This window comes from Ovis aries, chromosome 6, assembly GCF_016772045.2.
Source record: "Ovis aries strain OAR_USU_Benz2616 breed Rambouillet chromosome 6, ARS-UI_Ramb_v3.0, whole genome shotgun sequence".
Lineage (NCBI taxonomy): Eukaryota > Metazoa > Chordata > Mammalia > Artiodactyla > Bovidae > Ovis > Ovis aries.
Genome location: NC_056059.1, coordinates 51730184 through 51874362, shown reverse-complemented (window position 1 = coordinate 51874362; position 144179 = coordinate 51730184).

The following is a 144179-nucleotide window of genomic DNA, read 5'->3' as shown; positions in this document are numbered from 1 at the left end:
ATTCAAATTCTCACTGCTCTTTTTCTCTTCTACACTGAAAAGGAATTCCATAGCAAATTCAACACTGAACCATTTCCATTTTTTCAAAGCTTTTCACTTTCATTTCTTCAGTTTTCATTTCAGGACTATACTTGCAGTTTCAGTGTCCAGGTTCTCTTAGCTCTCCCACTCAAAACAAAAAGTTGCATTTTCTTATATTTTTTTTTCCTGCATACCTGATTTACATATTTATACTGTTTTCTATGCCTACTTCTCAGTGCAAAGGTTAGGAGAGTAAGAACCAATTCACACTCGGTTTTATGTTAATCTACTGTAGTCCCTGAACTTAGAGTAAAACATTATGCTATATTTATTTTGTATTCTAGAGATGGTTTGAAACCAGTTGGTTGATGAAGGTATCCAAGATTATCTAAGAGAAATATTCTGAATTATCTAAGAGAAAACTTGGGGAGAAAAATAAAGTTTTTTGTACTGTGGAAAGCTAAGACTTCAAAAGGGATAAACTTCTTAATTGCCTTCTGTAAGTATACTCAGATAAGGATATAACATGACATTAAGTATTATGAAAGAGAAAAATAAATACTTAGGGAAAAAACCATCCCCAATGCCTTGAAAAAAAAATAGTTAAAACCCTAATACCCTTAGAAGAGTTCCAGTTCCTGAGCCCTTCACTAGGTCACATACGGAACTTACAATTACTGAAAACCCTAAAGAAAGAAAGAAAGACAATGTTTATCAGAACCCTGACACACAGTATATTTTACTATTTTGATTTATGAGAAAAAAGTAATTATATTCCTTTTTTTAGAAAGCTAAATTGTCAATATGGAGCAAAAAAAATCCCACTTATATGTAAGGGTTTTTACATATAGATAATAGTACTATTAGAATTAGATTGGAAATATCATTATGAATACAGGCAGTTATAAAACCTGTCAATTAAAATTATACATTTGCTATCTCTCTCCACAGAAATCTCCTGGTAGTAAATCCATACAATGCACCCTAATGCATAACTTCTGGTCTCCAATCCTATTTTTCTACCCAAAGGAACCGGAGTTCTTTGAAGTAAAAGACGTCTAATTCAGTCTCTAGGTTCAAAAGGTGAGATGAGCCCGTAACACTTTGTGGCACCATAAAGCAATGAAGCTTTCAAAGGTTAATGGAGTCATGTTGGAAGGACACAGGAGTCACTAAAAAGGGAGTTTGCACTGGCCAAATGAGATAATCTGAACACCCAAAGAAGACTGCTGGGAGAGGTTGACTGAGGTACAATAAATCTGAAAAACCATAAGTATGTAAATACCCAAACAAGTTACGAAAATCTTTTAAAAGAATGTGTTTCTGATAAGTTGTTTAATAATTCCAGTATCCTAAGCTCATTTACTCTATCAAAGAAGAGAGAAACTAAATATAATTAAATCAGCCATTTCTTGAATTAAGAAATTGTTACTAGAATGACCCAAAATGTGGCAATCTCAAATCAATCAAAAATGTCAAAACTTCAATTTGATATAATTTTGAGTTATTTGATGCTAATAATAAAAAATTTAATATTTCACTGATCCTTGTGCTTTAATTTTTTTTTTCCTTAGAACCTCATCAAGTTCTAGAGTTAGAAAGAGAAAGACTTATGAACTAACCCATGTGGGCAAGTAAACAATAGTTTATTAGATAAAGAATTAGGTACTGTTTATAACTTGACTTCAAGAAAATTGTCTAAGGTAGTCATCATTCACCTATTGAAATTAGATAATCAAAAATAACAACAAAATATAAGATTCAAGAAATCCCATCTTCTACACAAATAGGATATCAGCAGATTTCCTATTAGTAGTAGATAAAGGCAATTACCAAAAAAGAAATGAGAAAGAAGGCCACATTCTCATTTAACTAAAAGCCTCTCTAATTGTCACAATAAATATAGGCTGCAGATACAAAGATAAAGAGAGACAATCCCCACAATTAGCTAAACCCCTTTTCAGACAATTACCACCCAATACACAAGATCACAGTTCTCTATTCTTCAAACAGTCCCTTAAATATGAGCTGCCAGGCTGCCAACACTGGAGGAAATTAGTTTATATAAAACAATCATGGAGAAAGAACTGCCTGGAACAGACACATCAACACTGTCATCAAAACAAGGTAAGCCTGCCTCAGCAAATCAGAGTGCACGTTAATCCCTGAAAGCCTTAAAGAAATGATGTTTTCATAGCTCTCTCACAGCTAAACTAGAAAATAAAAAAGGGATGTGTGTGTGCTAAATTGCTTCAGTCGGGTAGACTCTTTGTGACCCTATGGAAATAGCCTCCAGGCTCTTCTGTCCATGGGATTTTGCAGGCAAGGATACTGGAACGTATTGTCAGCGACCTCTTGCAGGGGATCTTCCTCACCCAAGGATCCAACGCTTGTCTCCATCTACTGCACTGCAGGCTGCTTCTTTACCACTAGAACCACCTGGGAAGAAAAGAGGAATACCTCATAGAATTTGCAACTGACTGATTAAAACTACAACACAGTCTGGAAAAAAACAACATGGAGATGCACATGCACATCTTCAGGATTAGTTTTAGGAGCCAAGAAGTCACTGGGATGGCGCTAATAGCAGCATGGTTTTTTCTTTGCATTACTTAGGATGGCAGTTTTCTGTTATGTGGTAGAAAGATTTGCTTTCATTATCAATCATCTTTTTTGTCTCCTTTAGATATCTCTTCTAGTGGTGGTGGATAATAACAGTCCTCAGACAGGCATCACCATGGTCTTATATAGATAGTTGTAAATGTTTGGATATTTACATACACACATGTGAGGAATGTTGAGGAAAACCAATACCCTTTCTAACAGAAAAATGTTTGTGTGTTTAAAATTAATAAGCTCGATTGAAAATAAGCAAACAAAATTTAACATTTTATCCCATCCTGGTCATATTACCTTAACTTTTTGAACAGATAGTATAACTCATTTTCTTTGCAAACTATGCATTTATTTTCAGATGTATAAATTTACTCTCCATGGTTTAAAATAATTTAAAAAGTTTGTTTACTTGTATGTCCAAAAATCTCTCTCATTTGTGAAACCCAAAGCAACTTCTGGGAATGTAAATTGAGGGTGGAGATATAAAAGTCCTAGGTTGTAACAATGAATAAAAAAGAACCCAATGTTTTTAAAATCAAGGTAAAGAACACTGATATCTCCCTGAATGCACCCCTCGTTTCTTTGTGCTGTTAGACTTTTACTTAATAACTTGAGTCATATTTTTAATAAAAGATAATAATTATCCATATGCCCTTTTATTAATACAACCCTTCATATAGACACCTCAATATTTTCAGAAAGACTGGCAAATTATGGCTTAGAATCTAAAAATAGACAATAAACAAAGAAAGAAACTACCATGAACAAAAGTTAGCAGACAGAAATAGACTTCCAAGAAATTTACATATTGAAATTAGAATGGCTCAAGATGCAAATTAGATGCATAAGAAGAAAGAATAATTGAAGATTTAAAGTGATTGCTTATGCTTATTTTGGAACTGCACTTTAACAAAAATTAGGATTAAACATAAGATGGGTCAACAAGAATGATTTGTTCTATACACACATATGCACACAAGAATGAAGGGAGGGAAAGAGGAGAAAGATTTATTCATCTGAAGTATAATACACATAAAATGTATGTTTACTGTATATTATAATAGATAATATTGTTTTATTCTTATTTTAGTGCAAGAAAAAATTGTTTGTGATTTCATAAATTTATCTTACAATCTGATATCAGTTTTCACCATCATCTGGAAAACACTCTCTTTTTGTGAAATTTAAAATTTTGAACCATATATAGAAATAATCTATTTGTAATGTGAACAAATTTATAATCAAATCCAGAAGCACCTTTTCAGTAAGAATGCCCATTCTGATTATATATATAATACTTTGCAAGGTAAAGGATTAATATTTTAAAATTAACTGATATGCTTAGTACAGAAAAATATAACAAACAAATATAAATAATAATTAGATGATAGCAAGAATATACATTTAAACTTTCAAATTTATCTAATTATATGTGAAATAAAAATAGAAACAAATCAGAACCTCTAAAAGGAAATTAACTTTTCCAAATCTGGCTGGTGTGGCAGAGATTGCTGTTGTCCTCCCATATTTATTCCCACTTTCATGAATGTAGTTCAGCCTTAGATCTTCATTGTGAATATGTTCAGGCCTTATAAAAATTAATATCCAGACTTTTGAGAAGCTAAGTTTTACCATTTTACTAAGACCCGGCCAATAGCATATAAAGGGGTATAGTGCTTGTTAGATTTGTATTGCATCAGAATGTGGACACTCTACTGAATTTTCCCTCTTCTGGCTAGAATGTGAACATCTTCAACTATGGGAACAAGGATCACACACAGATATTCCCAAAGAACGAAAAAGAAGTAGCCAAGACCCCATAGATCTTTATAAACCACATATATGAAATTTTACATGAAAGAAAAATAAACAATTTTGTGAACATCATCGAAATTTTTTGTTTGGTTTACTAGAGCAGTTTAGCTTTATTCTTACATAAAATTTAAACTTGTTAAAGTATAGCCACTGCTGTGAACATGTATTTGTGAACATAGTTTGTGAAATGAAGCTAATGATCTTTATAGTCAGATGTACTTAAACAATTAGTATCTTTAAGCCTCAAATTTCTCATTTGTTAAAAAAAAAGAGGTATAGGAGAATGACATCTGTCATGGGATTATTGTAAAGATTAATGATCCAATTTGAAAAATTTATTAATAAAGTTGTTCACAGTGAATTAACAATAAATGTCGTTGTTATTCAATCACTAAATCATGTCCGACTCTTTGTGACCACATGGCCTGTAGCATATCCAGGTTTCCTGTCATTCACTATCTTCCAAGTTTCCTAAAATTCATGTCTATTGAGCCAGTGATGCCATCTAACCATCTCATTGACTGTTGCCATCTCTCATTTTGCCTTCAATCTTTCCCATCACCAGGGTCTTTTCCAATGAGTTGGGTCTTTTCCAATGAGTCGGGTTTTTTTCCAATGAGTCAGCCCTTTACGTCAGGTAGCTAGACTATTGGAGCTTTGGCTGCACCATTAGTCCTTGCAATGAACATTCAGGGTTAATTTCCTTTAGAATTGACTGATTTGATCACCTTGCTGTTCAAGGGACTCTCAAGAATCTTAACACACAGCACCACGTTTGAAAGCATCCGACCTTCTTCATGGTCCAACTCTCACATATATACATGACTACTGGAAAAACTCTAGCTTTGACTGTAAGGACCTTTGTTGTCAAAGTGATACTTCTGCTTTTTAATATACTAAGTTGGTCATAGCTTTTGTTCCAAGGATAAAGCATCTTTTAATTTCATGGTTGCAGTCACCATCCACAGTGATTTTGGAGCCCAAGAAAATAAAATCTGTCACTGCTTCTATTTTTTCACCATCAATAATAAGCCGTAATAATCAAAGTTAAATTTGAACATGATTTAAATTGCCTTTGTATTATAAGCATCATGGAACATCTGATTTGTACAGAAGCATCCAATTTTAAGTAAGAAACTTTTAGGGAACTCTCTGGCAGTCCAGTGGTTAGGACTCTGTGCTTCCACTGCAGGGGGCATGATCTCAATCTGTCTTCTGAGAACTAAGGTCCCACATGCTGTGAAGGGCTTCCACTTGCAATACAGAAGGTGCAAGAAATGCAGGTTAGATCCCTGGGTTGAGAAGATCCCTTGGAATAGGATGTGGCAACTCACCCCATATTCTTGCCTGGATTATTCTATGGATAGAGGAGCCCAGTGGGCTACATTCCATGGGGTAGCAAAGAGTTGGACAGACTGGGCATACACACATGCCATGCAGCCTAAACAAAAAAATTTAAAATAAAACTTTAAATGATACTCAGAAACACTTTTACAACATGATGTTTATCTATTTTTTAATATTTTGTTAAAATATACATTACTCCATAAATTCAATAATTTTCTTTTCCATATACCTTAAATATTCTTATATTTATTTCAAAAATAGTTTTTTAATAGCTATAGATTGAATTTATTGCTATCATAAATATTTGTTTCCTCAGAAGTAAATTAGTAGATTTTTGGACTACCTATTTTTTCAATATTATAAATAATAATTCAGAATACTTTTCTAAGTAAATGTATACTCATTCTTAGTCAAGGAAGTAATGTACAAAATAATATAAACATATGTTTAATTTATAAAGATTTGAATATATGTTGTCATAATTTACTCCCAAATTCTTAATCATGTTACACTTCAGACATGGTATGAGGATTTTATTTTACCTGTATGTAGGCACTAAGAATTATTCTTGAACATTTGATAGACAAATGCATTTTCATTTTAACACAATGAAACTCAAAGGTACACTTTATATAGTTTATTATAGCATTTAGTAACAGCTGAGTAAAATATTCTCATACTCAGAAAAATGATTCATAATATATGGTGAGTGAATCCTACAGCTTCAAAGACATAAAACATAAATTGCTGCATCTCTTAATAATTGTTAATCTCTTCAAAATGAATTGCTGCATAACATAGATTAATATAAATTAAATTCTGGCATTAATCTTAGTGGAATTCAAATTCACTATTATCAATATCAAGAAAGTGTTTAGGAAATAATTAAGAAAATATTTTACCTTGTGATATATTGGTTAGTCTTGTAAGAGCATTCATTAGTATCTTATATATCTTTGATATATCATTTTGGCTTCCGTTTTTAGAGTTTCAAGAATATTCTTTGAGAAAATGGAATAAAGCACACTTTAGTATGCTATTACACTTTGAAAGTGAAGTCACTCAGTTGTGTCCGACTCATTGCGACCCCGTGGACTGTAGCCCACCAGGCTCCTCCGTCCATGGGATTTTCCAGGCAAGAATACTGGAGTGGGTTGCCATTTCCTTCTCCAGGGGATCTTCCTGACCCAGGGATCGAACCCAGGTCTCCTTCAGTGCAGGCAGACGCTTTAACCTCTGGGCCACCAGGGAAGCCCACTATTACACTTTAACTTTTACTAAATATAGTGAGGACTTGATAGAAATTGTTTTGAGTTTTGAGAAAACATCTTTGTTTATACTCTGAAATAATATTAGTTTTATTTACAGAATAGCAAAATACTAAAGAAGCAAATAACATATAATATGCTTAATATATTTCAGTGCTTTACTAACCAAAAGAGAAAACCCTCAATGGAAATATGTTCTCACACAGGAAGGAAGTTAGACTAGTGATATGCTAGAATATAAATATAAATAAAATATTTCAATATAGATTCAATTTCATCAGTTTACTCATATATGTAGCTAACTTTGTGAGTATACTGTGTGAAGGTTGTTTGTACACTCCCTGAAATAAGTTTTATTTCTTATCATTTTAAAATTGCTCAGAAGTGCTTTCTCAAGATGCCACAAAGACAAGGCAAAAGGAAAGAAGAAAGTTTATATGGAGGATACACAAACACACAACATATGAGTTCGTTAAAATACCACAATCTTTAGCAACTTGCCGTAAGTTACAACCCTAGCTATAAAAGGAAAATTATCAAAAGGTATTTCTAGTTGCTAAAAACATAGGTAATATTGAGGCTGAGGTGGTCTTTAACTTCTGTAGAACATGGACTTTGTATCAAGAATATTGATAATATGCAGGCTGATTTTGGGGTAATAAACTGATTAAAGTGAATTTTTCTCTACAGAGGGAGAACTAAAGGACTCTGGACTTCAGGAGGAGAAGTATGGGAACACAACAGTAACAACATGAGGAGTTAATGCAAGTATATACAAGAAGGTAAGAGATATCCCTTCTGAGCTACTTCTCCAACTTTGTTCCAAAAAGATTGAATTTGTTCAACTTTTTTACCATGTTACTCTACTAATCGGTTAATGATGTATAGTATTTATATGATTTTTATACTTAAAAGACAGTACACTGGGTAGAAATGTGTACAAAAACAGACCTGTTGGAGTTCAAATTTCTAGTACCTGTGAATCAGATAATATTTGAAAATAAGGTTTTTACAAACATAATTGGATTAAAATGACATTATACCCCATTGGAATGGGTCCAGATCCAATGCTGGCATTTTTTTTTTTATAAGAAGGAAATTTTGACACAGACACAGGGAAGGTCAGGAGACAACAGAGGCAAAAATCTGAGGATCTTTATCCTCCACAATCCAAGAATCCAAGGATTTCTATCAACTGCAGAAGCTGGGAGGAAGTTCAGATTAGTTACATGAATGGCTTTAGTTAAGGAGAACTAATAATTATGCAATTGTACTATTATCATATGTATATTGTATGATACCTTTTGGGGAGCAGAATATCGAATTAATTAAGTAATATTTTCAGCTCATGCTGTGATAATGAAATGAATTTAGAAAAATAAAATTCTAATGGAATTTACTTTTAGTATGAATTATCTCATGTAGGTTCCTCTGCTTTAAAGTTTGCAGTAAAATTCTGAAATAGAGCTGCTTTAAGAAATTATCTCTTGGTATAAAAATAATAAATATATAAAAGCAATAGTAAACAACTATATAATTCTCAAGGATGATAGTAGTCTATATTTCTCTTCTTCTTCCTCCTCCTTCACTTACTCCTCATCCCCTTTATTGTTACTTTTAATATAACAATATATAACAATTATATAACAAATATATAACAATATAACAATTAATTTAACAACACAGATCCTAGCACACTGTTGTGAAACAAAAATTCTCAATATGAGTTCACTGATTTATTTACTGCATGTCATGACTTTTAACAAAATTATGCATCGAATGGTTGAATAACATGTTTGATGCACAGTCTGGTTATTTGTTACCAACTTTTAATGGTATTATACAAACATTTGTCTCCCTCTAAACAGGTAAACTAATTTATGAACAGATTATTTCTTCAATCCCCAGAGTAAAATTACTTCTATCTAAATATTAATTCATTTTTAGTATTACAATTTTTCTTCAGATTGGAATTTAAGTCTGCATAAAGGTAGCCTTAACAATGAATGTTAAAAGTGAATCCTAAAAGTTATAGCCTAACATTTCTATAATTATTTTTTGATGTATCAATTTATCCAGTTGCTAAAAACTACACTGTTATTAAGACCCTGGTATCTTTATAATTCTGGCATAATTTCATTCTTGGAATTTCTTGGATCTATTTCAAAGCCTGAATTACACCAACTATGGAAACACAGTTGAGGGATGGGTATTTAAAACTCCATTTCGGTTGCTCTTTTATAAAACCTAATTTATACAGACTCATGGGGAAATGTCATAAAAATGTCATTGACAGTTTTACTATTTTCAAGTCCTGAGAACTCACACTTTGATTTATCAATTTTTTTAAGTGTTGGGATTATAGATGTGAGCATTTCTTAAAAATATTATTCACATTAGAAAAGCTTTAATGATTAGGGACAATATTTCACTAATGTTTCAAACTTACAACTATGAATTTAATTTTTCTATACAAATTTACTAAACATATAACACATTACCAAATGTTATGGGATTTCAGACAGTGACTATCAAGACTACTTAAATATCTGTATTTTTTAAAACATATTTCAATAGTTATTAATTATATTTCACTATAACTACTGTTTTGCACTGTTATAAATGTTATTTTATAATAATTTATAATTTAGCTCATCTTCTTGTATTTCTTGGGCAACACCTTACTTATCCCTTGATAGAACAAGAATGTTTGTCTTAGAGTGAAAAAAATAACTAAAAAAACATGATTTTTGTATTGCTAACTGCTAAGTCATGTCAGTTGTGTCCAACTGTGTGTGACCCCATAGATGGCAGCCCACCAGGCTACTCCATCCCTGGGATTCTCCAGGCAAGAACACTGGAGTGGGTTGCCATTTTCTTCTCCAATGCATGAAAGTGGAAAGTGAAAGGGAAGTCGCTCAGTTGTGTCCGACTCCTAGTGCCCCAAAGGACTGCAGCCTACTAGGCTCCTCTATCCATGGGATTTTCCAGGCAAGAGTACTAGAGTGGGATGCCCTTGCCTTCTCCGATTTTTGTATTAATATGGTGCAAATGCTTTTCAAACATTTCATATAAAAACTCTGCTTTCTAATAACTTTTTAAAAATAAGGTGATGATTCTTGCCAGGAGTAGAAAGCTTTGAAAGACAGTAAGTAGCCAGATTATACTTTTTAACTGATGCACATACACCCACCCACACCCCCCCACAAACACATACACACACACTAGTGAAAATTACAACCCTTGAGTTGTCTAATTACAAAGAGGTGACTAAGAATAAACGGTAGTGAGTTTTTGAAAATTTATTTCCAAACTAGACCTTTAACAAATACTTATGTGAGAAGTTTTCTGTGTATATGAGATTCTGAAAAATAATGGTGAAAAGCAAAATTAAACTGTACTCAATATTTTTTAACTTTTATTCTGTTACCTTTTTCCTTGTATCTAATAGGATCAATCATTATCCACCATACGTTTGTAAGTCTATTCCTCTATTCTCCATTATACTTACTGCATATGCACTAACTACTCTTTATACTTTTCTTTAATATTTTAAAGGACATTTATAATTTATAGGATTTTCTATTGGATTTCAATACATTGTGGTTTATTTCAATATATAATTTTATATGTTGTCATAAGCTAAGAGAGTGTACAAGTGGCACCACTTTAAGCCCTCTATAATTTTTATGGAGGGACTTATTTTGATTTAATCAAAGTTAAAAACTAAACACTTAGGTTTGAGATATCAAGTCAGCAAAGAGAGAAGGGATGCAAAAAAAAGAAGAATCCACAGGAGCAGTCTTTTCCTTGTCAACAAATATTTCCCATTAAGGGCAAAGACTGTTTTACATTTTCCTGAATTTTGATGAAAAGCTCAAGTACCACATGATTATGATACAGAAAGAAAATAGACTTCTCAACAATGGCAAAATCCCCACTTGCTTAAACTACAACACTAGCTGCTACATATGTACATTAGACTTTGAAGTCCAAAAAAAGCAATAGAAAGGATCAATTAGGAACTTAAATTAAGGTAGGTCTGTCTCTGAAAACTCTATGAAAACAATTATTTCCTGTTATGCCTATCATGTCTATAAATGCATTCTTCTAAAATGGTTTACTTCTAGTATGGTAGAGACTAATGCTTCAAATGGACCCTAAAGTCCCATGATCTCAGATCTTTTCACATAAAGGAAGATAGAGAAAAGATTCTTATTACAGTTTAACAGATTAAATGATGAACTAAAGAAGAAGACCCCCTGACCCTTAAAAGGGGATACACATCTAACAGTGTATCTTGGACTTGCAGGCAAGAGGTTGCTGGATAAACGACAGAAATGACTGACCTTCCTAATTGAGAGATAACATCAGATGCAACATAAATATGTATTAGGTTGCTAATCTATGAAGATGAGTTTTTGAGAACTATATTTCAAATCTTTATGATAATTATTATGATGGGCTGCATTGACAGGTTATAGTACTGCAATCACCTGAGATTATTAATATACCTAAATGTATCTAATCCATGCATGAGGAAACTGCCTATCTTTTTAACTTTATTTTTTGGGATAATTATAGAAGCAATAGTGAAGTATATTTTTAGCTGATATTACATTAATTATTCATACTGAACATATTGCATGCGTGCTAAATCTCTCTGACATTGTAAAAACAAACATGTAATTTTTAATTCAGTTTTGTGATTTTTTTCCCCACTTTCACAAAAGATCAGTTCAGTTCAGTTCAGTTCAGTTCAGTCTCTCAGTCGAGTCCAACTCTTTGCAACCCCATGAACCACAGCACACCAGCATCACCAACTCTCGGAGTTCACTCAAACTCATGTGCATTGAGTCAGTGATGCCATCCAGCCATCTCATCCTCTGTCATCCCCTTCTTCTCTTTCCTCCAATCCCTTCAAGCATCAGGGTCTTTTCCAATGAGTCAGCTCTTCGCATGAGGTAGCCAAAGTGTTGGAGTTTCAGCTTCAGCATCAGTCCTTCCAGTGAACACCCAGGACTGATCTCCTTTAGGATGCACTGATTGGATCTCCTTGAAGTACAAGGGACTCTCAAGAGTCTTCTCCAACACCACAGTTCAAAAGCATCAATTCTTCGGTGCTCAGCTTTCTTCACGGTCCAACTCTCACATCCATACATGACCACTGGAAAAACCATAGCCTTGACTAGATGGACCTTTGTTGGCAAAGTAATATCTCTGCTTTTCAATATAAGATAGTATATTGTAATTTACTGTTTAGCTCATCTACTTATCTAATTATCAAATATATTTTATTCTGAAAAAAGCTTTTGAGTGAATTTTGTGAGGCATAAAATATCTTGTATGTTTGGATAAGATTAATATCGCAAATAGGATCTTATTATTTATTTAACATAATTTTTTTACATTTAAATTGAAGAGAATTTTACTTTTAGTAATCATGCCCAAACTTTTCAATAAATGTAAGGAAATTTTTGAACAAAGAGAATATATTCAAAATAAATACCCAAAACCTCATATTCCTTATTAGAAAGAAGGATATCTTTCTTGAATTCCAGCAATCTCATATATTTACAAATTCCATGGACTTTTTATGGTCCAAAAGGGATTATTCTTTCTGTTCCACACCATAAGAAGAAAGTTTGATTCAGAGTACAGAATAACACTGCAATTGACTATTGACCCATAGTTTCAGTCTAAAGCCAAGACTCAAGCAATTCTCCAGAATTATAAAAAAATCCACCTACTAATGCGGGAGACATGGGTTCAATCTCTTGTCCAGGAAGATTCCCCCATGCCATGGAGCAACTAAGCCTGTCAGCCACAACTACTGAGCCCATGTGCCATAGCTGTTGAAGCCCATGCACCCTAAGACTTGTGCTCTGCAGCAAGAGAAGCCACCAAAGTTGTTTACTGCAACTAGAGATTAGCCTTTACTCACTGCAACTAAAGAAAAGCCCATGCAGTGAGGAAGACCCAGCACAGTCATAAACGAAGAAATGAAATTACATAACAGAAATCTGACACAATCTTTTTTTGAGATCAAATCTTGAACAAGAGGTCAGTTTATATTTTAAAACTATGTAGCATAAAGTGAAGTGAAGTGAAAGTCACTCAGTCATGTCCAGTTCTTTGCAACCCCATGAACTATACAGTCCATGGAATTCTCCAGACCAGAATACTGGAGTGTGTCACCTTTCCCTTCTCCAAGGGATCTTCCCAACCCAGGGACTGAACCCAGGCCTCCCGCATTGCAAGCAGATTTTTTACCAGCTGAGCCATAAGGGAAGACCATGTTGCACAAAACATTTTGCTATTGTTTCCCCCCACCCCCTGAGGTCATTTGGATTCCTTGCATAACTGTCAACTTGTTTTTGGGGAACCCTACATTTTCTCATCTGTGTTGGACCCCTTCTGTGACTAGAGGTGAATTTTGGCACTTTCATCACTACAAAAGAGAAATACAATTATTTACTCTACAATGGGACACTTTCAAAAGGTAATAAGACTTAAGTTTAGACCAAAATATTAATGTAAATCTGCTGAAATATGTCATAATATTTAAATCTAGAATAACAGCATACCTTCACAAAATGTGTAACAACAGACTTCACCGTGGTGGAAGACGATATTTCCAATAAAATAGAAATGACTCTGTTTTTTAGTCAATATCTCCAACTGACTACATTATCTGTTTATACAACTGAAGCAATCTTTGGCAGAATTCAATATTATTCATTTAGAATTGACTTCAACTGCAGAGGAAACAAAGAACCTTATGACAACTGCCATTTTCTTATATAGAAATTATGTCTATTACCTCTCAGCAGTATACAGCTGAACTTGCTATTCAGAGCTCAATTATTTTTTATTCCCTTGAGAATTAATTTACAAATATGGATTTAGCCCGTCTTACACATCAGATATAGCTATATTTACTTAATTACAGTGATGGACAAAACAGACAGACATTATCTAAGATACTTTTGAGCTCTTTACAGACTGACAGCTTTCTTAGCACCATCTCTTAGACCGTTCTGTGTACCGCATGGTTATCTTTCTGCATGTTTTAGTAACAGTTCCACAGAGGGCAGACTTTTCTTGCTTGGTGTCTGGCTACATGTCCTAGTTTCTGTGATATCTGTATCCTACTCTAGTGGTCACCTCTTGCATGTGATTGATGGATTTCTTAGGCTGCTGCTGCTGCTTCCTAGTTGGCCCCACTTCTCTCCACATTCTTTTCTGTTCCACCAATAGCACGGAGATGTTTCTTACCCTATGCCTCCATAACATATTAGAGAGTAAGCTGCAGCTTTCAACAGATTTTACTGAATATTCTTGCATAATAACTGGAATTATAACTGAATATCTAGAATTTTCCATCTTCAAAACCTAAAGGTCCAGTGTATTATGTCCAAGTCTGGTTGAATCTTTTCATAGGTGGACCACCTGCTTAGGTCCACCACTAGGAGGGTGAAAAATGTGTAGATTTCTATTTAAGCCAAATTATTAGGCATTCCAGGGGATAAATTATTGCCTATTTGCTGTATTTTAGGGTAGACTTTACTAAGCTAATTTCCTCTCTCAGGACAGGCTTCTTCTTAAAAGACTCCATTCCCTTTAACCACCATCCTCAATGATGTCTTATACCCTATAGATAAGAGAGGAAAATTAAATTACAATGCAAGAAACTAACATCAGTAAATTTTGAAATATCCAATTTGTGAACAAAATGGCAAGGCTTGAAGGTGCAACTAAAAATGTCACGTGCTGCAATGACTATCAAAAATGCTGTGAACCACAGCTAAAGCCCAGAACCACCAAATACATATATTTTAAAATAGGCAGTAATTTGTACCACCTCTTTCTTATCCATTCATCTGCTGATGGACATCTAGGTTGTTTCCATGTCCTGGCTATTATAAACAGTGCTGCGATGAACATTGATACACAATGGAGTATTACTCAGCTGTTAAAAAGAATTCATTTGAATCAGTTCTGATGAGATGGATGAAACTGGAGCCGATTATACAGAGTGAAGTAAGCCAGAAAGAAAAACACCAATACAGTATACTAACACATATATATGGAATTTAGGAAGATGGCAATGACGACCCTGTATGCAAGACAGGAAAAAAGACACAGATGTGTATAACGGACTTTTGGACTCAGAGGGAGAGGGAGAGGGTGGGATGATTTGGGAAAATGGGAATTCTAACATGTATACTATCATGTAAGATTGAATCGCCAGTCCAAGTCTGACATAGGGTGCAGCATGCTTGGGGCTGGTGCATGGGGATGACCCAGAGAGTTGTTGTGGGGAGGGAGGTGGGAGGGGGTGTCATGTGTGGGAATGCATGTAAGAATTAAAGATTTTAAAATTAAAAAAAAATTAAAAATTAAAAAAATAGGCAATAATTTTAAGCAGATTGAAATATAAATTTACATAGAATGAAGAAAGTCCAATTCTCTATTCCCAATACCACCAATATTAAAAAATAATTTTAAAATCCTACACCTATGTGTATATAGACATACATCATAATTTATAAATTGCTTTTCAGTTATATATTAGGCTATTTCTGTATTTCTAAAGATATGTATGTGGGATTTCCTTACACTTCTTCTTCCTTGAATAAATGAAAATATATGGTAAAAAAAAGTGTAAGATTTAATTTTTTATGGATAGAAATTATTGGTTATTTTAAATAACATCTTCTAACATTGTTTCAATTATTTTCATGATTAGTCTTAGCCAAAATGTTCTGCTTTACTTATTCTTAATTTTAAAATATCTAATTTGTCTGGAACATATATGAATAAGCTATGATTGCTCCTGGCATTTCTCTCCCTCATCTTTAAGTGGAGATTCTATTATAGAATGCTCAATATTCCCCAAATCTACCCACTACTAATGGTCTTTTTTTCTTTGGAGATTTTTATATTGTCAGAATAAAAATTACCTTAAAGTTTCTAACATAAAACAGAGAGTAAAGAGAGAATGAAAGAAGAAAAAGTAGTAATGATGTTGAAAGCTCAGCCTCTTTGCACTTGTATTCAATTCAATCTTGGAAGCAAAGTTTTGGGTGAAATAGAAGAGAATATCTTCACTGCTTTGCCAGGCAAAGAAAGAAAGAAAATGAAGTCACTCAGTCATGTCCAACTCTTTGCGACCCTGTGGACTGTAGCCCACCAGGCTCCTCTGTCCATGGGATTCTCCAGGCAAGAATACTGGAGTGGGTTGCCATTTCCTTCTCCAGGGGATCTTCCTGACCCAGGGATCGAACCCAGGTCTCCTGCATTGCAAGCAGATGCTTTAACCTCTGAGCCACCAGGGATACCCTTGCCAGGCAAATGGGCACAAAAACTGTGAATCCCAACCAGGAGGAATTTGATGAGGGGTTTTATAGCAGTGCTTCAAGGGCAGGGTTGCTGAAAAGGATCAGGGTGTGTGCAAGGTCTGCACTCCTTTAATCTGGCCTCAGATGGTCCTACGGATGAGCTTTGAAGTCTCTCTGAATCTTCTTCCATTTGGTTGGTCTTTTACTTACACAGAAGACCTTAAAGACATTGATATATTTGTAATTTGAGGTGACCAGGACCCTGCCCCAAAGTTACACTTTTTTTCTGACTGTCCCTTGCTTGTTTCTGCACCCCCTCCCTTTCCTGATTAGCAACTGTTTGAACCTCCCCTTTGAAACTCAGGCCTTCTGTGCCCAAGAATCCCACAGGACTCTGTTTTCAAAACGGAAGATATGAGTCATCAAAGATAAAATAGGCTAAGTGGCTGGAGGATTTTGTAGAAAGAGAGGCTCAGATGTATCTACCCTAAGGAAAGAGGAAAGAAAAGTCAGGTAGAGTAAGATATCCACAGAGCTTTCTTGTGGAGAAGAAAATATATGCAAAAATATCTTCAATTATTCTGAAATTGTTTCTCTTTTCCATTTTATGTGTTTTATATGCAAAGGCTAGATTTCATGGGTCAATGTTATATACCATGTAATATAAAATTATGCAAAATTTCTCAGATAAGTAATTTATATATTAAGTTTGAAAAATAGTTTTTTGCAAGATTGTTGTTGTTCAGTTGCTAAGACATGCCTGATATTTTGCGACACCATCGACTGCAGCAAGCCAATCTTCCCTGTCCTTCACTTTCTCCCAGAGTTTAAATTCATGTCCACTGAGTCAGTGATGCTACCTAACCATATCACCCGTTGCCACCATCTTCTTTGAAAGATTGAGTCCAAAGCTTTCATCCCACTGGGATGAACTAGGCTTGCACATTTCAATAAATTAGCATGGTTTCATTCTAATATAATGAAATATCTAGAACTAGATATATCCATGATTTTCTCTGGGTTCAGTTTAGGACTTTTTCTATTATACCAGTTTTATCTAATAATCATTTTCTATCATTTAGACTTAATAATGGGTTTCCCTGGTGGCTCAGCAGTAAGGAATCCACCTGCCAATGCAGGAGACACGAGAGACATGGGTTCAGATCCTGGGATCTAGAAGATGCCCTGGAGAAGGAAATGGCAATGCACTCTACTATTCTTGCCTGGAGAATTCCATGGACAGACGAACCTCGCAGGCTATAGTCCATGGGGTCCCAAAAGAGTCTGACATGACTTAGTAACTACACAACAGCAGCAGTTAATACATTTGTGCAGGATGTATCAATCACCAAAATAATTTAAAATATTATGATTATTTCTCTTGAATTATATGAGATTCACCAGGATGTGCTTTGAATCCGTTTGACAGATTATTTACTTTGAGTGGACTTTTTTTCTTAAAAAGTAAATCCTGTTTATGGCAGGTGAGCTTATTTCTGCACATTCCACTTTTTTTTTCTTAGGCCAGAATGGGACTTCCCTCCTAGCTCAGCTTGTTAAGAATCTACCTGCAATGCAGAAGACCCTGGCTCAATTCCTGGGTTGAAAAGATCCCCTGGAGAAGGGATAGGCTACCCACTCCAATATTCTTGGGCTTCCCTGGTGGCTCATACTGTAAAAAAATCTGCCTGCAATACCGGAGACCTGGGTTCAATTCCTGAGTTAGAAATATTCCCTGGAAGGGGCATTGCAACCCACTCCAGTATTCTTGGCTGGAGAATCTCCATGGACAGAGGAGCCTGATGGGCTATTATCCATGGGGTCCCAGAGAGTCAGACAGGAATGAGCAACTAAGCACTGCCCACATAGTAGCAACACTGTTGATGTTGCCTGGAGCCTCACCTTCAGGGTAGTTTAGAACTGAAAGGGGATGCAGAGATCTGTTTTACTCCTTAGAGCCCCAAATGAGATTAATTCTCATTATATATTGTGACAGTGGTGGATATCATTGGTGCCTCTGGACAAAGAGATGTGCTTCATAGAGAAAGATAACCATCTCCCACCCTCCCTTTCATCTCCACCTCTGCCACAAACACTGTACCATACACTTTCCTCATAAGAACCTGGTTGGACAAGTGAAGGAGGGAGCTAGTTTCCTTGCCTCAAGGTGAGGCCAAATTTACTGCACAATGTGTGCTCTAGGGTTCCTCCTAGACTTAAATTAGTCTCCATTTCTGCAGCTTCCCTCCTTCTCCCCCTACCAAAAATATATCAAATGCTTTGCTTCTGGAAATCTGTTCTAAGACAGTGTACTTTCAAAATTATTTACACATGAAGATAGACGTATGCTTTACTTCATTTAAAAATTATGGTCATGTTAAAAATAGTTATTTCAAAGTATGTAATAATATTATTAATATTAATAATTATTAGTTTACTTTTAGAATGGTAAATGTATAGGTAGGTATTTCCTCAAATTTATTCTAGAGTATCCTAATATTTTGCACAAAAAGTTATCTTTTAATACTTTCATTTATTAGAGCATTTTTGTGTGTATGCATCAATGAAGACACAAATTAAAGGTGATATTCTATCACTTGTGTTCAAGCTAAGTCCCTTCAGTCGTGTCCAACTCTTTGAGACCCCAGGGACTGTAGCCCACCAGGCTCCTCTGTTTGTGGGATTCTTCAGACAAGAACACTGAAGTGGATTGCCGTGCCCTCCTTCCAAGAGATCTTCCTGACCCAGGAGTCAAATCCATGTTTCTTCTGTCTGCTGCTTTGGCAAGCAGATTCTTTACCACTAGAGCCACCTGAGAAGCCCTATTTGATGACTTACCCACATCATTTCATACTCGAGATTAGAACCCAGATCTCCAAAAACTTGGTTGTCACCATTTTGTTTATAAATTCAACTTTGGAAAATATTTGCTGAGTGACACTAAATTTCCAGCACATATTAAATGCTCACTAAGCCTTTGCTGAATGAACAATACAGAGTCAGTTAATAAGTATGTGGATAATGATGCCATCAGGCTATGCTTAAAAATATTCACCTTGCTTGGTTTTTCCTCCAGAATTGCTTCACAAATTTAATATCCTCTAACCTCTTTCTTTATCTGCTTAATATACTCAGTCACAAAACAAACAACTTTTTGTTTGCCTTTGTTAACATTTTTCTGAAACCACTCCTTCCAGAAAGGCATTCATTCAACCAAAATATGGGGGTCACAGTGGTGAATATGGCTTACTCTGAAAAAGAGCTTCAAAAGAATCACAATTTTATGGTTAGAATCATTTATAAAGGGACATGTACGTGAAAAATTCTCTGGCTCTCTGTATGCATAGGAATGAAGAGTATGATCAGTTTTGCATTTTTGTAATCCTGAAGAGTGTGCCATAAGTCATCTCCCACAGAGTCATCTTCTCAAATGTCCTTTCATCTCCAAGGCAACCAGGTGATTTTTCCAGACTTTAAAGAACTCTTTTCAGCTTAGATTCAACATAACTTCACTAACAACTTTGAATATGAAATTAATCCTCATAATGGGCTCATGCATTTTGTCCCTCATATAATAACTTCTTTGCATTTGAATATGATAACTCAAATAGTATTCGACTAATTGTTTATAAGAAGTTCACTTAATCTTTTATGTATTTATCCTCCTCACACTCCCCAAATGGATCTTTTTTTTAACCAAAGAAATTTTTTAGACTCTTTTGTATTTCTACTTATTTCCAAGTAATGACATCCTTTGATGTTTTTCAGAGGGTAATACATAATTAGTATGAAAATAGACTGAGATGTGTCTAAAAAGGTTTACCTTTGTTTTCCAAAGTTGCTGAGAGCTGAGAAGATGTAACATAACTTATTCCTTCACATAAAAATAAACATTCCTGGGATTATCATTCTCTTAGACTATTAGATATTCTTCAAAGGACTCTGTTTCAATAGTTCCTAAGGTTTCTGCTCTCTATGTTATGCACAAAATAGGTACAAAGTAGACAAATAGAGTATGTAGATGCCTAATCTCTTTCATAAAGTTTGGTTCAGTTCAGTTCAGTCGCTCAGTCCTGTCCAACTCTTTGCAACCCCATGAACTGCAGCATGCCAGGCCTCCCTGTCCATCACCAACTCCTGGAGTTTACCCAAACTCATGTCCATTGAGTCGGTGATGCCATCCAACCATTTCATCCTCTGTCATCCCCTTCTTCTCCTGCCCCCAATCTTTCCCAGTGTCAGGGTCTTTTCAAATGAGTCAGCCCTTCACATCAGGTGGGCAAAGTATTGGAGTTTCAGCTTCAACATCATCCAGTGAACACCCAGGACTGATCTCCTTTAGGGTGGACTGGTTGGATCTCCTTGCAGTCCAAGGGACTCTCAAGCATCATCTTCTCCAACTCCACAGTTCAAAAGCTTCAATTCTTCAGTGTTCAGCTTTCTTTGTAGTCCAACTCTTTTATCCATACATGACTACTGGAAAAACAGAAGTCTTTTTTTTTTTGTTTCTTCTCTTTACTAAATTCAAGCTATTGTCATGTTGACTGAGACAATAGCTTAACACATCATGCAAAATAAAATCTATGAACAGAATTGAAAACTAATCATTAGTTCCTATAAGGGGAATCCATATACATTGGCTAGCTGTGTTCTTGTTCTTCAGCTATGTTCTTAGGAACACCAAAATTAATTTTCTACAATCTATATGAATCTTAAAAAAATTTTGAATATACCTAAAATTATTATTATAATTTCTATTTACTATTCTTGATTTAAATGAATTTAGTCATTGATATTTGTTTCAAATATTTCAAAGATATTGTTGATATTTATGTCCCTAAATGCCAAAGAAAATCAGGATAGATGCTTCTTTTCTAAAGAAATGGATATAAATTTAGATAGTTGCAGATAACCATCTAAATATGTAACACAGATTCCACTGCCTTTTAAAAATCAAATGAAATTTGAACAAAACTGAATTCCAATACAAAACAAATTAAGAGACACAAGCTCTCCTAATATATCAGAATTTGTTTTGGTAAAGAAGAATACATGGGATAGGAATTTTGCTTAATATTTTTTTCAGGCTACTTCTGACTCCAAGTTACTTCAGTTGAATTTGTCCAGTTTAGGAAATATTTTCTCTTCTTGAGTTTGCTGTCCTCCTTTCTTGCAGTGATCACATATCTCCCTTAATTCATTACACCCTCAAAACAACCAAAACAAGAATAGAATCTAAACTCAGAAAATACTCAAAATATAGATGATATAAAAAATATTAAAAATAAAAAAAACTCTCCAAATAGAAATCTCATTATTGTATTCTCTTATCAGTAACAGAATCACCAGACATTTCTCTCTGGTTACCTTTGCTACAAGATAAGGCAGTCTGCTTATACTCTGCTTCTTCGTCTTTCCATTCATATTTCAGTTTTCTATCCTGAAATCCATGTAAAAGATCTATGTGTAAATGTGTTGTTACCGCATTCTTTTTCTTTGTGGTCAACATTTGTGATTCTTTTGTCTTCTCTGAATACTCTGCTCTATGTGGATAGCTTCCTGTTTCCAATTCTGCTTTCTCTGTAGATCATCTCTTTTCACTATGGATGCTAAAGGGTCCATGCCCTTCCTTTTTTCAGTGGAAGACAGACAGCAGTTGGGTCCATGAGCACAGCTCAGCAAAACAATTACACTTTCCCAGGTTTTTGACAAAAGAATGACAGAAGAACAGGAGGAAAGGTTAGTGGTCATATTATCCAACAGAGAAGACAGAATTTTGATCAAAATTTTGTCTCCAAAATAGTGGCTGCATTTTCAAACCCATCGTCATTTGTACTGCTCCAGGTCGCTGTGTGACCTAAGAATTCTATAAACAGCCAAGAAATCATTCTCTTTCAGGTCAGAAGGAAAACATTTGTGGAAATGCAGAGTCAGAAAGTAGAGTACCTGTCTAAATCATCTGAAGAAAGTCTTTGATATATGGTACTACGCTAATACCATAGAAGGAAAAGGTCTGGATGCAGCAAGATGTCTTTCTCTAAAGTCTAACCTGTAGATGATCTATAGATTGCATCTCTTTTTGTTTTCTCAGCATTTCCAGATATGTATAATCAATCCCTGTACTCAATTTCCTCTGTTTGAAACATGGAGAGTGATCTCTGTTTTTTTTGAAGGGCACTGCCACAGAGAGCCAACTAATTTAAATATAAGGAATGTACTCATGCTTTTACATATATGTGGATATTTAATTTAGGATGGCATTCTCATTTCTATTTTTTACAGATCTGTGATAATTTTCAAAAATGTGTTTACCATGTTTTGAATAAGATTATTGTTGCAACACCTCTATAATGAATAGTATATAGGATATATTAAATGTATATGGCTTTATTCAAATTTTCTTTGAGATCTGGACAAATTCTGTTTCCAGATTTATTGTCAGAGAACTTATTTGTATATGTATGTACTTACTGTGACTTGGTCAATTTAGTGATATCCTCTCCTCTATCCATTGTCTGAATTTTGACACTTCTAAAATTTATAAGTTCACCAAGAAAGCACATGATGACATAATACTGTGTATTATACTAAGACATGAGTATTTTTTGTTGTTGTTGTTGTTGTTATTTGGGGATATGTTTATTTCTGTGCAATATATAAACAACTAGTTCAGCCTATTTTATGTTATTTCATTTTGAGTTTCAATGTGTGATTTTGTACAGAAAAAATGATATTGATTTTTTGATAGGGGTTGTCAATGCAGGATTTAAAAAAAACAAAAAACAAAAAAAACCAGATACCAGAAATATCACTTACACAGCTGAAGTATGAATAACCATCCATTTTGTTTGTCTAAAACATTTCTAATCTACAGGCCAGAGACTAATTTTGTTTTTGTTGTTAGGTTTATTATGGTGACTGACACTTGATTTCAGAGATATTTAGGTCATTTACAATAATGGTATAGCTTTTTACTTTTTTTTTTTTTTAACACTGAGTAGGTAATTTAATGGAAAATTGAGAGAAACCTCTTGGAATATTTAAATGGATAACATTTAAAAGTCTCTCCTTTAGAAGTACCTTTAAGAGGAAAAATAATTTAATCTGACCATTCCTTTGATGTTTGGGATCCTTTCTAAACCTCCTAGGCACAAAATATTTTTATCTTCATATTTATAACATTTTAATGATGAGAAACTCACTAAATCCTAAATAATATATTCAGTTTTTTTTTTTTTTTTCTGAGCAATTATTTATCTCCCAGTGACTTACATCCCTTTAGGCAAAACAAGTCGATTTGATGTTTTTACTTGGCATCTCTCCAAATATTTGAAGAAACTCAAGTTAACCAAGAAAGAAGAGCAAAAAGCAAAATATATGAAACCAAAGAAATGTTGAGTTTTCAAGAAATACCATTCCTTCAAACTAAATCTTAGGGATGTTGTAATAGCTCAGAATAAAGAATCTGCCTACAGTGCAGAATACCTGGGTTTGACTCCTGGGCTGGGAAAATGCCCTGGAGGGGGATACTCCCTAGAGGGAAATGCCCTGGAGGGAGTACTCTTGCCTGGAGAGTTGCAGCTTATGTAAATTTTTCAGGGACTTGCACACCCATTTAGGCTCTGTATAGAGCAGATAAATTTGGGGAAAAGAGAGAAAATAAATTGAATGGCTCTTACTAAAATTCACTGAATAAGCAACTAACAAATTGCCAGCTACACACAAAGAAACTCTCAGATGATTTCTGTTTTCAGTATAGATGTTGCCAGTTCAGTTCAGTTCAGTCCTTCAGTCGTGTCCGACTCTTTGTGACCCCATGAATCATAGCATGCCAGGATTCCCTGTTCATCACCAACTCCCGGAGTCCACTCAAACTCAGGCCCATTGAGTCAGGGATGCCATCCAGCCATCTCATCCTCTGTAGTCCCCTCTCCTCCTGCCCCCAATCCCTCCCAGCATCAGAGTCTTTTCCAGTGAGTCAACTCTTTGCATGAGGTGGCCAAAGTATTGGAGATTCAGCTTCAGCATTAGTCCTTCCAATGAACACCCAGGACTGATTTCCCTTAGGATGGACTGGTTGGATCTCCTTGCAGTCCAAGGGACTCTCAAGAGTCTTCTCCAACACCACAGTTCAAAAGCATCAATTCTTCGGTGCTCAGCTTTCCTCACAACCCAACCCTCACATCCATATATGACCACAGGAAAAACCATAGCCTTGACTAAACGGACCTTTGATGGCAAAGTAATATCTCTGCTTTTCAATATACTGTCTAGGTTGGTCATAACTTTCCTTCCAAGGAGTAAGCGTCTTTTAATTTCATGACTTCAGTCACCATTTGCAGTGATTTTGGAGCCCCCCAAAATAAAGTCTGACACTGTTTCTACTGTTTTCCCATCAATTTGCCATGAAGTGATGGGACCAGATGCTATGATCTTAGTTTTCTGAATGTTGAGCTTTAAGCCAAGTTTTTCACTCTGCTCTTTCACTTTCATCAAAAGTCTTTTTAGTTCCTCTTTACTTTCTGCCATAAGGGTGGTGTCATCTGCATATCTGAGGTTATTGATATTTCTCCTGGCAATCTTGATTCCAGCTTGTGCTTCTTCCAGCCCAGCATATCTCATGATGTACTCCAAAATCATTCATCTCATGATGAACACCGAAATCAGATTGATTATATTATTTGCAGCTAAGGATGGAGAAGCTCTATAAGAACTCTATAAGAGCAAAAACAAGACCTGGAGCTAACTATGGCTCAGATCATGGACTCCTTGTTGCCAAATTTAGACTTAAATTGAAGAAAGTAGGGAAAAACCACTAGACCATTCAGGTATGACCAAAATCAAATCCCGTATGATTATACAGTGGAAGTGAGAAATAGATTTAAGGGACTAGATCTGATAGACAGAGTGCCTGATGAACTATGGACAGAGGTTCATGACATTGTACAGGTAACAGGGATTAAGACCATCCCCAAGAAAAAGAAATGCAAAAAGGTAATATGGCTGTATGAGGAGGGCTTACAAATAGCTGTGAAAAGAAGAGAAGTGAAATGCACAGGAGAAAAGGAAAGATATAAACATCTGAATGCAGAGTTCCAAAGAATAGCAAGAAGAAATACGAAAGCCTTCCTCAGAGATCAATGCAAAGAAATAGAGGAAAACAATAGAATGGGAAAGACTAGAGATCTTTTCAAGAAAATTAGAAAAACTAAGGGAACATTTCATGCAAAAATGGCCTCAATAAAGGACAGAGTGTCAAGAATACAGAGAACTGTACAAAAAAGATCTTCATGACCCAGATAATTACAACGGTATGATCACTCACCTAGAGACAGACATCCTGGAATGTGAAGTCAAGTGGGCCTTAGAAAGCATCGCTATGAAGAAAGCTAGTGGAGATGATGGAATTCCAGTTGAGCTATTTCAAATCCTAAAAAATCATGCTGTGAAAGTGCTGCACTCAATATGCCAGCAAATTTGGAAAACTCAACAGTGGCCACAGGCCTAGAAAAGGTCAGTTTCATTTCAATACCTAAAAAAGGCAATGTCAAAGAGTGCTCAAACTACCACACAATTGCACTCATCTCACATGCTAGTAAATTAATGCTCAAAATTCTCCAAGGCAGACTTCAGCAATACATGAACCGTGAATTTCCAGGTATTCAAGCTGGTGTTAGAAAAGGCAGAGGAACCAGAGATCAAATTGCCAACATCCACTGGATCATCAAAAATGCAAGAGAGTTCCAGAAAAACATCTATTTCTGCTTTATTGATTATGCGAAAGCCTTTGATTGTGTGGGTCACAATAAACTGTGGAAAATTCTGAGGGAGATGGGAATAGCAGACTACCTGACTTGTCTTTTGAGAAACCTATATGCAGGTCAGGTATCAACAGTTAGAACTGGACACGGAACAACAGACTGGTTCCAAATAGGAAAAGGAATAGGTCAAGGCTGTATATTGTCACCCTGCTTATTCAACTTATATGCAGAGTACATCATGATTATAAGTACTCATTTATATTTTTTCTCTTTCCTACATATTGATTTCTTGGTAAATTCATTAGCAATATTTTGTCACAAGTTCTTTTATTTTGTATTGTTCTAGACAAATTCCTTCCAAGTGAACTTTTATCCAAAGATTGTGTCTCTTAGTCTAATTGATTTTTTTTTAAATTTCTTCTCACTTAGTTTCGTAATTTGCTGCCCTTTTTATTAGTGAAATTATTCTCATTGAGCATTTTTTATTGAATATTTAAAATATATTTATTCTGAAAAATTTGAAAGTTTCTAATAAATTTAAGTTCATCATGAATGATTTTATGTTCAAAGTAAGATTGTTGATTATTTTTTGAAATAGTATAATTTTTCATGTTGGAATCACTTTCTAGGATCACTTCCATTGTTATTTTAAGAGCAAACATCATTTAATCTGGCCACCCTTCTTATGTCTGACCCCTTTTTAAACATCCTAGCCACATAGTAGTTCCATCTACATATTCACTATTTCAAAGATCAAAAATTGACTGAATTCTCGGCAATACTTTCAGTTTTGCTTTTAAGAAATTATTTGTGTGTGTGCGTGTTTCTTTTTCTTCATTTGTAATTGCCTTTCATGGCAATAGTTTTGTCAATGCCCCCATCACTGTGATCCTCCCTGTCATCCAGATGATACTTCACAGCTCCTGCCGACAGTGACATTGGGGGTAATATAACCCAGTTAAGAAACCAGTGGGCAGCTTGGTTCACTTCCTCAGGGTAACTATGCATGAGTTCTCCAGCTTCAACTGGCCAACAGCTTTAGTATTAGGTAATTGGAAACAGCTGATTTGTTTTTGTTTTTCTTCAGACTTCTTTTTCACAATGAAACACATAGTCAGACCTGTAAACACATTTCTGGCTCTCTTCCAGCTCTGAAAGAGTTTTAGTTCTTTGATCTTGCAAATGCCAGAATTTTGAGATACCACTGCATATTCCATGACTGAACTTGGCAGTTCCACAACTGATCTTCTTTTATAGTGTTTTTCCATTTTCAGTTCACAAATATATCTGTATTTGTTCTGAGCATCACGTTAACTATTTGGCTTTCTGTTTCACACTTTATCTATAATTGTTATGTATTTATAATAGAAAGGGTGTGTTGAAGAAAAAAATTTATGAACATCTTAGCTGGAAATCACTTATGCTGAATTTTCAAACTCGGGTCATGAGTTCCTATGGATAAATCACTAGGTGGACAATAAATCCCTAAGTTAATGGTTACAGTCAGCAGCAAGCTGTAAAAGATGAATCAGAAGGCAAGCTGACACTTGAAATATAGAGATATTCAGGCCTCAGGAGGACAAACAAGGCTGAGACAGCACCTGGAGGCATCTTCTTTGTGGTCAAGAGACAGCAACAATTACAGTTAAGGACAAAATTCTAATATCTCAATGTTAGTTTAGAATATGCTATAGAAGTAAAAAAACGGACTGATAATAAAAACATCTCTATATATCAATAGTATAGGTGTCATGATAATTCCCTGGTCCATCTTCTGTCATGGGTGCTTCTGATCCGTGAGGCATTACAATCTGTGGGTGAAACCAAGAAAATATAACCCATTTTAAGATGGATTCAGAGAAAGGTATTCAATATTTTCACATTAAACACTTTCATAAACAACATATTTCAATAACATTGTGTTAAAATAGATTTCTTTGGATGTCAGCTTCATGTTTGAGATAATAACAAAGGCAATTTCTAGCATATCGATTCCAAGGATAAAATGTCTGCAGGAGGAAATTTTTGACTCATTCACTAATTTTGATTAATAAATTTATCATTTGTATATTATCTGTCTGCATTATTAAGTTTTAGAAATTTCTCCAGCTGCATTCCATTATCCTTATCCATTTTGAAGTATCTCAATAGCAGAAACTATAGAAGACTCTCTTCTATTGGAAATTTTGTCAGGAGTTGATAATGTCCCTTTTTTGCTCCTTAATAAGTGTTAACTCACCAGATATATTCTCTCAGTAGTTCTCTCAGTGGATTTGAGTGTGACTTCTTCAGATTTAATATATAGTCATAGCTCAGTTGGTAAAGAATCTGTGTGCAATGCAGGAGACCCAAGTTTGATTCCTGGATTGGGACGATCCCTTGGAGAAGGAAATGGTAATCTATTCCAGTATTCTTCCCTGGAGAATCTCATGGACAGAGGAACCTGACAGGCTACATTCTATGGGGTTACAAGACTTGGACACGACTGAGTGACTAAGCACAGCACAGCATAGCACATACTTTTAAAATGTAACCTTTACTTACCCAGATTTTGATATTATTACTACAATGAATACCCTTTCAAACTTTGAAAAAAAAAAGTTACATGAGTGAAAGCAGATGAAATAATTTTAATCTTATTTCTTACTAGGATTTAAACAAGGCAGATTTTGTACAAGAGTCACAAATTCAAATGCTTTAAGTGGTGTTGGAGACGACTCTTGAGAGTCCCTTGGACTGCAAGGAGATCCAACCAGTCCATTCTGAAGGAGATCAGCCCTGGGATTTCTTTGGAAGGAATGATGCTAAAGCTGAAGCTCCAGTACTTTGGCCACCTCATGCAAAGAGCTGACTCATTGGAAAAGACTCTGATGCTGGGAGGGATTGGGGGCAGGAGGAGAAGGGGACGACCGAGGATGAGATGGCTGGATGGCATCACTGACTCGATGGACATGAGTCAGTGAACTCCGGAAGTTGGTGATGGACAGGGAGGCCTGGCGTGCTGCGATTCATGGGGTCGCAAAGAGTTGGACAAGACTGAGTGACTGAACTGAACTGAACTGAACTGAAGAGACTAAAAATTTCATATAATAAAGAATGATAAAGCCTTTAGCACATTTGGAGTATCATATCCCATGAAGATATTGAAAATATTTGGAAGAATGTACAGGGAAAATAGGGCTTCCTAGGTGGCATTAGTTGTAAAGAACCCACCTGCCAATGGAAGGGACATAATAGTTGGATGTTTGATCCCCAGATTGGGAAGATCTCCTGGAGGAGGGCACGGCAATTCACTCCAGTATTCTTGCCTGGAGAATCCCATGGACAGAGGAACTGTACTGGCTAAAGCCCATAGGGTCTCAAAGAATCAGACATGACTGAAGCGACTTAGAACAGCTATGGCACAGACAATATAAAACACCTTTAGATCCATCACCTAATCTAAAAATTGCTGACTCTACTGTCAATTCTATTTAAAACTTTTTTTTTCCCTTTGGATTACCCTTTTATATTTACTTTCAGTAAAAATTGGTAAAGGTCAGGAAGCAACAATTTGATCTGGACATGGAACAACAGACTGTATCCAAATAGGAAAAGGAGTATGTCAAGGCTGTTTATTGTCACCCTACTTATTTAACTTATATGCAGTGTACATCATGAGAAATGCTGGGCTGGAAGAAGCAGAAGCTGGAATCTGGATTGCTGGGAGAAATATCAATAACCTCAGATATGTAGATGACACCACCCTTATAGCAGAAAGTGAAGAAGAGCTAAAGAGCCTATTGATGAAAGTGAAAGAGAGAGGGAAAATTTGGCTTAAAGCTCAAGATTCAGAAAACTAAGATCATGGCATCCGGTCCCATCACTTCATGGCAAATAGATGGGGAAACAGTGGCTGACTGTATTTTGGGGATGCAAAATCACTGCAGATGGTGACTGCAGCCATGAAATTAAAAGACACTAACTCCTTGGAAGAAAAGTTATGACCAACCTACATAGTATATTCAAAAGCAGAGACATTACTTTGCCATCAAAGGTCCATCTAGTCAAGGCTATGGTTTTCCCAGTGGTCATGTATGGGTGTGAGAGTTGGACTGTGAAGAAAGCTGAGTACCGGAGAATTGATGCTTTTGAACTGTGGTGTTGGAGAAGACTCTTGAGAGTCCCTTGGACTGCAAGGAGATCCAACCAGTCCATCCAGAAGGAGATCAGTCCTGGGTGTCCATTGGAAGGACTGATGTTGAAGCTGAAACTCCAGTACTTTGGCCACCTGATGCAAAGGGCTGACTCATTGGAAAACACCCTGATGCTATAAAAGATTGAAGGGGCAGGAGGAGAAGGAGACAGCCGAGGACAAGAAGGTTGGAAGGCAGCACTGACTCAATGGACATGAGTTTGGGAAAACTCCAGGAGTTGGTGATAGACCAGGAGGCCTGGTGTGCTGCAGTTCATGGGGTCGCAAAAAGTCAGACACGACTGAGCAACTGAACTGAATTGAACCTTAAATATTCCAAGAACATTTTGTAGCATCCAATATCAGACTTTAATCTAATAGAAATATGTGTTTATAAGATTATTAATTATTCTTTAGGCTATGTACATGAAAGGCTAACCACTTCCAATTAAAAGTAATGTTGTCCTTTAATCCTCCACTCAAATTAACTTATGACTGGTTCCAAACTTTATTAACAATTTAAAAATAATTTAGATATTTTTATACACTTATCATGGCAAAAGCAGAGCATATTAATTTCTTTCATATTCCAAGTCATGAGTTTAGACTTGCTTAAGATGCAGCTAAAATTGTTGTTGGGGGAAGAGATTAATCAGTGTTTAAATGTGGTAGTCTAAATAATCTCATCTTAAAAAAAAAACAAAAAACAAAAAACACTTTTGAACACCTACTTGACTTGTAGGTGCTTTTTTTACTGGTAACATTTCAGTCAAAAAGAAATGCTGCTTTAAATTAAGATTTCTCCAATTGTGGGTCATAAAGAGAATCTCATATGACCATGAGATTCAAATAATAAGTTCAACTCAGTTCAGTCGCTCAGTCGTGTCTGCTGCTATGCAACCCCATGAATCCCAGCATGCCAGGACTCCCTGTCCATCACCAACTCCTGGAGTTCACTCAAACTCACGTCCATTGAGTCCGTGATACAATCCAGCCATCTCATCGTTTGTCGTCCCCTTCACCTCCTGCCCCCAATCCCTCCCAGCATCAGAGTCTTTTTCAATGAGTCAATTCTTCGCATGAGGTGGCCAAAGTGTTGGAGTTTCAGCTTCAGCATTAGTCCTTCCAATGAACACCCAGGACTGATTTCCCTTAAGATGGACTGGTTGGATCTCCTTGCAGAGCAAGGGACCCTCAGGAATCTTCTTCAACACCACAGTTCAAAAGCATGGGCACTCAGCCTTCTTCACAGTCCAACTCTAACACCCATACATGACCACAGGAAAAATCATAGCCTTGACTGGACGGACCTTAGTCGGCAAAGTAATGTCTCTGCTTTTGAATATACTATGTAGGTTGGTCATAACTTTTCTTCCAAGGAGTTAGTGTCTTTTAATTTCATGGCTGCAGTCACCGTCTGCAGTGATTTTGGAGCCCCCCTAAAAAAGTCTGACACTGTTTCCACTGTTTCCCCATCTATTTCGTATGAAGTGATGGGACCGGATGCCATGATCTTCGTTTTCTGAATGTTGAGCTTTAGGCCAACTATTTCACTCTCCTCTTTCACTTTCATCAATAGGCTTTTTAGTTTCTCTTCACTTTGTGCCATAAGGGTGGTGTCATCTGCATATCTGAGGTTATTGATATTTCTCCTGGCAATCTTGATTCCAGCTTGTGTTTCTTCCAGTCCAGTGTTTCTCATGATGTACTCTGCATAGAAGTTAAATAAGCAGGTTGAAAATATACAATCTTGATGTACTCCTTTTCCTATTTGGAACCAGTCTGTTGCTCCATGTCCAGTTCTAACTGCTGCCTCCTAACCTGCATACAGATTTTTCAAGAGGCAGGTCAGGTGGTCTGGCATTCTCATATCTTTCAGAATTTTCCACAGTTTATTGTGATCCGCACAGTCAAAGGCTTTGGCATAGTCAATAAAGCAGAAATAGATGTGTTTCTGGAACTCTCTTGCTTTTTCCATGATCCAGCGGATGTTGGCAATTTGATCTCTGGTTCCTCTGCCTTTTCTAAAACCAGCTTGAACATCAGGAAGTTCACGGTTCACGTATTGCTGAAGCCTGGCTTAGAGAATTATGAGCATTACTTTACCAGCATGTGAGATGAGCAAAATTGTGTGGTAGTTTGAGCATTCTTTGGCGTTGCCTTTCTTTGGATTTGGAATGAAAACGGACCTTTTCCAGTTCTGTGGCCACTGCTGTGTTTTCCAAATTTGCTGGCATATTGAGTGCAGCACTTTCACAGCATCATCTTTCAGGATTTGAAACAGCCCAACTGGAATTCCATCACCTCCTCTAGCTTTGTTCGTAGTGATGCTTTCCAAGACCACTTGACTTCACATTCCAGGATGTCTGGCTCTAGATTAGTGATCACACCATCATGATTATCTGGGTTGTGAAGATCTTTTTTGTACAGTTCTTCTGTGTATTCTTGCCACCTCTTCTTAGTATCTTCTGCTTCTGTTAGGTCCAGACCATTTCTGTCCTTCATTGAGCCCATCTTTGCATGAAATGTTCCCTTGGTATCTCTTAATTTTCTTAAAGAGATCTCTAGTCTTTCCCATTCTGTTCTTTTCCTCTATTTCTTTGCATTGATCACTGAAGAAGGCTTTCTTATCTCTTAATATTTACCCTTTGTGTACTTTAATGTCATCTTGTGGTCTATGGTACAAGTGATTTCCATATTTTTCATATTTAAGTACCTATTTTATAAATAAAATCTGAAATAAAATATCAGGCTCTCAGCTGATAAAACTCTCTGCAGCATTTATAAAACAGAGAAATAAATAAGAGGAGCTATTAAAACATTAATATTTGATGGGCACTTTATTAATCAAAATAGATTATATCATATTTATAACATTTTCACTAGAGATAATATTCATTTAGTCCAGAAACTATTTTTGGTAGACATATAGATTCACTAGACTCTTAAAATAATTTGCATGCAAATTATTTGCATATGAGAGAAAGTTGGAATATCACAGTATTTATTAACCCCTTATTCATTCTCCTTTTAATAAACGTGTATATTCACTGCTTACTATAGTAAACTGTTTAGTTTCCAGGTGTATGATACCACTGTTACATGAAAATTGGAGCCATTCTTTCTGTCTTTCCATAATCTTTTCATTTTGGTCAGTCGCTCAGTCATGAGTATCAACAACTGGGGGTGGAAAATAAAGCCAACACTTCCATGATTCCATCCCAAAGGGAAAGCCCATGGCAGACATCTTCAGTGCTCCACCCCTTCAACTCCTTACAATGTGCATGAATTGTACTCATATTCTTTAGGGGGAGGACATGCAGGCAAGATCTCTCCCTTCCTAGTCAATCAACACTGAGGCATGAGGCAGAGCATCTCCAGTGCTCCCCTTCACATGGGATTAAAGCGAAATGACCCTTTGTGGAATTTTGCTTGATTGTGTCTATCCACTTGATCTCTTTTGCTTTTCTGCCCCATTTCTTCACTGCTCTTTCAGATTTTTCCTGGAAACATTCTTCTAATAATCAGTCTCACTTCATTTCTCATCTTAAATTCTGCTTCAGGAGAGCTCAACCTAAAACTGTAAGAATGCTGATGTACAAAAGACAAGGGTGACAAAGAGGGCAAAAAGAAGACACATCTAATTGATTTTCTTCTCTTGTATTACAACTGGCAGCATTTACCTTTGTTTCCCTCAGTTCAGATGCTATGAAAATAATCATAATAAGTATACCATCATTCAAATTTAATTATGAACCTGCAGAATCATTGTTCATATAAAATCCTTGAATCACATTATTGGAAGACTCATGGTAGGTGGGAAGGCCCTTAACTGCTAACATGTGTTAGGCTAGAGTTAAAATTAATCTGAAGACTGATCAATGAGCAGAATAACAATGTTAGAAAATTATGACTTACAATTTTAAATAATAAGCATAAATCATCATATGTAAAATAATGTTAATAATTTCATAATGTCAAGATAAATGATAATTTTGTATTTCAACCAGAATATCTGAAGCAGTTGTAGTAGTGTGTCACCTCTGTCTTTGAGAAATAATTTTCTGAGGACCATGTAGCTACTGATAGCCTCAAACAGTAGCATTCATGACAAGCCTCAGTATTTGAGATGTTCATTGACAAAGCATACATGGCAGGGGCATTGGATTCCAGGTAATTGTCACCCAAGTAGGCTGTAGGATCCTGTAATGAGCAGTTTTTCCCTTGAGATTCTCCACTAACCTGGCTGAGAAACTCTGTCTGAGCCTCTTTGTACTGAATCTTCTTTTCTTCCACTCAGTTGGTAGCTTTACTTCATGTGTCACACACTAATGGCTTTCTCTGCCCATTCCTGTACACCCTCTCCTTCACCAGTCAGGGAAGGGCCCCCCCTCAATTATTTTTGCACTTCTAATTCCTTCCCATATTGCCCAAACTGTCAGAACATGTATGAACAATTTATTAATAATTACAGTTAACTTTACTGATATACCAATTTCCACATGCAATTGCCTCCCTTCCCCTAAATTAATAAAATTTAATGCTCAGTTAAATATTGGTAGCAGGTATTTGGTGGTATTGAATCATTTCGTATATTCAGATGAAATTGATCCAGCAGTTTTGATGAGATGTCACACTGAGGTGTTCTGTGTCTAGCCCGGCTGATGCTAAATCAATAAGCATGTTCATCATAGGCTAAAGTGAGAAAAGTGAACATTTTAGCTAAGGTGCTCCCACAACTGGATGCTTCCTAATGCAGTCTTTGGCTGCAATTGACTTGTGGAAGTATTTCTTCCTGTCCTGCTGAATAGTTTGGACAGGGTTCTTAATATGCCTTGTAACATTTCTTTGTCTAAAATATGAAGAAAATAAAATGTTCAGAAAGTGTCAGTTTCTAAGCAATCCAGTGATTTGTTGGTAAGAAGTTTTACTTCTTACCAGTTTCTTTATAAGAAATCTTATTCTGAACATTAAAATTCATGATAGCTTGACTCTGAAGTAACAGATTCAGGTGATTTAAAAAAATGAATGTATCACTTATAGGCACCACTTTTGCAATCATTTGAAAATCACAAAAAAAATTGTCTTTGCTGGTATTACCAGTGTCACAAGAAATGATATCTTTTCATCTTTCATGTCATAACTCAGGGAAACACCTTCACCCTTGTCAGATAACTTATTTCAACATATTCCCTTGAAATAAATTGTTTTTAAAATTATGATTTAGATTTTCTCTAACTACAAATCTTGTGTAAATATATATAAATCACTGTTCCTCCTCTACAAATTTAAAAAGAGACTAAATAATATCTGCCATGAGTTTTTCTCTGAGACTAGTATTTCCTAATATTTATTTACCTTCCCTTAAATTACTTAACATATTAGTATTTCTATCCACTGAAATCAAAGATTTTTTGATATAGTTGAGGAAAAAATATGTCTATATAGAGCTGTAAGGCTGTGGGACTGGATGAAGTTTAAGCTGGAATCAAGATTGCTTGGCAGAAATATCAAATACCTCAGATATGCAAATGACACCATCCTGATGGCATAAAGCAAAAGGGAATAAAGAAACTGTTGGTGAAGTTGAAAGAGAAGAGTGAAAAAGCTGGCTTAAAACTCAATATTAAAAAAAATAAGATCACGGCATCTGGTCCCATCATTTCATGGTAAATAGATGGGGAAACAATGGAAACAGTGAGAGACTTTATTTTCTTGGTCTCCAAAATCATTTTGGACAGTAACCATGAAATTAAAAGACTCTTGCTCCTTGGAAGTAAAGCTATGTCAAACCTAGCCAGCATATTAAAAATCAGAGACATCAATTTGCTGATAAAGTCCATATAGTCAAAACTATGTTTTGTTTTGTTTTGTTTTGTTTTTCAGTAGTCACTTATGGATGTGAGAGTTGGTTCATAAAGAAAGCTGAGCACTGTAGAATTGATGCTTTTGAACTGCTGGAGAAGATTCTTGAGAGTCCCTTGGACAGCAAGGAGATCAAATCAGTCAATCCTAAACAAAATTAACCCTGAATATCCCTCAGAAAGACTGATACGGAAGCTAAATCTCCAATACTTTCCCTGCCTGATGTGAAGTGCTAGCTTATTAGAAAAGACTCTGATGCTGGGAAAGATGGAGGGCAAGAGGAGAAGGGGGTGACAGAGGATGAGATGATTAGAGGGCATCATTGACTCAATGAACGTGAGTTTGAGCAAACTCTGGGAGATAGAGAAGGACAGGGAAGCTTGGTGTGCTGCAGTCCATGGAGTCGCAAAGAGTCGGATACAACTGAGCGACTGAACAACAACAACAGCAGCATAACAAATGTACAGTCCTTGAATAATTAAGAATAATTAAAATGTGCTGTTAGTTAAATGTTTCTATAATTAAACCACAAGTGATTATTTTAATATATTTAAAAAAGTAAAACACTGAAAATGGTATATTTTTTGTTCTATCATGTTTTCATTGTTTTCACAGAGAGTGAAATTTTTATTCTAGACATCTTAAATAATTATAATCCCAACATATGCTAGCACCTTATCAGATGCTAGCGTATCTAGGAAATGTACAGATTTTGAATATTTAAACATTTACATAAAGTAATGTTAAGTAAGTTGAAATATTTTGAAAGCAGTTTGATGGTGAAAGTTATTTAAATTTAAAACATACATATGGTTTATTATCTTGCTCTGTCTCTTTCTCTATCCTCTTATAATCATATTTATGACTCAAAAACTAAACTACAAGTTTGTTAATTTTGTTAAAGTTTCAAAGTATCTGTTTTCAGCATAGACAGAATTTCTAAACAATCTTATAAGTATGGTTTTTGCCCCCTGCAATATGCTTCCTTAAATTCTTTACATTTTAATAAATAAATTCATGAATATTTTAGTGTTAGGATTATATTTATTACCAAAGAGTTTAGATTAGTTACTGATATTACTTATCAAAAGAGAAAATAAAGGTATATAGTGAATGGAGCATGTAAACTAAAAATGATATAAAAATAGACTAAAATTATAATCATTCTCTTCAACATCATCAATAAACTGTGTACATTTACTACTTATCTAGCCTTAGTTGAGATATAAACAGAAAAATGTGGCATATTCAGAGGTCTCACATTACATGTTAAAATACTCATAGGACAAAAATGTTAAGTGAAAGAAGAAAGATAAAATTTTTTAAAATATAAGAGAAGAGGAGAGTATTTACCTCCTTTTTGCATTTTTTCATCCTTTCTTGTTATACTTACTTAGCTTTATTTCTTAATATTTCATTATGAATATAACATTTCCTTGAGGAATCATTTATTATTGCATGTATCCCTTTATTGAATCATCAAAAAATATTTCATGATTATTGTCAACATAATTTTTAACACTTATAATGACAAAGTCCTTATTACTTATTTTGGTCTTCACAACGTTTGTTAACTTAATTTAAAAACAGTTTTTTGCATGGCTTGGCAGAGGAATATTTTACCCAGGGTATTGTGCAACTACCGATATTATGAAATACATATTTTTTCAAAAGTTTGTTTGATAATTTAAGACTACATTTCATATAATTCAAGATCATTTGGAGATGAGACAAAATGCCATCTCTGAGAGTCTTCAGGTTAATATCATCTAAACAACAAACTGTCTAAAGCTAAGGGATATATATCCAGTATTTAGATTATGATCTATCAAAAAATGGATGCCAAGTGTTGGTTGGATGCTAGCTTATGTGTTAATGAATATGTTGTTGAACATTAGAGATAACTTGCTTGACATTACTTTTAAGTCTTGTCAATACATTACAGCTGAACTTTGGAACAACTTGAGAGTTAGGGATGCTGACATTCAGTGCTGGGAAATTTGTGCATAAATAATGTTTGCCCTTCGAATATGCAGCTCTTCTGTAACTGTGGCTCTGTATTGAAACACTGACAAGTTTCCAGTGCTGTAGTATTGACTATTGAAAAATGTCTGAAGAGAAAAATCCACATGTAAATAGACCTACACAGTTCAAACCTGTGTTGTTCAAGCGACAACAGTATTACGTTTTTTCCCCCAAAATTAACTTATATATCTATTATACAAGAAGAAAATAATTCTTTCTTTAAACTACTTTTCTTGTTGGGAACATCATTTTTCATTTGTGAGTATGTCTTTCTCAAGCTTCAGAAGTCTCTTCTAGTTGTCTGAAATGTGTTAAATTAATATGTGAATATTCATATTGCATCACCTAGATTTGTTGAAGGATTCTAACTGTCACAAGCTATACAAGGCAAAAAGGACAGAGAACGAGAGAGAGAGAGAGAGAATGCTTTGCTTTTCTAGGATGTGCTGAAATGCCAGAAATAGAGTGAAAAGTGGATGAGAGCTTAGATGTTATCTTGGTATAACATGATTCTACATCACAAAATACTGAGATCTGTGGTGATGACAAATTTAGTTTTTCTGAGCTTGCTTTGGATTGATCAGAGGTTTAATCCAAGATCACCTTGCTGAGATAGCTTCTATTCACATTCAGTTAGTTCTTTTTTACTTTTGTCCTTTCACATTGAAGTGTCCTGGCAGTTTTGCTAGTTCTTCTATAACAATTTCTCACAATCCTCAATTATCTAGAAAATTAAAGCTGCAATCTGCCTTACTTTTATATACATTTGAGGTCTTTTGCTTGTTTGGTTTTTTTGTTTGTTTGTTTGCTTGTGCTGTATTTACTAGAATTAGAAAGATTATTCAGGATTTTAATGAACTTTTACAAGAGCCACTTAACTATACCCTCTTTGATGATGCACTGGAGTTTACACTTTTAGGGAATTCTCCTATATTTCCCTATCAAGAACTAACTTTCTTTCAAAGACTCATTGTGATTTTGGTTAAACAGTTGGCAAAATGTAAATAGAAACTCTGCATGAAAAAATAAATAATCACACTACAATATGAACAAAATAAAATTATTAATTAAAACAGTCACATAAGCACAGAAACATCTCAGAGAAAAATAAGTAAAGTAAAAGAAGCAGGTGAATTTTATGTATATTATTTCAATAGGCTATCCAGAATTTTGCTGATCTTTCAAATACATATATATATTTATTTTTAAATAATTAAAATCTAAAGAAGCAAGCAAAAGTCAATTCCTATACAAATGAAAAATAATAATTGTTGTTAGGTATTTATCAATAAATTCCTTATTAATAAACTTTTAATTCTTAGGTATTTATCAATAATTTTCTTATTAATAAATTCTTTATTAATAATTTCATCAATGCATTATCAATATTTCTTTAAAGTTATTTGTTATTTATGATTAGTAACTTATTAGTAATTTGTTTATACATGTATATTTACAATGCTAAATTCAAACTGCAGGTTTTATTTAGTGTCCCGAATTTTTACTGTGCATTGTTTTACTGTATATTATGATAATATGGATATAACAGTTTTCCTTAACTTTAATTACGATTTTTTTAATGAAGAATTGTTTATTTATTTATTTATTTTGCCATGCTGGGTGTTCACTGCTCGTGAGCTTTCTCTCACTGGGGCAAGTTGAGGCTACTCTCTAGTTGTAGTGCATGGGCTTATCATTGCCGTGGTTTTTCCTACTGTAGACCATGCACTAGAGGGCACATGGACTTCAGTAGTTGTGCCTCTTAGGCTCTAGAACACAAGTTCAGTACTTGTGCACACAGGTTTATGTGCTCTGCTCCATGTGGGATACTCCCAGACCAGGAATGGAACCTGTGTCTCCTCCATTGACAGGCAGATTTTTTACCGCTGAGCCACCAGGAAAGCCCTAATTATGACTTACGGCAGGTTTCACCCTATGGTTTTTCGCTCTTTGGGGATGCCTTGTTTTTTCCCTAGCAGCATGTTTTTCTGCATGAAAATCTCTATCATCTCACTTATTGCTCAAAAAAATTCATGAATTTGAGAAAAAAAAAAAAAAAACAACAAACCTGTATGGCTCACCAATTTATGAAATATCTTTGATATCTATTTGTATACATATATTAAATGTTGTATTCTTCTCTTTGTGTACAGTGAACAGTTCAGTCCCTGCCAGGAGCCAGCGTGAGGAACTCCGCCCTCGGCAAAGGTCATGAGAAAGGAGGCTTGGCATTACGCAAAGGCGAGATCGAACCTCAGGAGACCCCCTGTTCCCGAGCATCTACCCCCAAAACCAGGGTGCCTCCTTTACTGTTTTATGCTCACACTTATACCTCTGACTTTATGGGGTGCTGTTCCCCCACCACCTCTCTTGGAGAAGGAGTTAACCTACAGTTCCAGTTAATAAAAATTCCTGGGTGTGACAAGAGTGTTTCGACTTACGAACTCCTCTGAAGGTTACCTAGCCTGCCTGTACAGGTTTGTCCAGCCACGTGTGATTGTTTACAGCCTCCCACCCATGAGAGGCATGAGATGTTTTAGACTTACTAAAGGCAGATTCTTTTAGGAAGTTAGAAATTATTAGTATAGTGGGTTGATTAAGAATTATATTGGTGAAGGTTTTTTTTCATTTATTGGGCCAATGTTTGCTGCTAAATCCCCTGCCCTTATACATATTAATAAATATATAACTAGCATATAGGAGAAATAAGTATTAACCTTTAGATTAATCATGTTAACTTTAGGCTAAGTAAATTACTTTCTTAATTGTAACCCACTACACCCTCACCCTATAGGAATGCAACTTTATCTGATACCTTCAGAACGTGGTGCCTGGTTTAAGAAAAATCACCCCCAGAAAATAAGACTTTTGATTGACTGACCGTTATCAGAAAGAAAGGATCATAAAATGTTAGTGGGCCTTATGGCCAGAAGATGATGTAAAACCCCTAAGACCTTTTTGTATACATTTTTATGAAGCACCTGATTTTGATAAAGGTCAGGACTGCTGACCCCCGCGTGACTTTAAAATTTCCATTTGTCTCTATGTGTAACAAAAGGTATATAAGCAAACCTAAAAATAAAGAAATTGAATCAGTTTCTGGAAAGACTGATTCCCCCATGTCGTTCTTTCTTGTTCTCCGTTTTTCTGCCTGAATTCCCATCTGGAGTGTGCGTACTCACCAAGCCTGCTAATTTTGCCCTGGCATTTAAGTTCCACGTGAGAGGGAGCCCAAGGAAAGGCACCCTCCGATATTCAAGTGGGCGCCAGCAGACTATGTAGGTGGTGCACGCTTCTTGTCTCGAAGCTTTATTGGTATCCCACGTAAACCAAGTTATTCAGCCTCTTTTTCTCCACTAATATTTCCTACTACACTATCCGTTTCTAATCTCTCTCTATATCTGTAATTAAATAAGTTTTTTCCTAGGACGCCAATTCTGTCTCCCTTTCAAATTACGCTGGATCCACCGAGGCTGGACCCTGGCAAGTCCCTTTTCTACAGAGGCCCACAAATATAAGACAGTGCCTGAGTGGACATTTACATTCTCATTTCCCCTTACCCAACAGTTTATTATACCTAGATTAAATTGCTTTTAAATTTGCATATATATATATAGAATTGTACAAAAAAGATCTTCACAACCCAGATAAATCACAAGGTGTGATCACTCACCTAGAGCCAGACATCCTGGAATGTGAAGTCAGGTGGGTCTTAAGAAGCATCACTACAAACAAAGCTAGTGGATGTGATGGAATATCAGTTGAGCAATTTCAAATCCTGAAAGATGATGCTGTGAAAGTGCTGCACTTAATATGCCAGCAAATTTGGACAACTCAGCATTGGTCACAGGACTGGAAAAGGTCGATTTTCATTCCAATTCCTAAGAAAGGCAATGCCAAATAATGTTCAAACTTCCACACAACTGCACTCATCTCAACACAAGTAAAGTAATGCTTAAAATTCTCCAAGCCACACTTCAGCAATTTGTAAACAGTGAATTTCCAGATGTTGAAGCTGGTTTTAGAAAAGGCAGAAGAACCAGAGATCAAATTGCTAACATTCTCTGGATCATAAAAAAGCAAGAGAGTTCCAGAAACACATCTATTTCTGCTTTATTGACTATGCCAAAGCCTTTGACTGTGTGGATCACAATAAACTGTGGAAAATTCTGAAAGAGATGGGAATACCAGACCACCTGACCTGCTTCTTGAGAAACCTGTATGCAGGTCAGGAAGCAACAGTTAGAACTGGACATGGAACAATAGACTGGTTCCAAATAGGAAAAGGAGTATATCAAGGCTGTATATTGTCACCCTGCTTATTTAACTTATATGCAGAGTATGTACGTCATGAGGAATGCGGGGCTGGAGAAAGCATAAGCTGGAATTAAGATTGCCAGGAGAAATATCAATAACCTCAGATATGCAGATGACACCAGCTGTATGGCAGAAAGTGAAGAAGAACTAAAGAGCTTCTTGATGAAGGTGAAAGAGGAGAGAGAAAAAGTAGGCTTAAAGTTCAACATTCAGAAAATTAAGATCATGGCATCCAGTCCCATCACTTCGTGGCAAATAGATGGGAAAACAGTGGAAACAGTGGCTGACTTTATTTTTCTGGGCTCCAAAATCACTGCAGGTGGTGATTGCAGCCATGAAATTAAAAGACGCTTACTCCTTGAAAGGAAAGTTATGACCAACCTAGATAGCATATTCAAAAGCAGAGACATTACTTTGCCAGCAAATGTCCATCTAGTCAAGGCTATGGTTTTTCCAGTGGTCATGTATGGATGTGAGAGTTGGACTATAAAGAAAGCTGAGAGCTGAAAAATTGAACTGTCGTTCTGAATTGTGGTTCAGAATTTTGAACTGTGGTGTTGGAGAAGACTCTTGAGAGTCCTTCGAAAGCCAAGGAGATCCAATCAGTCCATCCTAAAGGAGATCAGTCCTGGGTGTCCATTGGAAGGACTGATGTTGAAGCTGAAAGTGCAACACTTTGGCCACCAGATGTGAAGAGCTGACTCATTGGAAAAGACCCTGATGCTGGGAAAGATTGAGGGCAGGAGGAGAAGAGGACGACAGAGGATGAAATGGTTGGATGTCTTCACCGACTTGATGGACATGGGTTTGGGTAAACTCCGGGAGTTGGTGATGGACACGGAGGCCTGGTGTGCTGTGGTTCATGGGGTTGCAAAGAGTTGGACATGACAGAGCGACTGAATTGAACTGATACATGTATATATAATTTCTCTCTTCTGTCAAAATTTTGATAATAGATTATAAAAACCGTGTATCTATTATGATAATATAACACTAGCCTTTATGTTATGCTAGTCCATTTACTTTTGCAAATAAGGTTTGTAAAATTGGCAGTCTCTCCCTTCTGCCATAATTTTTGTATGTTATATCTTTTCCAATTATATGGAAAAATATTTTGACACAAAGATCTGTGTTTTTTTTAATAAAATTGAAAATCTTTTAACATATTTTGTTAGTTTATTTTCAATAAGACAGTTCACCTCATCACAACCTCCTACTATTCATACTTCATGCTCCACATGTAAGCTTAGAAGTTGTCAATATATTTGAACAACATTTAAGAAGCTGAACAATTTAAGAAACCAACTCCTCTTGGATATTTAAGATGAGGATACAGGGCAAACCACTGCCCCAAGATTAGAGAAACAGAGGAGGACAAACAGTCACAAGTGGAAACTGCTGTGGGAACCAGTGCCAGGGGTAGGAAAACCTGAACTGTAATTCATAAATTGCTACAGGCTTTGTCTGGAAAATTCTGAAAGTTAAAAGCTCCAGTGAGATCCAGTCACAGCATGATGAAATGTCACTGTAAATCTGTCGGCATGATAAAAATTTTTTTAAAAAATTACAAAACCAACTACTAGCAAGGATGAAGAAGAAAAATAATTCTCATTCATTGCTGGTGGGGATGAAAATTATATAGCTCACTTTGGAAGATAATTTGGTAACTTTTTACAAACCCAAACATAGCCTTACCATATGATCCAAAAATAGTGCTTCTGGTAATCTACCAAACTGATATAAAATCTATGGGTCACAAAAAACCCTGCATGTGAATGGATGCAACCAAGATATCACCAAATAAATGAAAGTATAAAAAACTATCATACATTTATACAATATAATATTTTAATTGTAAAAAGAAGAGAGCTATTAAAATATGAATGCAAAAGAGTGGTCATTTCACAAATATTGGCAAATGAAAAATGCCAATCAAATTTCAACTATATGATATTTTGGAAAAGTCAAAGCTATAAACACAATAACCAAATCAGTGGTCAGTTATCAGGGACACTGGGGCCATAGATAAGGTGATACAAAGGAAGTGCGGGTTATTCATTTATTTATTTTGGTTTGGGAAACTATTCCATATAATAGTGGAATGATGAAAAACCAGCATTATGTATTGTCAAAACTCAAAGAACTTTATGGCATAAGAAGTGAACTTTAGTATATGTTAATTAAAAAATATTTAGGATTTTGGGGAATGTAGGAAGAAATGCAGAATGTGACAAGAAATAACTGTATTATAAATGTATGCAACAAATTAGTTGAAGCAGATGGAGAGAAAATGGTGCTAACATATATAATTATAGAAGTGTTTGGAGTCTGTAATACTAAATGCAAAACGATGTGCACATAAACACTGTATTCTAATTGATAACATTTCCCTCATGGGAATAAAGGTTAATAATTCTAATACAGCTATAAATATGTGAAAGTGAAAGTCACTCAGTCTTGTCTTACTCTGCCATCCCATAGACTATATAGTCCATGGAATTCTCCAGGCCAGAATCTGGAGTTGGTAGCGTTTCCCTTCTCCAGGGGGTCTTTTCAACCCAGGAATCAAACCCAGGTCTTCCACATTGCAGGTGGATTCTTTACCAGCTGAGACACCAGGGAAGCCCAAGAATCCTGGAGTGAGTAGCCTATCCTTTCTGCAGTGGGTCTTCCTGACCCAGGAATTGAACCGGGGTCTCCTGCATTGCAGGCAGATTATTTAACAGCTGAGCTACCAGGGAACTGAAAATTTAAGGAAATGGAAAGTGGTAACCAGGTTTCTCACTATTAGAGGGAAATTCATGGATAAGTAAGAAGAAAGCTACAGAGATTCATGTGGTAATAAATTAGAGTTAGAATTATCAGCATAAACAGTATTTAGCTTAATATAGGCACAGATGGTTGGGTTGAAATATGTATATATATATATATATATATATATATATATATATATATATATAGAGAGAGAGAGAGAGAGAGAGAGAGAGAGCGCCACATTTTAATTTACACACATATATTGTCTTGCTCTGCCAGCTGAGAATCTCTGAAAGCAATAACACAAGCAGCACTCAGATGCTGATTTCTAATAGCATTCTTCCATAAAAGGAGTCAGAGTTCCTTGAAGACTTGGATGATTCAGGACTGGGTAATACAATGTGCAAGATGAGCCTGGAGCATTTTGTAGTGTTTAAAAGCATAGAAGTTCTAGGAGAGGAGAGGAAGAAAGCAAAGAAAGAAGACAGACACCATATAGATGGAGCCAAATGAAAGAATTCCCAAAAAGTAAAATGGGACTAGATAGGGAGTTTGGGACTGACAAGTACCCACTACTACATTTAGAATGGATAACCAATTAGGACCTACTGTACTTTAGAGGGAACCATGATCAATATTATGTTACAACCTAAATGGGAAAACAATCTAAAAAAGAATTGATACATAGTATGTGTAAATGAATCACTGTGCTACATACCTAAAACTAATACAACACTGTTAATCAACTATACACCATAAGAAATTAAAAAAAAAAAAACGAGAAAAAAGTGAGGAAAATATGTAAAGTAGTACTGGATTATAAGCCAAAACATAAAGTAAATATCTGTATGTCTATATTTATATAAATGATGACTGAATAAAAAACTGAAAATAAAAAAAATCCCCCATGCAAAGCATTATAAATCATTTATGCAAATACTCTATCCTAAGGAAACTCAACATTCAGAAAACGAACATCATGGCATCTGGTCCCATCACTTCATGGGAAACAGATGGGGAAACAATAGAAACAGTGTCAGACTTTTTTAGGGGGGGGGCTCCAAAATCACTGCAGATGGTGACTGCAGCCATGAAATTAAAAGACACTTACTCTTTGGAAGAAAAATTATGACCAACCGGACAGCATATTCAAAAGCAGAGACATTACTTTGCTGACTAAAGTCTGTCTAGTCAAGGCTATTGTTTTTCCTGTGGTCATGTATGGATGTGAGAGTTGGACTGTGAAGAAGGCTGAGTGCCGAAGAATTGATGCTTTTGAACTGTGGTGTTGGAGAAGACTCTTGAGAGTCCCTTGGACTGCAAGGAGATCCAACCAGTCCACTCTGAAGGAGATCAGCCCTGGGATTTCTTTGGAAGGAATGATGCTAAAGTTGAAACTCCAGTACTTTGGCCACCTGATGCGAAGAGTTGACTCATTGGAAAAAGACTCTGATGCTGGGAGTGATTAGGGGCAGGAGGAGAAGGGGACGACTGAGGATGAGATGGCTGGATGGCATCACGGATTTGATGGACGTGAGTCTGAGTGAACTCCGGGAGATGATGATGGACAGGGAGGTCTGGCGTGCTGCAATTCATAGGGTCGCAAAGAGTCGGAAACGACTGAGCGACTGAACTGAACTGAACTGAACTGAAGGAAAAGCTGGGTTTCCATGTGTCACTAGTGGTAAAGAATCTATGCCCTCATGCAAGAACGGAAGAGACCCAGGTTCAACCCCTGGGTCAGGAAGATCTCCTTGAGTAGGCATGGTAATCCATTCCAGTATTCTTGCTTGCAGAATGGCCTAGACAGATAAGCCTGGCAGACTATGGTTCATAGGCCTGCAAAGAATCCAACACAACTGAAGTGACATAGCATGCACACAAAAGAAAGATAGCCTAACATTCTCCTTAGTGTGGGCTGTGCATAGCAACTTCTTCCAAATAGTACAGTGTAGGAAAATATAATAGCTTTCCAGTGGAGAAAGTTAGCAAAACTACATCAGTAAAGGGATCAAGGTCAACATCAAATGAGCTAAATCAAGTTGACAGCATTTAGCCTTTACATAATGTGATTAAACTGCCACTTTACCTTTGTGATTCCATCTCCAAAACTCATAACCTCAGTCTAATCATGACAAAAGCATCATAAAAATTCTAATTTTTTTAGGGCCATCTTATAAAACAAAACAACTAAAAGATCAACAACTGAACAATACTCCTCAAAAAGAGCCAAAACAAAGAAGAAAAACAAAGAAAAGTTTGAGAAACTGTCACAGGTAAGTGAAGCCTAAAGAGACATTAAAAATGTCTCTAAGGAGACATGATTTTATCATGAGGGAAAAAGAGGTTATGTATTAAAATCAAGGAAATCTCAATAAGGTATGGACTTTAATTAATAATAATCTATCCATATAGGCTCATTGGCTGTAATAAATATATCATGCTAATATAAGGTATTAATAATGGGAGAAATTGGGTATGAGAGACATGAAAACTATACTATTTTATAATTATTTATACATTAAAACCATTAAAAAGTCAATTAAAATAATTTAAAAATAAAAAATACATAAAACTTACAGGCAATTTTAATAGCAAAGCTAAATTTCCCAAATCAATTCCAAGCTTCTTCCCCTCCCCAGCTTTGGTCCTATTCCTATCATCACTTCTGTTCAGTTTTCACCAGAGGACATTCCCTCAGTCATACCTTGCACAAGAATCTCTATTTCAGGATCTACTATTGGGGAGTCAACTTAAGAGAAAGCAAAAGAAAGCTTTAGACTTTACACCTGCCTCTCCTTTCTTTTTATCTTTTCATACTGTTCATGGGGTTCTCATTCTAATGGCAGAAAGCAAAGAGGAACTAAAGAGCTTCTTGATGTTGGTGAAAGAGGAGGGTGAAAATGCTGGCTTAAAACTCAACATTCAAAAAACAAAAATCATGGTATCCAGTCCCATCACTTCATAGTAATAGATGGGAAGTAAGTGGAAACAGCAACAAATTTTCTTTTCTTGGGCTCCGAAATCACTGCAGATGATGACTGCAGCAATGAAGTTAAAAGACTCTTGGTCCTTGGAAGAAAAGCTATGACAAACATAGGCATCATATTAAAAAACAGAGACATCACTCAGCTGACCTATAGTCAAAATTTTGTTTTTTCCAGTAGTCATCCACAGATGTGACAGCTGGACCATAAAGAAGGCTGAGCGCAGAAAAACTGATGCTTTAGAATTGTGGTACTGGAGAACACTCTTGAGAATCTCTTGGACTGCAAGTAGATTAAACCAAGCAATCTTAAAGGAAATCTACCCTGAATATTCACTGAAAAAAATGATGCTGAAGTTCCAATACTCCAATACTCTGGCCACCTGATGCGAAGAATAGAGAGTGAAGGACAGGTAAGCCTGATGTGTTCTCAGTCCATGGGATTGCAGAGTCAAACACTGCTTAGCAACTGAACAACAATAACTTCTTTCTTTCATCTGCGTGGTTTCATCCATTATCAGTCAAATTTTTATGATGATGTCACCTTGCCTCTTCAAACTAAGATTTCACTGTCTTTGATAAAAATAAATCTTAAAAGTACTCTGTTTTTTCCACCTAGATTAAATTAAAAGAATAAGAATTAGCACTATTACCTTACTGGGCAAAATGTAAATATATTTATTTAAATATATACAAAAATGAAAGAGGAGAGTGAAAAAGTTGGCTTAAAGTTCAACATTCAGAAAACGAAGATCATGGCATCTGGTCCCATCACTTCATGGCAAATTGATGGGGAAACAGTAGAAACAGTGGCTGACTTTATTTTTCTGGGCTCCAAAATCACTGCAGTTGGTGACTGCAGCGATGAAATTAAAAGACGCTTACTCCTTGGAAGGAAAGTTACGACCAACCTAGACAGCACATTGAAAAGCAGAGACATTACTTTGTCAACAAAGGTCCATCTAGTCAGGCTATGGTTTTTCCAGTGGTCATGTATGGATGTGGGAGTTGGACTATAAAGAAAGCTGAGTGCTGAAGAATTAATGCTTTTGAACTGTGGTGTTGGAGAAGACTCTTGAGAGTCCCTTGGACTGCAAGGAGATCCAACCAGTCCATCCAGAAGGAAATCAGTCCTGGGTGTTCATTGGAAGGACTGATGTTGAAGCTGAAAGTCCAATACTTTGGCCACCTCATGCGAAGAGCTGACTCATTTGAAAAGACCCTGATGCTGGGAAAGATTGAGGGCAGGAGGAGAAGGGAATGACAGAGGATGAGATGGCTGGATGACATCACCAACTCAATGGACATGGGTTTGGGTGGACTCAGGGTGTTGGTGATGGACAGAGAGCCCTGTCGTGCTGCGGTTCATGGGGTTGCAAAGAGGCAGACATGACTGAGTGACTAAACTGAACTGAACTGATATAAAAATGTGTAGCTATAGTTATATATATATTACACATAATCTCCATATGAGTAAAAACATCCATATATATGTATAAATATATATGTAAATATATGAATACATAGATATTTATTTGCAATAAATACACACTGCATATTATTTGGGCTTCCCTGATAGCTCAGTTGGCAAAGAATCTGCCTGCAATGCAGAGGACCCCAGTTTGATTCCTGGATCATAAAGATTGGCTGGAGAAGGTATAGACTACCCACTGCAGTATTCATATACATTAATAGAGGTAAGAATATTGAGTACAATTTAAATTTGATATAACATAGAATAAACATCATTTATCTTTTTTTTTTTTTTTCTGAAAGTTGCTTAGTCGTGTCTGACTCTATGAGACCCCATGGACTATGTCCATGGAATTCTCCAGGCCAGAACACTGGAATGGGTAGCCTTTCCCTTCTCCAGGGGATCTTTCCAACCCAGGGATTGAACCCAGGTCTCCTGTATTGCAGGCAGATTATTTACCAGCTGAGCTACAAGGGAGGACCAAGAATACTGGAGTGGGTAGCCTATCCCTTCTCCAGGGGATCTTCCTGACCCAGGAATCAAATCAGGGTCTCCAGAATTGGAGGCAGATTCTTTACCAACTGAGGTATGAGAGCTATTATTTCTAGGACACCATTAATAAATTCACATAAATTACCATTGGCTTTATGATAGCCATAAACAATGGTTTTCTGCCAAGTTTAGATATGACAGTTTCAAAAATTTCTGCAGAACTGAATTGTTTGCTTCAGTGCCCTTTAGAATATGATTTTTTTTAAATTAATAAAACAACAACTTAGAGGCTTTTTGTCTCAAGAGTGAAATGCCACGATATGCCCAAAATGCAATATTGCTCTAGTATGGTAGTATATTCCTTTTGAAGACTGTTTTGCTGTGGACAGAACATAGTTTAAATCCTGAGTACACAGGAGACAGCAGTTGGCATGTGCTCTTCAGTTTGACAACTCAACTTGGGTTTGAGAGAGCTTAGCACATCTTTATTAGGACATCAGCCACTGTTATTGCTCAGAACAGAACGAGCCATGCTTAGGTATTCATGAGAGGTGGAGTAATTAAGCAGAAAGATCCTATTAAATGTAGACTGGTAAAGTGGAATAACATTTTGTGTTTTCTTTCTCTCCATCCCCACTCCCGCCAATGGTAATTCCAAAATTAACTTGTTGAAATGATTATGTTTATTCAAGCAATAAAAAGATATTTCATAAGGACTGAATATATTCAAGATACTGTGCTAGGCTCTAAGCTTTCAGAAATTTATAAGACATCATTTTTCATTAAAGGTATATGTGTTCTTTAAACATTCTTCAGATTTACCCTTTTATGGAATGGTTTTTCTTTTTAAAATTTATGTAGAGACTTTTGCTTGGCTTTTCCATTTTCATAAGAGATATACTCTGAATCTTGGTTCTTCTCTGGAAAAATCTACTCTTCAACAGAAGGTATATTGAAATTATAGTCCAAATAATGTCAGATATCAGAAACTTGGATCCATTGCCATCTTTGAAACCTCTATCTCTCAGAATAACTAGATAGATATTGCATTTTCACAAATGAAAGTCATTATACATTGTTCATCAGCCTGTTGCCATAATCTATGGAGGCAAGACTTGGATTTGTTATCCATTAATACGAGTAATAGCACTATATTGATGATATTATGATAGTTCCTTCCTTAGAGCACAAAATTCAGGAAAAGTCATTAGCTTGACTGGTTTCAGAAGAAACATTCATATTGAAGTCTTTGAAGAAAGTAACTCCGAACCCTGTCAGGCTTTAAACTGCCCCCCAAATCTTCCAGTCGTATAACCTAAACAAATGAAATGAAACAGTGTATGCTAATTCACCTTTGGGGAAGCTAACTACTAGTCATGGTTTCAAGTTCTGTTTATCATTCTGGGAATCTTTCACTTGGCCTAGGGGCAATGTTTACCAGTGAATTAGATAGGGTGGAGGATGGTGAACAGCAGGCTCTTTATTTCTGAATGGGGACAAATTAAGCCCCTATCTATCCAGTGATTTATATACAGGAAAAGACTCTGGGAAAAAAGAATGCAAGTGATCAAGTATAATCTCCTTGTATGTATACTGAAAACTGAGCTCTTGATAAATAGACTAATAATCTTTGATATAAAAGTCTTCACCAAAGGAATACTTTTATTAGGATATTTCTGGTTTAGTATTTTTATGACAAATAAATCACTATATACAGATTTATTGAAGAGTATGACTACTTAGCAAATGCCACATAAACTATTCAACTGCCTGAATATAAAATGAAAATTTATAGTAACCTGAGTTAGATCAATCATATTTTCACTCTGAAAACTGTACTTGAGGAACACACAAAAAGTTGACAATGAGATATAATTTCCCTGATTATTTGACTTAAAATTGAAATTTACTACCAAGCCTATTTCTGAGTCACTCTATCTTTATTCTCTAGCATTTTTCATAATGTTCATGATTTCCTTGCATAGTATATAATTTACTCTTCATTGTTTATTGTCTGTCTCTCATTGTAATATTTGCTGTTGTTTTGTTTAGTCACTAAGTCATGTTTGACTCTTTTGTGACCTCATGGACTGTAGCCCACCAGACTTCTCTGTCCATGGGATTTCCCAGGCAAGAATACTGGATTGAGTTGCCACTTCCTTTTCCAGGGGATCCCAACCCCAGGAATCCAACCTGCATCTCCTGCTTGGAAGGCAGATTCTCTACCACTGTGTCATAAGATGCAGAAAATCAGTAATCTGTCCTTTCTGCATTGATTTAGAGTAAACCATCCAATAGTGACAAATGTAAAAATATGCATAAAAAAGTAGTAAACAAATGAATGTGTTTAAGGGAAGTATATGTGCAAAATGAAGCTATGAGGATTCAGGTTAAAGTTAAGAGATTGTGTTTGTACGAATTATAGAAGTTAGAAGTAGAGAGAGAAGGAGGAAGAGAAGAAAAGAGATAAGAGAATATGAAAGAAAAGGAAAAAAAGAATTGATGGAAACAGGAAAAGAGAGAAAAGAGAAAAGAAGCGTATAAGACTAACCCATCTCTAGAGCTCCCCTGTTGGCCCAATGGTAAAGAATACATTTGCCAATGCAGGAGATTCAGGCTTGATCTCTGGCTTGGAAAGATATCTGGAGAAGTAAATGGCAACCTGCTCCAGTATTCTTGCCTGGAAAATTACATGTACAGAGAAGCCAGGTGGACTAGAGTCCATGGGCTCACAAAAGAGTTGGATATGACTTAGCAACTAATCAACAACAGAACTATTTTAGTTCTTGTCCTTTTGATTATTGGTTATTTTTATTTTTGAATCCCTAAGGAATTCTCTAAGAGATCCCCTATATACAACTACGTTAAACCATGGAAGCAACTCTTAGAACTGGACATGGAACAACAAACTGGTTCCAAATAGGAAAAGGAGTACTTCAAGGCTGTATATTGTCACCCTGCTTATTTAACTTATATGCAGAGTACGTCATGAGAAACACCGGGCTGGAAGAAGCACAAGCTGGAATCAAGGTTGCCAGGAGAAATATCAATAACCTCAGATATGCAGATGACACCACCCTTATGGCAGAAAGTGAAGAGGAAATAAAAAGCTTCTTGATGAAAGTGAAAGAGGAGAGTGAAAAAGTTGGCTTAAAGTTCAACATTCAGAAAATGAAGATCATGGCATCTGGTCCCATCACTTCATGGGAAATAGATGGGAAAACAGTGGAAACAGTGTCAGACTTTATTTTTTTGGGCTCCAACATCACTGCAGATGTTGACTGCAGCGATGAAATTTAAAGACGCTTACTCCTTGGAAGGAAATTTATGACCAACATAGATAGCATATTGAAAAGCAGAGACATTACGTTGCCAACAAAGGTCCGTCTAGTCAAGGCTATGTTTTTTCCAGTGGTTATGTATGGATGTGGGAGTTGGACTGTGAAGAAAGTTGAGCACAGAAGAATTGATGCTTTTGAACTGTGGTGTTGGAGAAGACTCTTGAGAGTCCCTTGGACTGCAAGGAGATCCAACCAGTCCATCCTGAAGGATATCAGTCCTGGGTATTCACTGGAAGGACTGATGTTGAAGACGAAACTCCAATACTTTGGCCACCTCATGCAAAGAATTGACTAATTGGAAAAGACTCTGATGCTGGGAGGGATTGGGGGCAGGAGGAGAAAGGGACTACAAAGGATGAAATGGCTGGATGACATCCCGACTCAATGCACATGAGTTTGAGTGAACTCCAGGTGTTGGTGATGGACAGGGAAGCCTAGCGTGCTGTGATTCATGGGGTCGCAAAGAGTCGGACACAACTGAGTGACTGAACTGAACTGAACTGAACTGAACTGAAGGAATTCTCTCAGAGATCCCTTATATACAACTACATTAAATCATGTATTTCCCAAATATTTAAAAAGTGGATTTCCCAAAACTCTCATGAGAAAGATTGATTTTCTGGAATCTATCACAAAATATTTTTTGTTTATTTAATTCAATAGCAACATGAACAATAATCATAGTAAGATAATTTTTATGACAAGAAAAAATTCTCATGTGTGTTTAAAATGAATGCCAACTACTGACATTTCAAATTTTATAAATCTGATACTTTAGAAGATAGCAATATTTTTAAAATTTCAAATCTAAACTGTGAAAATAAAATTGAAAACATTACTTTTTTGATAACATAATACTTCTAGTCCACAATAGCTATAATTAGAGTTGACTATGTTCTCCATTTGACCTTGAAGAAACAATAAATGTTAATGAGACACTTATGTTTTTGTATGGAGTTGTTCACATGCAAATACAAATCATTAAAAATTCACCTGCTAACATCTGTGGTGCCCACAGACTTTACACAATGATTTGAATGCTTTACTCTCAATGATGCACAAAATATTCTTATGTTGAAAAATATAAACTTTTTAGTTCCAACATCTCACTGTTAATTGTGGTAATAAAAAGATTCAAAATTAAATATAAAATTTTTTACAAGTTTTTGTGTTAAATGTAAGGATTCTATGATAGTAACTGAAAGAATCAGCTAAATCATATGATAAAGAGCACTGCATATTATCAATAGAATTGAAGTTTATTCTCTTATTCAACATTCAATATTATACCTTGAAATATTTTCTTCTTAATTTGTTTTAAGGATATTATCATGGGTGAGCTCTTAAAAAAGATCAGAAAAAAGTGAAGGAGCAAGAGATCCTCTCAGTGGAGAGGATTGGTTGTGGAGTGGAGATGACAGAATTGGTTGGAGGTTTCTATGATGTCAAACAACCCTTGCCAACAGCTAACAAGAAAATGCAAATGTCAGTTTTATAATCAAAAGTAATTGATTTCTGCCAACAACTAACGAGAATCACAAAGCTGAGATCACAGCCCTGGCTTACACATGGAGAGTCCTTGAACAGAGGGCCCAATGAAAATATACTAGAATCCTGATGCATGAGAAGTGTGAGAGAATGAATATGTTACACTTTCAGAGTATTTGCCCAACAAACCTCTTCTACTCCATTTCCTTCTCTCCATTTACAAGACTATCTATTGCATAAGCCAAATACTTACACTGAATGGCTATATGATGGGAATCTCTACCCCTGCATCCTTCAGGTCCTTGATGGTGGCACTAATTTTCAATCCCTCCAGCAATGTGGTATTTGTTTTGGTGTACTATTTCCTAGGTAAAGGCTCTTCTAGTGCTTCCACTTGGCATTTCCCAGCATAGAAGCCCTCACTTCATAGATTAGGAAAGCAATGCTGTGATTCTGGCAGTTGCTGAGGATCTCTATTGCAATTATACAGTTTAGAACTGGGGACACAACTAACAGATAGGTTTGGGAACCAAGTGAACTTAATATGAGGTGAACCTGGGATAAAACTTTATTAATGACCTGATTTCCAAAAACCCTTTCTCTGACTGGTACATTACAGTGATATTTTGGGTCTCCTAGAGTAAGTGTCTGTTCAGAGAATATGGGGCTTCCCTGGTGGCTCAGTGGTATAGAACCCACCTGCCAACACAAGAGACATAAGAGACACAGGTTCAATCCCTGAGTCATGAAGATCCCCTGGAGAAGGAAATGACAAACTTGCTTCAGTATTCTTGTCTAGAAAACCCCATGGAGTAAGGAGCCTGGTAGGCTACAGTCTATGGGGTTGCAAAGAGTAAGACATGATTGAGCAACTAAGCAAAACAGAGCATGTGCCCAGAAATTCCAAGAAAGACTGATTATTTTCTTTTTCCCAAAGCACAGTCACCTTGACAAAAAGATAAAGGTCCCTTTGGGAAAGGTTGAAAGAAAGATTAGCAGTATAAATTTTTGGCAATGTACTGAGGTCCAGCCTCTCCTTTATTCAAGGGGTTATGGGTCTTCAACTGGCTGAAGTCAGGAAATTAATTGATTGATGACTGGTAATTCAAGTTAAACTTCTGCCTACATGGCCTAGAACTCTTCCACTTTTATAGATAAAGTAGAAATTTATGTGACTGCCCATTGATTTTTCTCCTAGGGACACCATGACCAACCAGCCAGCGCCATAAGTTTCAGTGAATCAGAGTATTCTGATTAACGCTTTGACTCCATTGTTCATGACAACAGTCACGTCTACTTGCTCTTTTGCAGCTAAGTGCTGTTACCACTTGATCCCTTCTACCTTAACATCTAATTATTTTCATTTCATTTAAGGATCTCAGTTCAAAGGCAGCAGTTTTCACTATAATTTTTGACCCGTAGAATGCCAGAGCTCACCTCACATATGCATTTCTCACAGGTGTATTAAAAAATTCTTTCTCTCAGGTGGATAAACAGGTTTTGTGTGATAAATCCACTCTAACATTCCAACCTCCTCAAACTTTGGGGTACCATCTTTTACAGTGTACCAAAGGACTTAAGTCATTTCAGCATAATTTAACGTATGCCACTTTTTGGTGTATATTTCAGCTAGCAAAGGCACACACTGTTAAAGATCTTTTAACATTTCAAGCTGTAATGATGAATCCAGAATCTGCTTAATATGCATGCTTATATCAACAAATTTGTTTAAATTCAAATTTATGTTCCTTCCACTATCACCCTACACTCTTAATATCTACCCCTACATCTGGCAACCCACTCCAGTACTCTTGCCTGGAAAATCCCATGGATGGAGGAGGCTACAGTCCATGGTAGGCTACAGTCCATGGTAGGCTACAGTCCATGGTAGGCTACAGTCCACGGGGTCGCAAAGAGTCGGACACAACTGAGCGACTTAACTTTCACTTTTCACTTTCACATCTATTCCTAAGATTTCTGTCTACACTAACTGGAAAATTCATGTAGTTCTTTGGCGAGTTAGTACAACACCTCGAGTTACACTTTCTACCTCATCTTGTGGGTCCTACTGGTACTTGAGTCTCTTTATGGCTCTAGAAGCAAGGAGTAATAAGAATGGATACTGACAAAAATCAGCAGGTTACTGCAAATTAGCTACATAAAAGTAAGACATTGCAAGTTCCTCAATCAAGGGGTATTAACCTCCTCAGACAAGAACTTGGAAGAACATTCACTTGAAGTGTCCCCAGCTACACCAGGAATTACTCATATGTCTCTATTCCAATTTTCAGATACCCATCCCTTTTAAATCAGTACAGTCACTAACAGCAGGCACTCTCTGCAGTTGGGAATTCAATTTGTGTTGTACTTCAACTGCTTACAAAAGGGATTTTATTATAGATATTTTATCTCCATGGACATAAGAGATGAGAGTTTCATTCAGGGCAGACACAGAAATTTTCAGGTTATTCATGCATGGAATTTGAAGCCCTGAGTTCATCCTTTTTGTCCCTTGTACTTGGACAGCCAGCAGTTAGGAGCAACCAATCCATCTCATTACAGTCATTAACTTGACCAAAAAAAAAAAAAAGTAGTCTAAGATAGCAAATTCATACTCAGAAACTTGTCTCATAAATATTTATTTAGGAGCATGTAACAGTGATAATATGTGTTCTCTTATAGCAACATCAAATCATGAATTATCGGTGCCCTCTTTAGGGAAACAAAACCAAAAGGAACTTTATTTATTCACTTTTGTATAGAAATAGACTCACACATCTTGAGGGGCTAACAAGTGTAAAGAAACAAGCAAGATTTCTGTTACAGTCTTGATGTAATGTTCCTTCTTCTCTGGGAAGCAGTTTTTGTTCATAAGTCCCTCATCTGATTGAATGAGGTCAACTTAAAGGGTTGAGGATAATCTTATTTATTCAAAATTGATGATTATAAAGGCTAACCACAACTATAGAATATCTTCACATTAACCTAGAGAAAAGTGTTCAACTACGTTCTATGCTTTCAGCACCATCAGCTAGCCAAGTTGACTTATAAAAACCAATCATTGGATTCAACAAAGACATTCTTAAATATGCCTGGTTTTATTTTCCATCTCCATTCATAGCAATGTAAAATAGAGTGACTACTAAGTGTTTGATAACACTGAATTTATTCATGCTGTTTGTGTGCTCAGTCATGTCCAACTATATGTGATGCTATGGACTTCAGCCCATCAGGCTTCTCTGAGATCATCTTGGCAAGAATAATGGAGTGGGTTATCATTTCCTCCTCCAGGGAATCGTCCCCATCCAGGGATCGAAACTGCATCTCTTGTGTCTCCTTTCACTGGCAGGAAGATTCTTAACCACTGAGCCACCTGGGAATCTCTTATTCATATTGAGATGTTGCTAATTTAACCAACATTATTTGTACATCAGAAGTGCAAATGTCAACATAACAAGAAAGACAAATAATGCCTTATTATTTTTATAAAAACTTTTTTGACACTGTGGACCTTCTCAATTGATTAGATAAAGTCATAAAACTAATTAGAGAATATCTACTGCAATAAACAAATTATAATTAGCTTATTTCTGAATGTTTGGGGCTTCCAAGATGGCTCAGCGGGGGGAAAAAAAAAACACAACTCCACCTGCCAATGTAGGACATGCAGGCGATGTGGGTTCAAACCTTGGGTTGGGAGGATCCTCTGCAGGAGGAAATGACAACTCACTCCAGTATTCCTGTCAGGAAAATCCCATGGAGAGAGTAGGCTGGTGGGCTATAGTTCATGGGGTTGGAACAAGTAGCACACAACTGAGCACACATGCACAAACATGCTCACTGGAAATTTAGTTATTAGCTTGCTTACAGAAAGGTAATATGGGGGTAATCTTCATCCATGCTTTTTTTTTTTTCTTTTCTTGAAGAAATAAACCCTTTTCCCCAGGGCTGGAAATTGAGAACCACATTGAAAAGTCATCAAATCCAGTGTTTAGTATGTATATGATTTACAGTTAGATCTCCTTTTTGTTTGCTTGTATTTTACTAAATGAAGGATTCCTTTTTCTGGTTGCTAGCTTTAACTGAGAATTTTGTTATATATATGTGTGTGTGTATATATATATATATATATATATATATATATATATATATTATATATATGTATGTATGTACCATCAGAAAAAAATCAATTGTCTCAAATATACTTAAATAGAAATATTTGTATGTCTTATTGTGCCAATATATTATTAAAAATTTTAGATAAATAATAAATGGATAACATATTTATGCATTAAGTTGAGATTCTATACTTTATTTTAAAATTAATCTACTAGGTTTGGAATAGTTGTTTTAATGTTAATAGAATTCATTAACAATAGTAAATGAACCCATAGTTCATTAGTAAAAAATATTTCTTGGGTTATAATTTAAATGAATGTCTCATAAAGTAATTTTCTTAAGAGAATTTTATTTTAAGATTCATTTTAGACTCAGGGTACTAGAATGCAAAAGTAAGAAATCAAGAGATACCTGGATTAACAGGCAAATTTGGCCTTGGAATACAAAATTAAGTAGGGCAAATGCTAACAGAGTTTTGCCAAGAGAACACACTGGTCATAGCAAACACCCTCTTCCAACAACACAAGAGAAGACTCTACACATGGACATCACCAGATGATCAATACTGAAATCAGATTGATTATAATCTTTGCAATAAAAGATGGAGACACTCTATAGATGCAACAAAAACAAGACCAGGAACTGACGGTGGCTCAAATCATGATCTACTTATTGCCAAATTCAGAGTTAAAGTGAAGAAAGTAGGGAAAACTACCAGGGCATTCAGATATGACCTAAATCAAATCCCTTACAAGTATACAGTGGAAGTGACAAATAGATTCAAGGGATTAGGGGATTAGATCTGATAGACAGAGTGCCTGAAGAACTAAGGACAGAGATTCATCACATTGCACAGGATGCAGTTATCAAGACCATCCCCAAGAAAGAGAAATGTAAAAAGGCACAATGGTTGCCTGAAGAGGCCTTATAAATAGCTGAGAAAAGAAGATAAGCTAAAGGCAAAGGAGAAAAGGAAAGATATACCCACTGAAAGCAGAGCTCCAAAGAATAGCAAGGAGCTCTTCCTCACTGATCAATGAAAAGAAATAGAGGAAAACAATAGAATGGGGAAGACTAGAGATCTCTTCAAGAAAATGAAATACCAAGGGAATATTTCATGCAAAAATGAGCACAATAAAGGACAGAAATTTTATCAACCAAACAGAAGCAGAAGATATTAAGAAAAGATGGCAAGACTATACAGAAGAACTATACAAAAAAGATCTTCATAATCCAGATAACCAAAATGGTGTGATCACTCACCTAGAGGCCAGACATCCTGGAAGGCAAAGTCAAGTGGGCCTCATGAAACATCACTACGAACAAAGCTAGTGGAAGTGATGGAATTCCAGTTGAATTTTCAGTCTTAAAAGAGGATGCTGTGAAAGTGCTATACTCAATATGCCAGCAAATTTGGAAAACTCAGCAGTGGACACAGGACTGGAAAATGTTCATTTTCATTTCAATCAGAAAGAAAAGCAATGTCAAAGAATGTGCAAACTACCACTCAATTGTACTCATCTCACAGGCTAGCAAAATAATGCTCAAAATTCTCCAAACCAGGCTTCAACAGTGTGTGAACCATGAACTTCTAGATGTTCAAGCTGGATTTAGAAAAGGCAGAGGAACCAGAGATCAAATTGCCAAAATCGATTGGATTATCAAAAAAGCAAGAGAGTTCTAGAAAACAAAAACAAAAACGATTCTGCGTTATTGACTACAACAAAACCTTTGACTCTGTGGAAAACAACAAACTGGATAATTCTAACAGAGATGGGAATACCAGAACACCTAACTTGCCTCCTGAGAAACCTATCTGCAGGTCAAGAAGCAGCAATTAGAACCAAAAATGGAACAGACTGGTTCCAAATTAGGAAAGCAGTGTCAAGGCTCTATATTGTCATTGTACTTATTTAACTTCTATTCAGAGTACATCATTTGAAATGCTGGGCTGCAAGAAGCACAAGCTGGAATTAAGATTGCCAGGAGAAACATCAAAACCTCAGCCATGCAGATGACACCACCCTTATGGCCAAAAGCGAAAAAGAACCAAAAGCCGCTTGATGAAAGTGAAACAGGGGAGTGAAAAAGTTGGCTTAAAACTCAACTTTCAGAAAGCTAAGATCATGGCATCCGGTCCCATCACTTCATGGCAAATAGATGGGGAAACAGAAACAATGAGATACTTTACTTTTTCGTCTCCAAAATCACTACAGACAATGACTGCAGCCATGAAATTAAAGGATGTTTTAGTGGAAGGAAAATTATGACCAACCTAGACAGCATATTAAAAAGCAGAGACATTACTTTGCCAACAAATGTCCATGTAATCAAAGTTATGCTTTTTCCAGTAGCCATATATGGATGTGAGATTTGAACTACAAAGAAAGCTGAGCAGCAAAGAATTGATGATTTTGAACTGTGGTGTTAGAGAAAACTCTTGAGAGTCTCTTGGACTGCAAGGAAACCAACCAGTCTATCCTAAAGGAAATCAATCCTGAATATGCATTGGAAGGACTGATGTTGAAGCTGAAACTCCAACACTCTGGACACCTGATGTGATGAACTGACTCATTTGAAAAGACCCTGATGCTGGGAAAGATTGAAGAGGGGAAGAGAAGGGGAGACAGAGGATGAGATGGTTGGACGGCCTCACTAACTTAATGGACAGGAGTTTGAGTAAGCTCTAGGAGTTGGTGATGGACAGGGAGAGCTGGCTTGCTGCAGTCCACGGGGTCACAAAGAGTTGGACATGACTGAGTGACCAAACTGAACTGAATAAGTTAATAGAAAAATCAGTTATTAACAATCATTCATATTTTTTAAGCTTTTTTGTTTTTCTTAACCAAATAAGAAAAAGCCTTCCTCAAATGTAAAGGGAAGAATTTTGCTTATAATGTTAGTAGTATATAATGTATAGTTGTTGTTGTTGTCTTTCCCAAGCACTTTTATCAACTACTGTTTCTTCTTTCAACTTTAATTTTTAAACTTTAAGCCTTCAAGATGCTTTTTGCTTCAGATACACTTTATTTTTCTTTTAGCCAAAGTTGAAAATAATAATATGAGCCATGCCATGTGTTTTTTCTACAATCAAGTAAATACTACTTTATAATATTTTAAGTGAAATAAAATCCTTTATATTCCTAATATTATGTCCTCAATATTATTATTAAGAATTAATTGATAGTTTACTTAATTCTATCTTGACACATTTTAGAGCATGATTTTGGTTGAATAGGTCTCATTATTATCTTATTTTAATGCTTTGGGATACATAACTCAAAATCTAAGCTCAATTTACTACAATATTTGGGTTAACAGGTATCACAATTGAAAAATATAATTCATAAAGATATATATGCTGTACTTAGTCACTCAGTCATATCCTACTCTTTGGGACCCCATGGACTGTAGCCCATCAGGCTCCTTTTCCATGGGGAGCCTCCAGGCTAGAATACTGGAGTGGGTTGCCATGCCCTCCTTCCCATCCCAGGGATCAAACTTGACTCCCGCATTGCAGGAGGATCCTTTATGTTTGAGCCACTAGGGAAGTGCAGTTCATTTTAGTCACTCAGTCAAGTCTGACTCTTTGCAAACCCATGGATTGCAGTATACAAGGCTTCCCTGTCCGTCACCACCTCAAACCCATGTCCATTGAGTCAATAATGACATCCAAACATCTCATCCTCTCTTGTCCCCTTCTCCTCTCACCTTCAATCTTTCCCAGCATCTGGTCTTTAAATAAGTCAATTCTTTGCATCAGGTTGCCAAAGTATTGTAGTTTCAGCTTTAGCATCAGTCCTTCCAATGTATATTTAAGACTGATTTCCTTTAGGATAGACTAGCTGGATCTCCTTGCAGTCCAAGGGACTTTCAAGAGTCTTCTCCAACACTACAGTTCAAAAGCATCAATTCTTCAGTGCTCAGCTTTCCTTATAGTTCAACTCTCACATCCACACATAACTTCTGGAAAAACTATAGTTTGATTAGATGGGCCTTTGTTGGCAAAGTAATGTCTCTGCCATTTAATATGCTATATAGGTTGGTTATAGATTTTCCTCCAAGGAGCAAGCGTCTTTTAATTTCTTTGCTGCAGTCACCACCTGCAGTGATTTTGGTGCCCCACAAAAGAAAGCCTCTCACTGTTTCCATTGTTTCCCCATCTATTTACCATGAAGTGATATGACCAGATGATCTTAGTTTTCTGAAGGTTGTGTTTCAAGCCAACATTTTCACTCTCCTCTTTCACCTTTATCAAGAGGCTCTTTGGTTCTTCTTCCCTTTTGCCATAGGGGTAGTGTCATCTGCATGTCTGAAGTTATTGATATTTCTCTTGGCAATCTTGATTCCAGCTTATGCTTCATCCAGCCTAGCATTTCTCATGATGTACACTGCATATAAGTTAAATAAGCAGGGTGACAATATGCAGCCTTGACATACTCCTTTCTTGATTTGGAGCCAGTATGTTGTTCCATGTGCAGTTCTAACAGCTGCTTCTTGACCTGCAAATAGATTTCTCAGGGGGCAGATCAGGTGGTCTGTCATTCCAAATTCTTTAAGAATTTTCCAGAGTTTGTTGTGGTCCACACAGTCAAAGGCTTTGGCATATCAATAAAGCAGAAGTAGATGCTGTTTTGGAGCTCTCTTTCTTTCTCGATGATCCAATGGATATTGGCAATTTGATCTTTGGTTCCTCTGCCTTTTCTAAATCCAGCCTGAACATCTGGAAGTTTACAGTTCACATACTGTTGAAGCCTGGCTTGGAGAATTTTGAGCACTACTCTACTAGCTTGTGAGATGAGTACAATTGTGTGGTACTTTGAACATTCTTTGGCATTGCTGTTCTTTCAGATTGGAATGAAAACACCATTCCAGTCCTGTGGCCACTGGTGAGTTTTCCAAATTTGCTCTCATACTGACTTCTCTCGTGACTCAGATGGTAAAGCTTATACCTGCAATTGCAATGCAGGAGACCAGAGTTCAATCCCTGGGTCAAGAAGATCCCCTGGAGAAGGAAATGACAACCCACTCTGGTACTCTTGCCTGGAAAATCCCATGGACGAAGGAGCCTGGTAGTCTACAATCCAAGAGTCGGACGGGACTGAGCGACTTCACTTTCACTTTCACTTTTTGAGTGCAGCACTTTAACAGCATCATCTTTTAGGATGAGAGTGAGTGGAGTTTACTAATTGATTTTAAGGAGTAGACTCATGTTCTACAGTGGAAAAGCCATGACTTTCAGAAACACTTTTGGAAATCTTATTTCTTTTGATTTTCACTCTTCTTTGTTAGATATGTGACTAATTTTGACTCTTACCCTGACTTACAATAGCAAGCATTTTGTTTGCCTCTACTTGATTCAAAAATAGTAAAGAAATGCATAGAAAATATAGTTAAATAGATGATAGAAAGTTATCAATAGGTAAAGTAATTAAATCAAAGTTTCCAGCAGAAAGGAATTTTTGTTTTTACTCATTCTTTCTGCTTGGAATCAGTTGTGATGCCTCAGCAGGAGAAAGAGGACACAAATCTTCACATTCATAGCAGAGAAATAAGACAAATATAAAGTGTTTGTGTCATGGATGACCACATGAAGCTGTCAAAGCATGGCATACACATCCATTCCTCCAACAAGCCCTATTTTATTTATATCACTCTAAGTCTGATTTTATTGCCTTGGAGTCAAAAGAATTTCTAACTAATGGAGAAATGTACTGCTCAGGGACACTTGTCATCATAGAGATGATCACTACATTTGGCTTCCTTGTCTTTTTATAAAGGACAACTGTCAAGACTCATCATCATGTTTGACAGCTTTTTAACATGGGATTGCAGGGAGATTGTTAATAAATCTTAAGATGACTGAAAAAGAGTCTTGATCATTCTCCATCTCATGAAATTTACAATTTAGTAATATATTTTCCATCTATGATAATAGAATTTGTCATTGATTTAATGGGACATGAGTAAACAGCAGTATATTACAATTTCTGGAGTAAAATAGTTTCTCTTTTTTCATACCTCATGTAACTAGAACAAATTTTTCACTCAGATGATTGACTGAAATACATGTATTACTGAAATATATGCAGTGTATGTATTATGATATGTAGCTGTGACATTCAGACCAAATGAGGGTCCTTGTGTTAATATGTATATTAAATATAAATAAAGTTTGTTTATTTTGTATTCTTAGTTTAAAAAAAAAGGAAAAATAACTTCAGGTTAGAAATGGTAGATATGAAGAAACATTTATCTTCATTTATTTCCTAAACCCTACCAAAGTAAAAGAAAGAAATGATGTTAAAGTTACATCTCCAAGGAAAACTGTAATAACAGAGAAAATAATGGCAGTGATCTTTTGGAAAGTGGAAGACAGTATAAGTATTACTGATTTAGGAACCTTGGAAAAATTAAATTCTAAGCCCAAAATGATGAAAACTGAGAAGGAATCCAATATTCATCACAGAACCCTTATTTGGCTCAAGAATTAATGGCATTTTGATTGTAAAGAAGTAAAATTGAAGAGTATTGCTGGGGTGGGGGAAGAGCATTTGTTGAAGATCTGTTTCAAAGAGAGTTTAAACAAATATTCAATCGTTATGTGTCACCATCACAATGACAGAAAGCAAGATTTATTCCTTAAAAAGCCTAAGAAAGTAAACATAAGTCTCGATAAGAATAAAGGAACATTTCAAAGATAATTAAGAAAATGGATGATATTTCTCTTAGGGATTTGATTAGCCCATGAGAAAAGCTGGTGATAATATAGACAACAGATATTTCCCAGTGAAACCTCCAACCGGATCAAATAAAATAAATAGGATAATAAGGTTTGAATATCCCAGAAAAGAATCTGTGCAATAGGTACACAGAAGAACCCAATTAGAAACTCAGAGCAGATTGGATAGCAGAGCTACTTACATGCCAAAGAAATGTAGTGCCACCTTTAAGGATTTGAATACACTGAAAGTGGTTTATCTAGTAGAGGCAGAAAAATATGTGAGTGAATTAAGAACAGTTATAGGAGCAGATATGGTTATTCGCACATCTTCCAAAATCAAGTTTCATCATTATCCTAGAGTTATAAAATTGTTTGTTCAACATATAATTACATAAAAATATATGCATTTCCTATTCTTACTAGCAGTTATATGTGGCCATGTAGGCTAACGGCTGCAAATAAGGTTCATATAGATCTAAGTGTGACTTGTGGAAATGCCTTTACAAAGAGGGGTAAGCCTTTCTTGGGCTTCCCTTGTAGCTCAGCTGGTAAAGAATCAGCCTGCCATGAGGAAGACCTGAGTTTGATCCCTGGGTTGGGAAGATCCCCTGGAGAAGGGAAAGGCTGCCCACTCCACTATTCTGGCCTGGAGAATTTCACGCACTGTATATTCCACGTGGTCGCAAGGAGTCAGACGTGACTGAGCAACTTTCACTTCACAAGCCTTTCTCTTCCCTTTTTTGCTGAGTGACCTAGAGATACAATGACTGAATATCTTAGAACATGAAGTGACTTCGCAGAGCACAGTAATAGGTCTGCAAAATCCTGGTCCTGACACTATGGAGCAGTATGCCAGTTTTGGTTATCAAAATATTGATATTAGATATTTAAATGAAAGGCAAATGAAGTTCTTTTGGTTTAAACTATGGTTATGTTCTGTGATCTGTCAGAAGAGAATATGATGCTGAAAATAAAATAAACTGCAGGAATTGTGCATGAGATATGGAAGAACCTATTAGTCCAGAGTGCATGCATGCTCGGTCATGTGGACTCTTTGAGACTTCTTTGTAGCCCACTAAGCTTCTCTCTCCATGAGATTTCCCCAGAAGTGGGCTGCCATTTCCTTCTCCCCAACCCAGGCATTGAACTCTCATCTCCTGCACTGGTAGGCAGATTCTTTACCACTGAGCCCCTGTGGAAGCCCAGTGCAAAGCAGTGCCCAAGAACTTATATATTGTAGGCTGGAAAGCCTGTATCTTTTTGATATGTCAAGCAGAGACTAAACAACAACAATAGAGCATTTTTCTACTTTCAAGCACAAAAAAATTTTCCACGCTTATCTTATACTTTTCTTCATCCAGCTCTATAATTAACCATTTAACCTTTAACATTGGTCCTATTTAGTAGAAGATGCCATTTTAAAGTCAAGATCAGGACTCTCAATTATGCTTATTGATATGGGAGTGTTATGGGAACTTCTAGACTCAGTGGACAGATCTAGAAAACATGATCATGTATATACTTAAACTTACAAATGTCTGTATTAATTTCTCTCCTTTTTATGCATCTATAAGGAAATGAAACAACTTTAATTCAACACTTTAGGGTTTATTCTAACTTTCTTCTTGTCATGTTTTATTTATTTTTAATTTTTTTTCACTTTATTTATTTATTTATTGGAGGCTAATTACTTTACAATATTGTATTGGTTTTATCCTACATTGACATGAATCCGCCACATGTGTACATGTGTTCCCCATCTTGAACCCCCCTCCCACCTCCCTCCCCATCCCATTCCTCTGGGTCATCCCAGTGCACCAGCCCCGAGCACTCTATATCATGCATCAAACCTGGACTGGCTATTCATTCCACATAGGATAATATTCATGTTTCAATGCCATTCTCCCGAACCATCCCACCCTCTCCCTCTCCCTCTGAGTCCAAAAGACTGTTCCATACATCTGTGTCTCTTGCTGTCTCGCATACAGGGTTATCATTACCATCTTTCTAAATTCCATATATATGCATTAGTATGCTGTATTGGTATTTTTCTTTCTGGCTTACTTCACTCTGTATAATAGGCTCCAGTTTCATCCACCTCATTAAAACTGATTCAAATGTATTCTTTTTAATGGCTGAGTAATACTCCATTGTGAATATGTACCACTGCTTTCTTATCCATTCATCTGCTGATGGACATCTAGGTTGCTGTCGTGTCCTGGCTATTATAAACAGTGATACGATGAATCTTGGGGTACAGGTGTCTCTTTCAATTCTGGTTTCCTCAGTGTGCATGCCCAGCAGTGGAATTGCTGTGTCATATGGCAGTTCTATTTGCAACTTTTTAAGGAATCTCCACACTGTTCTCCATAGTGGCTGTACTAGTTTGCATTCCCATCAACAGTGTAAGAGGGTTCCCTTTTCTCCACACCCTCTCCAGCATTTACTGCTTGTAAACTTTTGGATAGCAGCCATCCTGACTGGTATGAAATGGTACCTCATTGTGGTTTTGATTTGCATTTCTCTAATAATGAGTGATGTTGAGCATCTTTTCATGTGTTTGTTAGCCATCTGTATGTCTTCTTTGGAGAAATGTCTGTTTAATTCTTTGGCCCATTTTTGATTGGGTTATTTATTTTTCCAGAATTGAGCTGCAGGTGTTGCCTGTATATTTTTGAGATTAATTCTTTGTCAGTTGCTTCATTTGCTATTATTTTCTCCCATTCTGAAGGTTGTCTTATCACCTTGCTTATAGTTTTCTTTGTTGTTCAAAAGCTTTTAATTTTAATTAGATCCCATTTATTTATTTTTGCTTTTATTTCCAATATTCTGGGAGGTGGGTCATAGAGGATCCTGCTGTGATCTTTGTCGGAGAGTGTTTTACCTATGTTTTCCTCTAGGAGTTTTATAGTTTCTGGCCTTACATTTATCTTTAATCCATTTTGAGTTTATTTTTGTGTATGGTGTTAGAAAGTGTTCTAGTTTAATTCCTATTTCTGGCAGAGAAAAGCTTGGCTTAATTATCTTCAACACAGTTATATTTGCACACTTAATTTCTACATTTGTTTAATGAATATGGTCTCCGACATCAACTATTTCTATACCTCAGCCTTCCCCTATCATTTCAAGTCCTGGGACCCCAAAGTTGTCTAATTCTTTGTATTTTAATGATTTGTTTGAATGCTTCTTTGGTTATTTTTTCAACACTTAACTAGAAGTCTGTTATAGGCATTTTGTCTGGATTGCTGGGGTTGTCATGGTAGTATTGCTGTTAAATATTTATACCAGTCTAAAGAAAGCCTTTAAAAACAATATGTTCAAAAAAATAAAAACAATATGTTCAAGTATCACTGCCTTTCCATATTTATAAATATATATATAAATAATAAATATAATCATAAGGGAAGCTAATATCTGCTGACCTTTTTCTACATGCTAGACACTGTAAATATGCAAGCTAAGAACTTTATTTTTGTTCTTTCATTGATCAGTAATAAACCTTTTCATTGGAAACAATTAATAGAGTTATTGTGATCATAAATATTGAATGTAGACAAGAATAGACCCAAATTTCAACTCTATCACTTTTCAGATATGACATCTTGTTATTTAACCTATTCTGTGTTTTAGTTTACACGCACAGAGAGACATACACTCAGTTATCTTGTTAAGATAATTACATGATCCAATGCTTAGCAGAATTCCTGTCACATACTAAGCACTTTAGAAAAGTTGACATCGTTATTATTTGTAAAAGAAGAAGTTGAAGCTTAAAGAAACTAACTGCTGCTGGTGCTAAGTCGCTTCAGTCGTGTCCGACTCTGTGTGACCCCATAGACGGCAGCCCACCAGGCTCCTCTGTCCCTGGGATTATCCAAGCAAGAACACTGGAGTGGGTTGCCATTTCCTTCTCCAATTCATGAAAGTGAAAAGTGGAAATGAAGTCCCTCAGTCGTGTCCGACTCTTAGCTACCCCATGGACTGCAGTCTACCAGGATCCTTCGTGCATGGGATTTTCCAGGCAAGAGTACTGGAGTGGGGTTCCATTGCCTTCTACCTTGTCCTAAGTCACATTTCTAAGTGATATGAAGGTCAAAATTAGTTATTGGTGAATACCTTATAACTACATATTTCATAGTTGAAATGGAAATATAACTTAAAATTTGACTGCTGAAGTATCAAGCTTCCCAGGTAGTGCCAGTGGTAAAGAACCTGCCTACTAATTCAGGACATTTAAGAGGCACAGGTTCAATCCCTGGGTGGAGGCGATCCCTGGAGTAGGAAATGGCAATCCACTCCACTATTCTTGCCTGGAAATTCCTATGGACAGAGGAGTCTGGTGGGCTACAGAAGATGGGATCACACAGAGTTTGACACAACTGAAGTCACAGAAAAGACTAAAGACTAAAAGTCACTTTCTAGATTGTATGTGTTAGTTACTATGTGTTGAGATATTTGATGATTATAATGAGTGAAAATCTTATTTCATTAATAATTCATGACTTTCTTGAAAGCAAGTCCGTAACTCTTACACCCAGAATATATTTTGGTGTCTATCATTCTGCATCTATGTGTTAGATCAGCTCAATAAATCTTTTTAAGTGGATAAAGCGGTATATTTTTGTGCTTATTTTAGTATGATCTATAAGGTAATGAGGTCCATATTAATTACTTTCTCATGGTGATTAGTTTTTAAATGGGCTCTTCCTTCCTTGGAATCAGTTCTGTATATTCAAATGTAATATGGAGTTTAGAAAAGAATTGGAGGAGAAATATGTAATTTATTTATTGAGCAATAACATTAGACTAAACATAATGGGCATTTTTACAAAACCAACCACTCCTTCAAACTGTAAGAAATCCAATGGTTTAAAAATGATTATAAATAAAATAATTTCTATGCAACATAGATGATAAGAATTTAATTCAAAAGCATTAGGTTTTCCCAAGAAATAATGCATAAAGAAAAATATTTTCAACAAACACAGGCGTGAATTTATAAACAGTAGGGCATATCTTATGCAAGGGAAAAAAATAAGGTTCTAAGATATATCTTGGGGAAATTATGAAATTTTCAGGATGTGGGTAATCATTTAAAGAAAGGAACTTAGATTTAGATTATTTTTTCAGTACAATGTGTATGTGCATGTGTTCAGTTGCTTCAGTCATTTCCAACTCTTTGCGACCCCATAGACTATAGCCCTCCAGGCTCCTCTTCCATGGGATTCTCCAAGCAAGAACACTGGAACGGGTTGCCATGTCCTCCCCCTGGGGATATTCCAGACTCAGGGATTGAACCCAGGTCTCTTGTATTGCAGGCAGATATTTTACTGCTGAGCCATGGGGGAAGCACTAAGAGAAGGAAACTTGCATTTAGATTATTATTATTTTCTTAGTATAATATTCAGTTTCAAAAGAGTGGAACAATTTTACAAAATTCTCAAGGGAAAATATTGTTACCAGAGATTTATAAATAGTTTGTTGGTACTATTCTTATAGAAATAAGAATTCTTTATTTAAGAAATAAAACTGTAACAATGAGCCATGTTTGAGGGGAAAAATAAAATTTGATTATATCATTCTGAGAACTGAAAGATGTATAAAACCAAAATTTCATTGATGGAGAAGTCATAAGGAGAGTGAAATTTTAATTCAATGAATTTGTGTGCAAGTACAAAGTTGAAGAATACTAGAATTATAGTTTTAAAATGTTGTTATTAGACAATTTGATGTTGTAAAGTTGATAATAGAGCAAAGTAAGGAGATGAAAGAGAGACAAAAAAATAACTTATAATTTGTGACTTAGAGTCTCTAGAATTAAAAAGACAAAACTAACAAAAAAACAACAGCAGATTTTAAAATAGAAGATATTTTAGGAATAATATATTTTATGATTATTTATTTGAAGATTACCAACATCTTTACATTAACTTTTGTTCATTCTTGATTATACTTAAAATTAAATAAATTACTTTGTATTATATAGTTATGTATGATATTGCATCATTTTTAAAATTTATTTGAAGCTCTCTGTCTCTTTGTCTGACTTATCTATTTATTTCTTTCTGTGAATACACATTGAGAGATATAATGTCCACCAAAAGTTACCAATAATTTTTTCTAGATGGTAAAATTTAGCAAATTTTTATTTTCTCTACATGCTAAAGTTCCTAAATATCTCATGTTTATTTTTTGTTAATATGAAATAAAATATATGGCTAATAATTGAATATTGCTGGCTTCTGAACAGAACAATGATTGACCTTTAAATGAAAAAAAAATTTCCCAGAGTAATTTTTAATATCTTTTTAATTAAAAAAATAGATATTCCTTAAAAAAAAAGTCTTCATGTAAGTACCTAAGAAACCTGAGTATTATCCTGTGGTGGCGCAGATGGTAAAGAATCTGTGCACAATGCTGGAGATCCAGGAATGCAACCCACTCCAGTGTTCTTGCCTGGAGAATCCCATGGAGAGACGAGCCTGGTAGTCTAGAGTTGCAAAGAGTCGGACATGACTGACTGACTGATACTTTCACTTAAACTAATACATGACTTGAGTTATTGAATTGAATTTGAGCTAAACACACAAAATAATAATTTAGATCTCATTACAAATATTAGTTTTATTTCTAAGAATTTTATAAATTAATATGCTATATTTATTTATTTTAATATAAATTTATTTATTTAATTGGAGGTTAATTACTTTACAATATTGTATTGGTTTTGCCATACATCAGCATGAATCCGCTACAGGTATACACGTGTTCCCCATCCTGAAACACCCTCCCTCCTCCCTCCTCATACCATCCCTCTGGGTCGTCTAAGTGCACCAGCCCCAAGCATCCAGTATCATGCATCTAACCTGGAATGGCAATTTGTTTCATATATGATATTATACATATTTCAATGCTATTATCAGAAACCATCCCACCCTCGCCCTCTTCCACAGAGTCCAAAAAACTGTTCTATACATCTGCATCTCTTTTGCTGTCTCACATACAGGGTTATCGTTACCATCTTTCTAAATTCCATATATATGTGCTCAGTTCAGTTCGGTTCAGTGTCTCAGTCGTTTCTGACTCTTTGTGACTCCATGAATCGGAGCACGCCAGGCCTCCCTGTCCATCACCAACACCCGGGGTTCACTCAGACTCACATCCATCGAGTCAGTGATGCCATCCAGCCATCTCATCCTTGGTCATCCCCTTCTCCTCCTGCCCCCAATCCCTCCCAGCATCAGAGTCTTTTCCAATGAGTCAACTCTTCGCATGAGGTAGCCAAAGTACTGGAGTTTCAGATTTAGCATCATTCCTTCCAAAGAACAACCAGGACTGATCTCCTTCAGAATGGAATGGTTGGAACTCCTTGCAGTCCAAGGGACTCTCAAGGGTCTTCTCCAACACCAATATTCAAAAGCATCAATTCTTCGGCACTCAGCCTTCTTCACAGTCCAACTCTCACATCCATACATGACTACTGGAAAAATCATAGCCTTGACTAGACGGACCTTAGTCAGCAAAGTAATGTCTCTGCTTTTGAATATGCTATCTAGGTTGGTCATAACTTTTCTTCCAAGGAGTAAGCGTCTTTTAATTTCATGGCTGCAGTCACCATCTGCAGTGATTTTAGAGCCCCCCCCCAAATAAAGTCTGACACTGTTTCCACTGTTTCTCCATTCATTTCCCATGGAGTGATGGGACCGCATGCCATGATCTTCGTTTTCTGAATGTTGAGCTCTAAGCCAACTTTTTCACTCTCCTCTTTCACTTTCATCAAGAAGCTTTTTAGTTCCTCTTCACTTTCTGCAATAAAGGTGGTGTCGTCTGCATATCTGAAGTTATTGATATTTCTCCAAGAAATCTTGATTCCAGCTTGTGTTTCTTCCAGCCCAGCATTTCTCATGATGTACTCTGCATATAAGTTAAAGAAGCAGGGTGACAATATACAGCCTTGACCTACTCCTTTCCCTGTTTGGAACCAGTCTGTTAGTATACTATATTGGTGTTTTTCTTTCTGGCTTACTTCACTCTGTATAATAGGCTCCAGTTTCATACACTTCATTAAAACTGATTCAAATGTACTCTTTTTAATGGCTGAGTAATACTCCATTGTGTATATGTACCACTGCTTTCTTAGCCATTCACCTGCTGATGGACATCTAGGTTGCTTCCATGTCCTGGCTATTATAAACAGTGATGCGGTGAACAGCGGGGTACAGGTGTCTCTTTCAATTCTGGTTTCCTCAGTGTGTATGCCCAGCAGTGGGATTGCTGGGTCATGAAGCAGTTCTATTTCCAGTTTTTAAGGAATCTCCACACTGTTCTCCATAGTGGCTGTACTAGTTTGCATTCCCATCAACAATGTAAGAGGGTTCCCTTTTCTCCACACCCTCTCCAGCATTTATTGCTTGTAGATTTTTGGATCGCAGCCCTTCTGACTGGCATGAAATCGTTCCTCACTGTGATTTTTATTTACATTTCTCTGACAATGAGTGATGTTGAGCATCTTTTCATGTGTTTGTTAGCCATTTGTACGTCTTCTTTGGAGAAATGTCTGTTTAGTTCTTTGGCCCATTTTTTGATTGGGTCATTTATTTTTCTGGAATTGAGCTGCAGAAGTTGCCTGTATATTTTTGAGATTAGTTGTTTGTCAGTCGCTTCATTTGCTATTATTTTCTCCCATTCTGAAGGCTGTCTTTTCACCTTGCTTATAGTTTACTTTGTTGTGCAGAAGCTTTTATGTTTAATTAGGTCTCTTTTTTTGTTTGTTTGTTTTTGCTTTTATTTCCAATATTCTGGGAGGTGGGTCATAGAGGATCCTGCTGTGATTTATGTCAGAGAATGTTTTTCTTATGTTCTCCTCTAGGAGTTTTATAGTTTCTGGTCTTACGTTTAGATCTTTAATCCATTTTGAGTTTTTTTGTGTGTATGGTCTTAGAAAGTGTTCTAGTTTCATTCTTTTACAAATGGTTGACCAGTTTTCACAGCACCACTTGTTAAAGAGATTTTCTTTAATCCATTGTATATTCTTGCCTCCTTTGTCAAAGATAAGGTGTCCATAGGTGCATGGATTTATCTCTGGGCTTTCTATTTTGTACCACTGATCTATATTTCTGTCCTTGTACCAGTACCATACTGTCTTGATGACTGTGGCTTTGTACTAGAGCCTGAAATCAGGCAGGTTGATTCCTCCAGTTCCATTCTTCTTTCTCAAGATTGCTTGGGCTATTCGAAGTTTTTGGTATTTCCATACAAGTTGCGAAATTATTTGTTCCTAACTCTATGAAAAATACTGTTGTAGCTTGATAGGGATTGCATTGAATCTATAGATTGCTTTGGGTAGTATACTCATTTCACTATATTGATTCTTCCGATCCATGAGCATGGTGTATTTCTCCATCTATTAGTGTCCTCTTTGATTTCTTTCACCATGTTTTATAATTTTCTATATATAGGTCTTTAGTTTCTTTAGGCAGATATATTCCTAAGTCTTTTATTCTTTTCATTGCAATGGTGAATGGGATTGTTTCCTTAATTCTCTATTTTCTCATTATTAGTATATAGGAATGCAAGGGATTTCTGTGTGTTGATTTTATATCCTGCAATTTTACTATATTCATTGATTAGCTCTAGTAATTTTCTGGTGGAGTCTTTAGGGTTTTCTATGTAGAGGATCATGTCATCTGCAAACAGTGAGAGTTTTACTTCCTCTTTTCCAATTTGGATTCCTTTTATTTCTTTTTCTGCTCTGATTGCTGTAGCCAAAACTTCCAGAACTATGGTGAATAGTAGTGGTGAAAGTGGACACTCTTGTCTTGTTCCCAACTGTAGGGGAAATGCTTTCAATTTTTCACCATTGAGGATAATGTTTGCTGTGGGTTTGTCATATATAGCTTTTATTATGTTGAGGTATGTTCCTTCTCTTCCTACTTTCTGGAGAGTTTTTATCATAAATGAATGTTGAATTTTGTCAAAGGCCTTCTCTGCATCTATTGAGATAATCATGTGGCTTTTATTTTTCAATTTGTTAATGTGGTGCATTACATTGATTGATTTGTGGATATTGAAGAATCCTTGCATCCCTGGGACAAAGCCCACTTGGTCATGGTGTATGATCTTTTTAATGTGTTTTTGGATTATGATTGTTAGAATTTTGTTGAGGATATTTGCATCTATGTTCATCAGTGATATTGGCCTGTAGTTTTCTTTTTTTGTGGCATCTTTGTCAGGTTTTCGTTTTAGGGTGTTGGTGGCCTCATAGAATGAGTTTGGAAGTTTACCTTCCTCTGCAATTTTCTGGAAGAGTTTGAGTAGGATAGGTGTTAGCTCTTCTCTAAATTTTTGGTAGAATTCAGCTGTGAAGCCGTCTGGACCTGGGCTTTTGTTTGCTGGAAGATTTCTGATTACAGTTTCAATTTCTGTATTTGTGATGGGTCTGTTAAGATTTTTCTATTTCTTCCTGGCTAAGTTTTGGAAAGATGTAGTTTTCTAAGAATTTGTCCATTTCTTCCATGCTGTTCATTTTATTGGCATATAATTGCTGATAGTAGTCTCTTATGATCCTTTGTATTTCTGTGTTGTCAGTGTGATCTCTCCATTTTCATTTCCAATTTTATTGATTTGATTTTTCTCCCGTTGTTTCTTGATGAGTCTGGCTAATGGTTTGTCAATTTTATTTATCCTTTCAAAGAACCAGCTTTTGGCTTTGTTGATTTTTGCTATGGTCTCTTTTGTTTCTTTTGCATTTATTTCTGCCCTAATTTTTAAGATTTATTTCCTTCTACTAACCCTGGGGCTCTTCATTTCTTCCTTTTCTAGTTGTTTTAGGTGTAGAGTTAGGTTATTTATTTGTTCTTGTTTATTGAGGTATGCCTGTACTGCTATGAATTTTCCCATTGGCACCTCTTTTACAGTGTCCCACACGTTTTGGGTTGTTGTGTTTTCATTTTCATTCATTTCTATGCATATTTTGATTTATTCTGTGATTTGTTGGTTATTCAGCAGCGTGTTGTTCAGCCTCCATATACTGGAATATTTAATAGTTTTTTCTCCTGTAATTGAGATCTAATCTTACTGCATTGTGGTCAGAAAAGATGCTTGGAATGATTTCAATTTTTTTGAATTTACCAAGGCTAGATTTATGGCCCAAGATGTGATCTATCCTGGAGAAGGTTCCATGTGTGCTTGAGAAAAAGGTGAAATTCATTGTTTTGGGGTGAAATGTCCTATAGATATCAATTAGGTCTAACTGGTCTATTGCATCATTTGAAGTTTGTGTTTCCTTGTTAATTTTCTGTTTAGTTGATCTGTCCATAGGTGTGAGTATGGTATTAAAGTCTCCCACTGTTATTGTGTTATTGTTAATTTTCCCTTTCATACTTGTTAGCATTTGTCTTACATATTGCAATGCTCCTATGTTAGGTGCATATATATTTATATCCTCTTGGACTGATCCTTTGATCATTATGTAGCGTCTTTCTTTGTCTCTTTTCACAGCCTTTGTTTTAAAGTCTATTTTATCTGATATGAGTATTGCTACTCCTGCTTTCTTTTGGTCTCTATTTGCATGGAATATCCTTTTCCAGTCCTTCACTTTCAGTCTGCATGAGTCCTCTGATTCGAGGTGGGTTTCTTGTAGACAACATATATAGACCTTTTTTTTTTTGGTATCCAGTCAGCCAGTCTTTGTCTTTTGGTTGGGGCATTCAACCCATTTGCATTTAAGGTAATTATTGATAAGTATGATCCCATTGCCATTTACTTTATTGTTTTGGGTTTGAGTTTATACACTCTTTTTGTAAAGGACACCCCAAACTCAGCAATATAAACAAATGAAGAGACAGAAGAATACCCAGCAGGTAAAGGAACAGGATAAATGTCCACCAAACCAAACAAAATAGGAAGAGATAGGGAATCTACCTGATAAAGAATTCAGAATAATGATAGTGAAAATGATCCAAAATCTTGAAATCAAAATGGAATCACAGATAAATAGCCTGGAGACAAGGATTGAGAAGATGCAAGAAAGGTTTAACAAGGACCTAGAAGAAATAAAAAAGAGTCAATTTATAATGAATAATGCAATAAATGAGGTCAAAAACACTCTGGAGGCAACCAATAGTAGAATAACAGAGACAGAAAATAGGATTAGTGAATTAGAAGATAGAATGGTAGAAATAAATGAATCAGAGTGGAAAAAATAAAAACACATTAAAAGAAATGAGGGCCATCTCAGAGACCTCCAGGACAGTGTTAAATGCCCCAACATTCAAAGAAGAAGACAAAAAGAAAGACCATGAGAAAATACTTGAGGAGATAATAGTTGAAAACTTCCCTAAAATGGGGAAGGAAATAATTACCCAAGTTCAAGAAACCCAGAGAGTCCCAAACAGGATAAACCCAAGGTGAAACACCCCAAGACACATATTAATCAAATTAAAGATCAAACACAAAGAACAAATATTAAAAGCAGCAAGGGAAAAACAACAAATAACACACAAGGGGATTCCCCTAAGGATAACAGCTGACCTTTCAATAGAAACTCTTCAGGCCAGGAGGGAATGGCAGGACATACTTAAAGTGATGAAGGAAAATAAACTACAGCCCTGATTACTGTACCCAGCAAGGATCTCATTCAAATATGAAGGTGAAATCAAAAGCTTTACAGACAAGCAAAAACTGAGAAAATTCAGCACCACCAAACCAGCTCTCCAATAAATGCTAAAAGATATTCTCTAGATAAGATGCTGTATTTAAAACTGACAAATTTTCTAGGATTTTGAGCTACCAAGATTTACTGTAACAGCCACATTCATGTTTCCCAGATTTTCATAACTTTTTCCATTTGTGATTTCTATGTCTATAATCTCTTTAGGTGAATAGCTTAGTACTGAATACACATGCCACTTATCACTTACATGCAAGTAAATTGATTTTAACCAATTTTTTACTCTTTTTAGGTGGTCTGTGTGTCCAGACATTTTTTTATTTGCAAAAATATCTCCCCAAATCTCCTGAAATTGTATTTTAAGGTGTTTTTTTTCCCCCTAATCTTCAGATTTGGTCTTTCTTTCTAAAGTAATATCTATTCTATTCAATTCAAAAGAAGACTTGTATGTCTCTAAATTTATTCTTCTTACTCTGCAACAACCATAAAATGAAATTTGTAATTTCAGCTCTAAAAATTAGAATTAACCTAGGGATACCTAACCTTTGCAACTGCATATGGCTAATTTTTTTTGATGATTTTATATTATATGAGAGACTTAAAATGATATTGAATGGTATAATTAAACCAATTACTATTTGCATTAATCTTACTGATGTTTAATATTTACTTCAATGCTACATCATTTCCAGTAGGGCTTTTCTTCATTTCTTCTGTTCAGAAAACAGATGGTGTTTAATTTAAATAGTAATTTTCCCCTGATACTGATAAACATATTTAAGACAAAAAAAGACAAAAACAAACATAAGACAAAACTAGTTGTGTCCAACTCTTTGTGCCCTATGGACTGTAACCTGGTGCCACAGGTTAATTTCAGACTCCTCTGTCCATAGAATTCTCCAAGTAAGAATACTGGAGTGGGGAGCAGTCTTTTCTCTGGGGGTCTTCCTGGCCCAAGGATTGAAGCTGGTCTCCTGCATTGCAGGCAAATTCTTTACCATCTGAGCCACAAGAGAGGCCCTTGAAAATATTTATTAATTTTAAACTCAATTAAAAATGGCTGTTCTCTAATTATAAATAGTTGTATTTTAATTCAATTTTTATTGTATATGATAGGTATTTTAAAAATACTAATTGATTTTCCTAGTAGCTTACTTAAAAATAATATTTAATTCTCCAAACAGAAGGTATTTTTTTTGATATTAACATCTTACAATCGGTTTTCTACAGATTGAATAATTGATGAGCCTTCTTAAGTAAATCTACAGAACAGTTTTGAGCAACAATAAAATTGAAATAGAATATGAAATAACAGTTGCAATATAAAATCTTTCAGATAAGAAGGATGGATTTGATTTAGTAATGGTCCATCTGGTAGATAAAAGAAAAAAGTAAAACTACAAGAAAACCTTTCTAGGCATTCTATAATGACTGTGAGGAAAGCAACAACAATTGTTTCTCAAAGAATACTAATTTATAATATTTAAAATATGTAGACTTGAAAATGTATTTTAACAAAGTCCTTTGTCTCACGGAAGTGATTGATATCCTGACTTTGTTAGAGATTTCTTATCTGTAACATAGAAGTAGTATCATTTACTACATAATGTTGTAGCAGGTGTTTTTTTTTTTTTTTCCTTTTTTAAGATATCAAGAACTATATCATGTACTTAGTCATTACTGAATAAGGATTATTTTTTTTTCTTTTAATCCTTGTAGTAGCATCATCATACTTAAAAGTAACCTGCACTCAACGTCTTTGTATTGTATTTCCCTATCAGTGTTAACTGTCACTTTCAATAAATGCATAGTTTTCTCATACTTAAAAGTTTAATTCATTGGTTGGTTTAGTCGCTAAGTCGTATCCAACTCTTGCAACCCCATGGACTGTAGCCCACCAGCCTCCTCTGTCCATGGAATTCCCCAGGCAATAATATTAGAGTGAGTTGCTATTTCCTTCTCCAGGCGATCTTCTTACTTAGGGCTCGAATCCAGGTGTCCTGTATTCTATGCAGTCACCTGCATTTCAGGCAGATTCTTTACCAACTGAGCCACCAGGGAAGTCCACTACTAAATGTGACAAAATAGTGAATATAAAGTCTTTCATTCATTCATTCATTTGTTCAACAAATATTGGCATTTGTCAGTCACCATCCTATACATTGACAGTTAAAGCATAGGGATTGCATTATTTCTCTTCTCATGGTTATTACAAGTTATTTTGACCTTAATCTGTATTAAAGATAATATAAATTATAAGATTCCTGAAATTTCATACATAACATGAAAGTGAGGGGAGGACAGCAGAAATGGGAGATTTTCTCAGGGACTCTAACGTGACATGTGTGCATGCTAAGTCACTCAGTCATGTCCAACTCTTTGTGACCCTATGGACTGTAGCCCACCAGGCTCCTCTGTCCATGTGATTCTCCAGGCAAGAATACTGGAGTGAGTTGCTGTGCCTTCCTCCAAGGGAGGATGTTGCTGACTCCCTCCAGGGAATTTTCCCAATGCAGGGATCCAATCCTTGTCTCTTATGTCTCCTGCATTGGCATGTGGATTCCTTACCACTAACACCACCTGGGAAGCCCTCTAACATGACACTGTATTAGAAATTGAATTATGGCCACTTGTTTATAAATTTATTAACAGTGTAATATAGTTCCAGGTCTTCTCAGCTCTTTACATCTGTTGATAATATCTGTAATAGTCAGAACTTGCTATTTTTGTATATCTATTCAACTACATGTAATTGACTACCTTCCAGGGAACAGAGTATTAGGTACTGAGGATATAAAACTGAAAATGACAAAATTGCTCTTCACAAGGAGTCTATCATTTTGTGTAGGATGGAGAATGAATTTAAAATTTCATATCTAGCATAATCAGTGCTATTATTTATAAATTGAGGCCCCATATTGGAATACATAAAATAAAAATGATAGGAATTACTTGGTAAATTATATAAAACTAAAAATGTATCTTTTTTAAAGTTATGTTCCTTAAAGTTTATTCATTTCAACTAACTTCTTATATTGCTGTCAACATATATTTTTAGCATAATTACAAATGAGAGTTCATTTCTGTTTTCTATATTTGATGCTTCAGAGATGGTGGAGAAAATCTAGAAAGAAAAATTGAAGAAGGGATATATTTCTGTTTTCCATAAACACAAAAAAATTATTGAATCTTGAGACTATCATAATTTTGTGTCTGATTAACCTTTGTTTATAGATGAAATGACTGAATGATCTATTAGCTTCTCTCAAGATTTTCATTTTTGTGTCTTTTACTAGTGCTCTTTATTATTTACACATGAGAAGACAAAAGAAGCAAATGTAATCTATAGTACTGGTTCAGTTGCCTGAGTCCATGCCTGCTAATTTTAAAGACTTACTTAAATTTAGGATATTTTTATAGAACAAAGAAGAAACTTAAAATTGTATGTGTTTGCTGTTGCGATAGTCGTGTCCAACTCTGTGCGACCCTATGGACTGTAACCCACCAGCCTCCTCTGTCCCTGAGATTCTCTGGGCAAGAATACTGAAGTGTGTTGCCTTGCTCTCCTCCAGGGATCTTCCTGACCCAGGAATCAAATTTGCATTTCTTATATCATCTGCATTGGCAGAAATTTTCTTTAGCACTAGAGTGACCTGGGAAGCCCCTACAATAATGTAGTGAAATATAAATTGTTACATATTAACTAGTTTTATCTATCATTTGTAAAATATTGATTTGCTAAAATACTAAGAAGAACTTAAATATTTGTGTATCCTTGAAGTTAAATTAAAATGACAAAAGGAAAAAATATTGCTTGAAATGATAATAGATCTAGCATAAGGAAATTCATATACTAAAGCACTTCGATTACTATTTAAAATATGAATAATTATTTTTCTTAGTTCTGCATAATGTAATGCATATTTGTCTATTTGCTCCCTAAATATACCATCTGTACATATATTAACCCCTAGTCTTATTATGTTAAACCTGAACATTTTAACAGATGCACACATGACACATGCAAACATATGTGTGCATATTTCATATATTTTGTTGCTGTTCAGTCACTCAAGTCATGTCCAACATTTTGCTACCCCATGGACTGCAGCACACCGGTCTTCCCTGTTCTTCACCATCCCCCAGAGTATGCTCAAACTCATATCCATTGAATAAATGATGCCATCCAATCATCTCTTCCTCAGTCCCCTTATCCTCCAGCCCTCAGTCTTTCCCCACATCAAGGTCTTTTCCAATGAGTCAGCTCTTTGCATCAGGTAGCCAAAGTATTGCAGCTTCATCTTCAGCATCAGTCCTTCCAATGATTATTCAGGGTTGATTTCCTTTAGTATTGACTTGTTTGATCTCTTTGCAGTCCAAAGGACTCTCAAGAGTCTTCTCTAGCACCACAGTTTAAAAGCATCAATTCTTTGACACTCAGTCTTCTTTATGGTCCAAATCTCACATCCTTACATGACTACTGGAAAAATCATACCTTTGAATATTGGGACCTTTGTTGGCAAAGTGATGTCTCTCCTTTTTAATATGCTATCTAGGTTTGTCCTTACTTTCATATATTCTGTGACATTCTACTGCAATCCGTACTATACAGTACCATACTATAATAGAATATTTATGTGTATATGTATAATTTTATTATAAGAATGAAATAAAATTTGAAAATAATGTAAAATAAGGATTTTAAAATTATGTCCTAACACTGAACATATGTCCTGAAATTATGGTTAGTATATCTTTCTCCAGCAAATTAAATCATTATATATCAACGTATCTATTTATTTTGCCTTAATGTCATGGCTTGTTTATTTTTATTTTTTCCATTATTATATTCTACTGCAGTAGATTAGATTATTACCCTCATCATAAACATTAAGTGAATTATTGAATAATACACTAGGAACTTTTTTATTGGTTAACACATTTATTAATTTTTGGCAAATAGTTTTCTTTGTGTCACTATATTTAAGTTAAATCTAGGTCAACATCACTGACAAATTAGTGACAATTTTCTCTTATGTAATGCATATACTTAAAATAATTATACCATTTTGTCAGCATAGAAATAAGCCTTGATACTAATATTAAGTGTTGTCTACACCAAATTTAAAATTAGCTTTTAATGCTCTACCAGCCATTCCATATTGAAATGTAATATTTTCTGAGATCTATAAATTGGTGTGTCATTAACATCAGAGTATGTTTTTACTTGACAGATCAAAAACAAGTTATGACTAAAATTAGATCATAAATAAAAATTCTGAGGCGATATTAAATATAACTGAATCTAGATCTTAATATCTATATTTCACAATTGCTAAAGGCCACAGGACTGGAAAAGGTCAGTTTTCATTCCAATTCCAAAGAAAGGCAATGCAAAAGAATGCTCAAACTACTGCACAGTTGCACTCACCTCACATGCTAGTAAAGTAATGCTCAAAGTTCTCCAAGCCAGACTTCAGCAATATGTGAACAGTGAACTCCCTAATGTTCAAGCTGGTTTCAGAAAAGGCAGAGGAACCAAAGATCAAATTACCAACATCTGCCGGATCATTGGAAAAGCAAGAGAGATCCAGAAAAAACATCTATTTCTGCTCTATTGACTACGCCAAAGCCTTTGACTGTGTGGATCACAATCAACTGCGGAAAATTCTGAAAGAGATGGGAATACCAGACCACCTAAACTGCCTCTTGAGAAATCTGTATGCAGGTCAGGAAGCAACAGAACTGGACATGGAACAACAGATTGGTTCTAAATAGGAAAAGGAGTATGTCAAGGCTGTATATTGTCACCCTGCTTATTTAACTTATATGCAGAGTACATCATGAGAAATGCTGGGCTGGATGAAGCACAAGCTGGAATCAAGATTGCCAGGAGAAACATCAATAACCTCAGATATGCAGATGACACCACCCATACGGCAGAAAGTGAAGAGGAACTAAAAACTCTCTTGATGAAAGTAGAAGAGGAGATGAAAAAGTTGGCTTAAAGCTCAACATTCAGAAAACGAAGATCATGGCATCTGGTCCCATCACTTCATGGGAAATAGATGGGAAACAGTAGAAATAGTGTCAGACTTTATTTTTGGGGGCTCCAAAATCACTGCAGATGGTGACTGAAGCAATGAAATTAAAAGACGCTTACTCCTTGGAAGAAAAGTTATGACCAACCTAGATAGTGTATTGAAAAGCAGAGACATTACTTTGCCGACTAAGGTGCGTCTAGTCAAGGCTATGGTTTTTCCTGTGGTCATGTACGGATGTGAGAGTTGGACTGTGAAGAAGGCTGAGCGCCGAAGAATCGATGCTTCTGAACTGTGGTGTTGGAGAAGACTCTTGAGGGTCCCTTGGACTGCAAGGAGATCCAACCAGTCCATTCTGAAGGAGATCAACCCTGGGATTTCTTTGGAAGGAATGAAGCTAAAGCTGAAACTCCAGTACTTTTTCCACCTCACACTAAGAGTTGACTCATTGGAAAACACTCTGATGCTGGGAGAGATTGGGGGCAGGAGAACAAGGGGACGACCCAGGATAAGATGTCTGGATGGCATCACTGACTCGATGGAAGTGAGTCTGAGTGAACTCCGGGAGTTGGTGATGGACAGGGAGGCCTGGTGTGTTGTGATTCATGGGGTCGCAAAGAGTGGGACACGACTGAGCAACTGAACTGAACTGAAAATAACTCAATGAGTATGGCTTCTGATTTAATGCTACAATACAGCAAGCAAAAAAAAAAAAAGATGATAAATTGAATTTTGAAAAGAACAGCAGATGCCTCATTGGTTATATGTATTGCTTTACTAAAGACTATAATTGTAAATATTCTTTGACAGTGCATTTGCAATGATGTGGATGAGAATTCTACTTACGAATTCAACTGACTGATCTTTGTTAACCTGAGAGAAAGATAATAAAGCCTGTGAGCATATGACAAAGTGAATCTGAGTCTGTGATTAATGGAACAATTCGGTTGTTCTTGAAGCTGACCCACTTATCATTTATCTTTAGTTTACTCCATAGAAATGGTCTTATTCATTCTGTTTTAAGATAATTCTGTGTGCCCAAAGTATAAATTCAAATTAGAAAGAAAATACAGAATGTTATAAAATGAACAAACAAAAAGAAAAAAACAAATGTTCTGAATTCAGATGCTTATTTGTATGTTGTACTTCATATAAATGTAAAAGAAAATTGGTACAGGATAGTTTTCTCATTTAGAACCTAAGAAATCTCATGTTATTTGTTGCATTTGAAATATAAAATAATCTAGCTCTTACCCATAAAGAATATATTGCACTTTGAGTCTTTGAATCTTTCAAAATCTTCAGTGGGAAAATATTTTTAAAAATTTCTTAGTGCTGATGACATCACAAAGATAACTGTTAGTCTGCTTTTGAGGAGAGCCAGTGGCAAATTCTGATATATGACCAGAGTGCAACACTATCTATTGCTATCAAGATGAATGCATTTTAAAATTGATAATTATAACTTACATTTGTAGTGTTGTACTCTGTGACAAAAAAAAATTACTTATGAGGTCCTTTAAAGGCCAAATCACTGACTTTAAAAGTAAAGTCAGTGTGCAGGATCTATATGCCAGCAACAGGACAAAATAATTCTTCAAGGCAGTGCCCTTTAGTGAAGGTCTGCTAAAAGTTGGGGCAAGGGGTAGAGAGCCACTTTTTTCTCCTGGTTCCCGGGATTAACTCAGCATATTTATGACCTGGAAGAGTTTCAAATCTTTGAGGTTGAGGTACAAATTAAGAGACAAGGAAGAACCACCATTGATTTTTTAGTAAGAAAAAGACTATACTGAATAGCAGAGTAACTTATAATATTTTAAAATTGAGTTGTAATATAAATCAATATAATTTTTTAAATTAGCTAAAATTAAAAGTATGTGATTTCAGGAAGCACAATAAGCAATAATACTGAATGTTGAAGTTGTAGTATATAGACAACTTAAAATACAATAATAATAAAATGCATAACATGCATTATTATATAAATAAATGAATGTCTTGAATTCAAACTGCTTGTATATAATTTATCTGTATGATTACTGCATTACTATTATCCTAGAATTAAAAGATAATAAAAGAATAAAAAGTTCCTGGTGGCTCAGTAGTAAATAATCTACTTCAATGCTGGAGACTACCTGCAAGGCAGGACACACAGGGTCAACCCCTGGGTTCAGTCTCTGGGTCAGAAAGATCCTCTGGAGAAGGAAATGGCAGCATCCAGTATTCTTGCTTGGGAAAACCCATGGACAGAGGAGCCTGGCTTGCTACAGTCCATGGTGTTTCAAGAATCTGACATGACTTAGCAATTAAATCACCACCATCATTCTAGAAGAATACAGTTTTGCAGGGTAGTTTTTAAATTTTGTCTTTTGTAGTTTTCAAATACAAAATTCACTAATATGCAGCTCTATATAATCAAAGCTATTGGAACACAGGTCTTTTAGTAGCAATCAGGGTCAGATTTAGGTTATAAGGTGAAGATAAGGTCAGGGAAAACAGCTAAAACAAAGTAAATTTTGGAAAAAAGTTACAGAAGGAATAACAAAGCAAACATTAAAAGTTGCCACCATCTAGAATGAACTGTAGAACTAGGATACATTAATGTTAAGGAAATTCAAATCTGTTTCTTGTTAACCTACACTAACTTGAAATAAATTTGTAACCTAAATGCCAGAGAATGAACCAAAGCATCTGAAATTTGTCAACTGATTTTTGAAGACACACTTGAGATATTACATATATCATATGTACGTGTATATATATATATATATACATGTATATATATGATACCTATATACTCTTAAAATTTGTGTAAATGGTCATCCATAAACAGTATGTTTTCATTCTGTTGATTTACTGTAAGTTATTCACTTAAGAAATTTTTCTTGTAGGTTTCAAACATATACAATGTCCAAATTTGTAGATTGCTTAGGTTAGTGAACATCTCAGAGATGCAGAGATGAATTCATTTTCAGTTTTTAAAAATTACATACATGATATGTATCTACTCTCATTCTCTGTGTTCTTAAACTTTCACCTATCAGTTTTAATGATATATTGTTTGACTACTTGTTTCTGCTACTGCTGCTACTGCTGCTGCTAAGTCGCTTCAGTCGTGTCCGACTCTGTGCAGCCCCACAGATGGCAGCCCACCAGGCTCCCCCATCCCTCGGATTCTCCAGGCAAGAACATTGGAGTGGGTTACCATTTCCTTCTCCAATTCATGAAAGTGAAAAGTGAAAGTGAAGTCACTCAGTCATGTCTGACTCTTAGCGACCCCATAGACTGCAGCCTACCAGGCTCCTCCACCTATGGGATTTTCCAGGCAAGAGTACTGGAGTGCGTTGCCATTGCCTTCTCCAACTTGTTTCTAGTAGAGGTGAAATACGTTGAAATTTGAATGGATTATATATAATGACAGTTTATAGTTGTACTAAAATTATCACAGGACCGTTAAATCAAGCACCAGGGTTAATTAGCTTGGCTAGAGCTGGGATTCATAATTATCCATGTTATGTTGATTGTTATTTCCTCTTCACCCTTACTGTATACATTTGTATCAATTGAAGTGCATAGTAGCTAAACATCCTCCACAGAAAATAATTTAAATCAGTCTGAAAAGTGTGTCCATATATATAAAAGGATATGATAATAGGGGTTGAATTATGAGATAATATGGCAAAATTATGTTCTTGTGAGTAACCTCAAATGAGGGGCCAGGGTGTTAGCTGACACCAAGACAGAGCAGAGCCTAATTTTAGCAAAGTACTAACCACTCAGTCATGTTCAACTCTGTGACTCCATGGACTGTAACCTGCTAGGCTCCTCTGACCATGGAATTCGCCAAGCAAAAATAATACAGTAGGTTGCCATTCCATTCTTCAGGGGACCTTCCCAACAGAGACACTGAACTCAGATCTCCTACATTGTTGGCAGATTCTTTACTCTCTGGGCCACCAGGGAAGCCCCCAATGTTAGTAAAAGCAAGGGCAAGAAATATGATTTATTTTTAGTCAACAGAATAACAACAGCTGTTACAATGATACTTCTGTTTGCCAGAGCTTAGCAATGAAAGTGGTTTCAGGGGACAATTTAAATGGATTTAAGAGAGCATGTGGGCTTCCCAGGTGGCTCAGTGGTAAAGCATATGCCTAAAAATGTAGGAGAAATGGTTTGATACCTGGGTTGGGAAGAACCCCTGGAGCAGGAAATGGCAACCCACTCCAGTATTCTTGCCTGGAAAATTCCATGGACAGAGGAGCCTGGTGGGATACAGTCCATGGGTTGCAAAGAGTTGGAGACGACTGAGCACAGCACAGCACAGTACAGCACAGCAAGAGAGCATGTAAGACTACCTCTTAGAGATAAAAGTAACTGAATAAAAAACTCTGACTTCTTTCAGTCATACAAAGGAATAACAAAACAAGCAAAGTCTTAGAATTAATATAATCAATTAATTTGCATTTTTGCTGTATGTTTGCCAATATACATTTGGCACAAATGTATATATAACAATTTTATGTGGGTTAGTTAGATTTGAACAAAAATGATAGTATCTTTAAAATCACATAGTAGGACAGGATTTTTCTTAGAAAATCTGCCATCTTTCATGATCTTACTGTCAATAATTATTTAACTGAAATACAGAATTCCTTCAGAATTCCCTGTTGCTGCAGAATTATTTTTTCTTCCTTTCCAGTTGTTCTACAAAGCCTGTCTTATGATGAGAAAATTTGGTCTTAAGTAAGCAATTTTTAGCAATTATTATGACTATAATATATGAAGTGATGCCTAACATTTCAAATTTAAATACAGACTGCCAACCATACCATTCTCAAGAGCCTCCTTTATCTTTGTTTTGAAAATGTGGTTTTATGTATTTATGCTAAAACGAAAAAATCCATAAATGTTCTTTCATCTTGATACTTCATTTCATTAAGTTGCAAAGAAATAATTAACATATGTGTTGAATAAAAATCCTGCTTCAAAACTCATTTTTCATCTTCATTATGTTGCTACTGTGGAAGCAAAATTTTAATTTGAAGTCAATCTTTTCTTTTAGCCTTAGTTCTGGGTATTTAGACTGTGTCATAGAAACAGCAAATGGGTGCTTAGTAAAACGTATTCTTTAAGTCAAATGACCATATTATAGCATTACTATCAATATATTTACAATTATCTTTAGTCAATAGTCCATATAAAATGATATGGAGACCCTTTCCATTCCCATTTTTTTCACTCTTACTAGTTTTTGTGGATACCTCAACCACTGCCTTGCCCCTTTTGACTGTATTTGAATAATTTCCCTCCCATGCTAGGCTAACAAAATGCTTTTTAGGGCTCAGCCTATCCATATACAACATGCAAGAAGTTCTCTGTTGAAGTGTTGCCATCCCTTTAACTTTTGATTATGCCAAGACAGTCATGTAAAATTGTCTTTATTTCAATTCCCCAATCTTATGAAAAGAAGATCCTCCTTTCCTGGGTTCCATTCTTTTTTGCTTTCCCACTGAATTCCCTTGCTTTCTCAAGCCTGGAATTTATTTATTTATTTATTTTTTTCTATCTCAAGGCAGAACTGGGAGGAAAGTATAGTTTTTGCTTATTTTGTATCCTGATAAATATTTTGTCTCTGCTCTGACTCCTTTACATTCCTTTAGGTGACTAGAATTTAAAAAATTGTAATCCAGGAATAGACTCCCATATTCTATGCTCTATTCTATGACATATTTTCCTTGAGGAAAACTAGCATAGAATGGTGTAGATGATTTAATAGCAAAAGGGCAGTGGGAGTAATAGGAAATCATATTTCAAAAACATAATCGAGACACATGTAATACATATGAATATTAAAACTGTTGGAGAAAAGAAAGAGGAAAGAGGTTAATAATTCTTGGAATAATTGTAACATTGAATAGTAGAGAATTCCTAAATAAAATTCATAACCCTTGGAAAACTTACATGGAAAAGGGAGAGAATAGATGGGCAATTATAGATACTAGAAAGAAAAATGTGACAAAGAAATATATTAAATTAATAAAGATTACTTATTGATCAAACATTTTGTTGTTGTTTGCCTATTGTATGTCAGGCTTTATGCCAGTGTATGGAAATCAAAGCATCAGCAAGACACAATTTTTCTCTCAAGGAGTTCAAAAACCAGTCTTAAAGACAGGGAAGTAAAATAGCACATATAATGCATCAAAATAACTATAAATATAAACTTGATTAGAAGGAATTCTCAAATAGCAAGTGTACTAGTGGTAGTGGTAGTGTGTGTGTGTGTGTTTAATCATTTCCAAGTGGAACGGCACCTGTGTTAAATCTAAAAAGGAGATAAGAGGTACATGAAATGATGCTCAACATCAGTAATTCCTAGAGAAATGCAAATCAAAACTACAATGAGGTATTACCTCAAACCTTTCAATATCTCCCTTTTTTTAATTCTTACTACAAAACCAAGACTTTAAGTACATGAATGTGTTACTAATTATATTTACTTTTTTTTCATATTTGCTGCATGACAAGAGCTTCCCTGGTGGCTCGGTGGGGGCGGGCAGAGGGGAGGCGGTGAATCTGCCTGTGAATGCAGGAGATTTGGGTTCAGTCCCTAAGTTAGAAAGATTCCCTGAAGAAGGAAATGACAACCTACTCTGGTACACTTGCCTGGGAAATCCCATGGACAGAGGAACCTGGTGGGCTTTGGTCCACGGGGTTCCAGGAGAGATGGGGAGGTTGGACTGAGTGAGTGAATATGCGTGGTCAACACGTACAATGAAATATTGCTCAGTCACAAAAAATGCAACAATGACATTTGCAGTCACAAGGATGGACCCAAGAGAAGATGGCATTAAGTGATATAAGATAAACAAGAAAAGACAAATATTAAAAGGTATCATTTACCTGTGGACTCTAAATAAGTGATACAAATGAACTCATTTACAAAACAGAAAAAGACTAACAGACATAGGAAAAAAAAAAAAAAGTACGGTTACTAAAGAGGTAAGGAGAGACAAATTAAGAGTTTGGGATTAACATATGCACACTACATTTTAAAAATTGACAAACAATAAGGACCTACGTTATAGCACAGGTAACTATCCTCAATATCTTGTAATAATCTATAAGGATATTGAAGTCATCTTTCAAGATGGCAAATATTGATGAATTTTCAAAACTTTTTAGTAAAAAACTGTATATATTTTAGAACAGGGAAAGCGTAATTCATGAATTCATTAAAAATCTTGAGTCAATTATTTAGAATTCTTCTTTCTGGTTAATAAAGTAACAGCCAAAGCCCTGCAGGAATGTTCAGTCCACTATCTAAATCATATTTCATCCTAGGCAAAGTCAGAAAAGTCTGTGTTAAATGTGCTACAAGCAATATTTGTGACTCAAATTTCAAGCATTAGTTCATAAATTAGGGTTTTATATTGACCCTGCCCTCCTAGAACATCTGTTCTGTTCAGACAAAAATGCCAAGCAAAAGCGAAATTGCACAGTTGTGTCCGACTCTTTGCGACCCCATGGACTGTAGCCTACAACGCTCCTCCATCCATGAGATTTTCCAGGCAAGAGTACTGGAGTGGGGTGCCATTTCCTTCTCCAGAGGATCTTCCCAACCCAGGGATCGAACCTGGGTCTCCCTCATTGTAGGCAGATGTTTTACCATCTGAGCCACCAGGGAAGTGCTAAATCATATTTCATCCTAGGCAACGTCAGAAAAGTCTGTGTTAAATGTGCTACAAGCAATATTTGTGACTCAAATTTCAAGCATTAGTTCATAAGTTAAGGTTTTATATTGACCCTGCCCTCCTAGCACATCTGTTCTGTTCAGACAAAAATGCAAAGGAACATGTTTATAGAACAGCATGTGAGAAAGATTTAGTATTTTAGCTTTATCTGCCTAGTTGTAGACTTGAATAATTTTTATATTACAAGGAAAAATGGATCCAAAGCATCTGACATTAAATCCCTAGCAGGATTCCAAAATGTCAGTTGGTTATTAAGCTAAGCTGTGTTCCTGTGTAAATTCTATAAAGGGATTCTGTACCTGTGTATTGATTAGCAACCTGTGGGGGAGACTGTATGCTGAAGGAAAGATAAACATATATTTGAGTGTCCTATGCTTTATGGACTATGCCAAAGCCTTTGACTGAGTGGATCACAATATACTGTGGAAATTTCTGAAAGAGATGGGAATACAAGACCACCTAACCTGCCTCTTGAGAAACCTATATGCAGGTCAGGAAGCAACAGTTAGAACTGGACATGGAACAACAGACTGGTTCCAAATAGGAAAAGGAGTACGTCAAGGCTGTATATTGTCACTCTGCTTATTTAACTTCTATGCAGAGTACATCATGAGAGATGCTGGGCTGGAAGAAGCACAAGCTGGAATTAAGATTGTCAGGAGAAATATCAATAACCTCGGATATGCAGATGACACCACCCTTATGGCAGAAAGTGAAAAGGAACTAAAAAGCCTCTTGATGAAAGTGAAAGAGGAGAGTGAACAAGTTGGCTTAAAGCTGAACATTCAGAAAACGAAGATCATGGCATCCGGTCCCATCACTTCATGGGAAATAGATGGGGAAACAGTGGAAACAGTGTCAGACTTTATTTTTTGGGCTCCAAAATCACTGCAGATGGTGACTGCAGCCATGAAATTAAAAGACGCTTACTCCTTGGAAGGAAAGTTTTGACCAACCTAGATAGCATATTCAAAAGCAGAGACATTACTTTGCCAACAAAGGTCCGTCTAGTCAAGGCTATGTTTTTTAGAGTGGTCATGTATGGATGTGAGAGTTGGGCTGTGAAGAAAGCTGAGAGTAGAAGAATTGATGCTTTTGAACTGTGGTGTTGGAGAAGACTCTTGAGAGTCCCTTGGACTGCAAGGAGATCCAAGCAGTCCATTCTAAAGGAGATCAGTCCTGGGTGTTCATTGGAAGGACTGATGCTAAAACTGAAACTCCAATACTTTGGCCACCTGATGCAAAGAACTGACTCATTTGGAAAGACCGTGATGCTAGGGGCGATTGGGGGCAGAAGGAGAAGGGGATGGCAGAGGACGAGATGGCTGGGTGGCATCACCAACTCGATGGACATGAGTTTGGGTAAACTCCGGGAGTTGATGATGAACAGGGAGGTCTGGCTTGCTGCAATTCATGGGGTGGCAAAGAGTTGGACATGACAGAGCAACTGAACTGAACTGATTCTTTGAAATAATACAGTTCTTTAAGTGAGGAAATCTGAAACTATGTTTCTTAATATTGACTTTCCTAAATTATTTTATTTGCTTTCTGTATAACTAACAAGAGGAAAATAAAATCTGGCTCTCCACTTTCCTCAAATTTATAATTCCTGTTATCAAGAAGGGCTTCCCTGGTGGCTTGGATGGTAAAGAATCCTCCTGCAATGGAGGAGACCTGACCTGGCTTTGATCCCTGGGTTGGGAAGATACCTTGGAGAAGGGAAGGGCTACCGTATCCAGTGGGAGTTAAATATCCATAAACATATCTTAACCTCACAAATAATTGACTTTTATCACTCTAATTACCTTCAACTCAGCTTTCTGTGAACCACAGATCTCCAAGACTGTAATATTACATGTAACAGAGACAGGCAGAAATGCCAGTCTGTGAATATCCCCTCACTTTATAGTCTTCAGTGTACAATGTGATACTTTAAGCTCTCATGGCATATTTCTTTGATTTTTTATTCATTGGTTTCTTTATTCATTTACTGAAACCATAGGAATAAACCTCTTGCTACATGATAATTTCTAAACATTCCAAGTTGGATTGCTAAGAATACAAATATATAGTGGACCAAACTACTCAAACTTAATGAGTTGCATATAATAGTGTATTTTTCAAGTAACCAGATGTATGAGCATTAAGAATGATTAAAGGGTTTATATTCTGTATGCCATAGTAACAGGAAGGAAGAAACATCAAACTGCCTGGAGGTGTTAGGGATGATTTTAAAAGAATATGGTCAATTGGGTCTGAGGTAGGCAGAAGAAGCAGGAGGAGCTATGCTGAAAAGGAGCCTAAAGGCAAATTTCAGAGTTCTATTGCATCTGTAAATATAAAAGTTGACATTGGAAATACACACTTTATTCAGACCATAAAGGACACTGTGTCTCAGGCTAAGAATTAGGAATCATATGCCACTTTGTAATCTTTAGAATTTGGCTTTAGTTATCATTAATCAGAACTGACATCAAATTCTGGAAGGAGATATAAATCTATTTCTCACTGTCCTTCATCTAACCTATTCCAACCTTCAAATTCTATTTCAGAAGTGTGAACCACAATACCTGGCTGAATGATGGAATAAAGTTTCAAGTTAGACAACATAATTACCGTGTTGTTAAAACCCATTAATCAAAGTGAGTTTTCATTTACCCTCTTGATTATTAAACAATAAAATATTGAAAGACTGACCTCCCATTCAAATAAAAATAAAAATGACAGCTTCTCCCAAGAAATAATGTTTGGAATTTATTGTTAATTTGGGCCATATAGAAAGGAGAGACCTAAAGGAAATATTAATGTCAGAAATTTTCTTTAAAACTATTATTGCCAATTAGCTGAGAGCTTCTGTGGGTTATAAATGCATATTGATCTCTCTTTCTTTCTTTATCTCTTTCACTCATTCTTTCCTTTTCTCATTGTCTTGGTACCCATTTGTTTTACCGACAAAAAGAAAAAAACTTCATCATTCCTATATGAATGTTTCTATCAATGTGCTTTTTGCTCCTATCCACTTAGACCAAATTTCATGAATTTTCAGATTGTGTTCCTATGTCCTGATTGATATTGTTATTTCATGTTTCCAATAACAGTTCTTCAGAAAGGCAAATCTAAAATGCTCAATAGTTAACGAGTGGTAATAATGTTTTTACTTCTCCAATTTCTTGTCGTTTATTATCTACTTCCTGTCTCTATTAATGACAAATTTTATTCCAGCCTTCCAATTGGTGCCTTCTGTTGCCACTGTCAACAGCACCAAATCCCTCCACATTTTGGTTTGCTTACTTAGTTTATTCTTAGTGTAAACTATTTCAGAAGTGCTCCCTGGAGCCAGTTTTGTGTTCGTTAATTACAATGAACATTATCACAACATTAAAAGAAAATGTTTGCCTATTTGATTTACAGTATATTCCTCTTTATAGTATGACCTAAATCAAGTCCCTTACAATTATGCAGTAGAAGTGACAAATAGATTCAATGCAACAGATCTGATAGAGTATCAGAAGAACTATGGATGGAGGTTTGTGACATTGTACAGGAGGTGGTGACGAAAAACATCTTCAAGAAAAATAAATGCAAAATGTTTGTTTGAGGAGGCCTTAAAAATAGTTGAGAAGAGTGAAAGACAGGGGAGAAAAGGAAAGATATACCCATTTGAATGCAGACTTCCAAAGAATAGCAAGGAGATATAAGAAAGCTTTCCTAAGTGAACAATGCAAAGAAATAGAGGAAAACAATAGAATGAGAAAGAGTAGAGATCTCTTCAAGAAAATTAGAGATACTAAGGGAACATTTCATGCAAAGATGTGGACAATAAAGGACAGAAATATTATGGACCTAACAGAAGCAGAAGATATTAAGAAGAGGTGGCAAGAATACCCAGAAGAACTATACAAAAAAGATCTTCATGACCCAGGTGATCACATGGTGAGATCATTTACCTAGATCCAGACATCATGGAGTGCGAAATCAAGTGGGCCTTAGGAAGCATCACTATGAACATAGCTAGTGGAGGTGATGGAATTCCAGTTGAACTATTTCAAATCCTAAAAGATGATGCTGTGAAAGTGTTACACTCAATATTCCAGCAAATTTGGAAAACTCAGCAGTGGCCACAGGACTGGAAAAGGTCAGTTTTCATTCCAATCCCAAGGAAAGGCAATGCCAAAGAATGTTCAAACTACTGCACAATTGCAATCATTTACACTCTAGCAAAGTAATGCTTAAAATTCTCCAAGTCAGGCTTCAACAGTACGTGAACTGTGAACTTCTAGATGCCCAAGCTGGATTTAGAAAAGGCAGAAGAACCAGAGATCAATTGCCAACATCTGTTGGATCACAGAAAAAGCAAGAGAATTCCAGAAAAAATCCTATTTCTGCTTCATTGACTAGCTAAAGCCTTTGTATGGATCTCCACAAACTGTGGAAAATTTTTAGAGATGGGAATACCAGACCACCTGACTTGTCTCTTGAGAAACCTGTATGCAGGTCAAGAAGCAATAGTTAGAATCAGACATGGAACAATGGACTGGTTCCAAATTGGGAATGTCAAGGCTGTATATTGTCACCCTGGTTATTTAACTTATATGCAGAGTATGTCATGCAAAATGTCAAGCTGGGTGAATCACAAGCTCGAATCAAGATTGCCATGAGAAATATCAACAACCTCAGATATGCAGATAACATAACCTTAATGGCAGAAAGTGAAGTAGAACTAAAGAGCCTCTTGATAAAAGTGAAAGAGGAGAGTGAAAAAGCTGGCTTAAAACTCAACATTGAAAAATGAATATCATGGCATCTGGTCCCATCACTTCATGGCATACAGATGGGGAAACAATGGAAAGAGTGACAGATGTTATTTTCTGGGGTTTCAAAATCACTGTAGATGGTGACTGTAGCTATAAAATTAAAAGACACTTGCTTCTTGGAAGAAAAGCTATGACAAAGCTAGATACTGTATTAAAAAGCAGAGATATTACTTTGCCAAAAAATGTCTTTAGTTTCAAAACTATGGTATTTCCAGTAGTCACATATGGATCTGAGAGTTGGACCATAAGGAAGGCTGAATGCAGAAGAATTGGTACTTTGAACTGTGGCACTGGAGAAGGCTTCGGAGAAGATTCTTGAGAGTCCCCTGTACTGTAAGGTCAAGCCAGTCAATCCTAAAGGAAATCAATTTTGAGTATTCATTGGAAGGATTGATACTGAAGCAAAATCTCTACTACTTTGGCCACCTGATATGAAGAACTGACTTACCGGAAAAGACCTTAATGCTGGGGAAGATTGAAGGCAGGAGGAGAGGGGGACAAGAGAGGATGAGATGGTTGGATGGAATCATCTACTCAATAAACATGAGTTTAAGCAAACTCCAGGAGATATAGAAGGATAGGGAAGACTGGCGTGCTATAGCCCATGGGTCACAAAGAGTCAGACACGACTGAGCAACTGAACAACAAAGTTCCTCTGGATTATAAGATTTGTGATGCCAAGATGCCATCTTGACCAAGCAATCTGTGGAGTTCAGTTTGATTTCCTAATATATGTAGTTTTTGATAAATAAACATATGACTAAAAGTTGTGGGGAAAACCTCAAATCTTAGTTCAAGACCCTTATTGTCTTTGTTAGTTCAAACTTCACCCCTAATCTTCTCTGGGCTTCCGAATTTAAGCTTCAGAATGACAGTTTTGAACCAAAAGGAAATATAGACCTTTCAAATTTATAATTCTTCAGCTCTGTAAATGGTAATGTTTGGAAGTAAGCTAATTTCTATTGGCATCATGTTTTCAAATTGTAGAATCTGTGCTGGAGTAATATCCCTGGCTTATTTCTCTTTAGACAAGGAGGTAATATTTAATTGACTGTTGTGTTAGGGAGAAGGAACTGGCCATTGGCCATGAGGGTATTTGATTGTGGAGACATCATGTTTTCTCCGACTTTCATCACAATGGTCAGAACAGATTCTTCTCCTGCAGGTGAAGGTCTGTAGTTGACCAATGCTGCTGGGACAAGGGAATCAAGTGTATTTATCATAGGCCCATTTGCCTATAGACCTAAAGTGCATTATCAAGACCCTTTCTCAGTAGTAGAGATATTTCAATTTCTTGACATTTTTACCTTTAATTTAATTCCCAGCTTTGGAGGACTACACAGGATTTTTATGTATGAGAACTCCAAAATCTCAAGTGTGTGTGTGTGTGTGTGTGTGTGTGTGTGTGTGCGCGCACACACACACACAGTTGCTAAGTCATGTCTAACTCTCTGTGACTCCATGGACTGTAGCCCTCCAGGCTCCTCTGCCCATGGGATTTTCCAGGCAAAAATATCTGGTGGGTTGCTATGTCGTTCTCCAGGGGATTTTTCTGACTCAGAGGAGGTTATAGCTAAACACAGTGTTAGCTATGTATACTCAGCCTTTCAAATAAGCAGAAGAGTATTTTGTATGTTTGTGTGTGTGTGTTCATGTTTGTACTCCTATATTGACAAGGATATTGTGTCTTTATGTGGAAAAGTTACCTAGTATACTTAAGTATAGATATTAGATTCAGTGATATTACAGTCTAGGTTTATCAGAGATGCAGAGAAGGGTATATATATCTTGAAAGAAAGAGAGTTCCACTATGGAGATGTCCACACTTTGAAAAAGAAAATAGTCACAGATAAACTGACAAAATTAATGGTTTAGAAAGTACTATTTTCCTAATGTTTTTGCATTGCTTTAAATAATACAAATTATTCATTGTTTTATGAAAAGTTAAATAATAGTGAAATCTTTAAGTAAAGACGGAGGAGTGGCAATCTTTCCCTTTTGCTTTGTTTCTCTGAACTTCTTGTTTTGGAGGGGTGTGGTAAGCTTCCTACCTGTTCTCAAGGGTCATCCACAGGCATAGTTGGCAGTCCTGGAAGACATTATCTTGCTGAACAGAGGGATTGTTTCAGGAGTGGGTTTATGACTTGAAGAGAGTCAATATCCATTTATAGCCACTTATAAAGATTCTAGATAAAATGAGCATCTATTATTGACATCATAGAGCTTAACAATGATAAAAATTATAAAAGCCTGGGATTCTCTGGGAACACCTTGGCTGCTGAGGGAGAATGCACATCAGAGGAAGAACACCCAGAGGGAAACAAGTGGGAAGTGGCAAGAGAGGGACAGAAAGAATCCTAATGAGTGTTTCAAACCCTGGAATGACTGTTGTATGAAACTACCTTCACAACACATACTCTGTAATTATATCCTCAGAAAATACATTCATTTTTCTCTTCTTAAGCTAGTCAGAAATGCATTTTGACCTTCTACATAGAGTTCTGACTAATGCATACCAATGAGCACATATCATGTGATAATAAAGACTCTTGGAGTTTAGGAAATTAGAAACTTATTTAGAAGAGTAGGGAATGATTGAAGTATTAATGAAAGTTTATCTTATGTTTAACATATTTCCATTGAAAACATTTTATTTAGTAAGTGAGGAGGAAACTTTGGAGAAAATTGGCATGGCATAGTGGAGATATTACCCATGTTTTTCTTGCTTTTGTTTCTTGTGACGATTCTAATCCACAGTTAAAGGAAAGGATGCAGCATTACATCAAAGCTCATCAGAAAAGACCACTTTGACATTAATGATGTGTCCTACACTTGCAGCGAGGAAGTTGACAGACATATTTCCTGTGTGTGACACTCATGGCACAATGGATTTTGTAATCATATTAATCCACTGCTACCTATTTAGGTAATTTTTTGTTGACATATAATTATTATATGCATCAATTATTACAACAGGATACCTAGCTGTGATTTTTACCCCTATTCAAAATGAGGAAACAGACTCATAGCTATGAAATAGTTAGCCTGTCCTCTTAGAACTGGAAGATTAGGGAGTAAATACTCAAATTCAGATTTGGCAGACACAGTACTAATATTGTTTTCAGTTCTTTGTTTTTTATGTCTTATTGTTGATTGATCTACATCCCATGGGAGAAAAAAAAATGTGTTATTTGGATATTAATAGAGAATTAGGACAGGCCAAAAAAAATGGGGATGTGTCATTTAGAGTTCTTAATACAGCAGTTGACCAAAAAGAGGCATTTTTTTGAAACAGAGATTTTTTTTTTTTTATAAATTGAAGGACTTTCATAGGGTTTTTTTCTTTCTTATTGAGTATCATACTAAATTTCCATAGAAAGTTGTCAAAAACCTTTTCCCCTTAATCTATAATACAATGGCAGTATGACAGGCCATATTTTACTACCATATACCTGAATTCCTTAGGAAGCTGTAACTTCCATACCACAGGGAGCCATGTGTAGATTTATGAATTGTTGAAACTTTAAAAAGCTTTAAAGTGACAGTAATGTGTTGCCTAAATAACTCCAGGAATATATTTTAATCTTCAAAAATAAACTATAAAATAATGTCCTACCAGAAAATTGAGGTCAAAGTTGAAACAATATATGCCAAGATATTTCTAGTTATAAAGATGAGTAATAGATTAAAACTTCAAGTCAGACATGATAATATTAATGTAGCACTAAAATTCATGAATCAAAATCATAATGTTCTATGGATTAACATAGTAACTGTGGATTAGTTACAGCATTAGTTAATATATAAAAATAAATATGTTTGTAAGAATTATATGTGGTGAAAATTGGGAGAGAATTTCTATAATTCAAAGTTTTATGGTGGTAAGTGGATAGATACATTTAAATGTCCTTCTTTTTAAAACCCAAATGAATTTCTTATTGTTAACTGTAGACAGAGAAATTGTGCTTTTTTGCTAACTTCCTATGGAGCTTATACTGGCATATTTTTGAAGAGCAGCAACATGTTCAATATCAAACTCCTGGTGTAGAATTTACAGCATATGGAAACTGATCTCAATTGAACCATCAATAATTATCATGTTAGGTATATCTTGCACAATGCTGCTCTCTGTCTTTGTTCCTAAGAGGGACTTTCCAGGTGGGTCTGCTGCTGCTGCTGTAGCTAAGTCGCTTCAGTCGTGCCTAACTCTGTGCAACCCCATAGATGGCAGCCCACCAGGCTCCTCCATCCCTGGGATTCTCCAGGCAAGAACACTGGAGTGGGTTGCCATTTCCTTCTCCAATGCATGAAAGTGAAAAGTGAAAGTGAAGTCGCTCAGTCATGTCCTACTCATAGCGACCCCATGGACTGCAGCCTACCAGGCTCCTCTGCCCATGGGGTTTTCCAGGCAAGCGTACTCAGGGGTAAACAATTCGCCTGCCCAACAGAAGATTTGTGTTTGATCCCTAAGTCAAGAAGATCCCCTGGAAAAGGAAACAACAACACACTCCAGTATTCTTGCCTGGGAAATTCCATGGACAGAGGAGCCTGGTGGGCTACAGGTCATGGGGTCTCAGAGTCAACATGACTTCATGAATAAACAATGACAAAAACACATTATTGGAAGATGCGAGAACAAGGTATCTTTAAGAAATTTTCTGAAATGTGTATGAATAGTCAGGAATGAATTGTAGATCTTTGTAACAGCGGGGGTAACCATTTGTTTTCTTCAGCCTTATTAAATGAGTGCTGCTAGTTCTGCTATTTTCTATTATAAAATCCCCCCTTTGAAAGCACACTCCAAAACACATATGGTAGTATCATCAAGTGAATGCATACTGCATGGAAACTGCTGACAAAGTCTGTATATGAAATGTGATTTTCTTGGAAACATCACCTTTCTAGATCCATATTTCACCCTCTAGCTTTTGTTGAAAAATTTAAAACTGTTTCTTCTGCATATAATCAAAGAATCCCATTAAAATTGTAACAGAAGCCCTTAGTTCTGTTGCATCCATTGGTTCAGATCAGCACCAGCTGGAATTTTTATGGTCTATGGTTCAACAACCCAACATATTGAGGTCATTTCTGCTTTTTTTACTGTCAGTTGCAAATGATGGAAAATGTCAGACTGGGATGAGCAACAACTCCAAAAAGTGGCATGGACAACTAATTTAAGCTGACACATGTAGCTCCTCTTCACTTTGATGGTTTCATATATGGCCAGACATAATGTGCCTTCAGAACATGCTGAAGGTTCTATCTTTTAACCTTTGTGAGAAACTTTAGCTCCTGGATTTGATGGCTTATTATAGTTTCAGTCATTTATGACATTTCAAGTTATATATTATATTTTGCTAACCTTACAATTAATTAATTTTGGAAAATATGAAATTTTCTTCATTCTGTTCTTCAGTGTTAATTTTTGGGTCCTATTTTCCAACATAGAAATTAAGAAAAATTTGCAGAACTATGTAAATGACTTTCCTAACACAAGAAATGCGGCAAAATTTCATCACAATTGTCCTCTCCTTTAATAATTATTTTTTAATCAGATGAAAATTCAATTTCAAAGTGATGTTGATAATAACTAATTTTCATTCTAATAATATAAGTTAGGTGATGGGCTGAAAATAAATTTATTTAGCTACATATTTAATACTTTAGCAATACTCTTTCACCTTTGCTAATTCTTTATTTAGAATATATGTAGTACTTCTATTATTACAATTTTCCAGATTTTTAAAATACTTCTCTAGATGTATTATAGAATAGCGATCCTATCCACCTCATGAAATGATACTGTCCAAATAGCTTGCATTCAGTACACATAATTTCAGAATGTGTTTTTTTTTTTTTCTTTAAACAATGTTTCTAACTGCATTACAGAAGGGCAATCACAACCTACCCCTCAAATAACACTCTTCTCTACAAAGCAAGCTGGTTACACTTTTAAAACCATCTTTATTTCAGTCATTTGTAAACAAAGGCAATTTATCATTATCACTGTTAATCACAGCTATATTGATTAATGTTTGAAGAAATGAAGATTTTTATATTCATTTTTAATAAAAACTCAATATCTAAAATGTGAAATTGATTTCTCTGCCTCCCTTATTTTTTTCACCTTTTATAATCATTGATATGGGAATTCCTTCAATAATTCAATACAGGAAATACTAGTATATACAAAAGAATGCAAATTATTATCTCATTAAAACAGACATCACATTCAGTTCAGCATTAACGTGTTCAACTCTTCAATTCAGTTCAGTTCAGTTCATTCACTCAGTCGTGTCCAACTCTTTGCTACCCCATGAACTGCAGCACACCAGGCCTCCCTGTATTCACCAACTACCAGAGTTCACTCAAACTCACATCCATCGAGTTGGTGATGCTATCCAGCCATCTCATCCCCTGTTGTCCCCTTCTCCTCCTGCCCCCAATCCCTCCCAGCATCAGAATCTTTTCCAATGAGTCAACTTTTCTCATGAGGTGACCAAAGTACTGGAGTCTCAGCTTTAGCATCATTCCTTCCAAAGGACACCCAGGACCGAGCTCCTTTAGAATGGACTGGTTGGCTCTCCTTACAGTCCAAGGGACTCTCAAAAGTCTTCTCCAACACAATGGTTCAAAAGCATCAATTCTTCTACTCTCAGCTTTGTTAACAGTCCAACTCTCACATCCATACATGACAACTTGAAAAACCATACCCTGGACTAGATGGACCTTTGTTAGCAAAGTAATGTCTCTGCTTTTCAATACGCTATCTAGGTTGGCCATAACTTTCCTTCCAAGGAGTAAACGTCTTTTAATTTCATGGCTGCAATCATCATCTGCAGTGATTTTGGAGCCCCCCAAAATAAAGTCTGATACTGTTTCCCCATCTATTTCCCATGAAGTGATGGGACCAAATGCCATGGTCTTCCTTTTCTGAATGTTGAGCTTTCAGCCAACTTTTTCACTCTCCTCTTTCACTTTCATCAAGAGGCTTTTTAGTTCCTCTTCACTTTCTGCCATAAGGGTGGTGTCATCTGCATATCTGAGGTTATTGATATTTCTCCTGGCAATCTTGATTCCAGCTTGTGCTCCTTCCAGCCCAGCATTTCTCATGATGTACTCTGCATGTAAGTTAAATAAACAGGGTGACAATATACAGCCTTGACATACTCCTTTTCCTATTTGGAGCCAGTCTGTCGTTCCATGTCCAGTTCTAACTGTTGCTTCCTGACCTGCATACAGGTTTCTCAAGAGGCAGGTCAGGTGGTCTGGTATTCCCATCTCTTTCAGAATTTTCCACAGTTGATTGTGATCCACACAGTCAAAGGCTTTGGCATAGTCAATAAAGCAGAAATATATTTTTTTTTTCTGGAACTCTTGCTTTTTTGATGATCCAGTGAATGTTGGCAGTTTGATCCCTGGTTCCTTTGCTTTTTCTAAAACCAGCTTGAAAGTCTGGGAGTTCATGGTTTGCGTATTGCTGAAGTCTGGCTTGGAGAATTTTCAGCATTACTTGACTAGCATGTGAGATGAGTGCAATTGTGCAGTAGTTTGAGCATTCTTTGGCATTGCCTTTTTTTGAGATTGGAATGAAAACTGACTTTTCCAGTCCTGTAGCCACTGCTGAGTTTTCCAAATTTCCTGGCATATTGAGTGCAGCACTTTCACAGCATCATCTTTCAGTATTTGAAATAGCTCAACTGGAATTCCATCACCTTAGAACAATAAAAATACATGGTAGAAATCCAAAAGTATAGCTATTTATAATATAATTAAGAATACAAGGCAGTATTTTCTTCTTCTGAAAAATAACATGAATAATTTCATACCACATGTGTAGAGGAAATTTTTTCAGAAATTCAAATGACAAATTATGTACTGAGAAATACCAATAAGTTCTGTCTTTTATAATCTCTCTTGTTATAGCTTGTGAAATATCAACCTCAAAGTATAATAAACAATAGAACAAAACTCCAGCAAACTCTATCTAGTATATTCTATTTTTACTAATGCAGTGGACAATTATAAATAAAATTTTTTGGGAAAAAACTGTTTTTCATATCTTGTTCATCTTAAACTTTCACAATTCATTTAGATCTTCATGGTAAAGTCAGAAAACCTTAAGTGAAGGTACAAAATGTAGCTACTTGCTTGTGTATGTGTGTGACATATATATGCATGCGAAGTCACTTGTCCGACTCTTTGAGACCCTCTAGACTATTGGGTCTGCCAGGCTCCTCTGTCCATGGGATTCTCCAGGCAAGAATACTGAAATGTGTTGCCATTTCCTTCTCCAGGGGATCTTCCTGACCCAGTGATCAAACCCATTTCTTACATCTTCTGTATTGGCAGGATGTGTAATTGCCTACATGAGAACAATCACTCATATCAGCTAGAACAATCGCTTTTGTCAGGTGGAAACAATTTTTTAATTTAAGTGAATACATCAGTTTAAACACGTTTATTTGAATAGTTATTTCTGTGGAAAGAAAGCATGTGTCTATCCCAAGATGTCTTGAATTGAAGAAGGAGATGCATAATTTTAGGACCAGAATGTGTGGAGATAATTAGAAGACATGTCTTGTTCTTTTTATGTTGCTAAGTAAAATGATGTGAAAATCAATATTCGGTTACCCTTTTGAGGAAACTCTTCAAATCCCAGTCTGTCAGATACTGTTTGGCATTTTGTAGCTTTTTATCCTTTATAATAAACTAAGAATGAATACTGACTTTGTATTTACCAGATAGATTTTCTTTGTTAAAAATAATTTAAATCCACAGATGTCAATAAGTAACTCCAGCTCAATGTTTTTACCCAATTCCCATTTCAGCAATAACTGAACTTCTAGTCAGTGACACTGACTACAGACTTTATAACATAATAGACTTCATAACACAACATGTGTAACTGGATAGTCTAGAATATGGTTTAAAGAGACATAAAAGTTTTTGATAAATAAGAACTTGTAATTTAATAGCATTACTGAAACATCCTTTGATATTAAAAATATACATCTACCAAAAATGAAGAAATCATATCACTTAAATCTTCTCTGTGAATTTCAAACAACCTAAGCATGCATGAAGAAAAAAGGGGCTAAAATGATAAAATTAAAACACTAGATCCTTTGTACTGCCTGTAAATATATCTCATTTCAGAATGTACAAAACTGCCTTCAAGTCATTTAATTACTGAGTAATGCTCTTTAGACACTTATTAAACCATGTCTCAAATAATCAGCTGGGATTATCCTTATCAAACTAGTCCCTTAATTTTAAACTCTAAATTTTCCAGATATTGTCAGTCCCTGGGAAGAGTGTCAATGCCTTACTCATCTTTGTATCCTAGATAATTTCATAATTTCAGAAGATTAAAAGATATTCAAGTAATGCTTCTCAAATGAATCAAGCAAAACTATTACACACACATGCACAGTCATACAAAGCATAATTAATCCACTATTCTTGGGTGTATCCCTGAATGCATAATTCTAGCAACTCACTAGGATGCTAAACTGGAGAACAGGAGAGATCTGATATGTACCCTTGATCTAGAAATATTTTTTAAAAGATCCTCTAACATCTTCTCTTCAACTCACTTTTTCATTTGCTGGTGAATCAGTGTATAAGTGTTTGTAAATGTGTTATACTAAGCTGTCAGACTGTGAAGAGTATTAAGTATTTTTCTAGACTTTCTAAATACCAATGAGACAAAAGTTGCTATATGAATTTGTAATGTTCTAGTCAAAATGAAGGTAAGCACTTATATTGTATTTATATTACACATCTTCCAATTACAGTAAAATGACTATATTATAAACTCTATTTTGCTAATGCACTTCAGAGAAATAAAGACAAAATGGAGTAAAGAAACTTTATTTTTGTTTATTCTTTATTCTCACTTATTACAAAAAGTCTCATAAGAAATAATTTGGAAAAAAAAACATTTAGGAGAACTGAACTAAGTTAACTCCTTTTATCTGTTGTTGTGCCCACAGATATTCAAATATTTTTATAGCACATAGTGCATAGTGGATGCAAAATGTGTTTTTACTAAATTGTGCTGAAATCACAGTTTCTCCTTCTCAATTTTGTCCTTATTTCTTCAAAGTTATAATAGGCTTAAGAAACATATGTAACTCGAATATCAATTTAATTTGGTTCTGAGCAACACACATTTTAAAAATCTCCTATCCCACAGTTCATTGGTTAGATGATTCCCATTCTTAACTCTACCTCGACAATTTTAATTCAGAGTCTGTAAGTAAAATATTTTAAGATGCGTATGTACCATGAGTCTGGCCAAAGAAATCTAAGTGGAATCACTCTGGGCGTGGTAGGAAAACTTTAGCCTCCCTAATGAATAAAAGGGGGAGATTCCAATTTTCTTTATGCCTTGAAAGTCAATTATTCCTGGATCTGTGGCAATCACATGACTGATAAGAAAAAGAGATGCAAAGATACTGAATCAATACCAGCAACTATTTCCAAATGACTTGTTAATTACACAGGCTCTCTACCTAAGTTGCTGTAACATTATCAAACATAATTATATTTGTCAGTTATTGTTTAGTTTATCAATCCATTCTCACCTTTGTTTGCTAAATTCAGGTCTTAGTAAAAGAGGAAAAATGAAGAGTATAGATAAGTTATTCATTTTTTTCCCCCAAGAATGTCACTGATTAAATGCTCATTTTATTTTCTGAGTCTTTTCTAGGCCTGATGATAAATAAGACAAAAGTGAACATACATAAAACATTGTTATTCTAGTAATATATAAATATTTACAAGCACTGGCATATATTATCTAACAAAATAAACTTTTTACTTTTATTTATTTATGTTTGGTTGTGGTAATCTTTGTTGCCATGCACAGCCTTTCTCTAGTTGCAGTGAGTGGGAGCTCCAGTTCCTTTTGGTGCATGGGCTTCTCAGTGCAGTGTTTTCTCTTGTTTCGGATTACAGGCTCTAGGACATGCTGGCTTCAATAGCTGTAGCTCACAGGCTCAGTAGTTGCAAATTGCAGACTCGAGAGCAGGCTCAGTAGTTGTGTTGCAGGGGCTGTAGTTGCTCAGTGGCATGTAGAACCTGCCTAGACCAAAGTTTGAATCCATGTCTTCTGAATAGGAAGGCAGATTCTTATCCACAGTACAATGACGGAAATCCCAAAATAAACTTTTAAATGCCAAAAAGTATAACTATTACACACAGTGCTCTTTCACAAAAAAAAAGTGTTAAAAACAAAAATCAATACAAATCAATAATCATAAGAAATAGAAAAACTTGAAAACATTTTAATAATCATCTATATATCATTTAAGCTGTACAGGAAATAAAAAATTAATTTTGGGGTAGTTTAGACATTCAGTTAGTTCAGTTCAGTCTCTCAGTCGTGTCCGACTCTTTGCGACCCCATGAATTGTAGCACGCCAGGCCTCCCTGTCCATCACCAACTCCCACAGTTCACTCAAACTCATGTCCATCGAGTTGGCGATGCCATCCAGTCATCTCATCCTTTGTCGTTCCCTTCTCCTCCTGCCCTCAATCCCTCCCAGCATCAGAGTCTTTTCCAGTGAGTCAGCTCTTCTCATGAGGTGGTCAATGTACTGGAGTTTCAGCTTTAGCCTCATTCCTTCCAAAGAACACTCAGGGCTGATCTCCTTTAGAATGGATTGGTTGGATCACCTTGCAGTCCAAGGGACTCTTAAGAGTCTTCTCCAACACCACAGTTCAAAAGCATCAGTTCTTCGGTGCTCAGCTCTGTTCACAGTCCAACTCTCACATCCATACAGGCCAACTGGAAAAACCATAGCCTTGACTAGATGGACCTTTGTTGGCAAAGTAATGTCTCTGCTTTTCAATATGCTGTCTAGGTTGGTCATAACTTTTCTTCCAAGGAATAAGCGTCTTTTAATTTCATGGCTCCAGTGATCATCTGCAGTGATTTTGGAATGCCCCAAAATAAAGTCTGACATTGTTTCCACTGTTTCCCCATCTATTTCCCATGGAATGATGGGACCGGATACCATGATCTTCGTTTTCTGAATGTTGAGCTTTAAGCCAAACTTTTCACTCTCCTCTTTCAGTTTCAAGAGGCTTTTTAGTTCCTTTTTGCTTTCTGCCATAAGGATGGTGTCATCTGCATATCTGAGGTTATTGATATTTCTCCAGGCAATCTGGATTCCAGCTTGTGCTCCTTCCAGCCCGGCGTTTCTCATGATGTACCCTGCATATAAGTTAAATAAGCAGGGTGACAATATACAGCTTTGATGTACTCCTTTTTCTATTTGGAACCAGTCTGTTGTTCCATGTCCAGTTCTAACTGTTGCTTCCTGATCTGCATATAGGTTTCTCAAGAGGCAGGTCAGGTGGTCTGATATTCCCATCTCTTGAAGAATTTTCCACAGTTTATTAGACATTAATGAAAGTTAAAATATTGCATATAAAAGCCCATGATGCATAGCCAAAGCTCTATTCAAATGAACTTTATAGCTTTAAAAATGGAATTATTAAGTCAAGGTTAACAGAATTAATATTGAAAGCATTAAAATATTAGTGAATTTCATAACTTACTAAGTATGAGATAGAAAAATGAAGATAAATGCATAAAATATGTAATCTGGAGGAAGAACCTAAAAATAAAAACTGTACAATTAATAAAAGTATGAGCTGGATCTTTAAGGAAAAAAACATACACATAAACAAAATTAGTTTCAGAAGCAATGAGTAGATGTATTTAATCTCAATATTAAAGAGAAAATAACATTTTAACATAATGTTATGCATAAATTATTTTCATTCATCTTAAATTTTTGAAGTAATTATTGATACATTTGGAATCCAAAACACTAAAATTAATTGATATGAAGATTTCAAATAAAAACCTGTATAGAACAAAACCACTGAAGAAAGAGCAAATTGAGTGAAAGTGCTAAGCCCAGAGAGTTTTACAAACATTTACATCAAACAGCCAATATTCATGGTACAAATAAATTACAATTTGCTATATGACTCAGGAAACTCAACCAGGGCTCTGTAACAACCTAAAGGAGTAGGATGGGGAGGGAGATAAGAAGGAGGTTAAGAGGAAGGTGCATATGTATACCTTGGCTGATTCATGTTGGTGTTTGACAGAAACCAATACAATTTTGTAAAGCAATTATCCTTCAATCAAAAAATAAATAAATTTAAATTTTTAAAAAAGTTTTAAAAATAAATATGAGAAACATTATAAATATATACTCAGTTATAAAATACAAAGTCAGTTATTAAAAATAATTCATTAATTTATGTTAATTTAGAAAATTAGCATCTAATGTCAAACATTGTTGCTCTATTCTGTTGCATATCAACAAAATTATAATCAATAAAAATAACAGATATAGAGAGGCAGTTATCATTAAAGATAGGCAAACATTTTGTAAAGTCAATCTCACTAATAATTAAATTTGTGCAAACTCATTTAAGAAATGAGACCCTTTCATTTCACAGGTAGGTCTCTGAGTATATACACCTTTCTCAATGTTTTTCTCACTTCAATCCAAATTTCTCATCTCCACATCCATACATTCAACCTCCACCCTACCTTCTGTACTTAAGATACCTCAAACTCAACAAGTCTGTACAAAATTCATACTGTTTTTTTTTTTTCCTGAAGGTATTCTGAGTTCGTGACCTCAGATAAGAAAATACTCCATGTTAAAGTAAACATTAGGATTTATCCTGAATGTATTACATTAACCCTGATCATAATGTTTCAAGAACAACAGCTTTTAATCCTTAAGTATCTCTTGTATTTATCTTATTTGCCATTAAAACCAACCTCAGAAGCCAGTATTACTTCTTAACCACATTACTGCTTCCTAACTGGTCTTCTTAAATCCAGCCCTGCTCCCCTTCAAATCACTCACTCCATTGTACACAGAAATGTCCACTTTAAATATTTTTTTTAATTGAAGAATAAATTCTTTTCAGTATTGTGTTGGTTTCTGTCAAAATTCTCTGATAGCTCAGCTGGCAAAGAATCTGCCTGTAATGCAGGAGACCCTGGTTCCATCCCTGAGTCAGGAAGATCCCCTGGAAAAGGGAAAAGCTACCCACTCCAGTAATCTGGCCTGGAGAATGCTATGGACAGTCCAAGGGGTCAAAAAGAGTCAGACAGGACTGAGTAACTTTCACTTTCACTGTCAAACATCAATGTGAATCAGCCATAGGAATACATGTGTCCCTTCCCTCTGAAACTCCCTCCCAGAAATGTCCTTTTTAAATTGAAAACTCATGAGACTTTTCTGTTTGAAACAAAATCCTAAAATGGCTTTTCATTACTTATTGGATGACAAGCAAAATATTTAACTGGGATTACAAGGCTCTAGGCCTTGGCTTGATTCCAGGCCCCATGGAACCAATTCCTCTGCCCCTTCCACTCATCTCAGTGCTGAAGAAAAAATGACCTCTGATCACAGTAGCCCATGCCATGCTGAGCCTTTGTTCCCTTCATTGTTGAAGCATTGCATAACCCTCCAGTGGGGTAAAGGCAACCAAAGAAAACAAAGAGTAGCAAGACACCTAAGAGTTATTGGATTTGAAGGAAGAGCTAGAGAATAAAGATCATCAACAAGATCAACATTACTGTGGACACAATTCATCGTTTTTCAATATTCCCATAGTGAAAACATTTTTTTTTAACTTGTAAATTTTCTTGATGAGCACTGTTCTGCAATTGACACTAATGGCAAATAATACCTCTCATGGGGGTAAAATGCATTCAATTACAGTATATATTATTTAGCTTAACTTGTTATGAACATCTTCATTTTATTATAAAGTTATATATGATAATACTATTTCTGTGTGAAATATAATAATGTTAAAATTGAATTATTAAATTAATTTAACATGGTAAATCCTCAAATCTGAGAAACAACTTGTCCACTGGCAGTCTTAAAACTCAATAGAGTGTTGCTAAAATACATAGTTTTAAAAAGTAAATGGTAGAATGTTTATAATAATTTTATATTTCTTATATCTATGGGCAAGAGTTGTTTTTCTAGAGCTAAAAAATTAAAATTGATCTTATTGCTTTCCAATGTTTCTAACTTAGGATGGATTTGTTGGTGGAGGAGAGGCCAGGACAACTGGATAGAGAAGAATATTGTCTATTTCCCTAAAAATATGACTGATGATTATTCTAATCTGATTGTACAAAGTCAGTCACTTTTTGTATTCATTATTAATTTTGAAATAGGTGAGAATGTGCCTATCAATCTATCTACAGACTCTTAAGATGGTGATTGCAGCCATGAAACTAAAAGACGCTTACTCCTTGGAAGGAAAGTTATGACCAACCTAGACAGCATATTAAAAAGCAGAGACATTACGTTGCCAACAAAGGTCCATTTAGTCAAGGCTATGATTTTTCCAGTGGTCATGTATGGATGTGGGAGTTGGACTATAAAGAAAGCTGAGCCCAGAAGAATTGATGCTTTTGAACTGTGGTATTGGAGAAGATTCTTGAGAGTCCCTTGGACTGCAAGGAGATCCAACCATTCCATCCTAGAGGAGATCAGTCCTGGGTGTTCATTGGAGGGACTAATGTGGAAGCTGAAACTTCCATACTTTGGCCACCTGATGCGAACAGCTGACTCATTGGAAAACACTCTGATGCTGGGAAAGATTGAAGGCAGGAGGAGAAAAGGATGACAGAGGATAAGATGGTTGGATGGCAACACCAACTAAATGGACATGGGTTTGGGTGGACTCCGCAAGTTGGTGATGGACAGGGTCGCCCGGCATGCTGCAGTTCACGGGGTTGAAAAGAGTCGGACGTGACTGAGTGACTGAACTGAATTGAAGTGCTTGATTTTATGAGCATCTACAGATAGTCAGTTCCTCTGTCATTCTTAGTAACACTGGATTATGCTGACTTACATTTGATAAAAAGAGACAAAGGTTTTTTATTTCCTTTTTTACCATCAACAATTTCCTGAAAATTAGAGTTATTAGTTTATTGCTCACTTCTTGTCCCAACAACTTTCATGAGATTTTATTGTCCAGGTTATGTTGAATACATATTATTAATATAAGGTTTAACAGAAAGGTCAAGGTCATAACAAAAGTATTTATTAGAAACAATGCTTAGAAAACTTGATAGTGCAGACAATTCCATTATTTTGCAGAATGAAAGGGGATCCCCAGTATTACTCTTTGCCAACAACTGAATTCTCAGTTAGGTACACAATCCTGACATTTGTTTTCTTGGGTATCTTACCACCCACTCACTTTCCAAGTCTTTAGAAACTTTGCCTCACAGTCTTTCAGGAGAAAACCTCTAACATTCTCCAGTGGAAGGAGTTTCATCTCTTTGACCTTTTCTTATCTCCTGATACATTGAGCAATTCCTCAGAGTTGGGCCACATGTCTATTCATATTTTCTTCTAAACTTCTTGGACTCAACAAGAATAAGCCCTTCAAGAATGAGATTTCATGCAAGTGACTAGTTTTTTGTTTTTTTTTTTTCGATCTTCCCACCTGTGAAAAATATTCCTCACATGAAATAAGCAGTTTCATTAAAACTTTCTTTTTTTTCTCTTAGTGGTTTTATTAACCCATACTGAGTTAGTGATCTTTCTCCTTTTCAGATGATTCTAGTTTTGCCAGTTAGGAACAATAGGCATGCTTTCCATTGAAATGGGAATCTGAGCTCTTGTCCATGAAACCAAAGAATGGAATCCACGGACACACAGATACTCACACAGGCAGAGTTTTATTTCAGAGAGTAGAAGTACAAAACTCTCAGCAGAGACACTAAGAGGGGGAAAAGTGCCCCCAAACAGTGTGAATCACAACAGTGTATTATTGACTTGTTTGTTTTTGCTTGGCTTAGGGGTTCTGATGGCCTTCCTGGTAGTTCAGAAAGGTAAAGAATCTGCCTATAAAGCAACAGACCTGTGTTCAATCTCTGGGTCAGGAAGATCCCCTGGAGGAATGCATGGCAACCCACTCCAGTATTCTAGCCTGGAGAATCTCATGGACAGAGGAGCCTGGTGGGCTACAGTCCACGGGGTCACTGAGTGACTAACACTTTCACCAGGAAGATAAGGCATGTAATACAAAAGAAATTAGTCTATAAAACCTTAAGTGTTAGTTGACTAACAGACACACACACAGGGGTCCCAACATGTGCAATCCCTGATCAAACAGTTTAAAAATCATCATGCATAATTTCTCAATTTTATGGCCTTTTTTGATCTCTCAGTCCATGAGTTTTCCTAAGACATTGAGTCCATCCCCTGACCTTTTCTCATGACCTCAAGCCATTGTTTAAGGACCAGATGTATGTCTTAATATTGGTGGTTTGCTGGTATTTTTTTTCTTGATAAATTGGACATCAGTTATTGATTGTCCTGTCAGGGGTTTGAGTGTTCTATGACCTCCAAGCCAGGGAAGCATTCCTCTGAATGTCAAGAAAACTGCAACAAAGAGTATGATTATGGGTTACCGGAGAAAGAAATTTATATGAATGAATAAGTAGAAATTAGAATTGAAGTTTTAAAAGAAGAAACTGAGGCTTTAACACTTCACTGACTACCTAATATTTTTCTACCTCACCATTATTATTTTTTGAGCTGAATTTGAATCTCTTCTTCCTCACTTAAAACCTGGTGGAATTACAAGAGATGGCACTAGACAATTAAATGTTTGTCTCTGTGTTACTGAGCAGAACTCATGGCAGATCCAGTGAACCAGCTCAGATAATTATATTTTGATTTGAAGCCATCTTTCAAATGGAAAAGTTACAGAAGAGAATGCTGCCCTTTCTGAATGTTCTCATATACACCTTTTAATAGGCCAAAACACCAAGCTCCCAAAAAAATCTCTTGGGGAAGCATATAGATATATATATTTTCTCTTTTGAAGAGGAAAAGCAAAAAATTTGATCATGTCATAAAGCAATATATTTCAGATATTGCAACAAACAGAATGATGCTTATCGATTATCTATACATCTTTAATTCAGCTTCACTTCATTCAGTTCAGTTCAGTTGCTAACTCATGTCTGACTCTTTGCGACCCCATGGAATACAGAACACAATGCCTCCCTGTCCATCACCAATGCCCAGAGTTAACTCAAACTCATATCTATTGAGTCAGTGATGCCATTCAATCACCTCATCTTCTGTCATCCCCTTCTTCTCCCACCTGCAATCTTTCCCAGCATCAGCACCTTTTCAAATGAGTCAGTTCTTCACATCAGGAGGCCAAATTATTGGAGTTTCAACCTCAACATCAGTTCCCACTAAATATTCAGGACTGACTTCCTTTAGAATGGGTTGGTTCGATCTCCTTGAAGTCCAAGGGACTCTCAAGAATCTTCTCCAACACCATAGTACAAAAGCATCAATTCTTCCATGCTCAGCTTTGTTATGGTCCAACTCTCACATCCATATATGACTACTGGAAAAATGATAGCCTTGACTAGATGGACCTTTGTTGGCAAAGTGATGTCTCTGCTTTTCAATATGCTATCTAGGTTGGCCATAACTTTTCTTCCAGGGAGTAAATGTCTTTTAATTTCACGGCTGCAGTAACCATCTGCAGTGATTTTGGAGCCCCCAAAAATAAAGTCTGACACTGTTTCCACTGTTTCCCCATTTATTTCCCATGAAGTGACGGGACCAGATGCCATGATCTTAGTTTTCTGAATGTTGAGCTTTAAGCCAACTTTTTCACTCTCCTCTTTCACTTTCATCAAGAGGCTTTTAGTTCCTCTTCCCTTTCTGCCATAAGGGTGGTGTCATCTGCACATCTGAGGTTACTGATATTTCTCCCAGCAAACTTGATTCTAGCTTGTGCTTCATCCAGCCCAGCATTTCAAATGATGTACTCTGCATATAAGTTAAATAAGCAGGGTGACAATATACAGCCTTGATGTACTCCTCTTCCTATTTGGAACCAGTCTGTTGTTCCATGTCCAGTTCTAACTGTTGCTTCCTGACCTGCATACAGATTTCTCAAGAGGCAGGTCAGGTTGTCTGGTATTCCCATCTCTTGTAGAATTTTCCACACTTTATTGTGATCTACATAGTCAAAGGCTTTGGCATGGCCAATAAAGCAGAAATAGATGTTTTTATGGAACTCTCTTGCTTTTTCAATAATCCAACAGATGTTGGCAATTTGATCTCTGGTTCCTCTGCCTTTTCTAAAACCAGCTTGAACATCTGGAATTTCATGGTTTGCATGCTGTTGAAGTCTGGCTTGGAGAATTTTGAGCATTACTTTACTAGCGTGTGAAATGAGTGCAACTGTGTGTAGTTTAAACATTCTTTGGCATTACCTTTCTTTGGGATTGGAATGAATACTGACTTTTTCCAATCCTGTGGCCACTGCTGAGCTTTCCAAATTTGCTGGCATATTGAGTGCAGCACTTTAAAAGCATCATCTTTAGGATCTGAAATAGCTCAGCTGGAATTCCTTCACCTCCAATAGCTTTGTTTGTAGTGATGCTTTCTAAGGCCCACTTGACTTCAGACTCCAGGATGTCTGGCTCTAAGTGAGTGGTCGTACATTTGGGTCATGAAGATCTTTTTTGTACAGTTCTTTGGTGTATTCTTGCCACATCTTCTCAATTCTTCTGCTTTTGTTAGGTCTATACCATTTCTGTCCTTTATTGTGCCCATCTTTTTCATGAAATGGTATCTCTAATTTTCCTGAAGATATCTCTAGTATTTCCCATTCTATTGTTTTCCTCTATTTCTTTGCACTGATCAGTGAGGAAGCCTTTCCTATCTCTTCTTGGTATTCTTTGAAACTCTGCCTTCAAATGGGTATATCTTTCCTTTTCTCCGTTGCTTTTCACTTTTCTTTTTACAGTGATTTGTAAGGCTTCACAGCCAGCCATTTCACTTTTTTGCTTTACTCTTCCTTGAGGATGGTCTTGATCCCTGTCTCCTGTACAATGCCACAAACCTCAGTTCATAGTTCATCAGGCATTCTATCAAATCTAATTCCTTGAATCTATTTGTCACTTCCACTGTATAATCATAAGGGATTTTATTTAGGTCATGCCTGAATGATCTAGTGCTTTTCCCTACTTTCTTCTATTTAAGTTTGATTTGGGGCCACAGTGAGCTCCATTTTTCTTTTTTGCTTACTGTATAGAGCTTCTCCATCTTTGGCTAGAAAGAATATAATCAATCTGATTTCAGTATTGGCTATCTGGTGATGTCCATGTGTAGAGTCTTGTCTTCTGTTGTTGGAAGAAGGTGTTTGCTGTGATCAGTGCATTCTCTTGGCAAAACTCTGTTAACCTTTGCCCTCCTTCATTCAGTACTCAAGGCCAAATTTACCTATTACTCCAGGTGTTTCTTGACTTCCTACTTTTGCATTCCAGTCCCCTATAATGAAAAGGACATCTTTTACGGGTGGAAGGTCTTGTATGTCTTCATAGACCCATTTAACTTCAGCTTCTTCAGCATTACTGGTTGGGACATAGACTTGGATTACTGCGATATTGAATGATTTGCATTGGAAATGAACAGAGATCATCCTGTTGTTTTTGAGATTGCATCGGATTACTGCATTTCAGAATGTTTTTTTGACTATGATGGCTACTACATTTCTTCTAAGGGATTCTTGCACACAGTAGTAGGTATAATGGTCATCTGAGTTAAATTCACCCATTCCAGTCCATTTTAGTTCTCTGATTCCCAAAGTGTCGATTTTCACTCTTGCCATCTTCTGTTTGACCACTTTCAATTTGCCTTGATTCATGGACCTAATGTTCTAGGTTCCTACGCAGGTTGCTCTTTGCAGCTTCAGACTTTGCTTCTATCACCAATCACATCCACAACCGGGTGTTTTGTTTTGGCTTTGGCTCAGTCTCTTCATTTTTTCTGGAGTTATTTTTCCACTGAGCTCCTGTAGCATGTTGGGCACCTACAAACTTAGGGAGTTCATCTTTCAGTGTCCTAACTATTTGCCTTTTCATACTGTTCATGGGGTTCTCAAGGCAAGAATACTGAAGTGGTTTGCCATTCCTTTCTCCAGTGAATCACATTTTTTCAGAACTCTCCACCATGACCATTCTGTCTTGGGTGGCTCTTCATGGCATGTTCACTTTTTGTTCATAATTCTATTAAAAGAAGCAAATGACTGTGCACCAAAGTACTATCCATAAGATAAGTTATCAGAGTTTGAAAACTCTACCAATATTTTCCTTCAATTGTTTAGTATATGTATGAGACCTTCTTGGGGCTTCCCAGGTGGCTCAGTGGTAAGAAATCAGCATGCCAATGCAGGAGTCTCAGGAGACGCGGGTTTGATCCATGGGTTGGAAAGATGCCCTGGGGAAGAAAATGGCAACTCACTCCAGTATTCTTGTCTGGGAAACCCCATGGACCGAGGGGTCTGGCAGGCTACAGTCCATGGGGTCATGATACAACTGAGCAATTGAGCATAAATGTAGACCTTCTTGAGTGCAAGGATCCAGAACTTGAAGAAGGCAGAAAGGAAGAAAGGAAGAAGGAAAGAAGGAAGGAAAGGAGGGAGGGATAAAGGAAAGAAGAAAGGGAATATGGGAATATAGGAAAGAGAAGGGAGGAAGAAATGCCATAAAAAACTTGAAACAAAAGGGACTGGTTTTTTGGTTTGTTTGTCTTAATATTTGTTTTGACATGAGGTGAAAAGATAATTTCAGGTTGTATACTTTTCTGAGAAATTGTTTACCTCATTGCTTTTAAAAAATAACCAAGATTAAGCTTAGGCCAGAAAATAAGGCCACTCCTGCTTTGGAATAAGCCTAAAACAGGAACTATAGCACAATAAGCAGAAACAGATTTTGTTTTTGCTGTTGTTGTTGTTTGGTTTTGGCTTTAGAACAGCATAAGATTCACAGCAAAACTGAGCAGAGGAGGTTTCCTATATGTCTTCTGCCCTCACATGCATAGCCTCCACACTTATCAACATCTCCACAAGAGTGGTGCATTTCTGACAATTGATGAACCCGCACTGACACTTCAAAGTCATCCAAAGTCTGTAGTTTATATTACCGTTCACTCTCAGTGTTGTATATTTTATGGGTTTGGACAAATTTATAATGATATGTATACATTATTATAGTATTGTGCAGCATTTTTTACTGCCATAAAAATCCCCTGTGCCCTGTCTATTCATTTTCCCTGGACATACAACTTTTGGCAACCACTTATCTTTTCACTCTCTCCATTGCTTTGTCTTTTATAGAATATCATATTGCTGGAATTTTATAGTATATAGCCTTTACAGATTGGCTTCTTTCACTTAGTAATAAGTATTTAAATTTTGTTCATGTCTTTTCATGGCTTAACATCTCATTTCTTTTTAGCTCTAAATAACATGCTATTGTCTGGATAGACCACATTTTCTTTATCCATTTATCTACTAAAGGACATTTTAGTTGCTTTCAAGTTTTGACAACTATGCATAAAACTACTATAAACATTCATGTGCAGGTTTTGTGTAGACATAAAGTTTTAACTATGGAGGCAACTACCAAGGAATGTGAATACTAGATTTTAAGGTAAGCATATGATTAGTTTTGTAAGAAATAGCCAAACCTCTACTTCCCTGGAGGTCCAGTGGCTAAGACTCTGTACTCCCAATGCAAGGGGTCTAGGTTTGATCCTTATCAGGGAACTAGATTTCACATGCCAAAAAGTAATAGTTTACAGGATAAAACTAAAGATTCTACATGCCAAGACTAAGAGCTGATTCAGCCAATAAACAAATAAAATTGTAAAAAATGAAATAGCCAAACAATTTTCCAAGTAATTGTATCATTGTATATTCCTACTAGCAATGTATGAGAGTTCCTATAGCTCTCCAGCCTCACCAGGATTTGTTTTTTGTCAAGGTTTTAGATTTTGCCTATTTAATAGGTGTGTAGTGGAATCTCATTGTTTTAATTTTGCACTTCCCTGATGACTTATGAAGCATCTTTTCACATGCTTATTTGCTATCTGAATATCTTCTTTAAAGAGATGTCTTTGAGTTTTTTCCTTAATTGGCTTGCTTGTTTTCTTAATGTTGAATGTTAAGAGTTCTTTGCATGTCTTGGGTAACAGTCCTTTATCAGATATGTCTTTCATAGTTATTCTCTTTGAGTCTATGGATTGTTCTATCCCACTTGTGACATTGTCTTTTGCAAAGCAGAAGCTTTTCATTTTAGTTAAGTCTAGGTTTTCCATTATTTCATATATCATGATTTTGGTGTGATATCTAAAATGTCATTGTTATATCCATAGTCGTCTAGGTTTTCTTCTAGTTATCTTCTAGTTTTATACTTTGGATTTAGGTCTCTAATCCATTTTGATAAGGTTTGGGTCTAAATTTCTTTTGTGCATGTGTGTGTGTGTGCCTGCAGGTGTCCTGTGGTCTCCGCCATTTGTTCTATAGGCTATCGTTGCTCATTTGCATTGCCTTTACTCTATGTCAAAGATTAGTTAGTTAAATTATGTGGGTCTGTTTTGAAGTTCCTTATTCTGTTGCATTCATCTGTTTATTCTTTCACTGAAATCATACTGACTCAATTACTGTAGTTGTATAGTAAGTCTGCTTGTGTCCTTCACACTCTTGTAAATCCAAGAATAATTGAATTTAACAGCTTTTAATTTGTTATTAAGACAGTGAAGTCAATTCCAAAGTTTTAAAATACTGACATTTATATATAATTATCTTGATCAATAATTTATTTAATGATACAGCAGTCTTTTCTCAGTAAAGTTTTGTTATGAATTTATAAACTGAATGGATGGTCATTTAGAAAGTTTCCTGGTGCACTTTCATTTATTCAAGAGATCTTTAAATGACAACTTGGAATGCTTTTTCTCCTCTACCTCTTAAGTTAATTATAAAATGTTATACTTGGCTTTTCCTTTAAGCCACATTTTCTAAAAGATTTCTATCAAATGAATGAAAACTAAGTACTGTAACAGTGCTGAGAATTGTTATTTGTGTCTGGCTTTCATTTTAGTGGGAAAATTTGCCCATTGATAGTTGGGTACTACAAAAGACTCAAGCAGTTATTGATATTACCCATCAAGGAGCTAGATAGAGTGAGAGAGCATTGTTCTGAGGAAATATAAAACTTGAGATCTGAACACTTGTCATTGTTAAATATCCCCTGAGATCATTGATATGAGCAGAGTTGTTAAACTATTGCTTCAGGTAATTTCCAGTTTATGTAATAATGGTCTGCATATCCAACTTTTCCCTACACTTTCAACTGAATTTTTTTAGACTTCCTGTTTTATGTTGGTATAAAGACCTTATACTTTGTATTATGTTCTATATGATAAAATTATGCAATTTCAATACAATAGTGAAGATCTTTGCTTTGCATCATTGTTCAGTGATATGACTCCATGAACTTAAATTGATTAAACTCTCAGGAATCTGGGATATTCGCATCAACATGTAACCAACACATTCTCAATCGTTTTATTGTTATTTTTAAAATGTTGTTTATGAAAGTACCTATCACTTACCCTTATGTGTTTTGACATGATGAAGGCAACAATTTTTACCCTGTGCTCTGCTTATATTAGAAATCTTTGAGAAATCTGGCTAATTATACTATACCAGTTTTAGGAATGTTGAACTTATTATGTGAATTATGTTTTGCTGTACATCAACTCACCCAAAATTTAGTGCCATAAAACAGCAACTAAACTTTAGTTTACTATTCTATGGCTTGGAAAATGGGGCTGGGCTTAGATGGATATTTGGATGAACCAAACTGGATTAGCTGATCATGGTGGGGCTCATGCATGAAGCTGCAATTAACTACAAATCAGTTGCCAGCTGGCCTTCTGATCCTCTAGCAGGCTAGCCTGTCCTCCATATGGCTATCTTTTCAGATTGCCAAGAGTGAGAACAGACATACCTGAATGCTTTACCAGCTTAGATTTAGATCTGATGCAACAGTAATTCCATCACATTACTATTGGCAAAGCTGAACACAAAGCCAATTCAAATTCCTGGGCTGCAGAAATAGGCTCCAAATAATTGTAGTAATTTCCTCACTATACCACCATCATTTTTATCCTCTCCTTCTGTTTTTCAGTGTATGTGTTAAAGTTTTTAATCCGGGAAAAATGTTAAATGAAAATATATTTTAGAATTTCAGTATTTTATTGTTTTTGCAGAAGTTTATGGAAAACAGTGAAAACTTTTGAAAATTTTTCACAGTTCATGAAAGCCATGTTTATTGGTGAGATTTATTCTTTATTGGTTTTAAAAAGGGCTTTGATTATTCTAGGAGAATCAAATCTAGGCTTACAAAGACCTTCAGGGTTCAGAAAGGAAGGAGCAGAATCACCCAGCATGCTCCGATCATCTGTTGGCAGATCCAGGCAGCTATGACTAAGCTGAAACAAAATTTAGGAGCAGGCCATTGTTCCACAAATGAAAGTCAGAGGTCATATAGAGGAGCTTTCTGTATGTGTGTTTGTGTGCCTCTGTGTGTGTGTGTGCGTGCATGCATGCACGTATGTATGTATGTGTGTGTGTTTGGCAAAGGGATAGATTGGACCACTGTTAACTGCTGGCTTCGTACACGAGCAGATCAACCAGCAGAAATACCCAAGCTCAGTGTAATGACTGAGCTCTATTTCAGCTGTTCTGCATATGAGGCATATGCATAATGTCACAGGCCCATATGCCCCTCTTTGAGAAGGGTTATATTGTTTTGGAAGATGAAGGTCTACATCCATGAATTTGAGTGATACCTCCTAGTAATATAATATACCCAGCTGGCATGGTTATTTATTTGCATTATACTTCATATTTGTTTTATGAAACTAATGAGCTATGTGGGTTATTTCCTCATCCACATTTAATAGACTCACCCTTCAAAAGTGGTAATTCCAATGAAGATAAAGAATTAAGGAAAGGTGAACTAAGATAAGACCAAGTACAGATAGTTAGCCAGAATGTGCCATGATGCCTTGATTGTTTTAAGGCCAAAAGGAAGAATGTACCTAGAGGAAAAAGGAAGGACATGGGATTTTTGCTTTATGGAGAAAGTATAATTTATTAGGTTGCATAATTCAATCAAACATAATACATAATAACATTCAAGGATTTCAACAGAGCCTTTAAGCTTGTAAGTGAATGTTTGCTGCTGCTGCTAAGTCGCTTCAGTCGTGTCTGACTCTGTGCGACCCCATAAACAGCAGCCCACCAGGCTCCACCATCCCTGGGATTCTCCAGGCAAGAACACTGGAGTGGGTTGCCATTTCCTTCTCCAGTGCATGAAAGTGAAAAGTGAAATTGAAGTCGCTCAGTCGTGTCTGACTCTTCGCGACCCCATGGACTGCAGCCTCCCAGGCTCCTCCGTCCATGGGGTTTTCCAGGCAAGAGTACTGGAGTGGGGTGCCATTGTCAAATTATAGAAGAATCTCCACTATAGACTCTATTTTGGAGCTGATTTCTGATGAAACCCATCACAAAAGAAATATAAAGAGACGAATTAACAAAGTAATGAAATACAGCAATCCAATTAAAATTAACATCACTTTCCCTCATCAAGTGGGAAAATGAAACAGCCTAACAGTTAGCTTAACAGCATGAGACACCATCTAAAGCTAGATATAAGTGAGGAAGCAGTAACATTGCTTACTCTATACATGAGCTAAGGTACTGACACAGTGAAAATAAGAGTATTTGCATTTAAATGGTGACTTACTTTGTGGAAAAACTTTGTAAAATGACAATTATCATTCTTAAAATGCTTCTTAAATGAAGGTAGGTAAGAAGAATATTATCCTTGTCTAAAATGAAACTCACACTAGGTTAAGAGAGCTAACATGTTTATCAGCTTTTATTCTCTAGTGTTTTTAGTTTCTAGAGTTGGTAGGAACTACTTGTTATTTCTGACAAGTATCTCTCAATACTTGAGATTATATGTTTTAGCTTATTTTTGAAGCAGATGAATATACAACCTGTAACTTGAATTCATAAAAGGTTTGTAAGGACTTCTCAACCGACTTCATGTTGTGGGGGCATTTCTGAGTCAAAAATGGACAGTACTCTTTGGCAACTTGAGCCAAAGCAAAATAAAAGCAAACTCTTATAGTCTTTGCTTAGATTTCTAAGGAATGTAATATGATTTCACACTGAAGAAATTCTTTCTTATTCCTTCACTAAGGATTATGCACTGAAACTGGGTATTAAATGGCTTCTGCAAAATTCTGTGCCTATTTATTTTGCATGCCTTACCTTTAGAGTGAGGAATTTTGAATTTTCAACCTAAGTTTCTTTACTGTTCTCTGAGTTTCATGCTCTGAAAATTTCTCATATATATTCTATCTCCTTTCACAATTATAAGACTATAATAACTGGAAATATTTTTAAACATTTTAATGTTACACAAGTATAAACAAAATTTAGATATTTCATATGGTGGTGGTGGTTTAGTTGCTAAATCATGTTTGACTCTTGCAACTCCATGGACTGTAGTCCACCATGCTCCTCTGTTATGGGATTTCTCTGGTAAGAATACTAGAGTAGGTTGCCATTTCCTTCTCCAGAGATCTTCCCTACCCAGGGATAAAACCTGGGTCTCTTGCATTACAAATGGATTCTTTACTGCTGAGCTATCAGAAAAAGCCAGTAATTTCATACACCAAACTTTTAATTATGAGATTGATCCAAGATTTCCTCAAAACTCTCTTCATTCATTGACTTCTAAAGATGTTTATTCTAGATGTACCCTACCATGAAATTCTCAGATCTGTAGATTTTCATCCCCAAAGTCATCTTTTCTACTCTCCAATAAAATTAATGGGGCAAAATGTGCTCTCATATATACACTTTTATTGACAGAATAAACATATTTCCATTGGTAAAATATAAAAATATAAAGGGAAGTTTTTCTTGATACATAGAAAATGTAAATAAAAATCAGGTCAAAATTAATAAGCAGTGAGTTGGAAACAAATCCCTGTGCTAAGAGTTAGGACATTTATAGTTTCCACTCAGTGTAATGACCTTCAACAACACACTTCACCTCTTTGGGTCTGGTTTTTTCTTTACTAATATGAGAATGTTACCCTGGATAATTTCAAGGTCTCCTCTAACTCTAAATTCTATGAAGCTTTACATCATTTTCTCACAATGCTTCATATTTTGTTGACATATCAGCAGGGAACTTCACACTTCATTGGAAATCCATTAAAGCAATTACCATGTCATTAGTGAAGACTTTTAATTATGAGCTTAGTAACCTAAAGAATTCACTGTGATAGGCAAGATTAGCTCCTTTAGCATGGGTTAGCATGGGATGAATTGAATGGAGAGATGTCTTTCCTTTGGAGAATTTGAAGTTGCCATTCCCAAAACAGTCAGCATTGTTGATTAAGCATGTCAGTCAAAAAGTCAGAGAGTCGAGGAAAGATTGATAACCTTTCAGATAGTCTCATGACTAAAATACTCCAAAAAATGCATGGAACCTTGGTTCATTTGACCTGATTCAATGAGAGAATAGAGGATGACAGCGCTAAGAAGAGACATCCCAAAGATGACAAGTAAAAGGAAAGGAAAGTTGTAGATGCAAATTCAAAATTAAAAGGAAAGCCTTAGAGGCTGTGTATGTATTTCCTTGAACACATATTTGCACTGTTATCTGTAATTACATTTTGAACTTGAATGTGAAAAAAAACATTGATATCAAAGTACTTTTAGTAAACTGAGAAATTAGCTAAAATTTTTGTGTAAGCTTTGGAAATACCACATATTTAAATCAGTTCCTATTTAATTAATATTCACTATTTAAAAATATTTTTACTATTAAATATTTTAAAATGGTGAGCATTTTTACATCATTTGAAAGGCTTTGAAAAATGATTTTAGGTGGAATATTATTGAAAAACCATATTCAATCCAGTTTTTCTGCCCAGAGAGCTGTAAGATCTAACCTACTCAATGGTCTCCAATTATATTGGGATGTTTTACTGATTAATTAGTTGCTGGGCTGTGATTTAAGTGTTACTTCAAAATCGTAAACTGCCAAGTTTTTAATTTGTAAGCTTATGACTTGCCACTTAATATGTTTAAATCAAAGTCAACAGTTTTCTTTTCCATCTTCACATTTATTTCCTTTTTTAATTGATGTCTAAATTTCCACTTCTCTAATCAGAATAATTCTATTGAGTGTGTAATTAATTAATTTGAGGTCCCTGAAACAATTCCACACATGCTCAATATTATATATGTGTATATATGTGTATATATATATATATATGTGTGTGTGTGTGTGTGTGTGTGTGTGTGTGTTATTTTAGGCTATCTGGAATCATGATTAGCCTTGAACTTAACGTAAGATTCTTCCCTGAACTGTTTACTTTTTACCTTTAATTTCTGGAATTCAGAATTCTCTTGCTGCATCTCTCAGTAATACAGTGTCATATATTGAAGGGTGCTGGAGAAACAAGATTGGCCAGAATAGAGTACGGTACTGTGCTCTACAATATTTGAACACGACATATCAACCTAGGCAGCCTGAGGTACCAGCATAGAAAGACTCATCAAAAATGAATCAAAGCTTTAAAAAAATACAAACGATTGCCAAAAATCAAAGATATTCCCAGATTGCTCCTGTGTAATGCTATGGAAATACTAGTAAAACTAGCCCAAGGAAAAGGGTAGCTAGGTGCAAGTGAAGAGATTTTGAGCAAATTTTGGATGCTTGTTTAGTAAGACAGTTTCCCTGGATGAACTAGATCTGTAACCAGTGACACATGTATTGAAAAGTATACCTGTAGATTGTGGCTCTGTTTGGTTAACAGAGCTTCAGGTATGCAGTAGCTTCTACTATTTTTTTCTGCCAATTTTCAAGATTAAATGGCATTGACTGGTGTGGCAAGAGATAAACAGTTATGTCTATTGCAGAATATATAGAGAGTAGAAGACAATATATTATTAATATTAAGAACATTTATTCTGAAGAAAAACAACTATGCCTAAATTTTGTCTTGGCCACACATTCATTTAACAGATGTGGAGGAGAGAGAAAAAACATGCACGTCTAGTGTCTTAGCTAGAAATACTGGTATTAGCAAATAATGTTAGGCTATTCTGTAAGACGATAGTGGTTTAATAAGATTTTGATCATTTTGTGGTATTAATAATTCATTCAAAATAACTGAAAATTCAACATAAAATGAATTCTTACATTTGAATATAAAATAAACTCTTAAAAATATATCTGTTGTAAAATTTGGCACACATTAAAGATGAGAGAAGAAACCATAAAACACCAAACAACCTACACTATGTTTGTCACTAAATTTTATTTCCTCAGTGGGCTATTGTAGAATTTTCAAAAAATATGGTTTGTTTTTTAATTGTACATAAACTAATATATTATAATAGCATGATCATATGCCATCCTTAGGAATTGCTTGTCCATGGACTGATGTCAGCATAATTGAACTCCTGCTTACCATTGATGTGTAAGAGAAAATGGTAATTACAACTCCATATCTCTCTCATAGATCATGATCTTGGTAGGGATATAAAAATATTAATACTAAATATATAGAAAATGTATTCATAATTTTATATGACAGTCAGTAAATAGCATAATTTTATTTTTAAGTTAAAGATATGATTAAGATATTTTATTGTATTTTCCAAAGAATTATAATCTGTGGAAACAAGTGGTAATCATTTTATTTATATTAACTATTAACTTGACTTTGTACCATTAAAATTGCTTCTATATATTCCCTTTTCTCCTTCCTGGGCTATCTAGCATCTTTGTTCAGATTGATATTAAATGTCCAAAATGAATTAATGTATTTGTTTTTTTGCACTCTAATTTTGGTTTTTCCTTTCTTCACCTTTCTTTACCCATTCCACTTCTACTTCTACTTCTCCTACTTCTTTGCTTTCCTCCTACTTTTACTTCTATTAATTGATTACTTTCTGGCATATCCATATATTTCAATGTTCTATTTAACCTTCCTAATGCAAAGTAAATTCACCAAATTAGAGAAAAATAATTCATATAACTTGGTATTCTAACCATGATAGGATCAGTTTTTTCCTTATATATAATCTAATTGTATTTGTTATTGTTTTGCTTTGTTTGTTTTCAGTCTTCAATATAACCACTGTTCTCCAATTGTAAAATAACCTTATGATTCTGGGATCTCAGTAACTATATATAAATTATGCACACTTGAGGTCTGTGTCTACATGATATCTGTAAAGTGAGAATGCTACTTCTGCTCCAACTTTAAGCCTTCCTCTTAAAATGTATTTATAACTTCATAAAGCAGTATTTTTTAAAGCACAGAGATTCATAGGTTAAGTAAATCTATTGAGGAAGAAAGAATTTAGAGATATATAAAGGGTGAAAGAAAGAATTTATATATATATATATATATACACACACACATGATTTATTGTGTATCATTATTCCCAGCATTTATAATTCAATGATCTGAGTGAGAATGAAAATATAACTATCACTATATCTGTGTAATTATTAAAGATTTTGTTACTTGGACCTTATAGAACTGTTTATGCATGCACGTTTCATCTTTCCTATCTCTTCTATTAGATTTCTGATATCCTTTAGGGTGGACCATAGCATCTTTATTTTTGTGTGTTCAATGAATTCTGGCTTCATATGTGGTGCTTTACAACATGATCTTTGGTATCAATTTCACTTGAGCTGAAAATTAAAACGTAAATAAGTTTTATCATGGAGTGATATTGACAACTGTAAAAAGTGTTTGGAGTTACATAGACATTGGCACAGTTGCAGAATGGTTCATTAATTAGAAGTTTGGTTTTGGATATGTTATTCAACATCTCTAGTTTTAAGATTCCTTGCCTAATAATTAGGTTAATATTACCCATAAAGTATGGATGGATGAGAATAAAAAAGACAGGTAAAGATAACTGGAACTTTACCTGTACACACTAGGCCCATCATAAGTCCTTTTTCTGCCTCTGTTACCCTTGAATCCCAACCAGTTTCTATGAATGTTTAAAGTATATTGTTTCAGAACTTGACATATCAAATAAAAAAAAATAAATGTAAGTAACTAATGCTCTTTAAAGAAAATATAAAGACTGAAAAATAACCTATTGCTTTTTTTTTTTAATATTTGGTCACAAAAAAATTGCTATTTATTACAGTATATCACATGACTGAGAATATCGCATATGTGCTACGCTTATTTTACTTTACAATTTTTTTGACAAAATAGACATCTTACTGTGTTCTCTTACCTCTTGCTGGCATAGTTCAATAATTTGTAAAATGAGGTCAGTAATAATACCATCATAAGATAGTGGCAGACGTGAAAGAAATATTGAAAACAAAGATTTAGAAAATTACTTATTTAGAGTAAAAATAAGAATAAATATTTCTATAAATGTTAAGCTCTATCATTTTTCCACACACTAAGAAAATAAAGCAAAAAATATTACACATATGTTTTAATTTGGCATTAATTTCAATGTGAAGTAATCACTTCTATATTTCCTTTTTTATCACCAATGGTACTTGCTTTGTATTTTCCCACTTCTGTGTTCCTATCACAAGTGAGTGTGTCTGTGTGTGTGTGTGTTTAGTCGCTCAGTAGTGTCTGAATTTTTGTGACCCCATGGACTCTAGCCTGCCAAGCTCCTCTGTCCATGGAATTTTCCAGGCAAAAATACTGGAGTGGGTTGCCATTTCTTACTCTAGGGGATCTTCCTATTACATACCAAAACATATCTACAGAAACACGCACACACACACATTTAGGTGCTCTTTTTTGTTGGCTCTGGCTTTCAAATTCTTTGTTTTCCATGCATTTGGTCCATTTGCTGATATCTATAGAAACAGAAGGACATCAGAGCTGCGTAGTTTGAACATTCGTTCTGTTCGTACAAATGCAATAAAAATCAGTCTATCTTGGATTATAAACTGTTCTTTCTGCCACCACGTGGTTATATAAAAGCCTATCATAATTTTTACATGATAGAAAAAAGTGGAAAATACGGAGGAAAGTGAAGAAGGAAAAGATAACAAAAAAGGGAAAAAGGAGAGAAGGTACGCTTTGGATGAAGATATAGTAGTGTTTATATCTAAGTAAAATCCAACTGAAACCCTTTGTTTCACTCCATCATTAATTACAACATAGAAAACAATTGCTGAAAAAGAGCATTATTCACCATCCTGGGCATGTTACATTGTGTCTTCTATGATTAGGCCTTATTCAGCACCCTGTATTGGGGTACTAAGGGTGAGAAGCAGTAAGCTTTTTGCTGCTCTTAAAAGACTCTCTATGTTTTAGAAGACACTCTACCTTAGTGGGGACCTGTCATAGCAAGGTGAGATATGTGAGAAGTTCAGGAAGGATACAATGGACTAAGAAATTTTTTCTGTCCAGAACGTTATCAGATTTCCAGTTGTGGAAAGAAATATTTGAGTTGGAATTTAAAGGATAACTGGATCTCTTCCAACACAAATGATGAGAAAGGCAAAGCAAAGAACTTAAGCAAAAGCAATCAAAGGTAAACAAATATGTGACATATAACAAGAAAGACAAAATGAAAAACAAAACCTAAATTTCTTGGAGGAGAGTGACAGGTGATAAATTCAGTGTGGCTTATGTAAGGATTTTTCTGATCTTGAATCAGTTTCCAGATTTCTTATTTAATGGTGTATTTTATATTGTAAGAGTTTTATAATACTGTTGAGTTCAATTATTTGAAGTTGTTGCTCAGTTGTATTTGACTTTTTGTGACCCCACGGACTACAACATGCCAGCCTTCCTTGTCCTTCACTATCTCCCAGGGTTTGCTCAAACTCATGTCCATTGAGTCAATGATGCCATTTAATCATCTCATCTTCTGTTGCCCCCTTCTCCTTCTGCCCTAATCTTTCCCAGCATCAGAGTTTTTTGAAGTAAGTTGATCTAATTTACGGATTATACTTCATATTTTCTTATAGGTCTAAAGAGCTTATTATGTAAAAATGTTGTTTTATATTTTGGAGTTTATTGTTTCTTTAAGATTTTTTTCCTTTTATTTTAGCAAAGCTGCCTGCTTCTCTGGGTTTGCACAGGTGACTGCCACATTTCCAGAACTCCTCAGCATACCTTTGAAGGTTTGCACACAGTTTTGAACTGTTTGTGGACCTTGCTTCCTTGCTTGCTATTATGACTGAGCATTGTATTTGTTGCTCTGACTTGTTTTTCAGTGCAGATCATTGTACCCAGCATGTCCACAGAACTTGACTTTTAGCTCTTTAATTAGGAGCTGAAATGATCTGGTGAATGATTAACACTTACTGAGCACTTACTATGGCCGAGGTGTTATGCTACATTTTACTTTTGTTACCTCAATAATTATCATAAGTCTTTTAATGGTAAAAAAAAAAAAAAAGTGGGGAGAGAAGTCAGTCCTTGGCAACAAATCACACAGCAACAAGTGATTATGTTATGATCCAAACAAATATTATTGGAATCACAGCATTCTTCCTATACTTTACTGATTTTCCACTAAGAGAGACATAAAATCAGAATTCAAACTCTTGTGTCAAGATTAAGGCTTTAGAAAATACATATGCTCCACTAAATCTTCCAGGATTTTTCATTACAGAAAGAGAAGACTTTAGTTGGACTAATCACCAAAATCTAGTGATAGTTCGGAGACAAACTAAAACAAATGACACAAAAATTTGTTAGTGATTAGACAATAAAAATGAACCTAGTTAGGAATCCAGTGATTCTTAAGCATATTTGAGTTGGCAAGATAATTCTTATATTGATATTATGGAAGATATTTCACAAGGGTTAGAATGGTGGGAGAACAATATAATAAAGGGAGGACAGATGAACTTGACATACTGTAATATATTAAAGAATAATAGCTTTCATTAAAATCATTTTTAATATTTTAAACATAAATGTAGGGGCTTCTCCAGTGGCCCAGTGAGTAAACTCTGCCTTTTAATGCAGTGGGCACAGGTTTGATCCTTGGTTGGGGAACTAGGGTCCCACATGCAGTGAGGTGTGCCCCCGCAAAAAAAAAAAAGTTTGTTTAAAAAAAACCCTAGATGTGATTCTATACCAAGTGTATGCTCAAAAGAGATGTTAAAAAAAAAAATGAGGCCACCTAGTTCACAAGAAAGGAAGAAACCTGTAAATATAATAACAGTTTTGGAAATAGATGTTCAAAAATAATTGGCAGGTACAGAAGGAAAATCTGAGTTGTATGTACTGCTGCTCTCCATAAACTGTGAAACTATGTTGCCTTTTCTCAAAAAAGTTATAAATTATTACGGTTAAAAGTGCTTAGTAAAATGAGAAAATTAAATTAAAATTAGAATTTTAAGTAAATAAAATATAACGTGTATTTTCAAAAAAAAAAAAAGAAAGAAACAGTGTTCTTGTAATTGCTCTTGTTTGTTGATATTTACATCCAGGGCTTCTCAGGTGACTCAATGGTAGATAATTTGTGTGCCAATGCAGAGACTCAGGAGACATGGGTTTGATCCTGGGATCAGGAAGACCCCCTGGAGGAGGAAATAGCAACTCAATCCAGTATTCTTGCTCAGAGAATCCCATGGGCAGAAGAACCTGGCAGGTTACAGTCCATGGGGTTGCAAATAGTCAGACATGACTGAGCATGCACACATGGAACTTGCCATTATTTACATCCTTCAGTAATTCACTTGATAAAAATATTTGTAACGTATGTTAAATTACTGAACTACAGAACACTGAATACTTTGAAATTCTATTATATAAATAAAAACATAAATTGCAATTATTTCTTTGATTGATTGCGTATTTCAATTTCCAAGTTACTGAGAATTAAGGAAAAATTTATTTTGAAATATTTAATGGAAGTATATATGTGTGTGAAAAAATAATAACATTATTCACTCTAAAATCATATCACATATTTTAATAAATCTACATTCTATCCTCATTCTCAGAAATATGTTACTGAACTCTCACAATTTGAAAAACTGTACCTCACAAATTTGTCTTTCTGATTCAGTTTAAAAAGTTAGTCCCCCAAATGATCTAGACAAATAGAATTCCTGATCCAGATTTGAGAAGCTGTACTTTGTTTTAGCTGAGAGGATTCTATATTGCTATAGTGAGATTTCAGGTCATTACTTATCATACTTAGTCAACTCAAATTCAGAATATAAAAATCTGTCACTCATGAAAGGATTTGTTTTTGCCATCTTTAGAAATGGCAAATGACTTATATGGGCTTTAATCAAGTTCTCTCCTTCCCCCTCCCCTCCCCTCAACCCAAGAAGATTTGTATCTTGACTAACAGCATTGCTTCATCATTTATGCTGCCCTTTTGGTCAGTAAAATAAAAGCCAACCATATGAAGGTTACCAATTAAGTTCTCTATTAAGAATAATGAGGGGGGGGGGACATTAGCGCCAATATCAAGGAAATAAAGTTCCAAAGAAACATCTTCTTACTCTTTCAGCCACATGCAACCTTTTGACACTATTTTTAAAGTAAAGGATTTGTGCCAGCCAGGAAACCAGAAGTCTCTCATTATTATTCTTCCATTTGCCACACAAGGCTGGTATTTGATCTAAAGCTGTCAGAGTTTCATACAAAGGAGGAGCTTTCAGATCTGGAACCAGATGAAACAAATTCAGATATCCACACAATGTGCTAGGGACTTTGGGTGAAAAAATTCTACAACATGACATAATTTGTGTACTGTTAACATATATTTGTCCATTCTGTGCCTCCATGATGAAACAAGAGCACTCTGTCATCAAACTCTGAAAATATGACTTCGGTTTCAGAATGAATACAGCATAAAGTGTGAGAAGGATAAGTGGGGACTGCTCTACGATGGAGATGATTGGAGTAGAAGTAGCTTTATATGTTGCTTCTTGAATCATTCCCACTCTGGAAGTGAGGCAAGACAGAACAAAGGGGCAGTGAAGGAGTTTCCTAGTTCTGTTTTTGAATAATACCTCCCCATCCCATAAATTCTCAATTAATAGATGCCACTGTAACCAAATAATAAAGGCTTGCATAACAATTAATAAAAGAATAATGTCACTATGAGCCCCTTAATATGAGCATATGAGCAACTGAGAATACTATATAATTTCAATGGTGTCCTTGACAAAAATGAACAACTTCATTCAAATCACATGAAAAGATCAGAAAAACACAAATTCAGGGACATTCAACAAAACATGTGACCACTTTTCAAGAATATCAAGATCATTAAAGACAAGCACAGACTGATAGAAGGACACCAAGGTCAATCAACTAAATATAGTGTGGAATTACACTTAAGATAATTAAACAGAAAAAAAAAAAGGATTGCTAGTGAAAACACTGATACCATTTCATAAGGTCTGTAGGTAACTATATCGAACCAATGTTATTTTATGATCTTGATCATTTTAGTAAGGTTATGTAAAGTTCTGATCTTAGGGGAACTTAAGAAGAAATGCACACAAAAAATTGCTGTACTGTGTTTGCAACTTGGCTGTGCCTAAAATTCACTCAAACTAAAAAGTTTCTAAAAGAAATAAGTAGATAAATTCTCTATTTTTCATGAGTGAATCAATTTTCAAGGGGAGAAGGAAGTCCAAATCAGTACATACAAACCTCAACAATAAGTATAGTCTACTACTTATCTTCTGACAATGAAGTCTACATAATAGCATGTTTTATCAGAAGTAAAGTGGACACTGAAATGGGACAAGAGCATTTCATGTACCAGGCATACTGATAAACACCAGATTTTCTTCTATTATATTTTGCTAGATGATAAAATTGGTTTATAGAAACAAAACAGTTAGAATACTGCCTGACATGTAATAGGTATCATATAAGTGGTAGCAATGATTTTAATTGCTAAAGAAACAATAAAAGTAAAAACACACCACTTAAAAGTATCTCCACTTCGGTAGTAAAGGCTGTTTTCTTAGATATTCAAAATGAAAAGCAAACTGCTGGAAACCCTTTCATACAGTAAGAAGAAGCACATTTCAATTTATCTTTCAAAATTTATTTTAAATATGTTTAATGAGCTATTAGTATGCATCAGATAATATTCTAGGCACCAGGGATGTTAAGAACAAAAACAAACTCAGGCTGTACTTTCATTGGGATTAGACTCTGATGAACTGATTTTAGGAATTAGCTGGGTTATTTTCTAGAGGGAAAAAAAAGCATAGCTCATATCAAATTGATCATTGTATACTTTCATAAAAAGTATACTACAGAGACATGATTAAAGTATATTAAATCAGACTAACCTGAGCTAAAATTCCAGGTTTTTTATTTAATAGTTTTGGACAAATTTTGAAAATTGATTGAATAATATTTTCTTTTCTGTAAAATTGAAATAATATTATATAAATTATAAGGATACAATAAGATGTATTCAAATAATACATGTAAAACTATCTATAATATTGCCTACAATGTATTAGGTTATTCATAAATGGTAGGTACAAAATACACAAAGACATATGTCAAAAGACACTATAAGAAATTATCTTAAAAATTGTAAAATATAATATATGGTACTGGAAATAACAAGAAAATATATAAATTATTTAGCAGAGTACCTGGAACATAGAAGAACTCAATAAATGTAGTTAAAATTATTAATAATCATAAATTTCACAATTAAAACTAAAATGTTAATAGTGAAAGTGAAAATTAAGTAAAAATACATCAAAAACAAATAAAATAAGATTAAAGTACATCATTTTCAAGGAATGGAGTAGTGAGATACATGAATACTTCAAATGTTCCAAAATGAAATAACATAAAGACGCAGGTAATGGGTGGTCCTAAGATGGCGGAGGAATAGGATGGGGAGACCACATTCTCCCCCACAAATTCATAGAAAGAACATTTGAACGCTGATCAAATTCCACAAAACAACTTCTGAATGCTGGCAGAAGATGTCAGGCACCCAGAAAGGCAGCCCATTGTCTTCGAAGGAGGTAGGAAAAAAATATACAAGATAAAAAGAGAGACAAAAGAGGGAGGGATAGAGATCCATCCTGGGAAGGGAGTCTTGAAAAAGAGACAAGTTTCCACACATTAGGAAACACTCTCACAGGTGAATCTGTGGCAAGCCTTGGAACCTCAGAGGGCAACATAACCAGGAGGAAAAATAAATAAATAATTAAAACCCACAGATAACATGCCTAAGGCAACTCCCAGCAGAGAAGCAGCACAGATGCTTGCATCCACCACTAGCAAGAGGGGCCTGGGCAGGGAGGCCGGGGCTGAATTGCTTAGAGTAAGGACCAGGCCTTAACTGCCTTGAGGGCAATCTGAGGGAACTAACTTGAGACAGCAAACCAAAATGTGGTATAGCTATCCCGCTAAAAGCCCTAACCTAAAACACTGCCCCACACGCCATGGCTTAGTTTCATTGAGTTAGACAAGGCTGTGGTCCATGTGATCAGACTGACTAGTTTTCTGTGATTATGTTTTCAGTGTGTCCACCCTCTGATGCCCTCTTGCAATACCTACTGTCTTATTTAGGTTTCTCTTACCTTGGACGTGGGTTATCTCTTCATGGCTGCTCCAGCAAAGCACAGCCACTTCTTCTTACCTTGTATGAGGGGTATCTCCTCATGGCCTCCCCTCCTGACCTTGAACATGGAGTAGCTCCTCTCGGCCCTCCTGCACCCGCGCAGCCGCCACCCCTTGGATGTGGGGTAGCTCCTCTACACCATGGCCCTTGACCTCAGGCGTGGGGTAGATCCTCTAGCCACTGCCCCTGACCTCGGGCATAGGGTAGCTCTTCTCAGCCACCACCCCTGACCTCGGGTGAGGGATAGATCTTCTCGGCCATGCTTCTGCATGGTCCATCAAGCTGGTGTGCTGATCACATGGACCACAGCCTTGTCTAACTCAATGAAACTAAGCCATGCCGTGTTGGGCCACCCAAGATGGACGGGTCATGGTGGAGAGGTCTGACAGAATGTGGTCCACTGGAGAAGGGAATGGAAAACCGCTTCAGTATTCTTGCCTTGAGAACCCCATAAACAGTACGAAAAGGCAAAATGATAAAATACTAAATGATGAACTCCCCAGGTCAGTAGTTGCCAAATATGCTACTGGAGATCAGTGGAGAAATAACTCCAGAAAGAATGAAGGGATGGAGCCAAAGCAAAAAGAATACCCAGTTGTGGATGTGACTGGTGATAGAAGCAAGATCCAATGCTGTAAAAAACAATATTGCAAAGGAACCTGGAATGTTCAGTTCAGTTCAGTTCAGTCGCTCAGTCATGTCTGACTCTTTGCGATCCCATGAATTGCAGCATGCCAGGCTTCCCTGTCCATCACCAACTCCAGGAGTTCACTCAGACTCACATCCATCGAGTCCATGATGCCATCCAGCCATCTCATCCTGGGTCGTCCCCTTCTCCTCCTGCCCCCAATCTCTCCCAGCATCAGAGTCTTTTCCAATGAGTCAACTTTAGGTCCCTGAATCAAGGCAAATTGGAAGTGGTCAAAAAGGAGATGGCAAGAGTGAACATCGACATTCTAGGAATCAGCGAACTAAAATGGACTGGAATGGGTGAATTTAACTCAGATGACCATTATATTCACTATAATAGAGAGTGGGCAGGAATCCATTAGAAGAAATGGATTAGCCATCATGGTCAACAAAAGAGTCCAAAATGGAGTACTTGGATTGCAATCTCAAAAACAACAAAATGATCTCTGTTCACTTCCAAGGCAAACCATTCAATATCACGGTGATCCAAGTCTATGCCCCAACTAGCAATGCTGAAGCAGCTGAAGTTGAATGGCACTATGAAGACCCACAAGACCTTTTAGAACTAACACCCAAAAAAGATGTCCTTTTCATTATAGGGAACTGGAATGCAAAAGTAGGAAGTCAAGAAACACTTGGAAGTAACAGGCAAATTTGGCCTTGGAATATGGAATGAAGCAGGGCAAAGGCTAATAGAGTTTTGTCAAGAGAACACACTGGTCATGAGAAACACCCCCTTCCAACAACACAAGAGAAGACTCTACACATGGACATCACCAGATGGTCAACACTGAAATCAGACTGATTATATTCTTTGCAGCCAATGATGGAGAAGCTCTAAACAATCCACAGAAACAAGACCAGGAGCTGTCTATGGCTCAGATCATGAACTCCTTATTGCCAAATTCAGACTTAATTTGAAGAAAGTAGGGAAAACCACTAGACCATTCACGTATGACCTAAATCAAATTCCTTATGATTATACAGTGGAAGTGAGAAATAGATTTAAGGGACTAGATCTGATAGACAAATGCCTGGTATACTATGCACAGAGGTTTGTGACATTGTACAGGAGACAGGGATCAAGACCATCCCCATGGAAAAGAAATGCAGAAAGGCAAAATGGCTGTCTGGGGAGGCCTTACAAATAGCTGTGAAAAGAAGAGAAGAGAAAAGCAAAGGAGAAAAGGAAAGATATAAGCATCTGAATGCAGAGATCCAAAGAATAGCAAGGACAGATAAGAAAGCCTTCTTCAGCGATCAATGCAAAGAAAAAGAGGAAAACAACAGAATGGGAAACACTAGAGATCTCTTAAAGAAAATTAGAGATACCAAGGGAACATTTCATACAAAGATGGGCTCGATAATGGACAGAAATGGTATGGACCTAACAGAAGCAGAAGATATTAAGGAGAGGTGGCAAGAATACACAGAAGAACAGTACAAAAAGATCTTCATGATCCAGATAATCACGATGGTGTGATCACTCACCTAGAGCGAGATATGCTGGAATGTGAAGTCAAGTGGGCCTTAGAGCATCACTATGAACAAAGCTAGTGGAGGTGATGGAATTCCAGTGGAGCTATTTTAAATCCTGAAAGATGATGCTGTGAAAGTGCTGCACTCAATATGCCAGCAAATTTGGAAAACTCAGCCGTGGCCACAGGACTGGAAAAGGCCAGTTTTCATTCCAATCCCAAATAAAGGAAATGACAAAGAATGCTCAAACTACTGCACAATGGCACTCATCTCACATGCTAGTAAAGTAATGCCCAAAATTCTACAAGCCAGACTTCAGCAATACATGAACCATGAACTCCCTGATGTTCAAGCTGGTTTTGGAAAAGGCAGAGGAACAAGAGATCAAAATGCCAAAGTCCCTGGATCATGGAAAAAGACAGAGAGTTCCAGAAAATCATCTATTTCTGCTTTATTGACTATAGCAAAGCCTTTGACTGTGTGGATCACAATAAACTGTGGAAAATTCTGAAAAAGAAAAATGGGAATACCAGACCACCTGACCTGTCTCTTGAGAAATCTGTATGCAGGTAAGGAAGCAACAGTTAGAACTGGACATGGAACAACAGACTGGTTCCAAATAGAAAAAGGAGTATGTCAAGGCTGTATATTGTCACCCTGCTTATTTAACCGATATGCAGAGTACATCATGAGAAAAGCTGGGCTGGATGAAGTACAAGCTGGAATCAAGATTGCTGGGAGAAATATCAATAACCTCAGATGTGCAGATGATACCACCCTTATGGCAGAAAGTGAAGAGGAGCTAAAAAGCCTCTTCATGAAAGTGAAAGAGGAGAGTGAAAAAGTTGGCTTAAAGCTGAACATTCAGAAAATGAAGATCATGGCATCTGGTCACATCACTTCATGGGAAATAGATGAGGAAACAGTGGAAATAGTGTCAGACTTTATTTTTTGGGGCTCCAAAATCACTGCAAATGGTGATTGCAGCCATGAAATTGAAAGACACTTACTCCTTGGAAGGAAAGTTATAACTACCCTAGATGGCATATTCAAAAGCAAAGACATTACTTTGCCAACAATGGTCCATCTAGTCAAGGCTATGGTTTTTCCAATGGTCATGTATGGATGTGAGAGTTGGACTATGAAGAAGGCCGAGCACCAAAGAATGGATACTTTTGAACTGTGGTGTTGGAGAAGACTCTTGAGAGTCCCTTGGACTGTAAGGAGATCCAACAAGTCCATTCTAAAGGAGATCGGTCCTGGGTGTTCATTGAAAGGACTGATACTAAAGGTGAAACTCCAATAGTTTGGCCACCTCATGAGAAGTGTTGACTCATTTGAAAAGACTCTGATGCTTGGAGGCATTGGGGCCAAGAGGATAAAGGGATGACAGAGGATGAAATGGCTGGGTGGCATCATTGATTCAATGGACATGAATTTGAGTAAACTCTAGGAGTTGGTGATGGATAGTGAGGCCTAGCGTGCTGTGACTCATTGGGTCACAAAGAGTTGGACATACCTGAGCAACTAAACTGACTGACTGAAAGAAATGCCAGGCCCACTCACTGAACAAAGAACTGAGCAGAGCTAGCCAGCTGGGGACCAGCACATCCCCCCCAGAGACAGGCAGGTGAGGGAAGCCAGAGCAGGAAGGGGGCAATCACTACCTCAAAGAGGCATCATCTACAAAACTGCAAGCAGGCTTCATTGCTAACCAAGACTCCTTGGGATTCTGGATGGTCAACATCAGCTGGGAGGGTCACAGCCAGATATCAGCTCCCCAGAGGAGACACATGGCACACCTGATAAGGTGCACCCATTGTACACCCAGAAAACCAAGAGGCTGGGACAGAGGAGGCGGTATCACAGCTCACCAAGCACCTGGTCACTTGAGCTACTTGGACCTGGGAAGCGCACAAAACGCAGGCCCAATCAAGTCTGCACCTTTGTGGAGTACCCGAGAACCTGAACCTGAGTGGCTTTGTCCTGGGAAATGCACTCAACCCAGGACTGGCCTCAGACAGTTCCTGGCAGAGCAGCCTAGAACCTGAACAGTGTAGACTGGGATGGCACACACACAGTTAGTAGGGGTAAACCCAATGTGACTGAGACACTGAGAACACTCCCTACAGATGCCAATGTATTTGTTTGCAGTACAAATATCACCTCCCTCCCCACAGCATGACTGAACAAGTGAGCCTCAAAAAAGTGACCACCACAGCCCCCTTTTGTCAGGGTGGAAATTAGACACTAAATAGGCCAGCAAACAGAAGTTAAAATAAACAGAGGGAACCGCTTTGGAAGTGACAGTTTCAATAGATTAAAACCCTGCAGTTAGCACCAACTACATGCTACTAAGTCGCGTCAGTCATGTCCAACTCTGTGAAACCCCACAGACGGCAGCCTACCAGACTCCTCCATCCCTGGGATTCTCCAGGCAAGAATAGTGGAGTGGGTTGCCATTTCTTTCTCCAGTGCATGAAAGTGAAAAGTGAAAGTGAAGTTGCTCAGTCATGTCCGACTCTCCGTGACCCCATAGACTGTAGCCTACCAAGCACCTCCATTCGTGGGATTTTCCAGGCAAGAGTACTGGAGTGGGTTGCCATTGCCTTCTCCAACCAACTACATAGGAATGGGCCTAAAGATCTTGAGAAGTGTAAGCCGGATCAAGGAACTATCTGAAAATGAACTGACCCCCACACTGTTCACAACAACACCAGAAAAATTGCTAGGTATATTTTTACTATTATCATTTTTTTAATTAAAAAAATAATATATATTTTTTAAATTTTAAGTCCTCTATTACTCCTTTAATTTTCAATTTTATAACCTACTATTACTTTGCAAAAAAAGACTATTTTTAAAGAAAACTTAACATATGCATATATATATTTTATAATTTTTTTTTGTTTTTTTCTTTAATATTGTATTTTTGAGACTCTAACCTCTACTCTAGATTTTTAATCTTTGCTTTTTAGTATTTGTTATCAGTTTTGTACTTTTAAGAACCCAATCTTCAGTACCCATTTTTACTTAAGAGCAAGATTATCAACTGGATTTCTCTCTCCCCTTTTGGACTCTCCTTTTTCTCCACCAGGTCGCCTCTATCTCCTCCCTTCCTTTTCTCTTCTCTACCCAACACTGTGAATCTCTTTGTGTGTTCTGGGCTGTGGGAAACACTTAGGGAACAGTACTGGCTTGATCTGTCTTGCTCCTTTTGATTCCCCCTCTTCTCCTCCTGGTTACCTCTATCTCCCTCCTTCCTCTTCTCTTCTCCATGTAACTCTGTGTACCTCTCCAGATGTCCCTCACTGTGAAGAAACTTTACAACATTAAGCTAGATGTTTTATCATAGGTGCTGTATAGATGGAGAAGTCTTGAGGCTACTGTAAGACCACGAGTGAAAACCAGAGGCGGGAGGCTTAAGTCCAAATCATGAGTACACCAGAGAACTCTGGATTAATTGATAGGAGCTCATCAAATGCCTCCATACCTACACTGAAACCAAACACTACCCAAGGGCCAAATTCCAGAGAAAGACATATCATGCAAATTCGCCAGCAACACAGGAACATAGACCTGAGCTTCAATATAAAGGCTGCCCAAAGTCACGCCAAACCTACTGACATCTTAAAACTAATTACTGGACACTTCGGTGCACTCCAGAGAGAAGAAATCCAGCTCCACCCACCAGAACACTGACACAAGCTTCCCTAACCAGGAAACATTGACAAGCCACCCGTCCAACCCCACCCACAGCGAGGAACCTGCACAATAAAGAGGAACCACAAACTGCCAGAATATGGAAAGGCCACTCCAAACACAGCAATATAAACAAGAAGAAAAGGCAGAGAAATATCCAGCAGGTAAAGCAATAGGATAAATACCCACCAAACCAAACAAAAGAGGAAGAGATAGGGAATCTACCTCATAAAGAATTCTGAATAATGACAGTGAAAATGATGCAAAATCTTGAAAACAAAAACGGAGTTACAGATAAAAAGCCTGGAGACAAAGATCGAGAAGATGCAAGAAATGTTTCACAAGGACCTAGAAGAAATAAAAAAGAGTTAGCATATAATGAATAATGCAATACATGAGATCAAAAACACTCTGGAGGGAACCAACAGTAGAATAAAAGAGGCAGAAGATAGGATTAGTGAGATAGAAGATAGAATGGTAGAAATAAATGAAACAGAGAGGAAAAAAGAAAAAAAGAATTAAAAGAAATGAGGACAACCTCAGAGGCCTCTGGGACAATGTTAAATGTCCCAACATTCAAATCATAGGAGTCCCAGAAGAAGACAAAAAGAAAGACCATGAGAAAATACTTGAGGAGATAATAGTTGAAAACTTCCCTAAAATGGGGAAGGAAATAATCACCCAAGTCCAAGAAACCCAGAGAGTCCCAAACAGGAAAAACCCAAGGCAAAACACCCCAAGACACATATTAATCAAATTAACAAAGATCAAACACAAAGAACAAATATTAAAAGCAGCAAGGGAAAAACAACAAATAACACACAAGGGGATTCCCATAAGGATAACAGCTGACCTTTCAATAGAAACTCTTCAGGCCAGAAGGGAATGGCAAGATATACTTACAGTGATGAAAGAAAATAAACTACAGCCCAGATTACTGCAAGGATCTCATTATAGCAAGGATCTCATTCAAATATGAAGGAGAAACCAAAAGCTTTACAGACAAGCAAAAGCTGAGAGAATTCAGCACCATTAAACTAGCTCTCTAACAAATGCTAAAGGATCTTTTCTAGACAGGAAACACAGAAAGGGTGTATAAACTCGAACTCAAAACAATAAAATAAATGGCAATGGGATAATACTTATCAATAATTACCTTAAATGTAAATGGGTTGAATGCCCCAACCAAAAGACAAAGACTGGCTGAATGGATACAAAAACTAGACCCCTATATATGTTGTCTACAAGAGACCCACCTTGAAACAAAGGACACATACAGACTGAAAGTGAAGGGGTGGAAAAATATTCCACGCAAATAGAGACCAAACAAAGCAAGAGTAGCAGTACTTATATTAGATAAAATAAACTTTAAAACAAAGGCTCTGAAAAGAGACAAAGAAAGACACTACATAATGATCAAAGGATCAGTCCAAGAAGAAGACATAACTATTATAAATATATATGCACCCAACATAAGAGCATTGCAATA